The sequence below is a fragment of the Natator depressus genome, chromosome 13 (assembly GCF_965152275.1).
Source record: "Natator depressus isolate rNatDep1 chromosome 13, rNatDep2.hap1, whole genome shotgun sequence".
NCBI classification, from domain to species: Eukaryota; Metazoa; Chordata; order Testudines; family Cheloniidae; genus Natator; species Natator depressus.
This window is the reverse complement of record NC_134246.1, coordinates 38,068,753-38,170,907: the sequence shown is the minus strand read 5'-3', so window position 1 is coordinate 38,170,907 and position 102,155 is coordinate 38,068,753. Positions and strand designations below refer to the sequence as shown.

Here is a 102,155-nt window from a genome sequence, read left to right as displayed (position 1 = left end):
TGTGTCTAGGGATGGAATGATGGATGCTTTGTGGTCAGGCATGGGTGGATGTATCCAGAGATAGATGAGTGGAGGGATGGAAGGATGGAGAGAGAAGGGGAGAGGCGGGTTGGTGTTGGACTCACAGTCCGAGCTCTCTCTGTCACAGTGGCTGAGTTGGAGTTGATGTCTCTTTCTCTCCCCCAACAGAGGTGATCGTGTCAGGTGAGTTTTGCAGTGAGGATGGAGACAAGGAGATAGACGGCCTCTGGTCCACCATCTCGGTCTTCATCACCCTCTTCCTCTTGAGCGTGTGCTACAGTGCCACCATGACCCTGTTCAAGGTGAGAGAGAGAGAATGAATATAGGAACGAAAGAATGAATGAGTCTAGCACAGTAGCGAGTGTAACGATGCTGCCTCTTGTAACGATGCTGCCTTTGGTGGAACGCTTCTGAGAGTATCAATTAAGGCCAAAGTGCTTAGAGAAGGGCAGTTACAGCCCAAGGCTGGGATTTCTCCACTTCTAAGGCACACCAAACCAGCCAGACACAGAGGACTTTGGTTTTACCTCACTGGCTAACCACAAGTCACACAAGCAATTCCCTTAGACACTCCAGTTTCCCAGTATCACCACTAGTGCCCCTCGTTATGGGGACAAATGGTTATGAAAACCAATACCCAGTAAAAGAGAAAAAGTTCTCACAATCCCAAAGGACCAAGCCCCAGACCCAGGTCAATCTACAAATCAGATCTTACCCACAAATCCCGCGGTTGCCGATCCTTTAGAATCTAAAATCTAAAGGTTTATTCATAAAAAGAAAAAGATAGAGATGAGAGCTGGAATTGGTTACGTGGAATCAATGACACACAGCAATGGCAAAGTTCTTGGTTCAGGCTTGCAGCAGGGATGGAATAAACTGCAGGTTCAAATCCAGTCTCTGGAGAACATCCCCAGCTGGGACAGGTCCTTCAGTCCTTGGTTCAGCGCTTCAGTGTGTGGCAAGGTTCCTCCAGAGCTATGAAGACAAAATGGGGGGTTTTCAGGGCCTTTTATAGTCTCTGCCGGTGGAAGAGCAGCCTTTTGTTCTTACTGTGGAAAATCACAGCAGCAAGACGGAGCCTGGAGTCACATGGGCAAGTCACATGTCCATGCCTGGCTCAGTTTGCAGGCCGACGCCATTGTTTACATGTTAGTTTGAAGGTTCCCAGGAAAGCTCAGATGTGGTTTGGCATCTCCCAAAGTTCACTGTCAAGTAAGTGTTTCTTGATTGGGCACTTACTGAGAACTGTCCTTTCTCAAGAAGCTGAGCAAATGCTTCACTGAGGCTACTTAGAATCAAAACGCATTGAGATACAAGTCCACAGCCAATATCCATAACTTCAACTACAAAAGTCATACACACACACACACAGGATCATCACAACCAGCAAATCATAACCTCGTCATAGACCCTCGCTCCACAACCTTTGTATAATATTTGCTGCAAATATAGAACAGTGGTTGCAACAATGATCTATACGGTGATAGTTTATGGCAACAATGTCACATCCCCAACGCACAATTGATGCAGGAAGGAATGACACAAACATCACTGACTGCATCCCAAGAGCTCCCCAGTCCCTGGTTCTGTCTTACTACAGCTAATATTGGGTGAGAAGCTGTACCAGCGTGTAACAGAAACGGTTTCTCAAAGGCATGTTCAATGACCTGACTGAATCTCTTTACAAACTCAAGGGAGAACGTGGTTTGAACAATAGTGGGTTGGCTCTGCTCTTGCAGCCCGGTTCCAGTATGTCTGACGGGATTGTGCCAAGAGCTAAAGAAAACAGCTACTTTATTTATCCAAACTCTGGCAAATGTTTGGAACCCAATTAATATCCAGTGAGTGTAGATATTAATGGTGTCCATAGGATATGAATCGTGGCATTTAGCCGTGAAAGCAATAGGGTAGTGTGCCTCGGTTTCCCTTTTCGTACAGCACATTCAGTCTGGAATGTCTTTTCCCCTGTGAAAAGTTCGAATACCGTTTCCAGACATTAACGGTGAACCGTCGCCATCACAAGGCCTTTTCACAGAAAGTGTGTTCTCATGTATTTCTTTTAACAGGTTCAAGGGCTCTTCCAAAAGATTAGGCACATTGGACATTTTTACAGTTCTTGGTACTAGCAACACATTCGTTACAAAAATTACCAGTAGCAAGAACAACAAATTCATTGCAAGTGCCCATCTACCATCATTTTTGTCATGCCCCACCTTTGGCTCAATATCACTGGGGTTTGGGCCTTTCAGGGTTACCCTTTGCAAAATCAAGTTCTCTTTTTCCTCCTTGTCCTGAAGGATCAAACCCTGATTTCTCTTGCTTAACAGAATTCACTGGCTGATTGGCCATAAAATTGTTCGGCTCTAAAACATTAGTAGCCAAATCTGTCCTCAGACCCTGAAGCACAGACGGCTCCCTTACAGAATCAGCGCAGAGACATTCCTCTCTCAACGTCTCCCCAGCAAACTGGTCAAGCACAGCCACTTGGTGTTATAGGGCTGCTCGACTTCCTTAACAGCTTTCCCTCCATCTGAGACCTTCTCAAAGCTATCCACATGGGATCTTTCAAAGGGAAAGTCAGTGGATCCATTCACAACAGAAAATTTCTGGCTGTTAGGACCTGAAACTTTCTTGATTCAATCGCTTCCACACCCTTCAGCTACAGCAAACTGCTTGCACAGATTACCCTGAGGATTCCTTTCCCGAGGAGCTTCTCTAAGCAACAATTCACCCCTCACAGAAATTCTGCCCTTACCCGGCCTCTTCACCTAGGGCTGGCTCTAGAGGAACACTTTCCTGAGCAACAAGGGACTCTTTCTGGGTCTCACGTACATTCCGCATTACCTTTGGCTCGTCAGGCGGATTTCTACACAATCCCCTTCAGGCAAACTCATAGACTCACTAGATAAAAGGTTAGAGGTACTCTCTTTCCCTCTGCAACTTTCCTCACAGTCACTGGCAACATGGAAGTTCTCAGGCTCAACACAAACAAGTTTAGGAATTATTTCCTTCTTGCTACAAGTTGTCAAACTGTCAGTAGGTAACACAATCAAAGCCCCTTCCTGCTCTCCTTGTGCCCTGGCTTTTCCCGTCAGTCTGGTCAGCAGGACAGACATTCGCTGCTCATCTGGGATCCCGTGCAGAGTGCATCGACCTTTCGAAGGCAGACAGAAATTCCTCTAGGCCGTCAGGATCTTTGTAAATGGGACACATCCTTTCCCAGTTCCTCTCGTTATGGAGGGGAAGCGGCGCACCAGGGAGCGAGGACTTTCTTTGCTCTTCCATTCCTCGGAGCTGAAGTTGGTGAACCTTCTGCTCGGCAGCCAGCAGCTCCCTGTGCCCCCTACGAGCCCTTTCCTTGCTCTCATCCGCCTCCTTCTTTCTTTCATCAGCTTCCCTTTCTCGCTCAGCATTCCTTTCCTTGGCTTTTCTCTCTCCCTCAGCAGCTTCTTTCTCTACTTCAGCCGTTCTGCTGCTTTTCCAGCCATCGACTGTCTGCTCGTTTCTCTTCATGCTCAAGTTGCAGTTTATTTCCTGCCTTTTGCATTCCAATTGCTTCTGCAGCTTCTGTAGCCTCAGGTAAGGGCTGTGCTCCTGCCTCCTGATCGCTGCCCATGAACAGATCTCCCAGTCCTCCATTTGTAGCTTTCTTTTTAAAGCTTTTCCCCTTTTCTGAACACAAATCTTCCAGGGCTTTTCTCTCACAGCCCTCATACGCTCGTTGCTCACCCATTGCAACTGCTCTTTAGCCAGCCAAACTCTCAACACCAAAATTCAGCTTTGGATAGTGTGGGGTTCTGAGCCAAAGCGTAACAGATCTGGTTCTGTGGATCCCAGCCCGACTACACGACCGTAAGGACGCTGCCTCTGGCGGGACACTTCTGAGAGTCTCAATTCAGGGCAAATTGCTCAGAGCAGGGCCGTCACAGCTCGGGGCTGGGCTTTCTCCACTTCTAAAGCAGCAAACCAGCCAGACAGAGTCTCAGGGTTCCCTCCCCACTCTGGACTCTGGGGTACAGCTGTGGGGACCCGCATGAAAGACCCTCGAAGATTATATTCCACCAGCTTAGGTTAAAAACTTCCAAAAGGCACAAATTCCTTTCCTTGTCCCTGGACGGTATCGCTGCCACCACCAAGTGATTTAAACAAACATTCAGGGAGGGGCCACTTGGAGCCCTAACCCCCCCTCCCAAAATATCCACCCAAGCCCCTTCACCCCCTTTCCTGGGAGGGCTTGAGAATAATATACCAACCAATAGGTTAACAAAGTGAGCACAGACCAAATCCCTGGTTTTTAGGGGACTGAAAATCAATCCAGTTCTTAAAAGAAGAATTTTATTTAAAAAAAAGTAAAAGAATCACACCTGCAAAATTGGGATGGAAGAGAACTTTACGGGGTAAATAAAAAGATTTAAAACACAGAGGATTCCCCTCTGACTCTGCTTCTCAGACACAAAACAGGAATAAAATTACCGCTTAGCATAGGGAAAATTTACAAGCTAAAACAAAAAATAATCCAACGCATTTCCTTGCTATTACTTACAATTCCTGTAATTTTAGACATATTATTTCAGGATCTTTTTAGGAGCTGGGTTACCTGCTCCATCTCTCTCTTTGTTCTGAGAGGGAACAACAAAGAGAGCACAAACAATCTGAAAGTATCCTCTTTCCCCATTGGTCCTTCTACTTAGGTGCCAACTAGGTTAATTGCACTGATTAATCCCTCACAGGTAAGCAATTCTGTACCTCTGGCCAGGAGGGATTTTATGTTACTGCACACAGAGGGGTTGGAACCCTTCCCTTTATATTTATGACACAGAGAGTAATGGCAAAGTTCTTGGTGCAGGCTTGTAGCAGTGATGCAGGTTCAAATCCAGTCTCTGGAGTCCATCCACAGCTGGGATGGGTCATTCAGCCCTTTGTTCAGAGCTTCAGTTTGTAGCAGGGTTCCTCCAGAGGTCTGAAGCAGGATCAAGACAAAATGGAGGGGTTTTCCGGGCCTTTTATATTCTCTGCCCGTTGAAGGACACCCCTTTCTTCTTACTGTGGAAAATCAGTGCAGCAAGATGGAGTCTGGAGTCACATGGGCAAGTCACATGTCCATGCATGGCTCAGTTTGCAGGCCGATGCCATTGTTTACATATTAGTTTGAACGTTCCCAGGAAAGCTCAGACGTGGATTGGCATCTCCCAAATTCATTGTCAGTTAAGTGTTTCTTGATTGGCCACTTACTGAGAATAGTCCTTTGGCAAGAAGCTGAGCAAATGCTTGACTGAGGCTACTTAGAATCAAAACACTTTGAGATACAAGTCCAAAGCCAATATCCATAACTTCAACTACAAAAATGATACACACACACACACACACAGGATCATCACAACCAGCAAATCATAGCCTTGTCATAGACACCTCACTCCACAACTTTTGTACAACATTTCCTGCAAATATATAACAGTGGTTGCAACAATGATCCATGCGGTCACAGTTCACATCAATAACGTCACAGAGGGCAGCATGGAAGGGAAAGAAAGAACAGAAGAAGGAAAGAGAAAGAAGAATAGGTGAATAAGACAGAGACTGAGTGAATGAGACACAGACATAAAAGCAGGAAGGGATGACACAGACAGACAGACGGACCGAGCAGCTCCCCCAGCCCTGACCCCTCTCACCCCTGCTCTCTCTGCCCCCCTGCAGGTGAAGTGGCTGTTCTCCGCCATGGTGCAGCTAAAGCAGGCGAGTGGCCCCGAGTACAAGAACGTTGTCCAGCGCGTGGTGTAGGGGCCGCTGCCCCCGTCCGCCCGGAGACAAGGGGCCGGGACTCCCGGCTCTATTGGTGACACCACCCTGAGTCCCACAGCTGCCCCCCGCTAGCGCTGTGCCCCTGGGAGACCCCCCTGGGGGGAGCGAGGAGCTCACCCCACATGGCCTAATCCGCCCTCAGCCACTGGGGACGCTGCCCTGCTGGGAGCTGGGCTGAGACCAGATAACTCGCTTCATGCAGGGAACCAGCGCCCCTAGCGAAGAAACAACCTGAGTCCCAGTTCCCACCCTCCTGAGCCCAACAGCCTCCTGCTCTGGGACTGGGTCAGAGCCAGCGCCCCCTAGAGCGGAAAGGCCCCATATCCCCTTCCCCACCCCCTGCGCCAGCCAGCCCCCCGACCCTGGGGCAGGACCATAGCCAGAGTTGTGTCTGTCATGCTGTATGTTGCATATTTAGCTCTTCATTGGGATTTTTATGGGTGGTGTGTGGGTGTGACTTTTGTTGTGTGCACTGAGTGACAATAAATAAATAAATATACAAATCAGGCTCCATCTCATTCATAACCTCCATCCCCGACTTTCAGGAACCCTGACACCCGCCAGAGGGTCATTTCGTGTCTGTAGGGGGTGCCTCTGGGCATGGAGAATAAAATGAAGGATGCCCGCTGCACTGGCCCCAATGGGAGATGGGGGCCTAGCTACGAACCCAGAGAGCTGGACCGAGGGGCACTAAGGGGAGATGTCTGGGGCAGGGAATACCACTGATGGATGGATGGATGGAAGAAAGGAAGGAAGGAGTGTATGTCTGAGAATGGACGGATGCGTAGATAGACACCAGGGGGCTGGGACATACAGTGGGTACCGTTCTCCTTGGTTAAATCCCCCCACACCACCCTGAAATGCAGCTACCAATTCTTAACTCCTTTTATTTTCGATCAAACATACAATTCCCATGTAAGTTGCAAGTTAAACGATGGAGCAAATGAGACTCTTCTCCCTCCCCACAGTCCACGTTGACCAGGCCTCAGGACACTACAGCCCTGCACACACAGACACACAAGGAAATCCAGTCCCTGCCGTGGGATGGGGGTGGAGGACTGAGGGGCACGGGACTGAGCTCAAGCTCCAGCGTGGGCTGCCCCACGGGGATGTCCGGGGAAGGACTCTGCCCTCCCTGCTCTGGGTTCTGCGGAGCTCAGACCCTTCAGCGGCCGTTGTCGCGCCCTCTACCCTGCCGTGGAACATGGTCCCTTCCCAGTGTCCGGAGAGGGGGCCGGAGCCCGGCAGGGCTGAAGATGGAGGGAGGGAATGAACAGGACGAAGCAGTGCTGTCCCCTCCTAGGAGCCCGGAGCCGGGCACTCACCGCACCTGTGGGACACAGAGAGCAGAGGGGTTCAGCCGGTGCCGCTCATGGGCAGCATCCTCGGCTGGGAGAGCAAGGCCAGAAGGGACCCTTGGGACCATCTAGCCTCGCCCAGCCACGCCTGCGTCCTGCCAGGATGTCTGGCTTGAGCTGGAGCTCATCTTCCAGAGACACCAGCCTTGTCAAACCGCCTCAGGGAACGGCCACTGCCCAGGGGGTGCCGCACACCAAGTCCCTGGGGAGCCGCAGCTGCCTCCGCCGATTCTCCCTGCTTCTGGTACCAGCCCCATTGCACTGCGGCCCAGCACAGAACCGGCTTCACGGGCACCTCTGGCCCTTTGTGCTTCTGGGCCCGACGACTGATCCTTAGCGATCACGGCTGAGTGCTTATTGATTGACGCTCATTGAGCCTTGCTCTTGGAACATTTCCTCTTGCTTCTTAATTAGGGATCATTCAGTTTTGGTCATTGATCATTAATGCCTGATTATTGACAAGTGATTCTTATCAATTGATAATTATTAGCAGCTTATTGATGCTTGATCCTCGATTCTTTAACATTAATTACTGATCTGTGAGTGTTGATTATTGATAATTAATTGCAGATTAATGGCTATTCAGCATTAAGTACAGATCACTAGGTACTGACCAGGGATAGCCAATCCGTGATTATTGATTTCTCAGTGATAAACGATTGGAATTGATAATAGACTGTTGACTCTCATGTATTGATCACTGCCGCATTAACCTGGATGGCAGCTCGTTAATTAGTGATGACGGGTGGTGGATTATTAATAAGTAATCGTTCCTGATTCTCTCTCATTGATCGTTGGTCACTGTCAGGAATCAGGGCTGGCAGCAGAGCCAGTCCCAGGCAACCTGACGTGCGCACCTGGCCTGGAGCCGGCTGCCTGATTGGCTCCGCCCTGATTGCTTGGCAGAGTCAGCAGCCCGGTTCACGAGCCCAGCAGAAGTTAAGCAGCTGCCCAAAGAATTTCCCCAGGGCTGCCATAGCAGCTGTGACTGCTTGTTCCAGCCCGGCTCCTGCCTTCTTCCCGTCTGGGTCCAGCCATGCGCCTAACCCTGGGCTCCAATTCCTGACTGTGGCTCTCGCCCTTGGCTCTGGCCTCTGACAATCACTGACTATGGGTGGTGATGGCGGCTGGCGGCTGGCTGCATGCTGATGGCGTGGGATCGATTCCTGAGCACGGGTTGTTGCTCTCAGCAGTGACGCGGGACCATGAAGGTCGCTGCTGCTCTTACCTTAAGCAGCGTGACGCCGGCGCTGTACAACAGGCTGAGCAGGAAGAGAGCAATGAAGGCAACAGGTGTCCAGAGACCGTCAGATTCCTCCTCTCCTCCTTCAGCAGAGACGCCTGGGTCCTCCACGAGGCAGAGAGGAGCTGGGGATGAGACACACGTGCCGGTTAGAGAGGCCTCTTCATTAACCCAGGGAGCTGAGCGGGCACAGCGGGGAGCTCCGATCTGTGCTCTTGGCAGGAGATCCCCGTCCAGGGCCAGAGACAGAGGGTCCCTGCCAGGGGAGACCGGGCAGGCTGCAGGTGGAGACCCCCCGTCACAGGCTGCAATTCTCACAGCAGCCTCAGGGATTTCAGCCCCAACTTCCATTAAATTTCACGCCCTTTGGCTCCTTTACACACCCCAGCCACCCCGAGCATGCGATTCCCCTCCCCAGGCCAGCAACAGAGCTGGGCTGAGACCTGCCAATACATAGCTCAGTGGGGCCATGCACCCCCATCCAACAGCGGCATCTTCCCAGCCAATGCCAGCTTGAGCCGTGCTGGGACCAGTTCCCGGGCAGCAGAGGCACCAATTCCCCCCGATCCCTATTCTGGGGACCTGGGGAATTTACCCACAGAGCTGTTCTGAGACCTCCCTCAACTCATATCATCCCATGGGCAGTGAACAGAGCACTAGGATGGGACTCAGGACCCCCATGGGTCTATTTCCAGCTCTGTCATTGACTTTGCAGGACCTCAGGCAATTCACCTCCCCTCTCTGTGCCTCAGTTTCCCTTCACATCCTTTCTCTGTTTGGACATTTAGCTCTCCTGGGCAGAGACTATCTCTTACTCTATGTGTGTGCAGCTCCTAGCGCATTGGGGTCCCAAACTCAGTGGAGACCTCTACACACGACTGTAATACACCTAATAATGGGGCCATCTGATGGGAACAACTTTTAAGCCACTACCCTCTTGGACTCCATTTCAACCCATGCTCCTAGAAGGGGAAAGATCTGTAGCTCATCACCACATTTGGGCAACACCTGACCAGCCCACCCGCAAGCCCTACAAAAAGGGGGGAAAGGCATGGCCACCCATCAGCAACACCCTGAGCTGCCCCATATTGTCAGACACTGGAAACAGAAGTGATGGCCCCCAGCTGACTTCTCCCTTGGGGCAACTCTGCCACCATCACACAGCAGTGACCTCAGTCCCTGTAGGCAGACATCTCCATGGCCCATTTCTAATTCCTTCAGCCGTTTATGTTGTTGTGTCATGGAGACTGAGTAAAGACCTCTCCCAACTCATCCCACATGGGATACCACTCAGTCAGAGCCCCTTTCACCCACCACCAGCCTGGGCTCCGCTGGGAACCCGTTCCCAAGAGTTGGAAGGACTCACAGCCCAGCATTCCCTGAGCCTGTCCATGTGTCTTGTCAATGGCATGAACATCGACTGGGAAAGGGCCTGGAGCCTCCTCAAGTTAGTACATACCTGGGCACTCAAAGGGCTGGCATGAGAGGCCTCAGCTGTCTGGATGTACCAGCTGAAATCTTAATTCACTCACCAGTGCACTCTATGGCCCAGGCAGTGGATGGATAATTGACGTGACCTTCCTAGCTCTGAAACCTTGACTGGTGCATTTGTAGATCTTAAGGCAAGAAGGGACCGTTACAGTAACAAGCCTGACCTCCTGTATATCACAGGCCAGAGAATCTCACCCAGCTACCCCTCTATGCAGCCCAGTGACTTGTCTTTGCTGGGAGCATATTTTCCAGAATGGACCACAGGCTGGATGTACAAATCTCGAAATGGAGACTCCACCTCTACCACTGGAAGTTCGTTCCAATGGTTCCCTTCCAGATTTCATGCCTGTGATGGGGTGTGCATACCTTCACTGTCCAGGAAAGGGTTAATCCCACCCCAGGGGTGGAGGAAGTCCTGCCCCTCAGGTCAGGCTAAGCGTGCTCCATATGCTGTGCTGGTAGAAGGAGTACCATCTCCTCCATAAACTTATCAAGCTTTGTCTTGAAGCCAGATATGTCTTTTGCCCCCCCTGCTTCCCTTGGAAGGCTGTTCCAGAACTTCACTCCTCTGATGCTTAGGAAGCTTCATCTAATTTCAAGTCTAAACTTCCTGATGGCCAGTTTATATCCATTTGTTCTTGTGTCCACATGGGTACTGAGCTTAAATAATTCCTCTCGCTCCCTGGTATTTATCCCTCTGATATATTTATAGATAGCAATCCTATCTCCTCTCAGCCTTCTTTTGGTTAGGCTAAACAAAACAAGTTCCTTGAATCTCCTTTCATAAGACAGGTTTTCCATTCCTCTTTTCATCCTAGTAGCCCTTCTCTGTACCTGTTCCAGTTTGAATTCATCCTTCTTAAACATGGGAGACCAGAACTGCACCCAGTATTCCAGATGAGGTCTCACCAGTGCCTTGTAGAACGGTACTAACACCTCCTTACCTCTACTGGAAATACCTCGCCTGATGCATCCCAAGACCGCGTTAGCTTTTTTCACGGCCATGTCACATTGGCAGCTCATAGTCATCCTATGATCAACCAATACTCCAAGGTCCTTCTCCTCCTCCGTTACTTCCAGGTAATGTGTCCCCAGTTTATAACAGAAATTCTTGTTATTAATCCCTAAATGCATAACCTTGCATTTTCACTATTAAATTTCATCCTATTACTATTACTCCAGTTTACAAGGTCATCCAGATCTTCCTGTATGATATCCCGATCCTTCTTTGTATTGGCAATACCTCCCAGATCTGTGTCATCCCCAAGCTTTATTAGCACATTCCCGCTTTTTGTGCCGAGGTCAGTAATAAAAAGATTAAACAAGATTGGTCCCAAAACTGATCCCTGAGGAACTCCACTAGTAACCTCCTTTCAGTCTGACAGTTCACCTTTCATTGTGACCCACTGTAGTCTCCCCTTTAACCAGTTACTTATCGACCTTTCAATTTTCATATTGACCCCCATCTTTTCCAATTTAGCTAATAATTCTCCATGTGGAACCGTATCAAATGCCTTACTGAAATCGAGGTAAATTAGATCCTCACGTTCCCTTTGTCTAAAAAATCTGTTACCTTCTCAAAGAAGGAGATCAGGTTGGTTTGGCACGATCTACCTTTTGTAAAGCCATGTTGTATTTTGTCCCATTTACCTTTGACCTCAATGTCCTTAACTACTTTCTCCTTCAACATTTTTTCCAAGACCTTGCATACTACAGATGTCAAACTAAGAGATGTCAAACTGTAGTTACCCGGATCGCTCTTTTTCCCTTTCTTAAAAATAGAAACTATGTTAGCAATTCTCCAGTCATACGGTACAACCCCTGAGTTTACAGATTGATTAAAAATTCTTGCTAACGGGCTTGCAATTTCATGTGCCAGTTCCTTTAATATTCTTGGATGAAGATTATCTGGGCTCCCCGATTTAGTCCCATTAAGCTGTTCAAGTTTGGCTTCTACCTCGGATGTGGTAACATCTACCTCCATATCCTCATTCTCATTTGTTGTCCTACCATTATCCCTAAGCTCCTCATTAGCCTCGTTAAAGACTGAGGCAAAGTATTTGTTTAGATATTGGGCCATGCCTAGATTATCCTTAACCTCCACTCCATCCTCAGTGTTAAGCGGTCCCACTTCTTTTTTCTTTGTTTTCTTCTTATTTATATGGCTTGTGACGGGGCAAGGCCAGATGGCTATGGAAAAGTACTGGGAGATAGATAGATTAGCTCCAGGCTAAACAAATCCCTGGTACCAGGATAAGTGAAATGGCAGCTGTTCCAGGTCAATTAAGACACCTGGGGCCAATTAAGAACTTTCCAGAAGGCAGGGAGAAGGCTAGGTTGATTGGGACACCTGAAGCCAATCAGGGGCTGGCTGAAACTAGTTCAAAGCCTCCCAGTTAGTCAGGTGGGTGTGCATGTCAGGAGCTGTGGGAGGAAGTTGTGCTGTTGGAGAGGCTGAGTAGTACACCCCATATCAGGCACAAGGAAGGAGGCCCTGAGGTAAGGGTGAAGTGGAGCTTGAGGAAGTGAGGGCTGCTGTGGGGGAAGTAGCCCAGAGAATTGTACATGTCATGGTTCTAAAAGGTCAGCTACCATAGCTGATACTATTAGGGTCCTGGGCTGGAGCCCGGAGTAGACGGTGGGCCCGGGCTCCCCCCCCACCTTTGCCCCCTGATTAATCACTGAGACTGGGAGACAACAGAGACTGTGCAAGGAAGGATAACTTCTCCTCATCTCCCTCACTGGCTTATGATGAAAATGGCTCAGTAGACTGACCCTTGTCTCTAGAGAGAGAAGGGTTACGGGGAGGGTCACAGTGAGCCTATGAGGCTAGCAAAATGTACCAGGGAAACACGGGACCCACGGAGGCAAGGACAGAGCTTTGTCACAGGCTATAGAACCTTTTACTGTTGCTTTTAATTCCCTTTCCAAGGTCCAACTCTACATGGCTTTTGGCCTTTCTCACTTTATCCCTCCATGCTCTGACCTCAGTAAGGTAGCTTTCCTTGCTGATCCCTCCCATCTTCCACTCCCTGTAGGCTTTCTGCTTTTTCTTAATCACCTTTCTGAGATGCTTGCTCATCCAGCTTGGTCTACAACTCCTGCCTATGAATTTTTTCCCCTTTCTTGGGATGCAGGCTTCCGATAGCTTCTGCAGCTTTGACTTGAAGTAATTCCAGGCCTCCTCTGCCTTTAGATCCACAAGTTTTTCAGTCCAATCCATTTCCCTAACTAATTTCCTTAATTTTTTAAAGTCAGCCTTTTGGAAATCAAAAACCCTAGTCACAGATCTATTTTTGTTTATCCTTCCATTTAGTTTGAACTGAATTAGCTCATGATCGCTCAAACCAAGCTTGTCCCCTACAATCATTTCTTCTATGAGGTCCTCACTGCTCACCAAAACCAAATCTAAAATGGCGTCCTCTCTTCTCAGTTCAGCAACTACTTGGTGAAGGAATCCATCAGCTATCGTATCCAGGAAAATCTGAGCCCTATTATTATTACTAGCACTTGTCCTGCAGTCTATATCAGGAAAGATGTGGACAAATTGGAGAAAGTCAGAGAAGAGCAACAAAAATGATGAAAGGTCTAGAAAACACGACCTATGAGGGAAGATTAAAAATTGTGATTGTTGAGGCTGGAAAAGAGAAGGTTGAGAGGGGACATGATAACAGTTTTCAAGAACATAAAAGGTTCTTACAAGGAGGAGGGAGAAAAATTGCTCTCCTTAACCTCATAGGATAGGACAATTAGCAATGGGCTTTAATTGCAGCAAGAGAGGTGTCGGTTGGACACTAGAAAAAACTTCCTGTCAGGGTGGGTAAGCACTGGAATAAATTGACTAGGGGGGTTTTGGAATCTCCATCATTGGAGATTTTTAAGAGCAGGTGAGACAAACACCTGTCATGGGTGGTCTAGATAATACTTAGTCCTGCCATGAGTGCAGGGGACAGGACTAGATGAGCGCTCAAGTGAGCCCGTGTCCCACTGCCCTTGCCATCATCCCCTCCTGTGACAGCCCCTGGGTCTGGCCATTACCACACTGCCCTGCATTTGAGGTCCTCTCTATTCACTCTGGCCGCTAGGCCACACTCCCCTACACTCAAGGGCTCAAACAAAATCCTGCACTTGAGGGCTGATATATTGACCATGGGCACTAGACCACACCGCTCTGTACTCATGGGTGCCCTTTAATAGACTTATACTCCATGAATTTATCTAATTCTTTTTTGAATATTTATATTTATATTTATGTTTTGGGCCATCACAACATCCCCTGACAACTACTTCCACACGTTGACTCTGTTGTGTGAAGAAGATCTTCCTTGTGTTTGTTTGAAACCAGCTGCCATTTCATTTCATTGGGTGACCCCAGGTTCTTGTATTATGTGAAGGGGAAAATAACACTTCCTGATTTACTTTCTCCACACCCGCCATGATTTTATAGACCTCTATCATATCCCCCTTAGTCATTTCTTTTCTAAGATGAAAAGTCCCAGCCTGTCTAATCTCTCCTCAGATGGAAGCTGTTCCATCCCCATGATCAATGTTGTCCCCTTTCTCTGTACCTTCTCCATTTCTAATACATCTTTCTTGAGATGTGGCGACCACAATTGCATGCAATATTCAAGCTGTGGGCATACCATGGATTTATACAGTGGCATTATGAGATTTACTGTCTTAATATCTGTCCCTTTCCTAATGGTTCCTACCATTGTTACCTTTTCTGACTGTCACTCCGTGTTGACTCCAGAAATGAATGCTGTATTCCAGTATTGGTCTCCCTAACCCCGTACACAGAGGTGAAATCACTTCCCCTGCACACCACCCCCATGTTTATACATCCAGGGACAGAGCTGGGAGGAATGAAGGCTCCTAACTCAGTCTCACCCTCCCGCCTAGCTCCCTAAACACATAAAACCAGATTCCTGGGCGCTCTGCCTCTAACCTTATGTGGTCAAGTGAGGACACATCTCCTAAGGGTTCTCACGCCAGAGTGGCTAGGGCTACATTGCTGGACAGGTGCAATAGTTAAGAAACAAGTCTTGGAGATGGGGGATCAGGGCTCTATTCCCACCTCTCCCACTGACCTGCAGTGTGACCAGAGACAAGCCACCTGGGCTGGGGTCTTTAAAGGACTCTTAGGAAATTAGGTGCCAGTGAAGATAAACTCACAATTGCAGTGGGAGTTGCGTGTCTCGCTTCTTTAGAGCATCCCTATTTTAATCCTTTTGTGCCAAAATATCCCATCCCAGCCTCTGTCTGCTTAGACTATCAGCTCCTTGGTTCCGGGACACTTCCTCTGTCTGTGTTCATACAGGGCCCATCCAATGGGGCTCTGACCTCAGTCAGGAGATCTAGGAGTTGCAATATCATGAATAATAATGGATGGATAGCAACTCACTGCAGAGGGATGGACAGGTAGAAACATGACAATGCATGAAGATGGATGGATGCAGAGAGGAGATTGCATAATTTTGCATGCATGGACATTGTAGAATCAAAGAGACAAGTATAGAATCATAGGATACCAGGGTTCGAAGGGACCTTAGGAGGTCATCTAGTCCAACCCCCTGCTCAAAGCAGGACCAATCCCCTATTTTTGCCCCAGATCCCTAAGTGGCCCCCTCAAGGATTGAACTCACAACCCTGGGTTTAGCAAGCCAATGCTCAAAATACTCAGCTATCCCTCCCCCAGAGCCTAGCATGGGTGGATGGATCCTGTTTGGAAGAATGAATTGATGTAGTCTATACATAAGGAAAGGAGGACGGCTGGAGAGAAAGAAAGAAAGAAAGAAAGAAAGAAAGAAAGAAAGAAAGAAAGAAAGAAAGAAAGAAAGAAAGAAAGAAAGAAAGAAAGAAAGAAAGAAAGAAAGAAAGAAAGAAAGAAAGAAAGAAAGAAAGAAAGGTGGGGGATACATCTAGATATTGTGGGAGGAAGTGTGGATGGGTGGATGAGACACAGAGACAGTCTCCGCCAGAAGACACACCCTTCATCACAAACTCTAGCATGCTGCATTTTTATTTGGGCATATTCCACACACAGCCACGCTCTGTACACCAGAGCTCCCACAGCTTTACCGAGGGACACCTTTTCCACAACCCTCTTGGGCTCTTCCATGGCTGGGTGATGCACCACGCAGGTGTAATTTCCTTCTCCTTGACTTTGCTCAACCCTCAGGATGCTGTAGGCAGAGAAATTGCCATTTCCTGACACAGGGCCACTGTTGTAACTGGACTTGAGTTCCGGGGAGTTATTCTTCAACCATGACATGCTGATCTCTTCAGGGTAGAAGCCACTAGCTTCACAGATGAGAGTAAAGGAGACACTGTTCCCAGAGATGTCTTCGTGGTAGGCTCGGGAGACGGTGACTGTGGGCTCCTTCTTACTGATGCCTAAATGAAAAGGAAGAGGGGCAAGAGAAAAATAAGATTTGGTTAGCATGTCTAAGTTACAGACTTAGATCCAGCAGCTATCACTGTGTGAAGGGGCCAGGGAGGGCAGTTGTTCAGAGTATGTGTGAAAACTAGACCAGGCAAAACAAAAAACCAACCATTGAGCATCATCTCCCTTGAAACTCAAAGACTCAAATGGACCATCACCCAAAGACTCAACTGAACTCCAAAGCCTTCCCCGCAGAATGTACAGTGAACTTCAGCCTTAAAAGGCAACAACTTATCATTATCTTCATCTTCATCACCATCATCATATTCATTTTCTTCACCTCCCTTGTCTTCATAATTACTTCCTTCCTCTTTATCGTCCTCTTTTTCAGATCAAAATCTTCATCATCATCCTTTTCCTCTTTATCTTCATCATCTCCTTCAGCATTCTAACACTGTTTCTCTTTTTCTCCTTCAGCATCTTCATTTCCTTCTTCATTGTCATCGACATCATCTTCATCCCCTTCGAGATCATCATCCTAATCGTTATCCTCAGCTTGGTTTTACCGTAATGCAGATGGGCAGGGGACTTTCAGCTAGTCCTGCGTCCCAAACCTGAACCCTCACCCCAAGCCTTGAACCACACTATCTCCTCTTCACCCCAAGTCTCCGCCATGCATCATCATGACATTGGGTCACCAACCCATTTGCTCACTCAGATGGAGCCTCTGCCCTCCTTCAAACGCTCACAGCAAAATTCAACACAATCGAGATTTTCAAAGGCTGGCTAAGGGACTTGGACACCTTGGATATTTCAATGGGATTTGGGAACCTAACTCCACTGGACACTCTTAGAGAGTCTCACAAGAAATATCCCTGAAAGCCCGAATGCCGGATGACAAGCACCAGCCTGATTTCCAGAGATAAGAAGTACAAATGCACATCAGACCAGAGTCACAAATAGGACACTAAATCCCTCACAGGCCACATCCCCGGATCCCAGGGAGCCAAGGGAGTGAAATTCTTAGAGGAGCTGGCATTCAATGATAAGAAGAAAGTGAGTACTGGGAAAACCTCTAAACTGGATATTAATGGTGATCCCCTGAATGAGAGATTCACAGGGGAAATATTAATTACGGCTGAAATACACCCCTGTGCTGAGGCCTCGGCTCCGCTAAAGAGTTATTTGGGGGGTTTAACTGGGACTTAAAGGCTTCCTAGGACTTGTGTGGGGTGAGTTTCACCCTCTAATCCCAATTAACAATGACTGGAGTTTGCCTTTCCCTTTTGAGATGCCAAGGCTACTCACCTGTATTGCTCATGGTTATGTCCTGGGTTAGTTCTCCAGAACAGGGTGCGGTCACTTTGCAGGTAAATATGGTGCCTTGTCCCCATTGGGCCAGTGACACAGGGTGAGAACTGACCAGGCTGGTGGTTCCGTTGCTGCTCTTCTTGAGAATTTCTGTCTTTGCCGCAGAGCTGACTTGCCCATCCACTTTCCATGCGATTCTGCTGGCTGCTAAGGCATAACCCAAAACTAAACAGGTAACATGACCAGAATTTTTGATGACGTCTTCATAGGAGGGTTTGGTTAAGTAGATGGTTGGGACAAGTGAACTTCTGAGGCAGGCTGAGAAATGCAAAGAGATGTCATTGACCAGCATAAATAATGTGGAAAGGCAGAAAAAGACTATCAAAATCTAATCTAATCTAATCTATCCATCCATCCATCCATCCCCATCAGAACACTGGTAGTATCCATCCCATCCATCCATCCATCCCCCCATCATATCTCTTTCTCTTCCCTTCCACCTACAGTATCAATTTCTCTATGGTACTCCTATGTCTCCCATCACACTGGGGTCTAGGTGCAGTCCCACCTACCCTTAGGCAGGGCTGGTTTCTGAGTAACTCTCCACCCCACCTCCCCACCATGCACGTGCCCATTGCAGAGGAAAAGGCCGGGGTGGGGGGGCTCCTCTCCTTTCCATTCACCAGCCATTTCACGTCGGCTTTGCCGGGTTTGAAGCTCAGGAGGAGACAAACCAACTCCAGGTGGCTCTCTGTGGCGCTATCCTCGCAGGTGGGGACAAGGAAGTGAACCTGGGGTGGTATTGTCAAACCACACACTGAGAGCAGAGAGAGGGGAAAACACAGTCCAGTGTCATTCTCCATAGATCTCTACTCCCCTTCCCGAGAGAATGCTAACTCTACAGTCCGCTCAGAACTGGCAAAAACCCCACCTTGTTGTGCTGTGTTTACACTGCGTACTTTATTCAGCCTCTAGGGATTAACTTCACAGCCATGTAAGGGATTAAAACAAATGGGAACAGGGCCCTTAAATCATTTAGGCAAATATTGAATGCCTCCATGCATTCTTTCTGCACATGCTGCTGGAGTGTGTTCTCCCTGGTAAACAGCAGGGACAAAGCTGGAACTTGAGCTGTGTTTCTTTGAACTTCTTTTCCTCAATTAATGTCCCCTGTTTAAGGGGGACTGTGGTGCTGTAGAGCATGACATGGCATCAGAAGAAAACCTGGGAGAGGACTGACTGTGTCTGATTATGGAAAAAGGGTCAAATCCTCAGCTGATGTAAGTCAGCACAGGGCCACTGACTTCCATGGAGATCAGTCTATTTACACCCATTCAAGTTCTGACCCCAGAATGCCTAGGTTTGCTGCTCTGGGGTTGTATCCATTTCAAAAGATGCCCGAGAACAGCCGGAGTGCAAGAAACACACACAGCTCCATGACAAAGAGGTGTAAGCGAGTGCTAGCTTGTAAGGGGGTGTAGCCCCGTTAGGGCCAGTGGTTGCTGGGAATTGGAGTTTCATGGGGCTGCTTGCTGCAGTCTATAGAAGAGAAAGCTTCTGGCTCAGTGCTGAGGAAAGCACCTGAGGGGGAAATCTCTAGATGCGGACCAGGCAGGAGGGCTAGGAAAGGGGACCTAGTGGGAAAGGGGGGGTGTGCTCCCCATCCAGCCGGCTGAACGCTTGGGGGGCCCCGGGTGGCTGGGAGCCTGTGCTCTGAGTTGCACTGGTTTTGCTTTGAGTCCTTGTGTGTGAACAAACCTGGCCTTCGGACTGAAGCAGCGAATGGGCTTTGTTCTACCCCCCCGGTGGGAGGAGTCTGGGTCTGGGTTTGGGTTTGGGTGAGGGTGAGGGAGTAAGGCAGTGAGCCGAAGATTTCCCCTGTACAGAAGGGCAGCATGAGGCTTAGGTGCCATTTCAGACCAGCTGCATGTCTAAGATTTCCCAAGGTGCCTCAGGGATTTACGTGCCAAGTGCCCAGGGGAACCGGGGGCCTAACTATTTTAGGCAGGGCTGAAAAACCTCCCCTTTAGTGGAACATAGGTCTCTGCCCAGGGGTGCGTTTCACCCTGAGGTTTGCCTCATTCCAGGGCCCACGGAGAGGGGCGCTGGGGGCGGGAGTTCTGCAATGACAAAGCACCAGGGCTCAGTGTGTTCCAACAAGGGGCCAAACTTTCCCCACTCTTTCAGGGTGAGATTTTTCCAAAGGCACCTACGGGATGTGGATTAAGATTAACTGGCTCCCAGACCCTCTAGGTGCTTTGAAAATCTCAGCCTGGATGCCCCCTCCTCCCCACGCCGCATGTCTTACATTCCTGAGGGAACTTCCCGGACACTGTCTTTGCTGTGCCCTGATGCGTCACGTCGCACTGGTAGGGGTCGCCCTGCCGGGAACTGTCAGAGGGGATCAGCAGACTGCTCTGGGTGTGGAGCCCATTGCTCATCGTCACCTCTGGGAAAGTTTTGACCCCCTTGGTCACTTGGCCAGAATTCCACTTGATGTCCACTGGTGATGGCAAATAGCCAGTTACGAGGCAGGCAAAGCTGGTGTCCGGGGGCACATTGACGATCTTGCTGCAGCAGGGAACCAGGGGGAAGACGGAGGGGGTTGTGGGGGTAGCTGGAAAAAGAAAGAATATAAGAGAAACCATCAAAAGGGGGGAAACTCTGAAAACCAGGCCACTGATCTACCTACATCCGTCCATCCACCTCCCTCTGTGGCCTGATGGCTGCCTAGCCCAGTGGCCACTTCACTGGGAAAGGAGTCAGGACTCTTAGGTTCTATTCCCAGCTGCTGTGGGACCGTGGGCCTGTCGCAGACCTTCTCTCGCCCTTTAACTTTCCATTGTGAAGTGGTGTCCGAGCGATGGACGAAAAACACGAGAAATAGGATTCTGACCTCGGCTGCTCCAGTGTAAACCTGGAGCAACTCCAGTGGACTCGCTCTGGTTTTGTGCAAGTGATGCTGAAAGGAGACTCCGGTCCTTTAGAAGGCAGAAATATTCCCCACGCTCCTCACAATGTGAGTCCAGCCCTCCTCAGCTCTCCAGTGTGAAGTGAGCATCAGTACTGTTTTTGAACAGATGGGGAAACTGAGGCCTGGAGAGATGACGTGGCTTCCACAAGGTGACAGGGGGAGTCTGTGGGAGATCTGGGAACCGAAGCCAGCTCCCTAAGCCCCTTCCTCTGTTTGATGACAAGACCGTTTGTTAAAGCTAGGGAAGAGCCCTCCAGGAGTCATGGATGGATGAGATAACTCAACATGCGCGCTTTCTCCTCCGGTCCCTGCCCTTCTGTACAAGCAGATCTTTCAAACCATACACCTCAGATTCTGAGCTCTTCAATCCGCCTCTCTGAGACACTGACAGGTCCAGGGGAAATTCACTGAGGATGAAATATTCACTCCCAGCTGGCTTTCCCAATTTTACAGTATTTTGGGGGTTGCAGTCCTTATTTCTGGATTCTGGTGGACTCTCCATGACACAGAGTCCTTAAAGCCAGCTTTGGCCTCTCTTTCTAACTGCTCTGCTCGACCAGAAGGTGGGGGCTTGGGCCAGAGATCGCCGGGGGACATGCCGATCCTGGTGATCCCTTCTTCTGCCCTGAAACTCCACGAATTGTTGAGTTTAAACAGGTCAAATTGCAGTGGACACTCCACCACCAGTCGTGGTGCGAGGAACCACCCAACTACTTCTCACCACCTTCACAGGAGCAAGGACCAGAAGAGACCCTTTGTATAATAAAGACAAACTGCCAGGAGACATTAAAAGAAAGAAAAATGGCTAGGAGGAGACATGATACTTGTGTGCACCTAGGTACAGGACATCTATCTATCCCCGAACACACCCACTATCAATCTATCCATCCTGGGTGGTTGAGAGTCAGGACTCCTGGGTTCTTTCTCTGGTCTTTAAAAGGTTAGTACAGATGGGGCTGAAATGTCACCTCCTAGCATCTGTCCCCAGTTCTGGGAGTGGACACGGATCTCCTACGTTAGAGTGGGGGGGCTGGGAGTCAGGACTCCTGGATTCTATCCCCAGTTCCAGGGCAGCCATAAAGTCTCCTTCTTCACCCTCCCGCACGGCAGGTTCTCAAAAACAGCCCCCAGGAGGCCTCAATCTTTTCTGAGACTTGGGACCTTCCTGGCTGAATCTCTGGGGAAAACCGACCAACAAACAAACAAACAACATGGGCTGAAAAGGGGAAGTTTCCACAAGTGAAAGTCACACTGAGGTTGTTTTTTCACCCCGGTTTTAGCCCCTGGGCTCACCCACCTGTCCAATTTTCACACCTTCTCACCAGCTGTAACAGTGAAAGCTCCCCAGTGGGCATCATCTCTTGTTTTCAATCTATAATTATCTTGACTACCCTCTGGGGGGAGGAGAGGGGATGTCTGACAAGCAAAGATACCTCAGAAGAGCTACGCGACAGCCACAGAGCAGAGCTGGACTCCCGGACAGAACCCCCCGGTCTACAGTGCCGGACCACGACCCAACATGGTGAGTGAATTACAGGAAAGTGGCTGCTGTTGGCTTGTCACATGAGTGCAGAGGGTGTTTTAACCCTATCAGAGATAAGGGGATAAGCTGGGGAGGCCAGACGGTGCCTCCCGCCCCCCGCAGAGACAGGGGAACAGAGGTGCTTCTCTCACACTCCACCTATAAGCTGGGATAACAGCTTTGAAAGAACTGTAGGGAGCGAGCCCAGGGCTGGGCCAGCAGGGGTTGCAGGTTACGATTGAGGGGCACCAGGAGAGCTGGGGGGGGGCAGGGCTGAGCTAGCAGGGGCGTAGGTCGGGAGTGAGGGGCATCAGCAGAACTGGGGACAGACGAGGGCTGAGCTAGCAGGGGGCTGCAGGTCAGGAGTGAGGAGCACCAGCAGAGCTGGGTGAGGAAGCCCCGAGCTGGGCTAGAAGGGGCTGCTGCTCAGGTGCGAGGGGCACCCACAGAGATGGGTGGGAGCCAGGGCTGGGCGGGAGCCAGGGCTGGACTAGCAGGGGGCTGCAGGTCGGGAGTGAGGGGTACATGCACGGCTGGGGGGTAGGGCTGGGCTAGCCGGGGGCTCCAGGTCAGGAGTGAGGGGAACCAGCAGAGCTGGGGGGGCAGGGCTGGGCTAGCAGGGGGCTGCGGGTCGGGAGTGAGGGGCACCAGCAGGGCTCAGGGGTGCAGGGCTGGGCTAGTAGGGCTGCAGGTCAGGAGTGAGGGGCACAGGCAGGGCTCAGAGGGGCAGGGCTGGTCTCGCAGGTGCTGCGAGTCGGTAGTTAGGGGCACCAGCAGAGCTGGGGGGAGCCAGGGCTGCGATAGCAGGCAGCTGTGGGATGGGAGTGAGGGGCACAGGCAGGGCTGGGGGGAGCCAGGGCTGCGATAGCAGGGAGCTGCGGTTCGGGAGTGAGGGGCACTGGCAGGGCTGTGGGGGGTAGGGCTGGGCTAGCAGGGGCTGCAGCTTGGGAGTGAGGGGGCACCAGCAGAGCTGGGGGGCAGGGCTGAGATATCAGGGGGCTGCGTGTTGGGAGCGAGAGGCACCGGCAGGTCTGGGGGAGCTCAGGGCTGGGCTAGCAGGTGGATGGGGGTCAGGACTCAGGGACATAAGCAGACGTGGGGTGCTCAGGGTTGGGGGGCTGAAACTAGAGGTTTGGGGGAACAGCTGAGTTGTTTCTAAGGGACTTTTGTTGTCTCCTCTCTTTAGCCCAGTCGCAAATATTTGCAACCAAAAACTTTCTAAACTGAGGCATAAATTTCCCTTTAGCATGTCCCTTGTCAGAGGTAAAACCCTCAACTCACCGAGTGCAGGAACACGTCTCTCTGAGCCGTCCCAGCCTCCCTCCACCAGCTCTGTGCTCATGCTCCATGCTGAGGGCCGAGCGTGGGGAGTTCCCAGCACAGCTAGATGTCAGCTTGGCTGCCTGGGGCCGGACGTAACTGGCAGCCCCTCTTCGGGCAACAGCTCAGAGTTCAGGCTCCTAATTTGGCCTTTGAGTTGAGCTGGCTCCGTTTTTGCGGCGCACTCAGCTGGAGACGCGTTGGGCTTCCTTTCCAGGGGGGACGAGCTCTGACGTCTCCGGCTAAAGCCCACTGGAGATGCAGACCCCAGTAACTGCTCCCCAATGCGCCTCAAGTTTGGGCTTCTAGAAAGTGAGACCGCTGGAATTCTTGGGAGATTTCTCCTGTAGAGTTTAGGAAAGTGTCCAGCAAAATCTTCATCCAAATTGGTTAGAATATGAGTGTTTCTTGAGTGGGAATCTGGCTAGAGAGGTCGTGAGCGAGGGGGCGTGATAACCAGTCGACTACTGAGTTTGGGGGAGGGAAGGTTTTTTACTCTAACCCCAGAACTCTGACCCTAAACCAAACCTTAAACCCAACTACTTAGACCCCCAACTCTGTCCTAACTCCCTAAACAGGACCCTAACCCCAGTGGACAGATGCACCAACTCCTTAACCCCAACACCCTAATCCTCGCCCTCTCCCTATAGTCCTATCCTCATGCTGAACCCCGGCTCTCTAGCCCCTACTCCCCAACTCTGACCCTTTTGTCAAACCCAACCCCTAACCCTAACGTCACAACCTGATCCCCCCAACCCTGACTTTAGATTGCTTAGGCTGCAATGGTCCTGGGATCAGTAAAGTCCTCATCCTTATGTCTCTGTAAAGCTCCTGGCGCGATGGGTCCCTGATCCTAGACTAGGTTTTCTAGACACTGTGATACAAGTACTAACGACCAATTATACCCCTAACCATAACCCCAGCTCTAACCCTAACCTCCCCACCTTCACCCTCTGAGCACTAGGCTTTCCATGTCTCCAGTTGGGTAACAAGCATCCCGGCATCAGAATTATGAGTCATCGTGGCAAACTGGCCCCTTGGGATAGGACCCAAGAGTCTCACTAACTCCCTTTGGGAAATGGCAGCAGAACCAGTAGGAATCTGATGGTTGAATGGCTTCAAAATTGGCTAGAAATCCAATCACAAAATGTCAAAAATTGAACTTGAGAGTGGAGATATATTTGACCCACCATTAAACCATCACCCTTAATTCTACCACAGCAACCTCTAGCCCTTAACCCCAGCACCTAACCCTAACCCTTAATCCTCCTCCCCTATGTATAATGATAACCTGAACTCTAACCCAAAGGGCCCAAATGTCCCGGGTTGATTTGGACAGTCCCAGTCTTTCCTACCAGTGTCTCAAGTGAGTTCCCAGGACTCTAATAATGTGTGTTTGAGCGACAGAATTGCTAATTGGCCACTAGGGACTGATGATGTTAGCAATGAACCCAGGAGCCTAGTGAGAACATCACATTTAATATTCGTACCCAAGCTAAAATTGCTGGTCTAACATCTGCATGTCTCCAGCTGGAGACCGGAAGACCCAAACGTTTCTGGTACCACACTTCTTCCGAGAGCCCAGAAGTGTCCCCCAATTTCAGTTCCTTGGTCAAACACTTGGGTTGTTTTCTAGCTGCAGACGCTGTGATTTCTCCAAGGAGAATTTCTCTGCCACTTGAGCACTTCAGCACCTAATTCCTGGGTTCTGTACCTGGCTGTGCCACTGACCTGCTCTAACCAGGTCCCTTCCTCGCCCTCTGCCTCAGTTTCCCCTCTGACCCTTCCTTTACCTTGCCTATTTGGCCTGTAAGTTCTCTGGGGTAGGGACTGTCTGTCATTGTGTCTCTCTGCAGCACCCATGTAATGGGGCCCCCGACCACAGACAGGGTCTGTTTAGCACTAAGTGATTTGGGGGCCCTGATCCTGGTCACTCTGTGACACAACCAGGAAGACGGGGGGCAGCCTCTCTCAGGCACCCACTTACGCACAGACATTAACAAGACCTTGCAACAGTCTCACCACAAGCTGTCTGCTGTGCTGAGTGGAGCAGAGTGGGGCTCCGTTAGGGGACGCTCTCCCCCGGCATTGAGTGCTGGGCCCAGTGCCACGCTAGGGCCCCCGTGCTGCAGGGAGCCGGGTAGGGGCTGCGTCTCATGGCCTCGCTCTCTCTCCCTTTGCAGTTAGCCCCACGGCCCCGTCTGTCTTCCCCCTGACCTCCTGCCCCGACGACGACACCACCCCCCAGGTCACCTTCGGCTGCCTGGCCAAAGGATACTTCCCCGAGCCGGTCACCGTGACGTGGAGCCCAAACGTCACCTCCTCGGGCATGAAGACCTATCCCTCCCTGCTGCAACCTTCCAGCGGCCTCTACACACTCAGCAGCCAGGTCACCGTCCCGTCCAGCAGCTGGGAGTCTAACACCTATAGCTGCAACATAGAACACCAGCCCACCAGCTCCAGCATCTCCAAGGAAATCCCAAGTAGGGACGGCGCGGGGCAGCCCGGGGGGGGAAGGGGAGGGGCTGGGGGTCTCTCAGGTCCCTGATCTGGTGACTGGTGCAGGGAGAGAGGATGGGAGCCTGCCGGCGCTGTGAGCCAAGGGAGTCGCTGTGGTGGGTGGATGGACGGAGAGGGAGAGACACCACGCCGAGAGAAGTGATGGGTGCTGCAGTGCAGGGAAAGGGGCAGAGGGCTCTAAAGGGGGCGCCGTGCGGCGGGGAGTGGGGGGCTCCGTCGGGGGCGCCGTGCGGCGGGGAGCAAGGCGGGGGGGCTCAGCAGGGGTCTGTACAAAAAGTAACCCCTGCCACCCTTCTGCCAGAGATCATTAAACCCAAGGTGGAAGTCCTCCACTCCTGCAGCGCCGAGCCAGGCAAGGTGCAGCTGGTGTGCCTCATCTCCGGCTTCTCCCGCGAGCCTTCCGAGGTGGAATGGCTGGTGGAAGGCCAGTCTCAGCCACTTGATGGTCACACCGACCCTGCCAAGAAGGACGCCGATGGCACCTTCAGCACCCGCAGCAATGCCAGTGTCTCCCAGGACGAGTGGCGGAAGGGCAAGACGTACATCTGCCAGGTGCCGCACCCGGACACTGGGATCAAAATCCAGGACCATGCCCGCAAGTGCGAAGGTGACGGTCACTCCCGCTAGGCTGCCTCGGAAGAGACGGGGCAGTGGCGGATGTAGAGGGAGTGGGGCCCTGTGATCACCGTCATCTTTGGGGCCCCCCCTTGGGACCCAGCCAAGAAAAAGATCATTTTCTCTTCTCCCCCCCGGCCCCGTTTCTCATTCTTGTTTTCTTCCTCCTCCTCCTGTAAGTAATAGCAAGTAAATGAAAATAAAGGGAGGTACCTTGACTGTTGTTGTCGTCGAACTTATTTTCCCACAGACCACTTGAAAATCGCTGGGGGTCTCGGCGGACACGTAATGATCTTTCCAAATATTGCGTGTACCGTTCGCTAACGATTGTAAAGCGCTTCGGATAAGAGCCCTTTGTAAAAAAATGTAAGAAAAGGTGGGGTGAGGGGTGTGGCCAGGAGTTAGGGTGCGGGAGGGGCTCAGGCAGGGGGTGCGGGGTCTGGGAGGGAGTTAGGGTGCGGGAGGGGGTTCAGGGTTGGGGGTGCAGGGTCTGGGAGGGATTTGGGGTGCGGGAGGGGGCTCAGGGTTGGGGGTGCAGGGTCTGGGAGAGAGTTAGGGGGCGGGAGGGGGCTCACGGTTGGGGGTGCAGGGTCTGGGAGGGAGTTGGGGTGCAGGAGGGGGCTCAGGCAGGGGGTTCGGGGTCTGGGAGGGAGTTGGAGTGTGGGAGGAGGCTCAGGGTTGGGGGTGCAGGGTCTGGGAGGGAGTTGGGGTGCGGGAGGGGGCTCAGGCAGGGGGTTTGGGGTCTGGGAGGGAGTTGTGGTGTGGGAGGGGGCTCAGGGTGGGGGGTGCAGGGTCTGGGAGGGAGTTGGGGTGTGGGAGGGGCCTCAGGGTTGGGGGTGCAGTGTCTCGGAGGGAGTTAGGGTGCATGAGCAGGCTGGGGCTTGGGGTGCACGGTCTGGCCAGGAGTTAGGGGGAGGGAGGGGCTCAGAGCTGGGGCAAGGGATCGGGGTGTGGAGCACTTCCCTGGGGCAGCTCCCGTATGGTGCGAGGGGTGCAAGCGGGGTGTGAGGAGGTGCAGGCGTCAGGGGGAGCAGGGGGCTTTCGGCGTGGGGGGAGCAGGAGTCAGCACTGAGGGGGCGGGGTCTGGGAGGGAGTTAGGATACAGGAGGGGTCTCAGGACTGGGGCAGGAGGTTGGGGGGCAGAGCGCTTACTTGGGGCAGCTCCATTTGGTGCAAGGGGTGCAGGGGGGATTGTAGGGGGTGCAAGAGCTCCTGACTGGTGCTCAGGGTGGCGATGAGGATGGGGGGGTGCAGGAGTCAGGGCAGGGGTCTTAGGGGTGCTCCCTGCCCCCTGCCCTAAGTCACCCCAGCCCCCTGCCCTGAGCAGTTCATGGCAAGGGGCTGGGGGGCAGGGGTATGTGTAGGGGGAGTGTGGGGACCCCTGTGTTTTACTGTAAATCTGCGTCTGGTCCCGCTGGCTCCAGGGGCTCCTGCTGCAGGCTCCGCCCACACCGGCAGCCAAGCTCCCCCTCCCCCACCTGTTCCCTGCCCCTCCCCCGCCGCCGAACAGCTGTTGGCCTGCGCTCCTGAAGGGAGGGGGAGGAGTGGGGCTGCGCTCCTGAAGGGAGGGGGAGGAGTGGGGCTGCGCTCCTGAAGGGAGGGGGAGGAGTGGGGCCAAAGCGCGCCGGGGGAAGAGGTGGAGCAAAGGCAGGGCCCAGGCCCTCCCCCTACACACGCCACCCCCTCCACCCCTTCTTGTGAGCCGCTCGGGACAGGGGGCTGGGAGCACCCCCACAACCCCAGCCCCCTGCCCTGACTCCTGCACCCCCTCACAGGCACCCCCAGCTCCCCCACCCCCTGACGTGACACCTGCACCGCCCCGGATCGCCCCGATCACCAAACAAGACCTCCTGCCGCCCCCCCCACATCCCCACCTGCACCCCTCGCACCAAACGGAGCTGGCCCAGGTAAGCGCTCTGTGCCCCGACCTCCCGCCCCAGCCCTGAGCCCCCTCCCATGCCCTAAGTACCTCCCAGACCCTGCACCCCCAGCCCTGACCCCTTCACTCCCCCACACACTCCCAGCCCCCTGACTTCCCTGACTCCTGCACTCCCCCACACACACACCCAGCCCTCCCACCCCAGGCCCTGACTCCTGCACTCCCCCACACCCCCAGCCCTGAACTGAGCATGAAACAGGAACTCCCGCACCCCCTGCCCTACATTCCCACCTCTCGCACCAAACGGGAGCTGCCCCCGGGTAAGTGCTCCACACCCCAACCTCCTGCCCCAAGCCCCAGCCCACTCCTGCACCCTAACTCCCTCCCAGACCCTGCACCCCCAGCCCTGACTCCTGCGCCCCCTCACACCCCTCAAACCCCCCGCCCTCCCTGATTCCTGCACCCCCCCACATCCCCACCTGCACCCCTAGCACCAAACAGAGCTGCCCCAGCTAAGCGCTCCACACCTCAACCTCCTGCCCCAGCCCTGAGCCCCCTCCCAGAGCCTGCACCCCCTGCCTGAGCCCCCTCCCACACCCTAACTCCTGGCCACACCCCTCACCCCACCTTTTCTTACATTTTTTTACAAAGGGCTCTTATCCGAAGCGCTTTACAATCGTTAGCGAACGGTACACGCAATATTTGGAAAGATCATTACGTGTCCGCCGAGACCCCCAGCGATTTTCAAGTGGTCTGTGGGAAAATAAGTTCGACGACAACAACAGTCAAGGTACCTCCCTTTATTTTCATTTACTTCCTATTACTTACAGGAGGAGGATGAAGAAAACAAGAGAGAGAAATGGGGGCGGGGAGAGGAGAAGAGAGAATGATCTTTTTCTTGGCTGGGTCCCAAGGAGGGGCCCCAAAAATGAAACTGAGCCCAGGGACCCACTAACTCTAAATCTCCCACTGGGCAGGGCCAAGTTTCTGCCCTCGCAGCTGCCCGGCCCTGGGGCCCCCTGTCATTGGGGGGCCCTGTGCCAGGGCACTCTGTGTTTTACTGGAAATCCGCCTCTGGGGAGGTGGAGGCCGGACTGGGCTCGAGGGGGTAGAGGACTGCGGGGGAGACTGGGATGGGCTTGGGCAGGGGAACCCAGGGCTAGTGGCTGACCTGGGCTCTCCCGTCCCCAGAAGAAGCAACATCTCCCAGCAACATCCAGGTCTTCCTGGTGCCCCCGTCTCCCGCCGCCCTGTATGTGGCCCAGAGCCCCATGCTCACCTGCCTGGTGGTCAACCTGCCTAGCAACTCCAGCCTCCGGGTGGTCTGGTCCCGGGAGAAGCCAGAGTCCATTAGCCCTGATCGCCTGGACATCAGTGAGCAGTTCAACGGCACCTTCACCGCCTCCAGCTCCATGCCCATCCTCACCCGCGACTGGGATGCCGGAGAGACCTTCACCTGCAAAGTGGAGCACTCAGAGCTGCCCTCGCCCCTCATCAAATCCATCTCCAAGAAGCCAGGTAGGAGGAGAGCAGGGTCCCTAAGGGGAGAGACTCCCCTATCCCCACCCCCAGCAGGGAGGGATGCTCCTTAAGGGGAAGCCCAAACCCCCAACAATCTGGGATCCCGGCCTTGGGTCCCTTTGCATCCCCACGTGAGATGGAGACCATCCTATCCCGCATCCTGCTCTCCAAAACTACCAGCTCCCAGTCCCCAGCCCCTCCATCCTGGAGGAGAGAGGGGATGTTCCTACCCCCACACCCACACACGCACATTCCTTCTCCCCGCGTGGCCCCAGCTGAGTGATGTGCATGGCTCCCCTGTGTCCTCCATCCCCACGCACCGAAGGCAGGCGCTCTGGCCCAGGCATCTACCTCCTGCACCCCCACAACGATGAGCTGAGCAGCTCCGAAGACTCCATCAGCCTCACCTGCCTGGTGCGGGGCTTCTTCCCCGAGGACATCTCGGTGCAGTGGATGAAGAACCACAAACCCGACGAGAGCATGGAATACATCACCACCCAGCCCATCAAGGACGGAGCCGGCCACTCGAACTTCTTCCTCTACAGCAAGCTGAAAGTCAGCAAGGCCAGCTGGAACAGCGGGGACACCTACACCTGCATGGTCATCCACGAAGCCCTGCAGATGAAGTTCACCCAACGCAGCATCACCAAAGTCTCTGGTAAATGAAGACGTCTCCTCCCAGCCCCACTGCTAGTATTGTCCCATACAGCTTCCTGTAAATAATCTCTGTGCCCGCAATGACAACAAGTGAATAAACAGAACGAGTCTGAGCTCACCCCCAGGTCTCCTTGTTGTGGTGTCACTGGGTGAAATCTGCAGGTCGCCCAAGGTGGACGAGGTCCCAGGTTGCAGGCTGGGAGAAGCCGAGATGCTACAAGTCTGGGGATGCCAATTCCCAGATCCTGAATGGGTGGATACATATACACCATGGACGGATGGGTAGATCCATGGGTAAAGGCCATGGAAGGAAGGATGGGTTGATGCCATGGAAGGAAGGACTGGTAGATACATGGGTTGATGCCATAGAAGGAAGGATGGGTTGGTGCCATAGGAAGGAAGGATGGGTAGATACATGGATACAAAAACAACACAGAAGCAGTGATGGAGAGGGGGGTAGATGGACAGTTACACACACACATACTACAGAGCCCACGTCCAAACCCAGGTCAGTTGGAAGGCCCGGTGTTCAGAGAGATGGTTAGATGGATACATACATACTTCAGAGGGAAGGACTAATAGACCAACAGATATCACAGAGAGAAGGAGAGAGAGAGATTATTATTTGGATTAAAGTAGCACTTCCACCCCCAACTCAGATAGGGTCCTGTTGGGCTGGGTATGGCACAGACACAGTGGGAGACAGTCCCTGTGTCAAAGGGCTCACACCTAAATAGAGAAGGAGGGAGAAGAGACAGAGACACCAAGAGGGGAAGCGACCTGCCCAAGGTTACGTCCGTTACTGAGCTCGAAACAGAACCCAGGTGTTCTCAGAGTCTCACCCAATCCCACTAGACTGCGCTGCACTGCGGGAATGATGGGTGGATGGTTCACGGGTGGGGTGCCAATGGATAAGTGGATGGGGATAGATGGATAAATCTATGGTGAAGGTAGGAGGGGTACCCCTTCTGAAGGATGAAGGGATGGATAAATGGATGGCCGTAGATGGACTGCGATAGATGGAAGGCTAGAGATGGGGATAGGTGGGGATGGATGGATGGATAAATGAATGGGTAGGTGGGTGCATATGGTAATGGACCAGTACCGATGCAGATGGATGGTGATGGACTGATGGATGGATGGGCTGGTACAGATGGTGAGTGACAGATAGACGAGGATGAACGGATGGGTGAATGTGGCAATGGATGGATGGACGACTGAGTGTGTTAATAGAGACATATGGTGATGGATGGTTGGAGATGGATAATATATAAAGGGATGATAGATAAGTGGATGGGGTTGTGTGGATGGATGGGTGATGATGAATGGATGGATGGGTAGGGATGATGATGGAGATGGATGGATGTGGAGGTAGGAGAATGGATGGGTATAGATCTATATGGATGGGCGGAAGATATAGAAAATGGTTAGAGATAAGGATGGATGGAGTGTGGGATGGCTGGGTGAGTAGGTGTCTCGGTGGATGGCCAAGCCATCCCTGGCATCTCACTGAGGCAAGATCCCCTCTAGGCTATAACCCATGCATACCCAGAGGGGCACCGTATCAGGATCAGAATTTACCCTACACCCCCGTCCACTTCAGAGAGGAGCAGATGCCCCATGGGGATTTTCCAGACAGAGTCAGTGGTGGGAAGGTAATTAAAATACCATGACCCCCACACCCACCTCCTCTGCTGGCTAGGAGGCTAAGGGGTTTCCCTCCACCCCTTACCCTCAGTGGCAGCTGGGGACGGGGAGATAGGACAACGTAAGGCAAACACCTCACAGCAGGGATCAGCTCCTGGGACTCAGTCCCCACAAAGTAGCAGCAGTAGTAGGGCTGTTATCTGGAGAGGACATTAAGCAGGGACTCACTTAAAGTCTCGCTAGCTCTGGTGACATAGGGGGCCCAGGCAGTGGGGTGGGACAGATGATGCAGATACCCCTATGGCCCCCCACATGAGTACCGTCTCCTACCCAGCCCCTCACTCACACACCTTCCCCCCCATGTGTGTATCAGCCCCAAGGCTGGATGGGCGAGCGCAGGGCTCAAACCCACCAGTGCAGCACACAGAGCTCGCACCTGGCATTAAAGAGTGGGTAGCCTGCAGCGGCAGTGTTAGGGCTGTTATCCTGGGGGCCGTGCAGGGGCACACAGAGAAAGAGAGTGTGCGGGTTGGCTGAGAGAGAGCTCAGTCCAGGACAGATGGACACACCAGTCACATGGAATGACCCAGGGACCCTCCCACCTGGGCTGTCGTGTTTCTACACACAGAGACACACACAACACAGAGAGAGACAAACATGCACCCACACAGATCCATGCACCTGTTCTCCAGACATCTCTAGGGCAGAGGGCTCAGTAGGGGGGACCGTGCTTCAAGGAGCAGCATCTATTATGTATCAGAGAGAAACATTAGATCCCATCCTTAAAATTCTTGTGGCTCTGTTCTTAAAAACGACAGTGTTCAAAATCCCCACAGCCGAGGCAACTCCAGGTTGGCAAGAGAGCCCTGTATAAACAGGCCCAGAGGTTGCTGCGTTCCATCTGATGTGGCTTCTGGGTGTTTAGTTACATTGGGATCAGGGTCATAGAGGCACACGTGTGAAATCCATCCATCCTGGTCTGTAGGGAGCTCCTGCACCATGGCAGCATCCCGGCACCTCGCCCACCTCAGAGGGATCCTGAGCCACCTTTCACAGGCAGAGAAACTGAGGCACAGAGAAATTCAACACGTGGCCAAGCTTCAGTGCCAGGGTGTAGGGCCACGGCCACATGGGACGAGTGAGATGAGACCTGGGAGGCTCTGCATCCTTCATTTCATCACAGCGGGCAGGGGTGGGTGGATGGATGGAGGGGTGTGTCTTAGGGATGGACTGCTGGGTGGATGGGGGGGTTGCTATCATGGATGGATGGATGGATGGATAGAGGGGTGTGTCTAGGGATGATGAGTTTTGGTCATGGATGGATGGATGTACCTAAAGGTGGATGGCTGGAGGGGTGTATCTAGGAATGGTTGGATGGATGGAGGTATCTAAGGATGGACTGATGGATCGATGGGCGGTTTGTGGTCATGGGTGGATGGATCGATGGGTGGTTTGTGGTCATGGATGGATGGAGGAGTGAATGGGGATGGGCAGATGGATGGATACATCTAGAGATGGATGAACGGAAGGAGGCATGTGTCTAGGGATGGAATGATGGATGGTTTGTGGTCAGGGATGGATGGATGTATCCAGAGATAGATGAGTGGAGGGATGGAAGGATGGAGAGAGAAGGGGATAGGCAGGTTGGTGTTGGACTCACAGTCCGAGCTCTCTCTGTCACAGTGGCTGAGTTGGAGTTGATGTCTCTTTCTCTCCCCCAACAGAGGTGATCGTGTCAGGTGAGTTTTGCAGTGAGGATGGAGACAAGGAGATAGACGGCCTCTGGTCCACCATCTCGGTCTTCATCACCCTCTTCCTCTTGAGCGTGTGCTACAGTGCCACCATGACCCTGTTCAAGGTGAGAGAGAGAGAACGAATATAGGAACGAAAGAATGAATGAGTCTAGCACAGTAGCGAGTGTAACGATGCTGCCTCTTGTAACGATGCTGCCTTTGGTGGAACGCTTCTGAGAGTATCAATTAAGGCCAAATTGCTTAGAGAAGGGCAGTTACAGCCCAAGGCTGGGATTTCTCCACTTCTAAGGCACACCAAACCAGCCAGACACAGAGGACTTTGGTTTTACCTCACTGGCTAACCACAAGTCACACAAGCAATTCCCTTAGACACTCCAGTTTCCCAGTATCACCACTAGTGCCCCTCGTTATGGGGACGAATGGTTATGAAAACCAATACCCAGTAAAAGAGAAAAAGTTCTCACAATCCCAAAGGACCAAGCCCCAGACCCAGGTCAATATACAAATCAGATCTTACCCACAAATCCCGCTGTTGCCGATCCTTTAGAATCTAAAATCTAAAGGTTTATTCATAAAAGAAAAAGATAGAGAGGAGAGCTGGAATTGGTTACATGGAATCAGGGACATACAGTCATGGCAAAGTTTTCGGATCAGGCTTGTAGCGGTGATGGAAGAAAGGGCAGGTTCAAATCCAGTCTCTGGAGAACATCCCCAGCTGGGACAGGTCCTTCAGTCCTTGGTTCAGCGCTTCAGTTTGTGGCAAGGTTCCTCCAGAGCTATGAAGACAAAATGGGGGGTTTTCAGGGCCTTTTATAGTCTCTGCCGGTGGAAGAGCAGCCTTTTGTTCTTACTGTGGAAAATCACAGCAGCAAGATGGAGCCTGGAGTCACATGGGCAAGTCACATGTCCATGCCTGGCTCAGTTTGCAGGCCGACGCCATTGTTTACATGTTAGTTTGAAGGTTCCCAGGAAAGCTCAGATGTGGTTTGGCATCTCCCAAAGTTCACTGTCAAGTAAGTGTTTCTTGATTGGGCACTTACTGAGAACTGTCCTTTCTCAAGAAGCTGAGCAAATGCTTCACTGAGGCTACTTAGAATCAAAACGCATTGAGATACAAGTCCACAGCCAATATCCATAACTTCAACTACAAAAGTCATACACACACACAGACAGGATCATCACAACCAGCAAATCATAACCTCGTCATAGACTCTCGCTCCACAACCTTTGTATAATATTTGCTGCAAATATAGAACAGTGGTTGCAACAATGATCTATACGGTGATAGTTTATGGCAACAATGTCACATCCCCAACGCACAATTGATGCAGGAAGGAATGACACAAACATCACTGACTGCATCCCAAGAGCTCCCCAGTCCCTGGTTCTGTCTTACTACAGCTAATATTGGGTGAGAAGCTGTACCAGCGTGTAACAGAAACGGTTTCTCAAAGGCATGTTCAATGACCTGACTGAATCTCTTTACAAACTCAAGGGAGAACGTGGTTTGAACAATAGTGGGTTGGCTCTGCTCTTGCAGCACGGCTCCAGTATGTCTGACGGGATTTTGCCAAGAGCTAAAGAAAACAGCTACTTTATTTATCCAAACTCTGGCAAATGTTTGGAACCCAATTAATATCCAGTGAATGTAGATATTAATGGTGTCCATAGGATATGAATCGTGGCATTTAGCCGTGAAAGCAATAGGGTAGTGTGCCTCGGTTTCCTTTTCGTACAGCACATTCGGTCTGGAATGTCTTTTCCCCTGTGAAAAGTTCGAATACCGTTTCCAGGCATTAACGGTGAACCGTCGCCATCACAAGGCCTTTTCACATAAAGTGTGTTCTCATGTATTTCTTTTAACAGGTTCAAGGGCTCTTCCAAAAGATTAGGCACATTGGACATTTTTACAGTTCTTGGTACTAGCAACACATTCGTTACAAAAATTACCAGTAGCAAGAACAACAAATTCATTGCAAGTGCCCATCTACCATCATTTTTGTCATGCCCCACCTTTGGCTCAATACCACTGGGGTTTGGGCCTTTCAGGGTTACCCTTTGCAAAATCAAGTTCTCTTTTTCCTCCTTGTCCTGAAGGATCAAACCCTGATTTCTCTTGCTTAACAGAATTCACTGGCTGATTGGCCATAAAATTGTTCAGCTCTAAAACATTAGTAGCCAAATCTGTCCTCAGACCCTGAAGCACAGACGGCTCCCTTACAGAATCAGCGCAGAGACATTCCTCTCTCAACGTCTCCCCAGCAAACTGGTCAAGCACAGCCACTTGGTGTTATAGGGCTGCTCGACTTCCTTAACAGCTTTCCCTCCATCTGAGACCTTCTCAAAGCTATCCACATGGGATCTTTCAAAGGGAAAGTCAGTGGATCCATTCACAACAGAAAATTTCTGGCTGTTAGGACCTGAAACTTTCTTGATTCAATCGCTTCCACACCCTTCAGCTACAGCAAACTGCTTGCACAGATTACCCTGAGGATTCCTTTCCCGAGGAGCTTCTCTAAGCAACAATTCACCCCTCACAGAAATTCTGCCCTTACCCGGCCTCTTCACCTAGGGCTGGCTCTAGAGGAACACTTTCCTGAGCAACAAGGGACTCTTTCTGGGTCTCACGTACATTCCGCATTACCTTTGGCTCGTCAGGTGGATTTCTACACAATCCCTTTCAGGCAAACTCATAGACTCGCTAGATAAAAGGTTAGAGGTACTCTCTTTCCCTCTGCAACTTTCCTCACAGTCACTGGCAACATGGAAGTTCTCAGGCTCAACACAAACAAGTTTAGGAATTATTTCCTTCTTGCTACAAGTTGTCAAACTGTCAGTAGGTAACACAATCAAAGCCCCTTCCTGCTCTCCTTGTGCCCTGGCTTTTCCCATCAGTCTGGTCAGCAGGACAGACATTCGCTGCTCATCTGGGATCCCGTGCAGAGTGCATCGACCTTTCGAAAGCAGACAGAAATTCCTCTAGGCCGTCAGGATCTTTGTAAATGGGACACATCCTTTCCCAGTTCCTCTCGTTATGGAGGGGAAGCGGCGCACCAGGGAGCGAGGACTTTCTTTGCTCTTCCATTCCTCGGAGCTGAAGTTGGTGAACCTTCTGCTCGGCAGCCAGCAGCTCCCTGTGCCCCCTACGAGCCCTTTCCTTGCTCTCATCCGCCTCCTTCTTTCTTTCATCAGCTTCCCTTTCTCGCTCAGCATTCCTTTCCTTGGCTTTTCTCTCTCCCTCAGCAGCTTCTTTCTCTACTTCAGCCGTTCTGCTGCTTTTCCAGCCATCGACTGTCTGCTCGTTTCTCTTCATGCTCAAGTTGCAGTTTATTTCCTGCCTTTTGCATTCCAATTGCTTCTGCAGCTTCTGTAGCCTCAGGTAAGGGCTGTGCTCCTGCCTCCTGATCGCTGCCCATGAACAGATCTCCCAGTCCTCCATTTGTAGCTTTCTTTTTAAAGCTTTTCCCCTTTTCTGAACACAAATCTTCCAGGGCTTTTCTCTCACAGCCCTCATACGCTCGTTGCTCACCCATTGCAACTGCTCTTTAGCCAGCCAAACTCTCAACACCAAAATTCAGCTTTGGATAGTGTGGGGTTCTGAGCCAAAGCGTAACAGATCTAGTTCTGTGGATCCCAGCCCGACTACACGACCGTAAGGACGCTGCCTCTGGCGGGACACTTCTGAGAGTCTCAATTCAGGACAAATTGCTCAGAGCAGGGCCGTCACAGCCCGAGGCTGGGCTTTCTCCACTTCTAAAGCACCAAACCAGCCAGACAGAGTCTCAGGTTTCCCTCCCCACTCTGGACTCTGGGGTACAGCTGTGGGGACGCGCATGAAAGACCCTCGAAGATTATATTCCACCAGCTTAGGTTAAAAACTTCCAAAAGGCACAAATTCCTTTCCTTGTCCTTGGACTGTATCGCTGCCACCACCAAGTGATTTAAACAAACATTCAGGGAGGGGCCACTTGGAGCCCTAACCCCCCCTCCCAAAATATCCACCCAAGCCCCATTCACCCCCTTTCCAGGGGGGGCTTGAGAATAATATACCAACCAATAGGTTAACAAAGTGAGCACAGACCAAATCCCTGGTTTTTAGGGGACTGAAAATCAATCCGGTTCTTAAAAGAAGAATTTTATTTAAAAAAAAAGTAAAAGAATCACACCTGCAAAATTGGGATGGAAGAGAACTTTACAGGGTAAATAAAAAGATTTAAAACACAGAGGATTCCCCTCTGACTCTGCTTCTCAGACACAAAACAGGAATAAAACTACCGCTTAGCATAGGGAAAATTTACAAGCTAAAACAAAAAATAATCCAACGCATTTCCTTGCTATTACTTACAATTTCTGTAATTTTAGACATATTATTTCAGGATCTTTTTAGGAGCTGGGTTACCTGCTCCATCTCTCTCTTTGTTCTGAGAGGGAACAACAAAGAGAGCACAAACAATCTGAAAGTATCCTCTTTCCCCATTGGTCCTTCTGCTCAGGTGTCAACTAGGTTAATTGCACTGATTAATCCCTTACAGGTAAGCGATTCTGTACCTCTGGCCAGGAGGGATTTTATGTTACTGCACACAGAGGGGTTGGAACCCTTCCCTTTATATTTATGACACAGAGAGTAATGGCAGAGTTCTTGGTGCAGGCTTGTAGCAGTGATGCAGGTTCAAATCCAGTCTCTGGAGTCCATCCACAGCTGGGATGGGTCATTCAGCCCTTTGTTCAGAGCTTCAGTTTCTAGCAGGGTTCCTCCAGAGGTCTGAAGCAGGATCGAAGACAAAATGGAGGGGTTTTCCAGGCCTTTTATATTCTCTGCCCGTTGAAGGACACCCCTTTCTTCTTACTGTGGAAAATCACAGCAGCAAGATGGAGTCTGGAGTCACATGGGCAAGTCACATGTCCATGCATGGCTCAGTTTGCAGGCCGATGCCATTGTTTACATGTTAGTTTGAACGTTCCCAGGAAAGCTCAGACGTGGATTGGCATCTCCCAAATTCATTGTCAGTTAAGTGTTTCTTGATTGGCCACTTACTGAGAATAGTCCTTTCCCAAGAAGCTGAGCAAATGCTTGACTGAGGCTACTTAGAATCAAAACACATTGAGATACAAGTCCATAGCCAATATCCATAACTTCAACTACAAAAATGATACACACACACAGGATCATCACAATCAGCAAATCATAACCTTGTCATAGACACATCATACAACAACCTTCGTACAACATTTCCTGCAAATATAGAACAGTGGTTGCAACAATGATCCATGCGGTCACAGTTCACGTCAATAACGTCACAGAGGGCAGCATGGAAGGGAAAGAAAAAAGGGAAGAAGGAAAGAGAAAGAAGAATAGGTGAATAAGACAGAGACTGAGTGAATGAGACACAGACATAAAAGCAGGAAGGGATGACACAGACAGACAGATGGACCGAGCAGCTCCCCCAGCCCTGACCCCTCTCACCCCTGCTCTCTCTGCCCCCCTGCAGGTGAAGTGGCTGTTCTCCGCCATGGTGCAGATGAAGCAGGCGAGTGGCCCCGAGTACAAGAACGTGATCCAGCGCGTGGTGTAGGGGCCGCTGCCCCCGTCCGCCCGGAGACAAGGGGCCGGGACTCCCGGCTCTATTGGTGACACCACCCTGAGTCCCACAGCTGCCCCCCGCTAGCGCTGTGCCCCTGGGAGACCCCCTGGGGGGAGCGAGGAGCTCACCCCACATGGCCTAATCCGCCCTCAGCCACTGGGGACGCTGCCCCGCTGGGATCTGGGCTGAGACCAGACAACTCATACCATGCAGGGAACCAGCGCCCCTAGCGAGGAAACAACCCGAGTCCCACTTCCCACGCTCCCGAGCCCAACAGCCCCCTGCTCTGGGACTGGGTCAGAGCCAGCACCCCCTAGAGCAGAAAGGCCCCACATCCCCTTCCCCACCCCCTGCGCCAGCCAGCCCCCCGCCCTGGGGCAGGACCATAGCCAGAGTTGTGTCTGTCGTGCTGTATGTTGCATATTTAGCTCTTCGTTGGGATTTTTATGGGTGGTGTGTGGGTGTGACTTTTGTTGTGTGCACTGAGTGACAATAAATAAATAAATATACAGATCAGGCTCCATCTCATTCATAACCCCCATCCCCGACTTTCAGGGACCCCTGACACCCTCCAGAGGGTCATGTCGTGGCTGTAGGGGGCGCCTCCCAGCATGGAGAATAAAAGGAAGGATGCCCGCTGCACTGGCCCCAATGGGAGATGAGGGCCTAGCTACGAACCCAGAGAGCAGGGACTGAGGGGCAGAAAGGGGAGATCTCTGGGGCAGGGAATACCACTGATCAGCCAAGAAAGAAAGAAAGAAAGAAAGAAAGGAGAGATATGTGCGTGTCTGAGAATGGACGGATGCGTAGACAGACACCGGGGGACTGGGACATACAGTGGGTACCGTTCTCCTTGGTTAAATCCCCCCAAACCACCCTGAAATGCAGCTACCAATTCTTAACTCCTTTTATTTTGGATCAAACACACAATTCCCGTGTAAGTTGCAAGTTAAACGATGGAGCAAATGAGACTCTTCTCCCTCGCCACAGTCCACGTTGACCAGACCTCAGGACATTACAGACCTGCACACACAGACACACAAGGAAATCCGGTCCCTGCCGTGGGATGAGGGTGGAGGACTGAGGGGCACGGGGCTGAGCTCAAGCTCCAGCGTGGGCTGCCCCACGGGGACGTCCGGGGAAGGACTCTGCCCTCCCTGCTCTGGGTTCTGCGGAGCTCAGACCCTTCAGCGGCCGTTGTCGCGCCCTCTGCGCTGCCGTGGAACATGGTCCCTCCCGGTGTCCGGAGAGGGGGCCGGAGCCCGGAGACGGGGCCAGAGCCTGGGAGGGCTGAAGATGGAGGGAGGGAATGAAGAGGACGAAGCAGTGCTGTCCCCTCCAAGGAGCCCGGCGCCGGGCACTCACCGCACCTGTGGGACACAGAGAGCAGAGGGGTTCAGCCGGTGCCGCTCACGGGCAGCATCCTCGGCTGGGAGAGCAAGGCCAGAAGGGACCCTTGGGACCATCTAGCCTCGCCCAGCCACGCCTCCGTCCTGCCAGGATGTCTGGCTTGAGCTGGAGCTCATCTTCCAGACAGAGACACCAGCCTTGTCAAACCGCCTCAGGGAACGGCCACTGCCCAGCGGGTGCCGCACACCAAGTCCCTGGGGAGCCGCAGCTGCCTCCGCCGATTCTCCCCGCTTCTGGTACCAGCCCCATTGCACCGCGGCCCGGCACAGAACCGGCTTCATGGGCACCTCTGGCCCTTTGTGCTTCTGGGCCCGACGACTGATCCTTAGCGATCATGGCTGAGTGCTTATTGATTGACGCTCATGGAGCCTTGCTCTTGGAACATTTCCTCTTGCGTCTTAATTAGGGATCATTCAGTTTTGGTCATTGATCATTAATTCCTGATTATTGACAAGTGATTCTTATCAATTGATAATTATTAGCAGCTTATTGATGCTTGATCCTCGATTCTTTAACATTAATTACTGATCTGTCAGTGTTGATTATTGATAATTAATTGCAGATTAATGGCTATTCAACATTAAGTACAGATCACTAGGTACTGACCAGGGACAGCCAATCCGTGATTATTGATTTCTCAGTGATAAACGATTGGAATTGATAATAGACTGTTCACTCTCATGTATTGATCACTGCCGCATTAACCTGGATGGCAGCTCGTTAATTAGTGATGACGGGTGGTGGATTATTAATAAGTAATCGTTCCTGATTCTCTCTCACTGATCGTTGGTCACTGTCAGGAATCAGGGCTGGCAGCAGAGCCAGTCCCAGGCAACCTGACGTGCGCACCTGGCCTGGAGCCGGCTGCCTGATTGGCTCCGCCCTGATTGCTTGGCAGAGTCAGCAGCCCAGTTCATGAGCCCAGCAGAAGTTAAGCAGCTGCCCAAAGAATTTCCCCAGGGCTGCCATAGCAGCTGTGACTGCTTGTTCCAGCCCGGCTCCTCCCCTCTTCCCGTCTGGGTCCAGCCATGCGCCTAACCCTGGGCTCCAACTCCTGACTTGGCTCTCGCCCTTGGCTCTGGCCTCTGACAATCGCTGACTATGGGTGGTGATGGCGGCTGGCTGCATGCTGATGGCGTGGGATCGATTCCTGAGCACGGGTTGTTGCTCTCAGCAGTGACGCGGGACCATGAAGGTCGCTGCTGCTCTTACCTTAAGCAGCGTGACGCCGGCGCTGTACAACAGGCTGAGCAGGAAGAGAGCAATGAAGGCAACAGGTGTCCAGAGACCGTCAGATTCCTCCTCTCCTCCTTCAGCAGAGACGCCTTGGTCCTCCATGAGGCAGTGAGGAGCTGGGGATGAGACACACGTGCCGGTTAGAGAGGCCTCTTCGTTAACCCAGGGAGTGAGCGGGCACAGCGGGGAGCTCCGATCTGTGCTCTTGGCAGGAGATCCCCGTCCAGGGCCAGAGACAGAGGGTCCCTGCCAGGGGAGACCGGGCAGGCTGCAGGTGGAGACCCCCCGTCACAGGCTGCAATTCTCACAGCAGCCTCAGGGATTTCAGCCCCAACTTCCATTAAATTTCACGCCCTTTGGCTCCTTTACACACCCCAGCCACCCCGAGCATGCGATTCCCCTCCCCAGGCCAGCAACAGAGCTGGGCTGAGACCTGCCAATGCATAGCTCAATGGGGCCATGCACCCCCATCCAACAGCGGCATCTTCCCAGCCAATGCCAGTTCATTCCAATCCTGCCCTTCCAGATTTTGTGCCGGTGGCAGGGTGTGCATACCCGCACCAGCCAGGAAAGGGTTAATCACACCCGTGGGGTGGAGGAAGTCCTTGACCTCACACCATGCTGAGCAAGGTCCAAATGCTGTGCTGGTAAGAAGGAGAGCAGGCCAGCTCACTCTGCACTGACCACCAAGGAGGAAGGACACTTGGTCGAGGCTCCAACCCAGGAGCCATTACAGCCCTTGCCTGTGTAAGGTGGACATCTCAAGACACAGACTTGGGACCTGTTGCCTTCAGCTGACCAGCTGCAGTCGCAGACCCAGGGAATTACCTGCTCCGAGGAGCTCGCAGACCCCAACGTGATATGGACTGCAGCTTCAGGAAGCCCGGTAGGAAGTGACCCGGGGAGGTGGAGGGAGTGGTATCTCCCACCCGTCTAAGGTCAGCAAGTTGCAATGAGGGGAGGAAAGCAATAACAGACAATGCGGAAATGGCAGAGGTGCTTAATGACGACTGTGTTTCCGTTTTCACTAACAAGGTTGGTGGTGATTGGACGTCTAACGTAGTGAATGCCAGTGAAAATGAGGTAGGATCAGAGGCTAAAATAGGGAAAGAACAAGTTAAAAATTACTTAGTCATGTTAGATGTCTTCAAGTCACCAGAGCCTGATGAAACACACCCCAGAATACTTGAGGAACTGACTGAGGAGATATCGGAGCCATTAGCGATTGTCTTTCAAAAGTCATGGAAGTTGGAGGAGATTGCAGAAGACTGGAAAAGGGCAAATCTAGTGCCCATCTATAAAAATGGAAATAAGGACAACCTGGGGAATTACAGACCAATCAGCTTAACTTCTGTACCCGGAAAGATAATGGAGCAAATAATTAAGCAATCAATTTGCAAACATGTAGAAGAAAATAAGGTGATAAGTAACAGCGTGGATTTGTCAACAACAAATCGTGTCAAACCAACCAGATAGCTTTTTTTGACAGGGGAACAAGCCTTGTGGATAGGGCGGAAGCGATAGACATGGTATATCTTGACTTTAGGAAGGCTTTTGATACAGTCTTGTGTGACCTTCTCATAAACAAACTCGGTAAATGCAGACTAGATGGAACTACTATGAGGTGGGTGTATAACTGGTTGGAAAACCGTTCCCAGAGAGTAGTTATCAGTGGTTCACACTCATGCTGGAAGGGAATAATGAGTGGGGTCCCGCAGGGATCAGTTCTGGGACCAGTTCTGTTCAATATCTTCATCAATGATTTAGATAATGGCATAGAGAACATACGTATAAAGTTTGTTAACGATACCAAGCTGGGAGGGGTTGCAAGTGCTTTGGAGGTTGGGATTAAAATTCAAAATGATCTGGACAAAGTGGAGAAATGGTCTGAAGTAAAAAAGATGAAATTCAATAAGGACAAATGCAAAGTACTCCACTTGGGAAGGAACAATCTTCCGCTCTACTCCGTGCTGATTAGGCCTCAACTGGAGTATTGTGTCCGGTTCTGGGTGCCACATTTCAGGAAAGATGTGGACAAACTGGAGAAAGTCAGAGAAGAGCAACGAAAATGATTAGAAGTCTAGAAAACATGAGCTTTCAGGGAGGATTAAAAATTGGGTTTGTTTAGGCTGGAAAAGAGAAGGTTGAGAGGGGACATGATAACAGCTTTCAAGAACATAAAAGGTTGTTACAAGGAGGAGGGAGAAAAATTGCTCTCCTTAACCTCATAGGGTAGGACAATGAGCAATGGGCTTAAATTGCAGCAAGAGAGGTGTCGGTTGGACACTAGAAAAAACTTCCTGTCAGGGTGGTTAAGCACTGGCATAAATTGACTAGGGGGGTTTTGGAATCTCCATCATTGGAGATTTTTAAGAGCAGGTGAAACAAACACCTGTCATGGGTGGTCTGGATAATACTTAGTCCTGCCATGAGTGCAGAGGACTGGACTAGATGAGCGCTTACCTGAGCCCGTGTCCCACTGCCCTTGCCATCATCGCTTCCGGTGACGGCCCCTGGGTGTGGCCATTACCACACTGCCCTGCATTTGAGGTCCTCTCTATTCACTCTGGCCGCTAGGCCACACTCCCCTACACTCAAGGGCTGCTAGATTGACTCTAGCCCCAAGAAAACAAAGTCCCACACTTCAGGGCTGATATATTCACCATGGGCACTAGGCCACACCGTTCTGTGCTCATGGGTGCCCTTTAACAGACTTATCCTCCAGGAACTTATCTAATTCTTTTTTACACCCACTTATGTTTTGGGCCATCACAACATCCCCTGACAACTACTTCCACATGTTGACTCTGTTGTGTGAAGAAGTTCTTCCTTGTGTTTGTTTGAAACCAGCTGCCATTTAATTTCATTGGGTGACCCCAGGTTCTTGTATTATGTGAAGGGGAAAATAACACTTCCTGATTTACTTTCTCCACACCCGCCATGATTTTATAGACCTCTATCATATCCCCCTTAGTCATTTCTTGTCTAAGATGAAAAGTCCCAGCCTGTCTAATCTCTCCTCAGACGGAAGCTGTTCCATCCCCATGATCAATATTGTCCCCTTTCTCTGTACCTTCTCCATTTCTAATACATCTTCCTTGAGATGGGGCGACCACAATTGCAAGCAGTATTCAAGCTGTGGGCATACCATGGATTTATACAGTGGCATTATGAGATTTACTGTTTTAATATCTGTCCTTTCCTAATGGTTCCTACCATTGTTACCTTTTCTGACTGTCACTCCGTGTTGACTCCAGAAATGAATGCTGTATTCCAGTACTGGTCTCCCTAACCCCGTACACAGAGGTGAAATCACTTCCCCTGCACACCACCCCCATGTTTATACATCCAGGGACAGAGCTGGGAGGAATGAAGGCTCCTAACTCAGTCTCACCCTCCCGCCTATCTCCCTGAAGACATAACACCAGATTCCTGGGCGCTCTGCCTCTAACCTTATGTGGTCAAGTGAGGACGCATCTCCTAAGGCTTCTCATGCCAGAGTGGCTAGGGCTACATTGCAAGACAGGTGCAATAGTTACAAAACAAGTCTTGGAGATGGGGGATCAGGGCTCTATTCCCACCTCTCCCACTGACCTGCAGTGTGACCAGAGACAAGCCACCTGGGCTGGGGTCTTTAAAGGACTCTTAGGAAATTAGATGCCAGTGAAATAAACTTACAATTGAATGGGAGTTGGGTGTCTCGTTCCCTTTTAGCTTCCCAATTTTAATCCTTTTGTTCCAAAATATCAGCTCCTTGGTTCCAGGACGTTTGCTGTGTGTGTGTTCGTACAGGACCCATCCAATAGGGCCCTGACATCAGTCAGGAGATCTAGGAGCTGCAATATCATGAATAATAATGGATGGATAGCAACTCACTGCAGAGGGATGGGCAGGTGGAAACATGACACTGCATGAGGATGGATGGATGCAGAGAGGAGATTGCATAATTTTGCATGCATGGATGGACGGATATTGTGCAATCAACGAGACAGGTACTGCAGAGGGTAGGATGGATGGATAGATCCTGTGGAAGGATGAATTGACGTAGACAATCCATAAGGAAAGGAGGATGGCTAAAGAGAAAGAAAGAAAGAAAGAAAGAAAGAAAGGTGGGGGGATACATCTAGATATTGTGGGAGGAAGCGTGGATGGGTGGATGAGACACAGAGACAGTCTCCGCCAGAAGACACACCCTTCATCACAAACTCTAGCATGCTGCATTTTTGGGGGGCATATTCCACACACAGCCATGCTCTGTACACCAGAGCTCCCACAGCTTTACATACAGGCTAAGAGGAATCCCAGACCCCACGAGGTTCCCTGGCCATCTCAGATACGCCGTGAGGAGCCCACGTGGCTCTGCTCCTCAGTAGCAGGTGACGTCGGTATCGGACAAGATCACAGAGACATTGACGGCGCTGGGTTTACCAGAGGCTTTGTCCACGCTCCGCTGGACGAAGGTCATGGGCAGACCCTCGTGCCCCACCACACAGGCGTACGTGTCCCCCTGCTCCCATTCAGATGCCAAGACATTGAGCTTGCTGTAGATGAAGTAGCGCTCCTCCTTCCCAGCCTCCCAGATGGGGCCGATGTTGGTGTAGGCTTCCTGGGGCACGGGCCGGTCCTGCTGGGTCTGTGTCACCAAGATGGCTCTGGGCTGGAAGCCGGAGGCCAGGCAGGTGATGGTGGCCAATTCCCAGAGAGCCAGCTCCTCAGCGTGAGGAGGGGAGATGTAGACAGAAGGGGCCTGGAGGGAAACCACTGCCATGAGAAAGAGCTAAGCGTTAATGCGAAGGATTGGGACCCAGGAGTCCTGGCTACCACCCCCCACCCTCATCACCCTGCTATATCCCACGACACCCCCCACTCCCCACCCAGACCCATGGATACAATCCAGGAGTTCGGGCCACACTAACCCACCAGATCCAAATACCTTCCCTGAAAAGGGGCTAGAACTCAGGACTCATGGCTTCCAGTCTCCCTATTCTAACCCACGACATCCCACTCCCCTCCCAGAGACAGAAAAAGAACCCAGGAGTCCTGACTGTGTCCCCCTCTGTCTCATAAATTTGCCCATTTCATCCCAACCACAAATTTGCGACTCCCAGTCCCAAAGACCTCAAGCCGGATCAGAACTAGCGCCCCCTAGGGACAGAAGGCTGAGTTCTTACTGTGACTTGCAGATGCTCTTGACAATGGCCGACGGGATGTCTTGGTGCTTCACGGTGCAGGTGAACTCCTCCCCCGCCTGCCACTCCTCCACGCACACTCACAGGATGCTGGTTGCACTGTAGGTGCCATCTTCCTGCAGCACTGGCTCCCTGGAGACCACGGCCAACGGGCCCCCACTACCCCGCTTCCAGGAGACCTCCAGGCTGCCGGGGGTTTCCATGCCACTCACCAAACAACTGATGGTGGCGTTCTGCCCTATGTAGAGGTCCTCCAGGGAAGGGAGAAGGAGAGAGACCTCTAGAGGGCGTCGATTACAGTTGCTGACACCTGGTGGGGGGCAGGAGGCAGCGTTGAGGGCTGAGCAAATATTTCAACAGGCATGAGGTGGGTAACTGAGTGCCTCTCTCTCAGGGGCGCAAAGCCCAGGGGCTGTTTGGGAAAGGGCCTGAGGGTCACTGGAGGTGGAAATAGGGCACTGGGTTCCCTGGTAGGAGGGGCAGGACCCTCATCTTATGGAGCAGTGGTGAAAATGGCTGAGATTTTCCAACCACCCGAGAGATTGGGATTCCTGGGTCCAATTATGCTTATTTGGGTCTCTCAGTGCCAGGAGCAAATCTGAAGGGCTCCGGCTTTGTTGGGAGAAAGCCCCATTGTGGAAAACATGGCCAGGGACAGACCTGCCGTGGTTGCTCAACTCTGGGTCCTTCCAGCCAGAAATTCATGAGCTTGATGACCCACCTGAGCTCAATACAGTTATTCCCCTTTCCCAGAGATGGCAGCTGGTACACAGGACAAATGACCTGCCCATGGTCATGACTGGCACCCAGATCCTCCTGCTCTAAACACTAGACCCCACACTGCACCCACGGCTCAGGACAGAACTTGTGTTCCCTAAACCCTACCCTCTGCACAGGCAGAAGGGCCATTTATACTTCACACCTGTGCTCTGCTGAGGTCCCTCAGGACATGAGTCCCCCAACTCCCACTGCAAGCCGATGGAGGAGGGGAGACCTCGAATCACTTTAGAAATCTCAGCAGGGAAACCCAGACTGATGGGAGCCCTGGCACCCAGGGACAATGTCCTCTATTGAATGTTGTGTGAAGGATATGCATGGTGTCGCTCATGAGATTAGTTTCTAAAGTGGACGTCCAAGCCCCACTGTGGGGCAATGGAGCTGAGAGGTTTCTCTCCTTTGCTTGAATGAATTCATGGGCTTCTGAATCCGATATGGAATCTGCCCCACCCCAGCTCATCTTTTCCTTGAGAACAGATTTTAATTGGGTGCCTGTCATGGCTGCAGATCCATGAAGACTTTCCTAATTTGCCAGCAACAAATTTGAGGAATAAAAAGGGACAATAAGGTCAAAATTGTCAGCCAGCCACCTTGGGAATCCATGTCCAAGTGTGGAGCAAACAACTCCCAGGGGGATCCATGGTTAAGAAGGAAATAAATTTTTCAGTGAACCACCTCCCTGCCATGAAAGTCCTCTGTGAACTTTCCCCAAGATCAAGAGAGTGTCCATCCCAATGTCTTGGCCAAATCACAGCCCAATGAGATTACATTCTGCACCCTCCTTTAAATTCCCTCTTTCACTTAGGACAGTTTTCCTGCATTTCCGTTAGTGGTGATGGGGTCTATGAAGCTGCAGAATCATCTCCTCCAGGGGTGGGGAGGGATCGCCATTACTTGGGGCATTTCGGACTGGATAATGCCTTGGGAATACAGGGTACTCTCCTGCACTGGAGTGGAGCGGAGGTTCCCACCCAGCTCAGGTTGCAATAAATCTTGGTTTCACCAAAGACGGATTTCTTTCTCCATTATGATGCCTTCATTGCCACCCCGCCTCCCCCCACCAGGGCTCACATGGAGTCATGTGGTTGTTTATGCCATTGGTTGGACGGGATAAGAACACGTGTGGACATCCCCAAATTAATACCTGCCTCTGAGAATCCACTTACCGAGGGACACCTTTTGCACAACCTCTTGGGCTCTTCCATGGCTGGGTGATGCACCACGCAGGTGTAATTTCCTTCTCCTTGACTTGGCTCAACCTTCAGGACGCTGTAGGCAGAGAAAGTGCCACTTCCTGACACAGGGCCATGGTTGTAACTGGACTTGAGTTCTGGGGAGTTATTCTTCAACCATGACATGCTGATCTCCTCAGGGTAAAAGCCACTAGCTTCGCAGATCACAGTCAAGGAGACTCTGTTCCCGGAGATGTCTTCGTGGTAGGCTTGGGAGACAGTGACTGAGGGCTCCTTCTCACTGATGCCTAAATGAAAAGGAAGAGGGGCAAGAGAAGAATAAGACTTGGTTTGTCTGTCTAAGTTAAGGACTTAGATCCACCAGCTATCTCTGTGTCAAGGGGCCAGGGAGGGCAGTTGTTCAGGGTAAGTGTGAAGCTAGACCAGGCAAAATAAAAACCCAACCCTTGAGCATCATCTCCCTTGAAACTCAAAGAGCCTGGATCTTCACCCAAAGACTCAACTGAACTCCAAAGCCTTCCCCGCAGAATGCACAGTGAACTTCCAGATCCTCAACCTTCAACGGCAACAACTTAACATCATCATCTTCATCTCCATCACCATATTCATCTTCTTCACCTCCCTTCCTTCCTCCTTATCTTCATCTTCTCCAGCATTCTAACGTTCTTTCTTTTTTTCTCCTTCAGCATCTTCATTTCCTTCTTCATTGTCATTGACATCATCTTCATCCCCTTCCAGATCATCATCCTAATCGTTATCCTCAGCTTGGTTTTACAGTAACGCAGATGGGCAGGGGGCTTTGAGCTAGTCCTGTGTCCCAAAACTAATCTCCTCTTCACCCCAAGTTTCCACCATGCATCATCATGACATTGCGTCACCAACCCATTTGCTCACTCAGATGGAGCCTCTTCCCTCCTTCAAACGCTCACAACAAAATTCAACACAATTGAGATTTTTCAAAGGCTGGCTAAGGGACTTGGACACCTTGGGTATTTCACTGGGATTTGGGCACCTAACTACACTGGAGACTTAGAGATTCTCATCAGAAATATCCCTGAAAGACCAGATGCCTGCGACAAGTGCCAGCCTGATTTCCAGAGGTAAGAAGTACATATGCACATCAGACCAGAGTCACAAATAGGACACTAAGTCCCTAACAGGCCACATCGCTGGATCCCAGGGAGCAGAGGGAGTGAAATTCCTGGAGAATCTGGAAATTAATGTTAAAGCAGGGAATACTGGGGAAACTGTGCAAGTGGAAATTAATGAGAGATAGAGAATGAAAGATTCATAGGAGAAATAATAATTATACCTGCAATACATCCCTGTGCTGAGGGCCTGGGCTCCGCTAAAGTCCTACTTGTCGGGGGGTTAACTGGGACGTAGAGGCTGCCTAGGACTTATGCGGGGTGAGTTTCACCCTCTAATCCCAATTAACAATGACTGGAGTTTGCCTTTCCCTTTGAAATGCCAAGGCTACTCACCTGTATTGCTCATGCTTATGTCCTGGGTTAGTTCTCCAGAATATGGTGCCTTGTCCCCATTGGGCCAGTGACACAGGGTGAGAACTGACCAGGCTGGTGGTCCCATTGTTGTTTTTGGGGGGGGTTCTGTCTTCGCCGCAGAGCTGACTTGCCCATCCACTTTCCATGCGATTCTGCTGGCTGCTAAATCATAACCCAAAACTAAACAGGTAACATGACCAGAAGTTTTGATGACATCTTCATAGGAGGGTTTGGTTAAGTAGATGGTTGGGTCAAGTGAACTTCTGAGGCAGGCTGAGAAATGCAAAGAGATGTCAATGAGCAGCATAAATAATGTGGAAAGGCAGAAAAAGACTATCGAAATCTAATCTAATCTAATCTATCCATCCACCTCCATCAGAACACTGGTACTATCCATCCCATTCATCCATCCCCCCATTATATCTCTTTCTCTTCCCTTCCACCTACAGTATCAATTTCTCTATGGTACTCCTATGTCTCCCATCACACTGGGGTCTAGGTGCAGTCACACCTACCCTTAGGCAGGGCTGGTTTCTGAGTAACTCTCCACCCCACCTCCCCACCATGCACGGGCGTAGCCCCTCACCCAAGCACTTGCTGGCGTTCTGCATGGAGAGCTCTGTTCCCGCTGCTGGGTGGGTCACTTGACAGGTGAAGATGTCCCCCGTCTCCGAGCTCTGCCTGGTGATGGTCATGCAGCTCTGCCCCATGTAGGAGCCATCTGTGCCCATTGCAGAGGAAAAGGCCGGGGTGGGGGGGCTCCTCTCCTTTCCATTCACCAGCCATTTCATGTCGGCTTTCCCGGGTCTGAAGCTCAGGAGGAGGCAAACCAGCTCCAGCTGGCTCTCTGTGGCGCTGTCCTCGCAGGTGGGGACCAGGAGGTAAACCTGGGGTGGCACTGTCAAACCATATGCTGAGAGCAGAGAGAGGAGATGTCAAGGGTCCTTCCCCACTCTGAAATCTAGGGTACAGATGTGGGGACCTGCATGAAAACCTCCTAAGCTTACTTTCACCAGCTTAGGTTAAAACTTCCCCAAAGTACAAATTAATTTTATCCTTTGACCCTGGATTTTCACTGCCACCACCAAACTTTAACTGGGTGTACTGGGAAACGTAGTTTGGACACGTCTTTCCCCCCAAAATCCTCCCAACCCTTGCACCCCACTTTCTGGGGAAGGTTTGGTAAAAATTCTCACCAATTTGCATAGGTGACCACAGACCCAAACCCTTGGATCTTAGAACAATGAAAAAACATTCAGTTTTCTTACAAGGAGACGTTTAATAGAAGTAAAGGAATCACCTCTGTAAAATCAGGATGGTAGATACCTTACAGGGTAATTAGATTCAAAACATAGAGAATCCCTCTAGGCAAAACCTTAAGTTACAAAAAAGACACACAGACAGGAATAGTCATTCTATTCAGCACAGTTCTTTTCTCAGCCATTTCAAGAAATCATAATCTAACACATACCTAGCTAGATTACTTACTAAAAGTTCTAAGACTCCATTCCTGTTCTATCCCCAGCAAAAGCAGCATACAGACAGACACAGACCCTTTGTTTCTCTCCCTCCTCCCAGCTTTTGAAAGTATCTTGTCTCCTCATTGGTCATTTTGGTCAGGTGCCAGCGAGGTTACCTTTAGCTTCTTAACCCTTTACAGGTGAGAGGATTTTTCCTCTGGCCAGGAGGGATTTTAAAGGGGTTTACCCTTCCCTTTATATTTATGACAAAGGAAAACACAGTCCAGTGTCACTCTCTGTAGATCCCCACTCCCCTTCCCGAGAGAGTGCTAACTCTACCGTCCTCCCAGCACTGGCAAAAACCCCACCTTGTTGTGCTGTGTTTACACTGCGTACTTTATTCAGCCTCTAGGGATTAACTTCACAGCCATGAAAGGGATTAAAACAAATGGGAACAGGGCCCTTAAATCATTTAGGCAAATACTGAATGCCTCCGTGCATTCTTTCTGCACATGCTGCTGGAGTGTGTTCTCCCTGGTAAACAGCAGGGACAAAGCTGGAACTTGAGCGGTGTTTCTTTGAACTTCTTTTCCTCAATTAATGTCCCCTGTTTAAGGGGGACTGTGGCGCTGTAGAGCATGACATGGCATCAGAAGAAAACCTGGGAGAGGACTGACTGTGTCTGACTACAGAAAAAGGGTCAAATCCTCAGTTGATGTAAGTCGGCACAGGGCCACTGCCGTCCGTGGAGATCAGTCGATTTACACCCGTTCAAATTCTGAGCCCAGAATGCCTAGGTTTGCTGCTCTGGGGTTGTATCCATTTCAAAAGATGCCCGAGAACAGCCAGAGTGCAAAAAACACACACAGCTCCATGACAAAGAGGTGTAAGCGAGTGCTAGCTTGTAAGGGGGTGTAGCCCCGATAGGGCCAGTGGTTGCTGGGAATTGGAGTTTCAGGGGACTGCTTGCTGCAGTCTTCTGGCTCAGTGCTGAGGAAAGCACCTGAGGGGGAAATCTCTAGATGCGGACCAGGCAGGAGGGCTAGGAACCATGCGGGAAAGGGGACCTAGTGGGAAAGGGGGGGTGTGCTCCCCATCCAGCCGGCTGAAAGCTGCGGGGGCCCCGGGTGGCTGGGAGCCTGTGCTCTGAGTTGCACTGGTTTTGCTTTGAGTCCTTGTGTGTGAACAAACCTGGCCTTTGGACTGAAGCAGCGAATGGGCTTTGTTCTAACCCCCCGGTGGGAGGAGTCTGGGTCTGGGTTTGGGTTTGGGTGAGGGTGAGGGAGTAAGGCAGTGAGCCGAAGATTTCCCCTGTACAGAAGGGCAGCATGAGGCTTAGGTGCCATTTCAGACCAGTTGCGTGTCTCAGATTTCCCAAGGTGCCTCAGGGATTTACATGCCACGTTCCCATGGGAAACAGGTGCCTAAATCCTTTAGGCAGGGCTGAAAAATCTCACCCTTCGTGGAACTGCCCAGGGGTGCATTTCACCCTGAGGTTTGCCCCATTCAGGGGCCCACGGAGAGGGGCGCTGGGGGCGGGAGTTCTGCAATGACAAAGCACCAGGGCTCAGTGTGTTTCAACACGGGGCCAAACTTTCCCCACTCTTTCAGGGTGAGATTTTTCCAAAGGCACCTACGGGATGTGGATTAAGATTAACTGGCTCTCAGACTCTCTAGGCGCTTTGAAAATCTCAGCCTGGCTGCCCCCTCCTCCCCCCGCCGCATGTCTTACATTCCTGAGGGAACTTCCCGGACACTGTCTTTGCTGTGCCTTGATGCGTCACGTCGCACTGGTAGGGGTCGCCCTGCCGGGAACTGTCAGAGGGGATCAGCAGGCTGCTCTGGGTGTGGAGCCCATTGCTCATCGTCACCTCTGGGAAAGTTTTGACCCCCTTGGTCACTTGGCCAGAATTCCACTTGATGTCCACTGGTGATGGCAAATAGCCAGTTACGAGGCAGGCCAAGCTGGTGTCCGGGGGCGCATTGCCGGTCTTGCTGCAGCAGAGAACCAGGGGGAAGACGGAGGGGGTTGTGGGGGTCGCTGGAAAAAGAAAGAATATGAGAGAAACCATCAAAAGGGGGGAAACTCTGAAAACCAGACCACTGATCTACCAGTGTAAACCTGGAGCAACTCCAGTGGACTCGCTCTGGTTTTGTACAAGTGATGCTGAAAGGAGACTCTGGTCCTTTAGAAGGCAGAAATATTCCCCACACGCCTCACAATGTGAGTCCAGCCCTCCTCAGCTCTCCAGTGTGAAGCGAGCATCAGTACTGTTATTGAACAGATGGGGAAACTGAGGCCTGGAGAGATGACGTGGCTTCCCCAAGGTGACAGGGGGAGTCTGTGGGAGATCTGGGAACTGAAGCCAGCTCCCTAAGCCCCTTCCTCTGTTTGATGACAAGACCGTTTGTTAAAGCTAGGGAAGAGCCCTCCAGGAGTCATGGATGGATGAGATAACTCAACACGCACGCTTTCTCCTCCGGTCGCTGCCCTTCTGTGCAAACAGATCTTTCAAACCATACACCTCGGATTCTGAGCTCTTCAATCTGCCTCTCCGGGACACTGACAGGTCCAGGGGAAATTCACTGAGGATGAAATATTCACTCCCAGCTGGCTTTCCCAATTTTACAGTATTTTGGGGGTTGCAGTCCTTATTTCTGGATTCTGGTGGACTCTCCATGACACGGAGTCCTTAAAGCCAGCTTTGGCCTCTCTTTCTAACTGCTCTGCTTGACCAGAAGGTGGGGGCTTGGGCCAGGGATCGCCGGGGGACGTGCCGATCCTGGTGATCCCTTCTTCTGCCCTGAAACTCCACGAATTGATGAGTTTAAACAGGTCAAATTGCAGTGGACATTCCACCACCAGTCATGGTGCGAGGAACTACCCAACTACTTCTCACCACCTTCACAGGAGCAAGGACCAGAAGAGACCCTTTGTATAATAAAGACAAACTGCCAGGAGATGTTAAAAGAATGAATAATGGCTAGAAGGAGACATGATACTTGTGTGCACCTAGGTACAGGACATCTATCTATCCCCGTACACACCCACTATCAAGCTATCCATCCTGGGTGGTTGAGAGTCAGGACACCTGGGTTCTATCCGCAGTTCCAGGACAGCCCTAAAGTCGTCTTCTTCACCCTCCCGCATGGCAGGTTCTCAAAAAGAGCCCCCAGGAGGCCTCAATCTTTTCTGAGCTTTGGGACCTTCCTGGCTGAATCTCTGGGGAAAACCGACCAACAAACAAACAAACAACATGGGCTGAAAAGGGGAAGTTTCCACAAGTGAAAGTCACACCAATGTTGTTTTTTCACCCCGGTTTTAGCCCCCTGGGCTCACCCACCTGTCCAATTTTCACACCTTCTCACCAGCTGTAACAGTGAAAGCTCCCCAGTGGGCGTCATCTATTGTTTTCAATCTATAATTATCTTGACTACCCTCTGCGGGGGAGGAGAGGGGATGTCTGACAGGCAAAGATACCTCAGAAGAGCTACGTGACAGCCACAGAGCAGAGCTGGACTCCCGGACAGAACCCCCCGGTCTACAGTGCTGGACCATGACCCAACATGGTGAGTAAATTACAGGAAAGTGGCTGTTATTGGCTTGTCACATGAGTACAGATGGTGTTTTAACCCTATCAGAGATAAATGGGGATAAGCTGGGGAGGCCAGACGGTGCCCCCCGCCCCCCGCAGAGACAGGGGAACAGAGGTGCTTCTCTCACACTCCACCTATAAGCTGGGATAACAGTTTTGAAAGAACTGTAGGGAGCGAGCCCAGGGCTGGGCCAGCAGGGGTTGCAGGTTACGATTGAGGGGCACTAGCAGAGCTGGGGCGGGGGGGGCAGGGCTGAGCTAGCAGGGGCTGTGGGTCAGGAGTGAGGGGCATCAGCAGAACTGCGGACAGCCCAGGGCTGAGCTAGCAGGGGGCTGCAGGTCCGGAGTGAGAGGCACCGACTCAGCTGCAGGGGGACACCAGGACTGGGATAGCAGGGGGCTGCGGGTCGGGAGTGAGGAGCACCAGCAGACCTGGGTGGGGGAGCCCCGAGCTGGACTAGAAGGGGCTGCTGCTCAGGTGCGAGGGGCACCCGCAGAGATGGGTGGGAGCCAGGGCTGGGCGGGAGCCAGGGCTGGGCTAGCAGGGGGCTGCAGGTCGGGAGTGAGGGGCACTGGCAAGGCTCAGGGGGGCAGGGCTGGGCTAGCAGGGGGCTGCAGGTCAGGAGTGAGGAGCACCGGCAGCGCAGTGGGGCAGAGCGGGGCTGGCAGGGGCTGTGGGTTGGGAGCGAGAGGCACCGGCAGATCTGGGGGGAGCCCAGGGCTGGGCTAGCAGGTGGCTGGGGGTCAGGACTCAAGGCCATAAGCAGACGTGGGGCGCTCAGGGTTGGGGGGGCTGAAACTAGAGGTTTGGGGGAACAGCTGAATTGTTTCTAAGGGACTTTTGTTGTCTCCTCTCTTTAGCCCAGTTACAAATATTTGCAACCAAAAACTTTCTAAACTGAGGCATAAATTTCCCTTTAGCATGTCCCTTGTCAGAGGTAAAACCCTGAACTCACCGAGCGTGGGAACATGTCTCTCTGAGCCATCCCAGCCTCCCTCCACCAGCTCTGTGCTCATGCTCCATGCTGAGGGCCGAGCGTGGGGAGTTCCCAGCACAGCTAGATGTCAGCTTGGCTGCCTGGGGCTGGACGTAACTGGCAGCCCCTCTTCAGGCAACAGCTCAGAGTTCAGGTTCCTAATTTGGCCTTTGAGTTGAGCTGGCTCCGTTTTTGCGGCGCACTCAGCTGGAGACGCGTTGGGCTTCCTTTCCAGGGGGGACAAGCTCTGACATCTCCGGCTAAAGCCCACTGGAGATGCAGACCCCGGTAACTGCTCCCCAAGGTGCCTCAAGTTTGGGCATCTAGAAAGTGAGGCCTAAATTGGTTAGAATATGAGTGTTTCTTGAGTGGGAATCTGGCTAGAAAGGTCATGAGCGAGGGGGCGTGATAACCAGTCGACTACTGAGTTTGGGGGAGGGAAGGTTTTTTACTCTAACCCCAGAACTCTGACCCTAAACCAAACCTTAAACCCAACTACTTAGACCCCCAACTCTGCCCTAACTCCCTAACCAGGACCCTAACCCCAGTGGACAGATGCACCAACTCCTTAACCCCAACACCCTAATCCTCGCCCTCTCCCTATAGTCCTATGCTCATGCTGAACCCCGGCTCTCTAGCCCCTACTCCCCAACTCTGACCGTCTTGTCAAACCCAACACCTAACCCTAACGTCCCAACCTGATGCCCCCAACCCTGACTTTAGATTGCTTAGGCTGCAATGGTCCTGGGATCAGTAAAGTCCTCGTCCTTATTTCTCTGTAAAGCTCCTGGCGCGATGGGTCCCTGATCCTAGATTAGGTTTTCCAGTATGACACTGTGATACAAGTACTAACGACCCATTATACCCCTAACCATAACCCCAGCTCTAACCCTAACCTCCCCACCTTCACCCTCTGAGCACTAGGGTTTCCATGTCTCCAGTTGGGTATCAAGCATCCCAGCATCAGAATTATGAGTCATCGTGGCAAACTACCCCTTGGGATAGGACCCCAGAGTCTCACTAACTGCCTCTGGGAAATGGCAGCAGAACCGGTAGGAATCTGATGGATCAATGCCTACAAAATTGGCTAGAAATCCAATCACAACATGTCAAAAATTGAACTTGAGAGTGGAAATGTATTTGACCCACCATTAAACCATCACCCTTAATTCTACCACAGCAACCTCTAGCCCTTAACCCCAGCACCTAACCCTAACCCTTAATCCTCCTCCCCTATGTATAATGATAACCCGAACTCTAACCCAAAGGGCCCAAATGTCCCGGGTTGATTTGGACAGTCCCAGTCTTTCCTACCAGTGTCTCAAGTGAGTTCCCAGGACTCTAATAACGTGTGTTTGAGCGACAGAATTGCTAATTGGCCACTAGGGACTGATGATGTTAGCAATGAACCCAGGAGCCTAGTGAGAATATAACATTTACTATTCGTACCCAAGCTAAAATTGCTGGTCTAACTTCTGCATGTCTTCAGCTGGAGACCGGAAGACCCAAACGTTTCTGGTACCACACTTCTTCCGAGAGCCCAGAAGTGTCCCCCAATTTCAGTTCCTTGGTCAAAAACTTGGGTTGTTTTCTAGATGCAGACGCTGTGATTTCTCCAAGGAGAATTTCTCTGCCACTTGAGCACTTCAGCACCTAATTCCTGGGTTTTGTACCTGGCTGTGCCACTGACCTGCTGTAACCAGGTCCCTTCCTCACCCTCTGCCTCAGTTTCCCCTCTGACCCTTCCTTTACCTTGCCTATTTGGCCTGTAAGTTCTTTGGGGTAGGGACTGTCTGTCATTGTGTTTCTCTGCAGCACCCGTGTAATGGGGCCCCCGATCACAGACAGGGACTGTTTAGCACGAAGTGATTTGGGGGCCCTGATCCTGGTCACTCTGTGACACAACCAGGAAGACGGGGGGCAGCCTCTCTCAGGCACCCACTTACGCACAGACATTAACAAGACCTTGCAACAGTCTCACCACAAGCTGTCTGCTGTGCTGAGTGGAGCAGAGTGGGGCTCCGTTAGGGGACGCTCTCCCCCGGCATTGAGTGCTGGCCCCAGTGCCACGCTAGGGCCCCCGTGCTGCATGGAGCGGGGTAGGGGCTGCGTCTCATGGCCTCGCTCTCTCTCTCTTTGCAGCTAGCCCCACGGCCCCGTCTGTCTTCCCCCTGACCTCCTGCATCGGCGAAGGCACCACCCCCCAGGTCACCTTCGGCTGCCTGGCCAAAGGATACTTCCCCGAGCCGGTCACCGTGACGTGGAGCCCAAACGTCACCCCCTCGGGCGTGAAGACCTATCCCTCCCTGCTGCAACCTTCCAGCGGCCTCTACACGCTCAGCAGCCAGGTCACCGTCCCGTCCAGCAGCTGGAAGTCTAACACCTATAGCTGCAACGTACAACACCAGCCCACCAGCTCCAGCATCTCCAAGGAAATCCCAAGTAGGGACGGCGCGGGGCAGCCCAGGGGGGGAACGGGAGGGGTTGGGGGTCTCTCAGGTCCCTGATCTGGTGACTGCTGCAGGGAGAAAGGATGGGAGCCTGCCGGCGCTGTGAGCCGAGGGAGTCGCTGTGGTGGGTGGATGGACGGAGAGAGAGAGACACCACGCCGAGAGAAGTGATGGGTGCTGCAGTGCAGGGAAAGGGGCAGAGGGCTCCGTCGGGGGCGCCGTGCTGCGGGGAGCGGGGGGCTCCGTCGGGGGTGCCGTGCTGCAGGGAGCAAGGCAGGGGGGCTCAGCAGGGGTCTGTACAAAAACTAACCCCTGCCACCCTTCTCCCAGAGGCCCTGTACTCTGAACCCGAGGTGGAAGTCCTCCACTCCTGCAGCGCTGAGCCAGGCACCGTGCAGCTGGTGTGCTTCATCTTCGGCTTCTCCCCCGAGCCTTTGACGGTGGAATGGCTGGTGGACGGCAAGCGTGGGGAACTTCATGGTCACACCGACCCTGCCAAGAAGGACGCCGACGGCCACACCTTCAGCACCCGCAGCAACGCCAGTGTCTCCCAGGACGAGTGGCTGAAGGGCAAGAAATACACCTGCCACGTGTACCACCCAGGCACCCAGACCACAAACCAGGACCATGCCCGCAAGTGCGAAGGTGACTGTCACTCCCGCTAGGCTGCCTCGGAAGAGACGGGGCAGTGGCGGATGTAGAGGGAGTGGGGCCCTGTGATCACCGTCATCTTTGGGGCCCCCCCTTGGGACCCAGCCAAGAAAAAGATCATTTTCTCTTCTCCCCCCCGGCCCCGTTTCTCATTCTTGTTTTCTTCCTCCTCCTCCTGTAAGTAATAGCAAGTAAATGAAAATAAAGGGAGGTACCTTGACTGTTGTTGTCGTCGAACTTATTTTCCCACAGACCACTTGAAAATCGCTGGGGGTCTCGGCGGACACGTAATGATCTTTCCAAATATTGCGTGTACCGTTCGCTAACGATTGTAAAGTACTTCTGATAAGAGCCCTTTGTAAAAAAATGTAAGAAAAGGTGGGGTGAGGGGTGTGGCCAGGAGTTAGGGTGCGGGAGGGGCTCAGGCAGAGGGTGCGGGGTCTGGGAGGGAGTTAGGGTGCGGGAGGGGGCTCAGGGTTGGGGTGCAGGGTCTGGGAGGGAGTTAGGATGCACGAGCAAGCTGGGGGTTGGGGTACAGGGTGTGGCCAGGAGTTAGGGGGAGGGAGGGACTCAGGGCTGGGGCAGGGGATTGAGGTGTGCAGCACTTTCCTGCGGCAGCTCCCGTTTGGTGCTAGGGGTGCAGGTGCGGATGTGGGGGTCTGCAGGAGCCAGGGAGGGCAGGGGGTGGGAGTGGGGGGGGAGTGGGGGTTGCCAGAGTAAGGGAGGGCAGGAAGCTGGAGGGCTGTGGGGGGTGCAGGATTCAGGGAGGGCAGGAGGCTGGGGGGGCTGCTGGGGGCTGTGGGGAGTGCAGGATTCAGGGAGGGCAGGAGGCTGTGGGGGGGTGCAAGAGTCAGGGAGGGCAGGAGGCTGGGGGGCTGGGGGGGGTGCAGGCTCTGAGAGGGAGTTAGGGCGTGGGAGGGGGCTCAGGGCTGGGGCAGGAGGCTGGAGGGCTGTGGGGGGGTGCAGGAGTCAGGGAGGGCAGGTGGCTGGGGGGCTGTGGGGGGGTGCAAGAGTCAGGGAGGGCAGGTGGCTGGGGGGCTGTGGGGGGGTGCAAGAGTCAGGGAGGGCAGGAGGCTGGGGGGCTGTGGGGGGGTGCTAGAGTCAGGGAGGGCAGGAGGCTGGGGGGCTGTGGGGGTGCAGGCTCTGAGAGGGAGTTAGGGCGTGGGAGGAGGCTCAGGGCTGGGGCAGGAGGTTGGGGGGCTGTGGGGGGGTGCAGGAGTCAGGGAGGGCAGGTGGCTGGGGGGCTGTGTGGGGGTGCAAGAGACAGGGAGGGCAGGAGGCTGGGAGGCTGGGGGGGGTGCAGGGTCTGAGAGGGAGTTAGGGCGCGGGAGGGGGCTCAGGGCTGGGGCAGGAGGTTGGGGTGCACAGCGCTTACCTGGGGCAGCTCCATTTGGTGCGAGGGGTGCAGGTGGGAATGTGGGGGGGTCCAGGAATCAGGGCAGGGGGCTGGGGTCATGGGGGTGCTCCCAGTCCCCTCCCCCGAGCGGCTCACCGCAGGGGCTGGGGGGGTATGTGTAGGGGGAGTGCGGGGACCAAGTTTCTCCCCCGCAGCTGCCCGGCCCTGGGCCCCCCCCGTGTTTTACTGTCAAGCCGCGTCTGCTCCTGCCGGCTCCAGGGGCTCCTCTGCAGGCTCCGCCCCCACCGGCATCAGGCTGCCCCCTCCCCCGCCTCTTCCCTGCCCCTCCCCAGCGCTGCCCCTGCCCCCGAACAGCTGTTTGCCGGCGCTCCGGGCCGCCGCACTCCCCCTGCACATCTCCCCCCGTGAGCCGCCAGGGGGCAGGGGGCCGGTAGCACCCCCACAAACCCAGCCCTGACTCCTGAACCCCCCCACATTCCCACCCCCACCCTCAGGACTAAATGGAGCTCCCCAGGGAACTGCTCCACACCCCAACCTCCTGCCCCAGTCCTGAGCCCCCTTCCTCACCCTAACTCCTGGCCAGACCCTGCACCCCAACCTGCTCCTGCACCCTAACTCCCACCCAGACCCTGCACCCCCAACCCTGAGCCCCCTTCCTCACCCTAACTCCTGGCCACACCCCTCACCCCACCTTTTCTTACATTTTTTTACAAAGGGCTCTTATCCGAAGCGCTTTACAATCGTTAGCGAACGGTACACGCAATATTTGGAAAGATCATTACGTGTCCGCCGAGACCCCCAGCGATTTTCAAGTGGTCTGTGGGAAAATAAGTTCGACGACAACAACAGTCAAGGTATCTCACTTCATGTTCATTTACTTCTATCACGGAGTCCCCGGCCGATGCTCCGGAACTGCTCCCCATGAAGCCAGGCAGGACTCTGGGGCAGTCTCCTCTCGGGGAGCAGCCTGTCTGCAGGACACACAGCTCACCCGGCTTCCACCTTCCTGGGTCTGACCTCGGAGCATTCAGCGTCCTCTGCCCCTCCGTGCGCTTCCCACAGTGAGTCCACCCAGGTGAGGTCCTGGGGGAGCCAGAGGGTCCTGCACCCCAACTTCACAGTCAGACGGGACTCTCAGCCAGCCAGCAACACAGAAGGTTTATTAGACGACAGGGACATGGTCTAACACAGAGCTTGTAGGTGCAGAGAACCGGACCCCTCAGCTGGGTCCGTTTTGGGGGGCAGTGAGCCAGACAACCAAGCCTGCAACCAAGTCTCCCCAGCCAGCCCCAAACTGAAACTCCCTCCAGCCCCCCCTCCTCTGGGCTTTGTCCCTTTCCCGGGCCAGGAGGTCACCGGATTCCTTTGTTCTCCAATCTTTAGCTCTCCCCTTGCAGGGGGGAAAGGCCCAGGCTATCAGTTGCCAGGAAAAAGGGTGTCGGCCATTCTCTGTGTCCAGACCCTTGCACACACCTGCCCTCTAGGGCGCTGCAACGATCATACACCCTTATCCCACCACCTAGATACTTAAGAACTGCATAGGGAAAACTGAGGCACGCCCACAATATTCAGAGGAAACATTAAGAACAGTCCCGCTTCATCACAACTTCCTATTAATTACAGGAGGAGGATGAAGAATACAAGAATGAGAAATGGGGGCAGGGGGGATAAGAGAGAATGATCTTTTTCTTGGCTGGGTCCCAAGGGGGGGCCCCAAAAATGAAACTGAGCTCAGGGCCCCATTAACTCTAAATCTCCCACTGGGCAGGACCAAGCTTCTGCCCTCGCAACTCCCTGGCCCTGGGGATCCCTGTCACTGGGGGGCCCTGTGCCAGGGCACCCTGTGTTTTACTGGAAATCCACCTCTGGGGAGGTGGATGCCGGGCTGGGATCGAGGGGGGAGAGGAGACTGGGATGGGCTTGGGCAGGGGAACCCAGGGCTACCTGCTGATCTGGGCTCTCCTGTCCCCAGAAGAAACAACATCTCCCAGCAACATCCAGGTCTTCCTGGTGCCCCCGTCTCCCGCCGCCCTGTATGTGGCCCAGAGCCCCATGCTCACCTGCCTGGTGGTCAACCTGCCTAGCAACTCCAGCCTCCGGGTGGTCTGGTCCCGGGAGAAGCCAGAGTCCATTAGCCCTGATCGCCTGGACCTCAGTGAGCAGTTCAACGGCACCTTCACCGCCTCCAGCTCCATGCCCATCCTCACCCGCGACTGGGATGCCGGAGAGACCTTCACCTGCAAAGTGGAGCACTCAGAGCTGCCCTCGCCCCTCAGGAAATCCATCTCCAAGAAGCCAGGTAGGAGGAGAGAAGGGTCCCTAAGGGGAGAGACTCCCCTATCCCTACCCTCAGCAGGGAGGGATGATCCTTAAGGGGAAGCCCCAACGCCCAACAACCTGGGATCCCGGCCTTGGGTCCCTTTGCGTCCCCATGTGAGATGGAGACCATCCTATCCCCCATCCTGCTCTCCAGGACTACCAGCTCCCAGTCCCTCCATCCTGGAGGAGAGAGGGGATGTTCCTACCCCCACACCCACACACACACACGCACATTCCTTCTCCCCGCGTGGCCCAGCTGAGTGATGTGCATGGCTCCCCTGTGTCCTCTGTCCCCACGAACCGAAGGCAGGCGCTCTGGCCCAGGCATCTACCTCCTGCGCCCCCAAAACAATGAGCTGAGCAGCAACGAAGACTCCGTCAGCCTCACCTGCCTGGTGCAGGGCTTCTTCCCCGAGGACATCTCGGTGCAGTGGATGAAGAACCACAAACCCGACGAGAGCATGGAATACATCTCCACCCAGCCCATCAAGGACGGAGCCGGCCACTCGAACTTCTTCCTCTACAGCAAGCTGAAAGTCAGCAAGGCCAGCTGGAACAGCGGGGACACCTACACCTGCATGGTCATCCACGAAGCCCTGCAGATGAAGTTCACCCAACGCAGCGTCAGCAAAGTCTCTGGTAAATGAAGACGTCTCCTCCCAGCCCCACTGCTAGTATTGTCCAGTACAGCTTCCTGTAAATAATCTCTGTGCCCGCAATGACAACAAGTGAATAAACGGAACTAGTCTGAGCTCTCCCCCAGGTCTCCTTGTTGTGGTGTCACTGGGTGAAATCTGCAGGTCGCCCAAGGTGGACGAGGTCCCAGGTTGCAGGCTGGGAGAAGCCGAGATGCTACAAGTCTGGGGATGCCAATTCCCAGATCCTGAATGGGTGGATACATATACACCATGGATGGATGGGTAGATCCATGGGTAAAGGCCATGGAAGGAAGGATGGGTTGATGCCATGGAAGGAAGGATGGGTAGATACATGGATACAAAAACAACACAGAAGCAGTGATGGAGAGGTGGGTAGATGGACAATTACACACATACATACTGCAGAGGACGAGACATGTCCAAGCCCAGGTCAGTTGGAAGGCTCGGTGTTCAGAGAGATGGTTAGATGGATACATACATACTTCAGAGGGAAGGACTAATAGACCAACAGATATCACAGAGAGAAGGAGAGAGAGAGGTTATTATTTGGATTAAAGTAGCACTTCCACCCCCAACTCAGAGAGGGCCCTGTTGGGCTGGGTATGGCACAGACACAGTGGGAGACAGTCCCTCTGTCAAAGGGCTCACACCTAAATAGAGAAGGAGGGAGAAGAGACAGAGACACCAAGAGGGGAAGGGACCTGCCCAAGGTTTCACGTCCGTTACTGAGCTAGAAACAGAACCCAGGTGTCCTCAGAGTCTCACCCAATCCCACTAGACTGCGCTGCACTGCAGGAATGATGGGTGGCTGGTTCATGGCTGGGGTGCCAATGGATAAGTGGATGGGGATGGATGGATAAATCTATGGTGAAGGTAGGAGGGGTACCCCTTCTGAAGGATGAAGGGATGGATAAATGGATGGCCATAGATGGACTGTGATAGATGGAAGGCTAGAGATGGGGATAGGTGGGGATGGATGGATGGATAAATGAATGGGTAGGTGGGTGCATATGGTAATGGATCAGTACTGATGCGGATGGATGGTGATGGACACATGGATGGATGGGCTGGTACAGATGGTGAGTGACAGATAGACGAGGATGAATGGATGGGTGAATGTGGCAATGGATGGATGGACGACTGAGTGTGTTAATAGAGACATATGGTGACAGATGGTTGGAGATGGATAATATATAAAGGGATGATAGATAAGTGGATGGGGTTGCGTGGATGGATGGAAGACATGGGTGAGGACGAATGGATAGATGGGTAGGGATGATGATGGAGATGGTTGGATGTGGAGGTAAGAGAATGGATGGGTATAGATCTATATGGATGGGCGGAAGATATAGAAAATGGTTAGAGATAAGGATGGATGGAGTATGGGATGTCTGGGTGAGTAGGTGTCTCGGTGGATGGCCAAGCCATCCCTGGCATCTCACCGAGGCAAGATCCCCTCTAGGCTATAACCCATGCATACCCAGAGGGGCACCGTATCAGGATCAGAATTTACCCTACACCCCCGTCCACTTCAGAGAGGAGCAGATGCCCCATGGGGATTTTCCAGACAGAGTCAGTGGTGGGAAGGTAAGTAAAATACCATGACTCCCACACCCACCTCCTCTGCTGGCTAGGAGGCTAAGGGGTTTCCCTCCACCCCTTACCCTCAGTGGCAGCTGGGGACGGGGAGATAGGACAACGTAAGGCAAACACCTCACAGCAGGGATCAGCTCCTGGGACTCAGTCCCCACAAAGTAGCAGCAGTAGCAGGGCTGTTATCTGGAGAGGACATTAAGCAGGGACTCACTTAAAGTCTCGCTAGCTCTGGTGACATAGGGGGCCCAGGCAGTGGGGTGGGACAGATGATGCAGATACCCCTATGGCCCCCCACATGAGTACCGTCTCCTACCCAGCCCCTCACTCACACACCTTCCCCCCCATGTGTGTATCAGCCCCAAGGCTGGATGGGCGAGCGCAGGGCTCAAACCCACCAGTGCAGCACACAGAGCTCGCACCTGGCATTAAAGAGTGGGTAGCCTGCAGCGGCAGTGTTAGGGCTGTTATCCTGGGGGCCGTGCAGGGGCACACAGAGAAAGAGAGTGTGCAGACTGGCTGAGAGAGAGCTCAGTCCAGGACAGATGGACACACCAGTCACATGGAATGACCCAGGGACCCTCCCACCTGGGCTGTCATGTTTCTACACACAGAGACACACACAACACAGAGAGAGACAAACATGCACCCACACAGATCCATGCACCTATTCTCCAGACATCTCTAGGGCAGGGGGCTCAGTAGGGGGGACCGTGCTTCAGAGAGCAGCATCTATTATGTATCAGAGAGAAACATTAGATCCCATCCTTAAAATTCTTGTGGCTCTGTTCTTAAAAACGACAGTGTTCAAAATCCCCACAGCCGAGGCAACTCCAGGTTGGCAAGAGAGCCCTGTATAAACAGGCCCAGAGGTTGCTGCGTTCCATCTGATGTGGCTTCTGGGTGTTTAGTTACATTGGGATCAGGGTCATAGAGGCACACGTGTGAAATCCATCCATCCTGGTCTTTAGGGAGCTCCTGCACCATGGCAGCATCCCGGCACCTCGCCCACCTCAGAGGGATCCTGAGCCACCTTTCACAGGCAGAGAAACTGAGGCACAGAGAAATTCAACAAGCTTCAGTGCCAGGGTGTAGGGCCACGGCCACATGGGATGAGTGAGATGAGACCTGGGAGGCTCTGCATCCTTCATTTCATCACAGCAGGCAGGGGTGGGTGGATGGATGGAGGGGTTCCTCTTAGGGGTAGACTGCTGGGTGGATGGGGGGGTTACTATCATGGATGGATGGATGGGTAGAGGGGTGTGTCTAGGGATTATGAGTTTTGGTCATGGATGGATAGATGTACCTAAAGGTGGATGGCTGGAGGGGTGTATCTAGGAATGGTTGGATGGATGGAGGTATCTAAGGATGGACTGATGGATCGATGGACGGTTTATGCTCATGGATGGATGGAAGAGTGAATGGGGATGGGCAGATGGATGGATACATCTAGAGATGGATGAATGGAAGGAGGGGTGTGTCTAGGGATGGAATGATGGATGCTTTGTGGTCACGGATGGGTGGATATATCCAGAGATAGATGAGTGGAGGGATAGAAGGATGGAGAGAGAAGGGGATAGGTGGGTTGGTGTTGGACTCACAGTCCGAGCTCTCTCTGTCACAGTGGCTGAGTTGGAGTTGATGTCTCTTTCTCTCCCCCCAGCAGAGGTGATCGTGTCAGGTGAGTTTTGCAGTGAGGATGGAGACAAGGAGATAGACGGCCTCTGGTCCACCATCTCGGTCTTCATCACCCTCTTCCTCTTGAGCGTGTGCTACAGTGCCACCATGACCCTGTTAAAGGTGAGAGAGAGAGAGAGAGAACGAATATAGGAACGAAAGAATGAATAAGTTTAGCACAGTAGAGAGTGTAACGATGTTGCCGTTGTTTACATGTTAGTTTGAACGTTCCCAGGAAAGCTCAGACGTGGATTGGCATCTCCCAAATTCATTGTCAGTTAAGTGTTTCTTGATTGGCCACTTACTGAGAATAGTCCTTTCCCAAGAAGCTGAGCAAATGCTTGACTGAGGCTACTTAGAATCAAAACACATTGAGATACAAGTCCATAGCCAATATCCATAACTTCAGCTACAAAAATGATACACACACAGGATCATCACAACCAGCAAACCATAACCTTGCTATAGACACCTCATACAACAACCTTCGTACAACATTTCCTGCAAATATATATCAGTGGTTGCAACAATGATCCATGCGGTCACAGTTCACGTCAATAACGTCACAGAGGGCAGCATGGAAAGGAAAGAAAGAACAGAAGAAGGAAAGAGAAAGAAGAATAGGTGAATAAGACAGAGACTGAGTGAATGAGACACAGACATAAAAGCAGGAAGGGATGACACAGACAGACAGACCGAGCAGCTCCCCCAGCCCTGACCCCTCTCACCCTTGCTCTCTCTGCCCCCCTGCAGGTGAAGTGGCTGTTCTCTGCCATGGTGCAGCTGAGGCAGGCGAGTGGCCCCGAGTACAAGAACGTAATCCAGCGCGTGGTGTAGGGGCCGCTGCCCCCGTCCGCCCGGAGACAAGGGGCCGGGACTCCCGGCTCTATTGGTGACACCACCCCGAGTCCCACAGCTGCCCCCCGCTAGCGCTGTGCCCCTGGGAGACCCCCTGGGGGGAGCGAGGAGCTCACCCCACATGGCCTAATCCGCCCTCAGCCACTGGGGACGCTGCCCTGCTGGGAGCTGGGCTGAGACCGGACAATTCGCTTCATGCAGGGAACCAGCGCCCCTAGCGAGGAAACAACCCGAGTCCCACTTCCCACCCTCCCGAGCCCAACAGCCCCCTGCTCTGGGACTGGATCAGAGCCAGTGCCCCCTAGAGCAGAAAGGCCCCATATCCCCTTCCCCACCCCCTGCACCAGCCAGCCCCCCGCCCTGGGGCAGGACCATAGCCAGAGTTGTGTCTGTCATGCTGTATGTTGCATATTTAGCTCTTCTTTGGGATTTTTATGGGTGGTGTGTGGGTGTGACTTTTGTTCTGTGCACTGAGTGACAATAAATAAATAAATAAATAAATATACAAATCAGGCTCCATCTCATTCATAACCTCCATCCCCGACTTTCAGGGACCCCTGACTCCCTCCAGAGGGTCATGTCGTGTCTGTAGGGGGCGCCTCCCAGCATGGAGAATAAAAGGAAGGATGCCCGCTGCACTGGCCCCAATGGGAGATGGGGGCCTAGCTACGAACCCAGAGAGCTGGGACTGAGGGGCACTAAGGGGAGATCTCTGGGGCAGAGAATACCACTGATCAAGAAAGAAAGAAAGAAAGAGATATGTGCGTGTCTGAGAATGGACAGATGCGTACATAGACACCAGGGGGCTGGGACATACAGTGGGTACCGTTCTCCTTGGTTAAATCCCCCAAACCACCCTGAAATGCAGCTACCAATTCTTAACTCCTTTTATTTTGGATCAAACACACAATTCCCGTGTAAGTTGCAAGTTAAACGATGGAGCAAATGAGACTCTTCTCCCTCGCCACAGTCCACGTTGACCAGGCCTCAGGACACTACAGCCCTGCACACACGGACACACAAGGAAATCCAGTCCCTGCCGTGGGATGGGGGTGGAGGACTGAGGGGCACGGGGCTGAGCTCAAGCTCCAGCGTGGGCTGCCCCACGGGAACGTCCAGGGAAGGACTCTGCCCTCCCTGCTCTGGGTTCTGCGGAGCTCAGACCCTTCAGCGGCCGTTGTCGCGCCCTCTGCGCTGCCGTGGAACATGGTCCCTCCCGGTGTCCGGAGAGGGGGCAGGAGCCCGGCAGGGCTGAAGATGGAGGGAGGGAATGAAGGGGACGAAGCAGTGCTGTCCCCTCCTAGGAGCCCGGAGCTGGGCACTCACCGCACCTGTGGGACACAGAGAGCAGAGGGGTTCAGCCGGTGCCGCTCACGGGCAGCATCCTCGGCTGGGAGAGCAAGGCCAGAAGGGACCCTTGGCACCATCTAGCCTCGCCCAGCCATGCCTGCGTCCTGCCAGGATGTCTGGCTTGAGCTGGAGCTCATCTTCCAGAGACACCAGCCTTGTCAAACCGCCTCAGGGAACGGCCACTGCCCAGCGGGTGCCGCACACCAAGTCCCTGGGGAGCCGCAGCTGCCTCCGCCGATTCTCCCTGCTTCTGGTACCAGCCCCATTGCACCGTGGCCCGGCACAGAACCGGCTTCACGGGCACCTCTGGCCCTTTGTGCTTCTGGGCCCGACGACTGATCCTTAGCGATCACGGCTGAGTGCTTATTGATTGACACTCATTGAGCCTTGCTCTTGGAACATTTCCTCTTGCATCTTAATTAGGGATCATTCAGTTTTGGTCATTGATCATTAATTCCTCATTATGGACAAGTGATTCTTATCAATTGATAATTATTACCAGCTTATTGATGCTTGATCCTCGATTCTTTAACATTAATTACCGATCTGTGAGTGTTGATTATTGATAATTAATTGCAGATTAATGGCTATTCAGCATTAAGTACAGATCACTAGGTACTGACCAGGGACAGCCAATCCGTGATTATTGATTTCTCAGTGATAAACGATTGGAATTGATAATAGAATGTTGATTCTCATGTATTGATCACTGCCATATTAACCTTGATGGCAGCTCATTAATTAGTGATGACAGGTGGTGGATTATTAATAAGTAATCGTTCCTGATTCTCTCTCATTGATCGTTGGTCACTGTCAGGAATCAGGGCTGGCAGCAGAGCCAGTCCCAGGCAACCTGACCTGCGCACCTGGCCTGGAGCCGGCTGCCTGATTGGCTCCGCCCTGATTGCTTGGCAGAGTCAGCAGCCTGGTTCATGAGCCCAGCAGAAGTTAAGCAGCTGCCCAAAGAATTTCCCCAGGGCTGCCATAGCAGCTGTGACTGCTTGTTCCAGCCCGGCTCCTCCCCTCTTCCCGTCTGGATCCAGCCTGGCTCCTCCCCTCTTCCCATCTGGGTCCAGCCCGGCTGCTGTCCTGCACCCAGGCTTTAGTCTCTCCAGGTAACCTGTTCCTAAACCTGGGCTCTAACTCCTGACTTTGGTGTTAGCCTCTGACAACCATAACATCATAGAGCTGTGGGACAGGGAGAGACCTCAACAGCTCACCTAGTCCCCTCTCCTGCCCTGAGGCAGGACTAAGTCATAACTAGTCCATCCTTGACAGGTATTTGTCTAACCTGCTCCTAAAAACCTCCAACAACGGAGGATCCACAACCTCCCTGGGCAATTTGTTCCAGTATTTACCCAGCCTGACAGTTAGGAAGGTTTTTCCAATGTCCAACCTAAACCGCCCTTGCTGCAGTTATCGCCCATTGCTTCTTGTCCTGGCCTCCGAGGTTAACGAGTACAATTTTTCACCCTCCTTTTTAGAGCAACCTTTCATAGATATGAAAAATGTTATAATCTCATTCCCCCGCCCAGGCCACCCCAGTCTTCTCTTCTCCAGTTCTTTCAATCTTTCCCTCACAGCTCATGTTTTCTAGCCCTTGAATGATTTTTGTTGCTCTCCTAAGACCTTTCTCCAAATTTTCCACATCTTTCCTGAAATATGGTCCCCAGAACTGGACACAAGACTCCAGCGGAGGCCGTATCGGTATGGAGTAGAGCAGAAGAATTGCTTCTCGTATCTTCCTTACAACACTCCTGCTAATACATCCCATTCGTTTTTTTCCCTCGATACTATTACATTGTTGACTCATATTTAGCTTGTGATCCCCTAGGACTCCCAGATCCCTTTCGGCAGTACTCCTCCCTAGGCCGTCATTTCCCATTTCCCCTCCCCAGGCCAGCAACAGAGCTGGGCTGAGACCTGCCAATGCATAGCTCAAAGGGCCATGCACACCCATCCAACAGCGGCGTCTTCCCAGCCAATGCCAGTTCATTCCAAAGCTGCCCTTCCAAATTTTGTGCCGGAGGCAGGGTGTGCATACCCGCACTAGCCAGGAAAGGGTTAATCACACCCGTGGGGTGGAGGAAGTCCTTCACCTCACACCATGCTAAGCAAGCTCCAAATGCTGTGCTGGTAGGAAGAAGAGCAGCCAGCTCCCTCTGCACTGACCGCCAAGGAGGAAGGACACTTGGTTGAGGTTCCAACCCAGGAGCCATTACAGCCCTTGCCTGTGGAAGGTGGACATCTCAAGACACAGACCTGGGACCTGTTGCCTTCAGCTGACCAGCTGCAGTCGCAGTCCCAGGGAATTACCTGCTCCGAGGAGCTCGCAGACCCCAACGTGATATGGACTGCAGCTTCAGGAAGCCCGGTAGGAAGTGACCCGGGGAGGTGGAGGGAGTGGTATCTCCCACCCGTCTAAGGTCAGCAAGTTGCAATGAGGGGAGGAAAGCAATAACAGACAATGCGGAAATGGCAGAGGTGCTTAATGACGTCTGTGTTTCCGTTTTCACCAACAAGGCTGGTGGTGATTGGACGTCTAACGTAGTGAATGCCAGTGAAAATGAGGTAGGATCAGAGGCTAAAATAGGGAAAGAACAAGTTAAAAATTCCTTAGTCATGTTAGATGTCTTCAAGTCACCAGGGCCTGATGAAACACATCCCAGAATACTTGAGGAACTGACTGAGGAGATATCGGAGCCATTAGCGATTATCTTTCAAAAGTCATGGAAGTTGGAGGAGATTGCAGAAGACTGGAAAAGGGCAAATCTAGTGCCCATCTATAAAAATGGAAATAAGGACAACCTGGGGAATTACAGACCAATCAGCTTAACTTCTGTACCCGGAAAGATAATGGAGCAAATAATTAAGCAATCAATTTGCAAACATGTAGAAGAAAATAAGGTGATAAGTAACAGCGTGGATTTGTCAACAACAAATCGTGTCAAACCAACCAGATAGCTTTTTTTGACAGGGGAACAAGCCTTGTGGATAGGGCGGAAGTGATAGACATGGTATATCTTGACTTTAGGAAGGCTTTTGATACAGTCTCGTGTGACCTTCAAATAAACAAACTAGGTAAATGCAGACTAGATGGAACTACTATGAGGTGGGTGTATAACTGGTTGGAAAACCGTTCCCAGAGAGTAGTTATCAGTGGTTCACACTCATGATGGAAGGGAATAATGAGTGGGGTCCCGCAGGGATCAGTTCTGGGACCAGTTCTGTTCAATATCTTCATCAATGATTTAGATAATGGCATAGAGAACACACGTATAAAGTTTGTGGACGATACCAAGCTGGGAGGGGTTGCAAGTGCTTTGGAGGTTAGGATTAAAATTCAAAATGATCTGGACAAAGTAGAGAAATGGTCTGAAGTAAAAAGGATGAAATTCAATAAGGACAAAAGCAAAGGACTCCACTTGGGAAGGAACAATCTTCCGCTCTACTCCGTGCTGATTAGGCCTCAACTGGAGTATTGTGTCCGGTTCTGGGTGCCACATTTCAGGAAAGATGTGGACAAATTGGAGAAAGTCAGAGAAGAGCAACAAAAATGATTAGAAGTCTAGAAAACGTGAGCTTTCAGGGAGGATTAAAAATTGGGATTGTTTAGGCTGGAAAAGAGAAGGTTGAGAGGGGACATGATAACAGCTTTCAAGAACATAAAAGGTTCTTACAAGGAGGAGGGAGAAAAATTGCTCTCCTTAACCTCATAGGATAGGACAATGAGCAATGGGCTCAAATTGCAGCAAGAGAGGTGTAGGTTGGACACTAGAAAAAACTTCCTGTCAGGGTGGTTAAGCACTGGCATAAATTGACTAGGGAGGTTTTGGAATCTCCATCATTGGAGATTTTTAAGAGCAGGTGAGACAAACACCTGTCATGGGTGGTCTAGATAATACTTAGTCCTGCCATGAGTGCAGGGGACTGGCCTAGATGAGCGCTCAGGTGAGCCCGTGTCCCACTGCCCTTGCCTCATCCCCTCCGGTGATAGCCCCTGGGTTTGGCCATTACCACACTGCCCTGCATTTGAGGTCCTCTCTATTCACTCTGGCCGCTAGGCCACACTCCCCTACACTCAAGGGCTGCTAGATTGACTCTAGCCCCAAGAAAACAAAGTCCTGCACTTCAGGGCTGATATATTCACCATGGGCACTAGGCCACACCGCTCTGTGCTCATGGTGCCCTTTAACAGACTTATCCTCCAGGAACTTATCTAATTTCCTTTTTGAACCCACTTATATTTTGGGCCATCACAACATCCCCTGACAACTACTTCCACACGTTGACTCTGTTGTGTGAAGAAGTTCTTCCTTGAGTTTGTTTTAAACAAGCTGCCATTTAATTTCATTGGGTGACCCCAGGTTCTTGTATTATGTGAAGGGGAAAATAACACTTCCTGATTTACTTTCTTCACACCCGCCATGATTTTATAGACCTCTGTCATATCCCCATTAGTCATTTCTTTTCTAAGATGAAAAGTCCCAGCCTGTCTAATCTCTCCTCAGACGGAAGCTGTTCCATCCCCATGATCAATGTTGTCCCCTTTCTCTGTACCTTCTCCATTTCTAATACATCTTCCTTGAGATGGGGCGACCACAATTGCAAGCAGTATTCAAGCTGTGGGCATACCATGGATTTATACAGTGGCATTATGAGATTTACTGTTTTAATATCTGTCCCTTTCCTAATGGTTCCTACCATTGTTACCTTTTCTGACTGTCACTCTGTGTTGACTCCAGAACTGAATGAAAAACCCCCTAAGTTTACTCCCCACCCAGACCCATGGATACAATCCAGGAGTTCGGGCCACACTAACCCACCAGATCCAAATACCTTCCCTGAGAAGGGGCTAGAACTCAGGACTCATGGCTTCCAGTCTCCCTATTCTAACCCACGACATCCCACCCCCCTCCCAGAGACAGAAAAAGAACCCAGGAGTCCTGACTCTGTCCCCCTCTGTCTCATAAATTTGCCCATTTCATCCCAACCACAAATTTGCGACTCCCAGTCCCAAAGACCTCAAGCCGGATCAGAACTAGCGCCCCCTAGAGACAGAAGGTCCCGTGTCCCATTCCCCACATCCTGAGCCAGCCACTCTCCCAAGCCTGCAGCCAGATTGGAGCTGGCGCCCCCTACAGGGGAAAGGCTGAGTTCTTACTGTGACTCTTGCGGATGCTCTTGACAATGGCCGACAGGATGTCTTGGTGCTTCATGGTGCAGGTGAACTCCTCCCCCGCCTGCCACTCCTCCACGCACACCCGCAGGATGCTGGTTGCACTGTAGGTGCCATCTTCCTGCAGCACTGGCTCCCTGGAGACCATGGCCAACGGGCCCCCACTACCCCGCTTCCAGGAGACCTCCAGGCTGCCGGGGGTTTCCATGCCACTCACCAAACAACTGATGGTGGCGTTCTGCCCTATGTAGAGGTCCTCCAGGGAAGGGGGAAGGAGAGAGACCTCCAGAGGGTGTCGATTACAGTTGCTGACACCTGGTGGGGGGCAGGAGGCAGCGTTGAGGGCTGAGCAAATATTTCAACAGGCATGAGGTGGGTAACTGAGTGCCTCTCTCTCAGGGGCGCAAAGCCCAGGGGCTGTTTGGGAAAGGGGCTGAGGGTCACTGGAGGTGGAAATAGGGCACTGGGTTCCCTGGTAGAAGGGGCAGGACCCTCATCTTATGGAGCAGTGGTGAAAATGGCTGAGATTTTCCAACCACCCGAGAGATTGGGATTCCTGGGTCCAATTATGCTTATTTGGGTCTCTCGGTGCCAGGAGCAAATCTGAAGGGCTCCGGCTTTGTTGGGAGAAAGCCCCATTGCGGAAAACATGGCCAGGGACAGACCTGCCGTGGTTGCTCAACTCTGGGTCCTTCCAGCCAGAAATTCATGAGCTTGATGACCCACCTGAGCTCAATACAGTTATTCCCCTTTCCCAGAGATGGCAGCAGGTACACAGGACAAATGACCTGCCCATGGTCATGACTGGCACCCAGATCCTCCTGCTCTAAACACTAGACCCCACACTGCACCCACGGCTCATACAGAACTTGTGTTCCCTAAACCCTACCCTCTGCACAGGCAGAAGGGCCATTTATATTTCACACCTGTGCTCTGCTGAGGTCCCTCAGGACATGAGTCCCCCAACTCCTACTGCAAGCCGATGGAGGAGGGGAGACCTCGAATCACTTTAGAAATCTCAGCAGGGAAACCCAGACTGATGGGAGCCCTGGCACCCAGGGACAATGTCCTCTATTGAATGTTGTGTGAAGGATATGCATGGTGTCGCTCATGAGATTAGTTTCTAAAGTGGACGTCCAAGCCCCACTGTGGGGCAATGGAGCTGAGAGGTTTCTCTCCTTTGCTTGAATGAATTCATGGGCTTCTGAATCCGATATGAAATCTGCCCCACCCCAGCTCATCTTTTCCTTGAGAACAGATTTCAATTCTGTGCCTGTCATGGCTGCAGATCCATGAAGACATTCCTCATGTGCCAGCAACAAATTTGAGGAATAAAAAGGGACAATAAGGACAAAATTGACAATCAGCCACCTTGGGAATCCATGTCCAAGTGTGGAGCAAACAACTCCCAGGGGGATCCATGGTTAAGAAGGAAAGAAATTTTTCAGTGAACCACCTCCCTGCCATGAAAGTCCTCTGTGAACTTTCCCCAAGAGCTAGAGTGTCCACTCCAATATCTTGGCCAAATCACAGCCCAATGAGATTACATTCTGTACCCTCCTTTAAATTCCCTCTTGCACTTAGGACAGTTTTCCTGCATTTCCGTTAGTGGTGATGGGGTCTATGAAGCTGCAGAATCATCTCCTCCAGGGGTGGGGAGGGATCCCCATTACTTGGAGTATTTTGGACTGGATAATGCCTTGGGTACTCTCCTGCACTGGAGTGGAGCGGAGGTTCCCACCCAGCTCAGGTTGCAATAAATCTTGGTTTCACCAAAGACGGATTTCTTTCTCCATTATGATGCCTTCATTGCCACTCTGCCTCCCCCCACCAGGGCTCACATGGAGTCATGTGGTTGTTTATGCCATTGGCTGGAAGGGATAAGAACACACGTGGACATCCCCAAATTAATACCTGCCTCTGAGAATCCACTTACCGAGGGACACCTTTTGCACAACCTCTTGGGCTCTTCCATGGCTGGGTGATGCACCACACAGGTGTAATTTCCTTCTCCTTGACTTTGCTCAACCTTCAGGATTCTGTAGGCAGAGAAAGTGCCACTTCCTGACACAGGGCCATGGTTGTAACTGGACTTGAGTTCCGGGGAGTTATTCTTCAACCATGACATGCTGATCTCTTCAGGGTAAAAGCCACTAGCTTCGCAGATGAGAGTCAAGGAGACTCTGTTCCCGGAGATGTCTTTGTGGTAGGCTTGGGAGACAGTGACTGAGGGCTCCTTCTCACTGATGCCTAAATGAAAAGGAAGAGGGGCAAGAGAAGAATAAGACTTGGTTTGTCTGTCTAAGTTAAGGACTTAGATCCACCAGCTATCTCTGTGTGAAGAAGCCAGGGAGGGCAGTTGTTCAGGGTAAGTGTGAAGCTAGACCAGGCAAAATAAAAACCCAACCCTTGACCATCATCTCCCTTGAAGCTCAAAGAGCCTGGATCTTCACCCAAAGACTCAACTGAACTCCAAAGCCTTCCCCGCAGAAAGCACAGTGAACTTCCAGATCCTCAACCTTCAACGGCAACAACTTAACATCATCATCTTCATCTCCATCACCATATTCATCTTCTTCACCTCCCTTTCTTCCTCCTTATCCTCATCTTCTCCAGCATTCTAACGTTCTTTCTTTTTTTCTCCTTCAGCATCTTCATTTCCTTCTTTATTGTCATCGACATCATCTTCATCCCCTTCAAGATCATCATCCTAATAGTTATCCTCAGCTTGGTTTTACAGTAACGCAGATGGGCAGGGGGCTTTGAGCTAGTCCTGTGTCCCAAACCTGATCTCCTCTTCACCCCAAGTTTCCACCATGCATCATCATGACATTGCGTCACCAACCCATTTGCTCACTTAGAATCATAGAATATCAGGGTTGGAAGGGACCCCAGAAGGTCATCTAGTCCAACCCCCTGCTCGAAGCAGGACCAATTCCCAGTTAAGTCATCCCAGCCAGGGCTTTGTCAAGCCTGACCTTAAAAACCTCTAAGGAAGGAGATTCTACCACCTCCCTAGGTAACGCATTCCAGTGTTTCACCATCCTCTTAGTGAAAAAGTTTTTCCTAATATCCAATCTAAACCTCCCCCATTACAACTTGAGACCATTACTCCTCGTTCTGTCATCTGCTACCATTGAGAACAGTCTAGAGCCATCCTCTTTGGAACCCCCTTTCAGGTAGTTGAAAGCAGCTATCAAATCCCCCCTCATTCTTCTCTTCTGCAGACTAAACAATCCCAGCTCCCTCAGCCTCTCTTCATAAGTCATGTGCTCTAGACCCCTAATCATTTTTGTTGCCCTTCGCTGGACTCTCTCCAATTTATCCACATCCTTCTTGTAGTGTGGGGCCCAAAACTGGACACAGTACTCCAGATGAGGCCTCACCAGTGTCGAATAGAGGGGAACGATCACATCCCTCGATCTGCTCGCTATGCCTCTACTTATACATCCCAAAATGCCATTGGCCTTCTTGGCAACAAGGGCACACTGTTGACTCATATCCAGCTTCTCGTCCACTGTCACCCCTAGGTCCTTTTCCGCAGAACTGCTGCCTAGCCATTCGGTCCCTAGTCTGTAGCGGTGCATTGGATTCTTCCATCCTAAGTGCAGGACCCTGCACTTATCCTTATTGAACCTCAGATTTCTTTTGGCCCAATCCTCCAATTTGTCTAGGTCCTTCTGTATCCTATCCCTCCCCTCCAGCGTATCTACCACTCCTCCCAGTTTAGTATCATCTGCAAATTTGCTGAGAGTGCAATCCACACCATCCTCCAGATCATTTATGAAGATATTGAACAAAACCGGCCCCAGGACCGACCCCTGGGGCACTCCACTTGACACCGGCTGCCAACTAGACATGGAGCCATTGATCACTACCCGTTGAGCCCGACAATCTAGCCAGCTTTCTACCCACCTTATAGTGCATTCATCTAGCCCATACTTCCTTAACTTGCTGACAAGAATACTGTGGGAGACCGTGTCAAAAGCTTTGCTAAAGTCAAGAAACAATACATCCACTGCTTTCCCTTCATCCACAGAACCAGTAATCTCATCATAAAAGGCGATTAGATTAGTCAGGCATGACCTTCCCTTGGTGAATCCATGCTGACTGTTCCTGATCACTTTCCTCTCATGTAAGTGCTTCAGGATTGATTCTTTGAGGACCTGCTCCATGATTTTTCCAGGGACTGAGGTGAGGCTGACTGGCCTGTAGTTCCCAGGATCCTCCTTCTTCCCTTTTTTAAAGATTGGCACTACATTAGCCTTTTTCCAGTCATCCGGGACTTCCCCCGTTCGCCACGAGTTTTCAAAGATAATGGCCAAGGGCTCTGCAATCACAGCCGCCAATTCCTTCAGCACTCTCGGATGTAACTCGTCCAGCCCCATGGACTTGTGCACGTCCAGCTTTTCTAAATAGTCCCTAACCACCTCTATCTCCACAGAGGGCTGGCCATCTCTTCCCCATTCTGTGATGCCCAGCGCAGCAGTCTGGGAGCTGACCTTGTTAGTGAAAACAGAGGCAAAAAAAGCATTGAGTACATTAGCTTTTTCCACATCCTCTGTCACTAGGTTGCCTCCCTCATTCAGTAAGGGGCCCACACTTTCCTTGGCTTTCTTCTTGTTGCCAACATACCTGAAGAAACCCTTCTTGTTACTCTTGACATCTCTTGCTAGCTGCAGCTCCAGGTGCGATTTGGCCCTCCTGATATCTTTCCTACATGCCCGAGCAATATTTTTATACTCTCCCTGGTCATATGTCCAACCTTCCACTTCTTGTAAGCTTCTTTTTTATGTTTAAGATCCGCTAGGATTTCACCATTAAGCCAAGCTGGTCGCCTGCCATATTTACTATTCTTTTGACTCATCGGGATGGTTTGTCCCTGTAACCTCAACAGGGATTCCTTGAAATACAGCCAGCTCTCCTGGACTCCCTTCCCCTTCATGTTAGTCCCCCAGGGGATCCTGGCCATCTGTTCCCTGAGGGAGTCGAAGTCTGCTTTCCTGAAGTCCAGGGTCCGTATCCTGCTGCTTACCTTTCTTCCCTGCGTCAGGATCCTGAACTCAACCAACTCATGGTCACTGCCTCCCAGATTCCCATCCACTTTTGCTTCCCCCACTAATTCTACCCGGTTTGTGAGCAGCAGGTCAAGAAAAGCGCCCCCCCCCAGTTGGCTCCCCTAGCACTTGCGCCAGGAAATTGTCCCCTACGCTTTCCAAAAACTTCCTGGATTGTCTATGCACCACTGTATTGCTCTCCCAGCAGATATCAGGAAAATTAAAGTCACCCATGAGAATCAGGGCATGCGATCTAGTAGCTTCCGTGAGTTGCCGGAAGAAAGCCTCATCCACCTCATCCCCCTGGTCCGGTGGTCTATAGCAGACTCCCACCACTACATCACTCTTGTTGCACACACTTCTAAACTTAATCCAGAGACACTCAGGTTTTACCACAGTTTCGTACCGGAGCTCTGAGCAGTCATACTTAGATGGAGCCTCTTCCCTCCTTCAAACGCTCACAGCAAAATTCAACACAACTGAGATTTTTCAAAGGCTGGCTAAGGGACTTGGACACCTTGGGTATTTCACTGGGATTTGGGCACCTAACTACACTGGAGACTTAGAGATTCTCATCAGAAATATCCCTGAAAGACCAGATGCCTGCGACAAGTGCCAGCCTGATTTCCAGAGGTAAGAAGTACATATGCACATCAGACCAGAGTCACAAATAGGACACTAAGTCCCTAACAGGCCACATCGCTGGATCCCAGGGAGCAGAGGGAGTGAAATTCTTGGAGAATCTGGAAATTAATGTTAAAGCAGGGAATACTGGGGAAACTGTGCAAGTGGAAATTAATGAGAGATAGAGAATGAAAGATTCATAGGAGAAATAATAATTATACCTGCAATACACCCCTGTGCTGAGGGCCTGGGCTCCGCTAAACCCCCCCGACAAGAAGGACTTAACTGGGACTTGGAGGCTGCCTAGGACTTCTGCAGGGTGATTTTCACCCTCTAATCCCAATTAACAATGACTGGAGTTTGCCTTTCCCTTTGAAATGCCAAGGCTACTCACCTGTATTGCTCATGCTTATGTCCTGGGTTAGTTCTCCAGAATATGGTGCCTTGTCCCCATTGGGCCAGTGACACAGGGTGAGAACTGACCAGGCTGGTGGTCCCATTGTTGTTTTTGGGGGGGGTTCTGTCTTCGCCGCAGAGCTGACTTGCCCATCCACTTTCCATGCGATTCTGCTGGCTGCTAAGTCATAACCCAAAACTAAACAGGTAACATGACCAGAAGTTTTGATGACATCTTCATAGGAGGGTTTGGTTAAGTAGATGGTTGGGTCAAGTGAACTTCTGAGGCAGGCTGAGAAATGCAAAGAGATGTCAATGAGCAGCATAAATAATGTGGAAAGGCAGAAAAAGACTATCGAAATCTAATCTAATCTAATCTATCCATCCACCTCCATCAGAACACTGGTACTATCCATCCCATTCATCCATCCCCCCATTATATCTCTTTCTCTTCCCTTCCACCTACAGTATCAATTTCTCTATGGTACTCCTATGTCTCCCATCACACTGGGGTCTAGGTGCAGTCACACCTACCCTTAGGCAGGGCTGGTTTCTGAGTAACTCTCCACCCCACCTCCCCACCATGCATGGGCGTAGCCCCTCACCCAAGCACTTGCTGGCGTTCTGCATGGAGAGCTCTGTTCCCGCTGCTGGGTGGGTCACTTGACAGGTGAAGATGTCCCCCGTCTGCCTGGTGATGGTCATGCAGCTCTGCCCCATGTAGGAGCCATCTGTGCCCATTGCAGAGGAAAAGGCCGGGGTGGGGGGGCTCCTCTCCTTTCCATTCACCAGCCATTTCATGTCGGCTTTCCCGGGTCTGAAGCTCAGGAGGAGGCAAACCAGCTCCAGCTGGCTCTCTGTGGCGCTGTCCTCGCAGGTGGGGACCAGGAGGTAAACCTGGGGTGGCACTGTCAAACCATATGCTGAGAGCAGAGAGAGGAGATGTCAAGGTTCCTTCCCCACTCTGAACTCTAGGGTACAGATGTGGGGACCTGCATGAAAACCTCCTAAGCTTACTTTCACCAGCTTAGGTTAAAACTTCCCCAAGGTACAAATTAATTTTATCCTTTGACCCTGGATTTCCACTGCCACCACCAAACTTTAACTGGGTGTACTGGGAAACCTAGTTTGGACACATCTTTCCCCCCAAAATCCTCCCAACCCTTGCACCCCACTTCCTGGGGAAGGTTTGGTAAAAATCCTCACCAATTTGCATAGGTGACCACAGACCCAAACCCTTGGATCTTAGAACAATGAAAAAACATTCAGTTTCCTTACAAGGAGACGTTTAATAGAAGTAAAGGAATCACCTCTGTAAAATCAGGATGGTAGATACCTTACAGGGTAATTAGATTCAAAACATAGAGAATCCCTCTAGGCAAAACCTTAAGTTACAAAAAAGACACACAGACAGGAATAGTCATTCTATTCAGCACAGTTCTTTTCTCAGCCATTTCAAGAAATCATAATCTAACACATACCTAGCTAGATTACTTACTAAAAGTTCTAAGACTCCATTCCTGTTCTATCCCCAGCAAAAGCAGCATACAGACAGACACAGACCCTTTGTTTCTCTCCCTCCTCCCAGCTTTTGAAAGTATCTTGTCTCCTCATTGGTCATTTTGGTCAGGTGCCAGCGAGGTTACCTTTAGCTTCTTAACCCTTTACAGGTGAGAGGATTTTTCCTCTGGACAGGAGGGATTTTAAAGGGTTTACCCTTCCCTTTATATTTATGACAAAGGAAAACACAATCCAGTGTCACTCTCTGTAGATCCCCACTCCCCTTCCCGAGAGAGAGGGCTAACTCTACAGTAGTCCCACCACTGGCAAAAACCCCACCTTGTTGTGCTGTGTTTACACTGCGTACTTTATTCAGCCTCTAGGGATTAACTTCACAGCCATGTAAGGGATTAAACCAAATGGGAACAGGGCCCTTAAATCATTTAGGCAAATACTGAATGCCTCCGTGCATTCTTTCTGCACATGCTCCTGGAGTGTGTTCTCCCTGGTAAACAGCAGGGACAAAGCTGGAACTTGAGCGGTGTTTCTTTGAACTTCTTTTCCTCAATTAATGTCCCCTGTTTAAGGGGGACTGTGGCGCTGTAGAGCATGACATGGCATCAGAAGAAAACCTGGGAGAGGACTGACTGTGTCTGACTACGGAAAAAGGGTCAAATCCTCAGCTGATGTAAGTCGGCACAGGGCCACTGCCGTCCGTGGAGATCAGTCGATTTACACCCGTTCAAGTTCTGACCCCAGAAGGCCTAGGTTTGCTGCTCTGGGGTTGTATCCATTTCAAAAGATTCCCGAGAACAGCCGGAGTGCAAGAAACACACACAGCTCCATGACAAAGAGGTGTAACCGAGTGCTAGCTTGTAAGGGAGTGTAGCCCCGTTAGGGCCAGTGGTTGCTGGGAATTGGAGTTTCATGGCGCTGCTTGCTGCAGTCTATATAAGGGAAAGCTTCTGGCTCAGTGCTGAGGAAAGCACCTGAGGGGGAAATCTCTAGATGCAGACCAGGCAGGAGGGCTAGGAACCATGCGGGAAAGGGGACCTAGTGGGAAAGGGGGGGGTGTGCTCCCCATCCAGCCGGCTGAACACTGGGGGGGCCGCGGGTGGCTGGGAGCCTGTGCTCTGAGCTGCACTGGTTTTGCTTTGAGTCCTTGTGTGTGAACAAACCTGGCCTTTGGACTGAAGCAGCGAATGGGCTTTGTTCTACCCCCCCGGTGGGAGGAGTCTGGGTCTGGGTTTGGGTTTGGGTGAGGGTGAGGGAGTAAGGCAGTGAGCCGAAGATTTCCCCTGTACAGAAGGGCAGCATGAGGCTTAGGTGCCATTTCAGACCAGCTGCATGTCTAAGATTTCCCAAGGTGACTCAGGGATTTACATGCCACGTTCCCATGGGAAACGGGTGCCTAAATCCTTTAGGCAGGGCTGAAAAATCTCACCCTTCGTGGAACATAGGTCTCTGCCCAGGGGTGCATTTCACCCTGAGGTTTGCCTCATTCCAGGGGCCCACGGAGAGGGGCGCTGGGCGGCAGTTCTGCAATGACAAAGCACCAGGGCTCAGTGTGTTTCAACACGGAGCCAAACTTTCCCCACTCTTTCAGGGAGAGATTTTTCCAAAGGCACCTACGGGATATGGATTAAGATTAACTGGCTCCCAGACTCTCTAGGCGCTTTGAAAATCTCAGCCTGGCTACCCACTCCTCCCCCTGCCGCATGTCTTACATTCCTGAGGGAACTTCCCGGACGCTGTCTTTGCTGAGCCTTGATGCGTCACGTCGCCCTGGTAGGGGTCGCCCTGCCGGGAACTGTCAGAGGTGATCAGCAGGCTGCTCTGGGTGTGGAGCCCATTGCTCATCGTCACCTCTGGGAAAGTTTTGACCCCCTTGGTCACTTGGCCAGAATTCCACTTGATGTCCACTGGTGATGGCAAATAGCCAGTTACGAGGCAGGCCAAGCTGGTGTCCGGGGGCACATTGACGGTCTTGCTGCAGCAGGGAACCAGGGGGAAGACGGAGGGGGTTGTGGGGGTCGCTGGAAAAAGAAAGAGAATATGAGAGAAACCATCAAAAGGGGGGAAACTCTGAAAACCAGGCCACTGATCTACCTACATCCGTCCATCCACCTCCCTCTGTGGCCTGATGGCTGCCTGGCCCAGTGGCCACTTCACTGGGAAAGGAGTCAGGACTCTTAGGTTCTATTCCCAGCTGCTGTGGGACCGTGGGCCTGTCGCAGACCTTCTCTCGCCCTTTAACTTTCCATTGTGAAGTGGTGTCCGAGCGATGGACGAAAAACACGAGAAATAGGATTCTGACCTCGGCTGCTCCAGTGTAAACCTGGAGCATCTCCAGAGGACTCGCTCTGGTTTTTTGCAAGTGATGCTGAGAGGAGACTCTGGTCCTTTAGAAGGCAGAAATATTCCCCATGCGCCTCACAATGTGAGTCCAGCCCTCCTCAGCTCTCCAGTGTGAAGCGAGCATGAGTACTGTTATTGAACAGATGGGGAAACTGAGGCCTGGAGAGATGACATGGCTTCCACAAGGTGACAGGGGGAGTCTGTGGGAGATCTGGGAACCGAAGCCAGCTCCCTAAGTCCCTTCCTCTGTTTGATGACAAGACCATTTGTTAAAGCTAGGGAAGAGCCCTCCAGGAGTCATGGATGGATGAGATAACTCAACATGCGCGCTTTCTCCTCCGGTCCCGGCCCTTCTGTGCAAACACATCTTTCAAACCATACACCTCGGATTCTGGGCTCTTCAATCTGCCTCTCCGGGACACTGACAGGTCCAGGGGAAATTCACTGAGGATGAAATATTCACTCCCAGCTGGCTTTCCCAATTTTATAGTATTTTGGGGGTTGCAGTCCTTATTTCTGGATTCTGGTGGACTCTCCATGACACAGAGTCCTTAAAGCCAGCTTTGGCCTCTCTTTCTAACTGCTCTGCTCGACCAGAAGGTGGGGGCTTGGGCCAGGGATCGCAGAGGGAAGTGCCAATCATGGTGATCCCTTCTTCTGCCCTGAAACTCCACGAATTGATGAGCTCTAAACAGGTCAAATTGCAGTGGACATTCCACCACCAGTCATGGTGCGAGGAACCACCCAACTACTTCTCACCACCTTCACAGGAGCGAGAACCAGAAGAGACAATAAAGACAAATAATAAAGACAAACTGCCAGGAGACGTTAAAAGAATTAAAAGATGGCTAGAAGGAGACATGATGTTTGTGCGCACCTAGGTACAGGACATCTATCTATCCCCGTACACACCCACTATCAAGCTATCCATCCTGGGTGGTTGAGAGTCAGGACTCCTGGGTTCTATCCCCAGTTCCAGGACAGCAGTAAAGTCGTCTTCTTCACCCTCCCGCATGGCAGGTTCTCAAAAAGAGCCCCCAGGAGGCCTCAATCTTTTCTGAGCTTTGGGGCCTTCGTGACCGAATCTCTGGGGAAAACCGACAAACAAAACAAACAAACAACATGGGCTGAAAAGGCGAAGATTACAGAAGTGAAAGTCACACTGAGGTTGTTTTTTCACCCCAGTTTTAGCCCCCTCGGCTTCCCCGCCTGTCCAATTTTCACACCTTCTCACCAGCTGTAACAGTGAAAGCTCCCCAGTGGGCGTCATCTATTGTTCTCAATCTATAATTATCTTGACTACCATCTGGCGGGGAGGAGAGGGGATGTCTGACAGGCAAAGATACCTCAGAAGAGCTACGCGACAGCCACAGAGCAGAGCTGGACTCCCGGACGGAACCCCCTGGTCTACAGTGCCGGACCACGACCCCACATGGTGAGTGAATTACAGGAAAGTGGCTGCTGTTTGCTTGTCACATGAGTGCAGGGGGTGTTTTAACCCTATCAGAGATAAATGGGGGGCAGAGTGTGCTAGAGAGGGGAGCAATACACCTGGGTTCTCTCCCCAGCTCTGGGAGGGGGGCGGGGTCTAGTAGGTTAAAACAGCGCGTCAGGGATCCAGCACTGTTGTGCTCTGTTCTCACCTATGAAGGGCAGTGGGGTATGCCCCCTGTGAGGACCCAAAACCAGGGCAGGGTGCAGAACATGGCTCCCCTGCAGAGCCTGGATATGCTGGGGAGGTCGGGATGGGTAACGTAGGCAGAGCTGTGCCCCCCACCCCGCGCAGAGACAGGGCAACAGAGGTGCTTATCTCACACTCCACCTATAAGCTGGGATAACAGTTTTGAAAGAATTGTAGGGAGCGAGCAGCACCCGCAGAGCTGTGGGAGAGCCAGGGCTGGGCTCGCACAGTGCTGTGGGCAGGGAGTGAGGGGCACCAGCAAGGCCGGGGGGGACAGGGCTGAGATATCAGGGGGCTTCAGGTCAGCATTGAGGGTCACTGGCAGAGCTGGGTGGGGGAGCCTAGTGCTGGGCTAGCAGGGGATGTGGGTCAGGAGTGAGGGGCACCCACAGAGCTGTACGTGGATCCCAGGGCTGGGCTAGCAGGGGACTGCAGGTCAGGAGTGAGGGGGCACCAGCAGAGCTGGGGGGGCAGTGCTGAGATATCAGGGGGCTGTGGGTTGAGAGTGAGGAGCACCGGCAGGGCAGTGGGGCAGAGCGGGGCTAGCAGGGGCTGTGAGTTGGGAGTGAGAGGCACCGGCAGGTCTGGGGGAGCCCAGGGCTGGGCTAGCAGGTGGCTGGGGGTCAGGACTCAAGGCCATAAGCAGACATGGGGCACTCAGGGTTGGGGGGCTGAAACTAGAGGTTTGGGGGAACAGCTGAATTGTTTCTAAGGGACTTTTGTTGTCTCCTCTCTTTAGCCCAGTCACAAATATTTGCAACCAAAACCTTTCTAAACTGAGGCATAAATTTCCCTTTGCATGTCCCTTGTCAGAGGTAAAACCCTCAACTCACCGAGTGCAGGAACACGTCTCTCTGAGCCGTCCCAGCATCCCTCCACCAGCTCTGTGCTCATGCTCCATGCTGAGGGCCGAGCGTGGGGAGTTCCCAGCACAGCTAGATGTCAGCTTGGCTGCCTGGGGCTGGACGTAACTGGCAGCCCCTCTTCGGGCAACAGCTCAGAGTTCAGGCTCCTAATTTGGCCTTTGAGTTGAGCTGGCTCCGTTTTTGCGGCGCACTCACTTGGAGACGCTTTGCGCTTCCTTTTCAGGGGGGACAAGTTCTGACGTCTCCAGCTAAAGCCCACTGGAGATGCAGACCCCGGTAACTGCTTGAGTGGGAATCTGGCTAGAAAAGTCGTGAGCTAGAAGTCATGATAACTAGTCAACTACTGAGTTTGGGGGAGGGAAGCTTTTTTACCCTAACCACAGAACTATCACCCTAAACCAAACCTTAAACCCCACTGCTTAGCCCCCCAACTCTGTCCTAACTCCCTAACCAGGCTCCTAACCCCAGTGTCCTAACTCCCGACAGATGCACCAACTCCTTAACCCCAACACCCTAATCTCGCCCTTTCCCTATAGTCCTATCCTCATCCTGAACCCCAGCTCTCTAGCCCCTACTCCCTAACTCTGACCCCCAACTCTGATCCTCTCGTCAAACCCAATCCCTAACCTTAACATCCCAACCTTACCCCCCCAACCCTGAGTTTAGATTGCTTAGGCTGCAATGGTCCTGGGATCGGTAGAGTCCTCATTTTTATTTCTCTGTAAAGCTCCTGGCGCAATGGGTCCCTAATCCTAGATTGGGTTTTCTAGACACTGTGATACAAGTGCTAACGACCAATTATACCCCTAACCATAACCCCAGCTCTAACCCTAACCTCCCCACCTTCACCCTTTGAGCACTAGGGTTTCCGTGTCTCCAGTTGGGTATCAAGCATCCCAGCATCAGAATTATGAGTCATCGTGGCAAACTGCCCCTTGGGATAGGACCCAAGAGTCTCACTAACTCCCTCTGGGAAATGGCAGCACAACCGGTAGGAATCTGATGGTTGAATGGCTTCAAAATTGGCTAGAAATCTAATCACAACACATCAAATATCGAATTTGAGAGTGGAAAGGTATTTGACCCGAACCATTAAACCATCACACTTAATTATAGCCCTTAACCCCAGCACCTAACCCTAACCACTAACCCTTAATCCTCCTGCCCTATGTATAATGATAACCCGAACTCTAACCCAAAGGGCCCAAATGTCCCGGGTTGATTTGGACAGTCCCAGTCTTTCCTATCAGTGTCTCAAGTGAGTTCCCAGGACTCTAATAACGTGTGTTTGAGCGACAGAATTGCTAATTGGCCACTAGGGACTGATGATGTTAGCAGTGAACCTAGGAGCCTAGCGAGAATATAACATTTAATATTTGTACCCAAGCTAAAATTGCTGGTCTAACATCTGCATGTCTCCAGCTGGAGACCAGAAGACCCAAACGTTTCTGGTACCACACTTCTTCCGACAGCCCAGAAGTGTCCCCCAATTTCAGTTCCTTGGTCAAAAACTTGGGTTGTTTTCTAGCTGCAGATGCTGTGATTTCTCCAAGGAGAATTTCTTTGCCACTTTGGCACCTAATTCCCTTTGGTTCCTCGGGAAAAACCCGGTGCAAATAACTGGGAACAACCCTCCACTCTGGGAAATCAACCCATGTCCCTGCTGAACCGCGGCACCAGCACAATGCGTCACCCAGTCCATAGAGCAGAGGTTGGGACACAGGACTCTTGGTTTCTGTACCTGGCTGTGCCACTGACCTGCTGTGACCAGGTCCCTTCTTCTCTCTCTGCCTCAGTTTCCCCTCTGACCCTTCCTTTACCTTCCCTATTTGACCTGTAAGTTCTTTGGGGTAGGGACTGTCTGTCATTGTGTCTCTCTGCAGCACCAGTGTAATGGGGCCCCCGATCACAGACAGGGTCTGTTTAGCACTAAGTGATTTGGGGGCCCTGATCCTGGTCACTCTGTGACACAACCAGGAAGACGGGGGGCAGCCTCTCTCAGGCACCCACTTACACACAGACATTAACAAGACCTTGCAACAGTCTCACCACAAGCTGTCTGCTGTGCTGAGTGGAGCAGAGTGGGGCTCCGTTAGGGGACGCTCTCCCCCGGCATTGAGTGCTGGCCCCAGTGCCACGCTAGGGCCCCCGTGCTGCATGGAGCGGGGTAGGGGCTGCGTCTCATGGCCTCGCTCTCTCTCCCTTTGCAGCTAGCCCCACGGCCCCGTCTGTCTTCCCCCTGACCTCCTGCCCCGACGACGACACCACCCCCCAGGTCACCTTCGGCTGCCTGGCCAAAGGATACTTCCCCGAGCCGGTCACCGTGACATGGAGCCCAAACGTCACCCCCTCGGGTGTGAAGACCTATCCCTCCCTGCTGCAACCTTCCAGCGGCCTCTACACGCTCATCAGCCAGGTCACCGTCCCGTCCAGCAGCTGGAAGTCTAACAACTATACCTGCAACGTAGAACACCCGCCCACCAACTCCAACATCTCCAAGGAAATCCCAAGTAGGGACGGTGCAGCGCAGCCCGGGGGGGGAACGGGAGGGGTTGGGGGTCTCTCAGGTCCCTGATCTGGTGACTGGTGCAGGGAGAGAGGATGGGAGCCTGCCAGCGCTGTGAGCCGAGGGAGTCGCTGTGGTGGGTGGATGGACGGAGAGGGAGAGACACCACGCCGAGAGAAGTGATGGGTGTTGCAGTGCAGGGAAAGGGGTAGAGGGCTCTAAAGGGGGCGCCGTGCTGCGGGGAGCAAGGCGGGGGGGCTCAGCAGGGGTCTGTACGAAAACTAACCCCTGCCACCCTTCTGCCAGAGGTCCCGTACTCTGAACCCGAGGTGCACGTTCTCTACTCCTGTACCGCCAAGCCAGGCACCGTGCAGCTGGTGTGCTTCATCTCCGGCTTCTACCCCAAGCGTTTCACGGTGGAATGGCTGGTGGACGGCAAGCGTGGGGTACTTCATGGTCACACCGACCCTGCCAAGAAGGACGCCGACAGCCACACCTTCAGCACCCGCAGCAACGCCAGTGTCTCCCAGGACGAGTGGCTGACGGGCAAGACATACACCTGCCAGGTGTACCACCCGGGCACCAACACCACAAACCAGGACCATGCCCACAAGTGCGAAGGTGACGGTCACCCGCACTAGGTTGCCTCGGAAGAGAAGGGGCAGTGGCGGATGTAGAGGGAGTGGGGCCCTGTGATCAGCGTCATTTTTGGGGGCCTCCCTTGGGACCCAGCCAAGAAAAAGATCATTCTCTCTTCTCCCCCCCCCCCGCCCCCGTTTCTCCTTCTTGTTTTCTTCCTCCTCCTCCTGTAAGTAATAGCAAGTAAATGAAAATAAAGGGAGGTACCTTGACTGTTGTTGTCGTCGAACTTATTTTCCCACAGACCACTTGAAAATCGCTGGGGGTCTCGGCGGACACGTAATGATCTTTCCAAATATTGCGTGTACCGTTCGCTAATGATTGTAAAGCGCTTTGCATAAGAGCCCTTTGTAAAAAAATGTAAGAAAAGGTGGGGTGAGGGGTGTGGCCAGGAGTTAGGCTGCGCGAGGGGGCTCAGGGTTGGGGGTGCAGGGTCTGGGAGGGAGTTAGGGTGCAAGAGCAGGCTGGGGGTTGGGGTACAGGGTGTGGCCAGGAGTTAGGGGGAGGGAGGGGCTCAGGGCTGGGGCAGGGAATTGGGGTCTGTATCACTTCCCTGGGGCAGCTCCCATTTGGTACGAGGGGTGCAGGTGCGGATGTGGGGGTCTGCAGGAGTCAGGGAGCGCAGGGGGCTGGGAGTGGGGCAGGGATTGGTGGTTACCGGAGTAAGGGAGGGCTGGAGGCTGGAGGGCTGTGTGGGGGGCAGAAGACTGTGGAGTGTGGGAGGTGCAGGAGTCAGGGAGGGCAGGAGGCTGGGGGGCTGTGGCGGGGTGCAGGAGTCAGGGAGGGCAGGAGGCTGTGCGGGGGGTGAAGGAGTCAGGGAGGGGAGGAGGCGGGGGGGCTGTGGGGGGGTGCAGGAGACAAGGAGGGCAGGAGGCTGGGGGGCTGTGGGGGGTGCAGGGTCTGAGAGGGAGTTAGGGCGCAGGAGGGGGCTCAGGGCTGGGGCAGGAGGTTGGGGTGCACAGCGCTTACCTGGGGCAGCTCCATTTGGTGTGAGGGGTGCAGGTGGGAATGTGGGGGGGTCCAGGAATCAGGGCAGGGGGCTGGGGTCATGGGGGTGCTCCCAGTCCCCTCCCCCAAGCGGCTCACCGCAGGGGCTGGGGGGGTATGTGTAGGGGGAGTGCGGGGACCAAGCTTCTCCCCCGCAGCTGCCCGGCCCTGGGCCCCCACCCCGTGTTTTACTGTCAATCCGCGTCTGCTCCTGCCGGCTCCAGGGGCTCCTCTGCAGGCTCCGCCCCCACCGGCATCAGGCTGCCCCCTCCCCCGCCTCTTCCCTGCCCCTCCCCAGTGCTGCCCCTGCCCCCGAACAGCTGTTTGCCGGCGCTCCGGGCCGCCGCACTCCCCCTGCACATCTCCCCCCGTGAGCCGCCAGGGGCAGGGGACTGGGAGCACCCCCACAAACCCAGCCCTGACTCCTGAACCCCCCCACATTCCCACCCCCACCCTCAGGACCAAATGGAGCTGCCCCAGGGAACTGGTCCACACCCCAACCTCCTGCACCAGCCCTGAGCCCCCTTCCTCACTCTAACTCCTGGCCAGACAGCGCACCCCAACCCCCAGCCTGCTCCTGCATCCTAACTCCCACCCAGACCCCACACCCCCAACCCTGAGCCCCCTGCCGCACCCTAACTCCCTCCCAGACCCTGCACCCCCACCCAGAGCCCCCTCCCGCACCCTAATTCCCTCCCAGACCCTGCACCCCCCACCCAGAGCCCCCTCCCACACCCTAACTCCCTCCCAGACCCTGCACCCCCCACCCAGAGCCCCCTCCCGCACCCTAACTCCCTCCCAGACCCTGCACCTCCCACCCAGAGACCCCTCCCGCACCCTAACTCCCTCCCAGACCCTGCACCTCCCACCCAGAGCCGCCTCCCTCACCCTAACTCCCTCCCAGACCCTGCACCTCCCACCCAGAGCCCCCTCCCGCACCCTAACTCCTGGCCACACCCCTCACCCCATCTTTTCTTACATTTTTTTTACAAAGGGCTCTTATCCGAAGCGCTTTACAATCTTTAGCAAACGGTACACGCAATATTTGGAAAGATCATTACGTGTCCACCGAGACCCCCAGCGATTTTCAAGTGGTCTGTGGGAAAATAAGTTTGACGACAACACCAGTCACAGTATCTCACTTCATTTTCATTTACTTGCTATTACTTACAGGAGGAGGAAGAAAACAAGAATGAGAAATGTGGGCGGGGCGGAGATAAGAGAGAGTGATCTTTTTCCTGGCTGGGTCCCAAGGAGGGGCCCCACTAACTCTAAATCTCCCACTGGGCAGGACCAAGCTTCTGCCCTCACAGCTGCTGGCCCTGGGGCCCCCTGTCATTGGGGGGCCCTGTGTTTTACTGGAAATCCGCTTCTGGGGAGGTGGATGCTGGGCTGGGCTCGAGGGGGGAGACCAGTGCAGGGGAGACTGGGATGGGCTTGGGCAGGGGAACCCAAGGCTACCTGCTGACCTGGGCTCTCCCGTCCCCAGAAGAAACAACATCTCCCAGCAACATCCAGGTCTTCCTGGTGCCCCCGTCTCCCGCCGCCCTGTATGTGGCCCAGAGCCCCATGCTCACCTGCCTGGTGGTCAACCTGCCTAGCAACTCCAGCCTCCGGGTGGTCTGGTCCCGGGAGAAGCCAGAGTCCATTAGCCCTGATCGCCTGGACATCGGTGAGCAGTTCAACGGCACCTTCACCGCCTCCAGCTCCATGCCCATCTTCACCCATGACTGGGATGCCGGAGAGACCTTCACCTGCAAAGTGGAGCACTCAGAGCTGCCCTCGCCCCTCATCAAATCCATCTCCAAGAAGCCAGGTAGGAGGAGAGCAGGGTCCCTAAGGGGAGAGACTCCCCTATCCCTACCCCCAGCAGGGAGGGATGCTCCTTAAGGGGAAGCCCCAACCCTCAACAACCTGGGATCCCGGCCTTGGGTCCCTTTGCATCCCCACGTGAGATGGAGACCATCCTATCCCCCATCCTGCTCTCTGGGCTACCAGCTCCCAGTCCCTCCATCCTGGAGGAGAGAGGGGATGTTCCTACCCCCACACCCACACCCACACACGCACATTCCTTCTCCCCACGTGGCCCCAGCTGAGTGATGAGCATGGCTCCCCTGTGTCCTCCGTCCCCATGCACCGAAGGCAGGCGCTCTGGCCCAGGCATCTACCTCCTGCGCCCCCACAACGATGATCTGAGCAGCTCCGAAGACTCCGTCAGCCTCACCTGCCTGGTGCAGGGCTTCTTCCCCGAGGACATCTCGGTGCAGTGGATGAAGAACCACAAAGCCAACGAGAGCATGGAATACATCACCACCCAGCCCATCAAGGACGGAGCCGGCAACTCGAACTTCTTCCTCTACAGCAAGCTGAAAGTCAGCAAGGCCAGCTGGAGCAGTGGGGACACCTACACCTGCATGGTCATCCACGAAGCCCTGCAGATGAAGTTCACCCAACGCAGCGTCAGCAAAGTCTCTGGTAAATGAAGACGTCTCCTCCCAGCCCCACTGCTAGTATTGTCCAGTACAGCTTCCTGTAAATAATCTCTGTGCCCGCAATGACAACAAGTGAATAAACAGAACGAGTCTGAGCTCACCCCCAGGTCTCCTTGTTGTGGTGTCACTGGGTGAAATCTGCAGGTCGCCCAAGGTGGACGAGGTCCCAGGTTGCAGGCTGGGAGAAGCCGAGATGCTACAAGTCTGGGGATGCCAATTCCCAGATCCTGAATGGGTGGATACATATACACCATGGATGGATGGGTAGATCCATGGGTAAAGGCCATGGAAGGAAGGATTGGTAGATACCATGGAAGGAAGGATTGGTAGATACACGGGCTGATGCCATGGAACGAAGGATGGAATGGTGCCATAGGAAGGAAAGATGTGTAGATACATGGATACAAAAACAACACAGAAGCAGTGATGGAGAGGGGGGGTAGATGGACAGTTACACACACACATACTACAGAGCCCATATCCAAGCCCAGGTCAGTTGGAAGGCCCGGTGTTCAGAGAGATGGTTAGATGGATACATACATACTTCAGAGGGAAGGACTAATAGACCAACAGATATCACAGAGAGAAGGAGAGAGAGAGCGCGCTTATTATTTGGATTAAAGTAGTACCTCCACCCCCAACTCAGATAGGGCCCTGTTGGGCTGGGTATGGCACAGACACAGTGGGAGACTGTCCCTGTGTCAAAGGGCTCACACCTTACAGAGAAGGAGGGAGACGAAACAGAGACACCAAGAGGGGAAGGGACCTGCCCAAGGTAACGTCCGTTACTGAGCTAGAAACAGAACCCCGGTGTTCTCAGAGTCTCACCCAATCCCACTAGACTGCGCTGCACTGCGGGAATGGTGGGTGGATGGTTCCCCGGTGCAGTGCCAATGGATAAGTGGATGGGGATGGATGGATAAATTTATGGTGAAGGTAGGAAGGGTGTCCGTTCTGAAGAATGAAGGGATGGATAAATGGATGGCCATAGATGGACTGTGATAGATGGATAGCTTGAGATGGGGATAGGTGGGGACGGATGGATGTATAAATGAACAGATGGGTGGGTGCATATGGTAGTGGATCAGTACCGATGGGGATGGATGGTGATAGGAAAATGAGAATGGATGGATGGATGGGCTGGTAGTGATCATGAGTGATAGATAGATGAGGATGAATGGATGGGTGAATATGGCAATGGATAGATGGATGACTGATTGTGTTAATGGAGACATATGGTGACAGATGGTTGGAGATGGATAATATATAAAGGGATGATAAATAAGTGGATGGGGTTGCGTGGATGGATGGAAAACGTGGGGGAGGATGAATGGATGGATGGGTAGGGATGATGATGGAGATGGATGGATGTGGAGGTAGGAGAATGGATGGATAAGGATCTATATGGATGGATGGAAGATATGGAGGATGGTTAGAGTTAAGGATGGATGGAGCGTGGGATGGCTGGGTGGGTAGGTGTATCGGTGGATGGCCAAGCCATTCCTGGCATCTCACCAAGGCGAGATACTCTCTAGGCTATAACCCGTGTGTACCCAGAGAGGCACTGGATCAGGATTTACCCTACACCCCCGTCCACCACAGAGAGGAGCAGAGGCCCCATGGGAATTTTCCAGACAGTCAGTGTGGGGAACGTAATTAAAATACCCTGACCCCCACACACACCTCCTCTGCTGGCTAGGAGGCTAAGAGGTCTCCCTCCAACCCTTACCCTCAGTGGCAGCTGGGGACGGGGAGATAGGACAACATACCGCAAACACCCCACAGCAGGGATCAGCTCCTGGGACTCAGTCCCCGCAAAGCAGCAGCAGTCGTAGGGCTGCTGGAGCAGGTACTAAGCAGGGACTCACCTAAAGTCTCACTAGCTCTGGTGACATAGGGGGCCCAGGCAGTGGGGTGGGACAGACAATGCAGTTGCCCCATCTCCTAAACAGCCCCTCACTCAAACACCTTCCCCACCATGTGTGTATCAGCCCCAAGGCTGGATGGGCGAGCGCAGGGCTCAAATTCACCAGTGCCGAGCACAGAGATCGCACCTGCATTAAAAAGAGCGCGTAGCCTGCAGCGGCAGTGTTAGGGCTGTTATCCTGGGGGCCGTGCAGGGGCACACAGAGTAAGAGAGTGGGAGGGTTGGCTGAGAGAGAGCTCAGTCCAGTGCAGATGGACACACCTTTAACATGGAATGACCGAGGGACCCTCCCACCTGAGCTGTCGTGTTTGTACACACAGAGAGACACACAACACAGAGAGAGATAAGCAGATTCATGCATCTGTTCTCCAGACATCTCTAGGGCAGGGGGATCAGTAGGGGGCACCATGCTTCAGGGAGCAGCATCTTTCATATCAGAGAGAAACGTTACATCCCATCCTTAAAATACTTGTGGCTCTGTTCATAAAAGCGACAGTGTTCAAAATCCCCACAGACGAGGCAACTCCAGATTGGCAAGAGAGCCCTGTATAAACAGGCCCAGGGGTGGCTGCGTTCCATCTGAAGTGACTCCTGGGTGTTTAGATACATTGGGAGCAGGGTCATAGAGGCACACGTGTGAAATCCATCCTCCTGGTCTTTAGGGAGCTCCCCCACCACGGCAGCATCCCGGCACCTCGCCCACCTCAGAGGGATCCTGAGCCTCCTTTCACAGGCAAAGAAACTAAGGCACAGAGAAATTCAACACGTGGCCAAGCTTCAGTGCCAGGGTGTAGGGCCACGGCCACATGGGACAAGTGAGATGAGACCTGGGAGGCTCTGCATCCTTCATTTCATCATAACGGGCAGGGGTGGGTGGATGGATGGAGGGGTGCGTCTTGGGATGTTTGGAGGTGTCTAGAGATTGATGGACGGATTGATGGGTGGTTTCCAGTCATGGATGGACGGATGGGGGGGGTGTCTCGGGATGGACTGATGGAAGGATGGGGGATTTGTGGTCATGGATGGATGGAAGTATCTACAGATGGATGGGTGCAGGCATGGATGGATGGATGGATGGATGGATGGTTTGTGGTCATGGATGAATGGAGGGATGAATGGGGATGGGCAGATTGATGGATACATCTAGAGATGGATGAATGGAAGGAGGGGTGTGTCTAGGGATGCAATGATGGATGCTTTGTGGTCACGGATGGGTGGATGTATCCAGAGATAGATGAGTGGAGGGATGGAAGGATGGAGAGAGAAGGGGATAGGCAGGTTGGTGTTGGACTCACAGTCCGAGCTCTCTCTGTCACAGTGGCTGAGTTGGAGTTGATGTCTCTTTCTCTCCCCCCAACAGAGGTGATCGTGTCAGGTGAGTTTTGCAGCGAGGATGGAGACAAGGAGCTAGACGGACTCTGGTCCACCATCTCGGTCTTCGTCACCCTCTTCCTCTTGAGCGTGTGCTACAGCGCCACCGTGACCCTGTTCAAGGTGAGAGAGAGAGAGAACATAGGAATGAAGCAATGAACGAGTTTAGCACAGTAGAGGGTGTAACGATGCTGCCTCTTGTAACGATGCTGCCTTTGGTGGGACACTTCTGAGAGTATCAATTCAGGACAAATTGCTTAGAGCAAGGCAGTTACAGCCCAAGGCTGGGATTTCTCCACTTCTAAGGCACACCAAACCAGCCCAGCAGAGAGGACTTTGGTTTTTACGCACTGCCTAACCACAAGTCACACAAGCAATTCCCTTAGACTCTCTAGTTTCCCAGTATCACCACCAATGCCACTCCTTATGGGGACAAATGGTTATCAAAACCAATATCCAGTAATTCTCATGATCCCAAAAGACCAAGCCCCAGACCCAGGTCAATATACAAATCAGATCTTACCCCCATTTTTACAGTTCTTGGTAATAGCAACACATTCGTTACAAAAATTACCATGAGCAATAACAACAAATTCATTGCAAGTGTCCATCTACAATCATTTTTGTCATGCCACACCTTTGGCTCCATACCACTGGGGTTTGGGCCTTTCAGGGTTACCCTTTGCAAAATTAAGTTCTCTTTTTCCTACTTGTTCTGAAGGATCAAACCCTGATTTCTCTTGCTTAAAAGAATTCACTGGCTGCTAGGGTGGGCTCTCTGTGCTAACAGCTATTAGCAAGTCTTTCTTCCCCCAGTCCTCAGGGTAATTTGCATCCACACAGACAGGAGCCTGTTCACCAGTTTTCAGATTCTTAACTGCTACCAATTCCAAGGCTGGACTCTGTCTTGAAGAGATACCGCACCAATCCAAACAGTCTGAGGGTGAAACTTTGCTTGTCTCTCCCCTGCATCCTCAAGCATTCAGCCATAAAATTGTTCGGCTCTAAAACATTAGTAGAATAGAATATCAGGGTTGGAAGAGACCTCAGGAGGTCATCTAGTCCAATCCCCTGCTCAAAGCAGGACCAATCCCCAATTTTTGCCCCCGATCCCTAAATGGCCCCCTCAAGGATTGAGCTCAAAACCCTGGGTTTAGCAAGCCAATGCTCAAAACACTGAGCTATCCCTCCCCCCTGTAGCCAAATCTGTCCTGAGACCCTGAAGCACAGACAGCTCACTTACAGAATCAGCACGGAGACATTCCTCTCTCAGCAACCTCATCTCCCCAGCAAACTGGTCAAGCACAGCCACTTGCAAAATTGGGGTGGAAGATAACTTTGCAGGGTAAATAAAAGGATTTAAAACAGAGGATTCCCCTCTGACTCTGCTTCTCAGACACAAAACAGGAATAAAATTACCACTTAGCATAGGGAAAATTTACAAGTTAAAACAAAAAATAATCTAACGCATTTCCTTGCTATTACTTACAATTTCTGTAATTTTAGACATATTATTTCAGGATCATTTTAGGAGCTGGGTTACCTGCTCCGTCTCTCTCTTTGTTCTGAGAGGGAACAACAAAGAGAGCACAAACAATCTGAAAGTATCTTCTTTCCCCATTGTTCCTTCTGCTCAGGTGTCAACTAGGTTAATTGAACTGATTAATCCCTCACAGGTAAGCGATTCTGCACCTCTGCCCAGGAGGGATTTTATGTTACTGCACACAGAGGGGTTGGAACCCTTCCCTTTCTATTTATGACACAGAAAGTAATGGCAAAGTTCTTGGTGCAGGCTTGTAGCAGTGATGCAGGTTCAAATCCAGTCTCTGGAGTCCATCCATAGCTGGGATGGGTCATTCAGTCCTTTGTTCAGAGCTTCAGTTTCTAGCAGGGTTCCTCCAGAGGTCTGAAGCAGGATCAAGACAAAAATGGAGGGGTTTTCTGGGCCTTTTATATTCTCTGCCCGTGGAAGGACACCCCTTTCTTCTTACTGTGGAAAATCAGAGCAGCAAGATGGAGTCTGGAGTCACATGGGCAAGTCACATGTCCATGCATGGCTCAGTTTGCAGGCTGATGCCATTGTTTACATGTTAGTTTGAACGTTCCCAGGAAAGCTCAGACGTGGATTGGCATCTCCCAAATTCATTGTCAGTTAAGTGTTTCTTGATTGGCCACTTACTGAGAATAGTCCTTTCGCAAGAACCTGAGCAAATGCTTGACTGAGGCTACTTAGAATCAAAACACATTGAGATACAAGTCCATAGCCAATATCCATAACTTCAACTACAAAAATGATACCCACACAGGATCATCACAACCAGCAAATCATAACCTTGTCATAGACACCTCATACAACAACCTTCGTACAACATTTCCTGCAAATATATATCAGTGGTTGCAACAATGATCCATGCAGTCACAGTTCACGTCAATAACGTCACAGAGGGCAGCATGGAAGGGAAAGAAAGAACAGAAGAAGGAAAGAGAAAGAAGAATAGGTGAATAAGACAGAGACTGAGTGAATGAGACACAGACATAAAAGCAGGAAGGGATGACACAGACAGACAGACGGACTGAGCAGCTTCCCCAGTGCTGACCCCTCTCACCCTTGCTCTCTCTGCCCCCCTGCAGGTGAAGTGGCTGTTCTCCACCGTGGTGCAGCTGAAGCAGGCGAGCGGCCCCGAGTACAAGAACGTGATCCAGCGCGTGGTGTAGGGGCCGCTGCCCCCGTCCGCCCGGAGACAAGGGGCCGGGACTCCCGGCTCTATTGGTGACACCACCCTGAGTCCCACAGCTGCCCCCCGCTAGCGCTGTGCCCCTGGGAGACCCCCCTGGGGGGAGCGAGGAGCTCACCCCACATGGCCTAATCCGCCCTCAGCCACTGGGGACGCTGCCCTGCTGGGAGCTGGGCTGAGACCGGACAACTCGCTTCAGGCAGGGAACCAGCGCCCCTAGCGAGGAAACAACCCGAGTCCCACTTCCCACCCTCCTGAACCCAACAGCCCCCTGCTCTGGGACTGGATCAGAGCCAGCGCCCCCTAGAGCGGAAAGGCCCCATATCCCCTTCCCCACCCCCTGCGCCAGCCAGCCCCCCGCCCTGGGGCAGGACCATAGCCAGAGTTGTGTCTGTCGTGCTGTATGTTGCATATTTAGCTCTTCGTTGGGATTTTTATGGGTGGTGTGTGGGTGTGACTTTTGTTGTGTGCACTGAGTGACAATAAATAAATAAATATACAAATCAGGCTCCATCTCATTCATAACCTCCATCCCCAACTTTCAGGGACCCCTGACTCCCTCCAGAGGGTCATGTCATGGCTGTAGGGGGCGCCTCTGGGCATGGAGAATAAAATGTCGGATGCCCGCTGCACTGGCCCCAATGGGAGATGGGGGCCTAGCTACGAACCAGAGAGCTGGGGCTTCATTCCTCAGCCTATATGGGCTGGGACTGAGGGGCAGAAAGGGGAGATCTCTAGGGCAGATCTTCTGTGATGGGTTGGATCACAGAAACCCCCTTGGGGCTGCCACCTGATGTGCCAAGGTGTCAAGGTTCCTTCCCCACTCTGAACTCTAGGGTACAGATGTGGGGACCTGCATGAAAACCTCCTGAGCTTACTTTTACCAGCTTAGGTTAAAACTTCCCCAAGGTACAAACTATTTTACCCTTGGGCTTCCACTGCCACCACCAAACTTTATCTGGGTTCCTGAAAAAACATAGTTAGGACACATCTTTCCCCCCAAAATCCTCCCAACCCTTGCACCCCACTTCCTGGGGAAGGTTTGGTAAAAATCCTCACCAGTTTGCATAGGTGACCACAGACCCAAACCCTTGGATCTTAGAACAATGAAAAAGCATTCAGTTTCCTTACAAGAAGACTTTTAATAGAAGTAAAAAGAAAAGAATCACCTCTGTAAAATCAGGATGGTGAATACCTTACAGGGTAATTAGATTCAAAACATAGAGAATCCCTCTAGGCAAAACCTTAAGTTAAAAAAAAGACACACAGACAGGAATAATCATTCTATTCAGCACAGCTATTTTCTCAGCCATTTCAAGAAATCATAATCTAACACATACCTAGCTAGATTATTTACTAAGTTCTAAGACTCCATTCCTGTTCTGTCCCCAGCAAAAGCATCATACAGACAGACACAGACCCTTTGTTTTTCTCCCTTCTCCCAGCTTTTGAAAGTATCTTGTCAACTCATTGGTCATTTTGGTCAGGTGCCAGCAAGGTTACCTTAACCCTTTGCAGGTGAGAGGATTTTTCCTCTGGCCAGGAGGGATTTTAAAGGGGTTTACCCTTCCCCTAATATTTATGACACAAGGCCACTTCTGCCCCTGCTTTCCCTGCCAGCTTGGAACTCCAGCACCCTGCCTGGTTTGAGCCAGACACGCCAGTCTGCTCCAGCACAGACCGAGGTCTCAACCACATGCCCCAAAGCTGCAGACTTAACTGAAAGCATGTTTGACCCTCAGATGCCCAACTCCCAATGGGGTCCAAACCCCAAATAAATCCATTTTGCGCTGTATACAGCTTATACATGATAAACTTATAAATTGTTCACCCTCTATAACACTGATAGAGAGATATGCACAGCTGTTTGCCCTCCCCCGAAGTGTTAATACATATTGTGGGTTAATTAATGAGGCAAAAGTGATTTTATTAAATACAGAAAGTAGGATCAGATGGGGGTCATGAGAGAGAGAGAAAGAGA

General features: G+C 52.3%; 1 pseudogene and 5 gene segments (V, D, J or C); 3 read left to right on the top strand and 3 right to left on the bottom strand.

Annotated features, from left to right (window-relative positions):
- Positions 1-7,141: 7,141 nt before the first annotated feature.
- Positions 7,142-23,446, bottom strand: LOC141997131 (immunoglobulin heavy constant gamma 4-like). The segment is given in 7 exon segments: positions 7,142-7,150; positions 8,407-8,546; positions 15,994-16,308; positions 17,606-17,926; positions 18,135-18,425; positions 19,917-20,225; positions 23,386-23,446. Coding segments are annotated over 7 exon segments (1,446 nt in total).
- A 262-nt stretch (positions 23,447-23,708) lies between these two features.
- LOC141997130 (Ig gamma-1 chain C region, membrane-bound form-like) lies at positions 23,709-39,590 on the top strand. The segment is given in 7 exon segments: positions 23,709-23,736; positions 25,608-25,907; positions 26,246-26,557; positions 29,633-29,956; positions 30,285-30,617; positions 33,988-34,121; positions 39,507-39,590. Coding segments are annotated over 7 exon segments (1,515 nt in total).
- Positions 39,591-46,611: 7,021 nt separating this feature from the next.
- Positions 46,612-55,050, bottom strand: LOC141997129 (Ig mu chain C region secreted form-like). The segment is given in 5 exon segments: positions 46,612-46,992; positions 49,378-49,691; positions 51,496-51,822; positions 54,102-54,410; positions 54,840-55,050. Coding segments are annotated over 5 exon segments (1,542 nt in total).
- Positions 55,051-55,926: 876 nt separating this feature from the next.
- Positions 55,927-64,366, top strand: LOC141997128 (Ig gamma-1 chain C region-like). The segment is given in 5 exon segments: positions 55,927-55,939; positions 59,085-59,384; positions 59,723-60,037; positions 63,373-63,699; positions 64,026-64,366. Coding segments are annotated over 5 exon segments (1,296 nt in total).
- Positions 64,367-69,673: 5,307 nt separating this feature from the next.
- LOC141997127 (Ig heavy chain C region, secreted form-like) lies at positions 69,674-87,545 on the bottom strand (annotated as a pseudogene).
- A 948-nt stretch (positions 87,546-88,493) lies between these two features.
- On the top strand, positions 88,494-94,132 carry LOC141997126 (immunoglobulin heavy constant epsilon-like). The segment is given in 5 exon segments: positions 88,494-88,508; positions 89,661-90,027; positions 90,330-90,644; positions 93,139-93,465; positions 93,792-94,132. Coding segments are annotated over 5 exon segments (1,365 nt in total).
- The last annotated feature ends 8,023 nt before the right edge of the window (positions 94,133-102,155 follow it).